This window comes from Bufo gargarizans, chromosome 10, assembly GCF_014858855.1.
Source record: "Bufo gargarizans isolate SCDJY-AF-19 chromosome 10, ASM1485885v1, whole genome shotgun sequence".
Taxonomy (NCBI): domain Eukaryota; kingdom Metazoa; phylum Chordata; class Amphibia; order Anura; family Bufonidae; genus Bufo; species Bufo gargarizans.
Genome location: NC_058089.1, coordinates 86,952,388 through 87,096,566, shown reverse-complemented (window position 1 = coordinate 87,096,566; position 144,179 = coordinate 86,952,388). Strand labels below are relative to the sequence as shown.

The 144,179-nt window shown below is 45.4% G+C and overlaps 1 protein-coding gene across 1 annotated transcript; it reads right to left on the bottom strand.

Moving 5' to 3' along the window:
* Positions 1-29,990: 29,990 nt before the first annotated feature.
* EDC4 (enhancer of mRNA decapping 4) lies at positions 29,991-128,616 on the bottom strand. Its single transcript, XM_044269760.1, has 28 exons — positions 128,416-128,616; positions 123,716-123,884; positions 120,951-121,062; positions 117,948-118,047; positions 117,394-117,580; positions 116,414-116,564; positions 113,383-113,487; positions 111,604-111,713; positions 108,878-108,961; positions 107,532-107,627; positions 105,573-105,672; positions 104,104-104,284; positions 101,165-101,231; positions 99,459-99,553; positions 86,112-86,290; positions 85,046-85,131; positions 79,254-79,416; positions 74,782-75,233; positions 71,548-71,700; positions 59,461-59,497; positions 59,170-59,347; positions 57,844-57,999; positions 50,261-50,376; positions 47,074-47,239; positions 44,484-44,670; positions 43,042-43,261; positions 40,228-40,391; positions 29,991-30,514 (listed from the first exon to the last, which is right to left on the bottom strand). Exons 1-28 carry the CDS (start codon positions 128,492-128,494, stop codon positions 30,325-30,327), a joined length of 4,083 nt encoding a protein of 1,360 aa, XP_044125695.1. The 5' UTR covers positions 128,495-128,616; the 3' UTR covers positions 29,991-30,324.
* Between the last annotated feature and the right edge of the window lie 15,563 nt (positions 128,617-144,179).

Here is a 144,179-nt window from a genome sequence, read left to right as displayed (position 1 = left end):
CCAAACAGTAAAAACACATTGTGTATAAAGACCCCCATACAGGATGTAAAATGTCTTCCCCCTGACTGGGAGATAATCAGGTCAGACACTGTAGGAAACCTAATCATCTCAAGGCAGTAAAACCATTTTTTTTTTATAACGCATTAAAAAGTACCCCAAAATCCACAATATTCCAACAGACAAACAGAGGGCTTTTGTTACATATATCTTTCTTGTGGTCAGTTTCCTTTGTTAGTTTTTCTTTTGGTGTGTCCCCTGATGCTCTGCACACGAGTAATTATTCCCCACCTTATATAAGAATCATCCCCTTCTGGATTAGGGATTTCCAATCAGGTAAGGTGAGTGTATTCGTATGCTAATAACACAATAATGTCATATTAACCCTTGACATGGTATAAAAAAAAAAAGGTAAAATAATATAATATTGTCCATCTGCCTCCAGGTGGCACTGTTGTAACATCAGACTTTTAAGTGAAAACTTAGATAACGTGGCTTTATTTTATATGAGTACCCTTTAACGTCTCTCAACGTATATCAAAGAGGAGGGATACTTCTCTGACACTCTGAAGTAATTTTTCTAGACTTACTGGTATCATCATGATTTTCACAGACTCTTGAATTTATGGGTTTGATAATAAATACAATGGGCCTTACACTTGCACCTTGGGTTTGTATATCTAACTGTCCAAGCTATTGAGTAACGACGCCTGGAATAACATTAGCTTTTCTGAGAAACTTCCATTAGCAGAAAACCTTAATGCTTTCTATACCTTCTGAGAATATATCCACTCAATGAGATTCACACGGCATAAAGCATACCTTAATACTTGATTATACTTTATTTCTATATTGCATATTATACATGAATTATTGATATGTTCATACTAAAAAGCTAAATAAATGCACACATGAATATATATAATACTTATGAATATATGAATAGACATCACACACCAGATGTGTCTCAAGGATATACATTCTTATTTTGTCATGGCTTAGCCATGAAACAAACATTGTTCCCTTCAGACAGACATGTCTGGAGAAGCCAGTATACTCCCTATAGATAAACCCATATCTTTTAGCAATAACTTTAAAAATACAATGTCCTTTATATTCACTATAACTCCCATACAAACTGAATTTGCCATTAACTCATTCTGGCCTATTTAGCCACATAACAGAACTTTGGTTGAAGCTGATTTTATTCTTAAAGGCAATGAGCATTCATTTTAGCTATAATATCATTAGATAATACTGTACACTCATGAAAATTCACAACAGTAATAGGAACAATCCTAATACACCTTGCTGCACTGACTGGGGATCCAAATTGCCGCTTTACAGCTCTGTAGTTCCAGCAATTGGAGTGCAAGTGCTGTTTGATACAGCCATTAACAGGTTTTATTACAAGGAAATATTTCTACGTCTTATTTGCCCTTCTGCGGTGCAGTTATATGTTCTAAAGCATTTTTTGGCTTGTATTAGTGGGAAAAGGGCTTATTAGCTGTTGTGTGGTGAAGTAAGAAAATTACAGCCCTTTTTAGCGCATATTAGTGGCAAAAAATATATATTTGCCGTTCAGTGATAAAGTTATATGTTCTAAAGCCCTTTTTGGCGTGTATTAGTGGCAAAAAAATATATATATAAATATTATTTGCCATTCAGCGGTGCAGTTATATGTTTGAAAGTCCTTTTTGGCATGTATTAGTGGCAAAAAAATATATATTCTTTGCCGTTCAGCGGTGCAGTTATACAGGTATGTTCTAAAGCCTTTTATGGTGTGTATAAGTGGAAAAGAGTAAGGGCCTATATGCCGTTCTGCGGTGCAGACATATGTTCTAAAGCCCTTTTTGGCGTGTATTAGTGGCAAAAAAATATATCTTATTTGCGGTTCTGCGGTGCAGTTATATGTTCTAAAGTCTTTTGAGGCGTGTATACGTGGAAAAAAGTAAGGGCCTATCTGCCGTTCAGCGGTGCAGTTATATGTTCTTTGGCATGTATTAGTGGAAAAAAAAAGGGCTTATAAGCCATTGTGTGGTGAAATGAGAAAATTACTTTTTTGGGGTGTTTTCATTTCCTTTTTATTTATTTATTTGATCTAACAGGCCTAAATGTTTCTGGCGTAGGCACAGGTCACAGCAGAGTAAGGGGGCGTGTCAGCAAAAGTTGCAGCGAGAGGCCTGAGCTCCCAACGTCATCTAGCGGTTGTGTCTTGACCAGCAACCCAGCGGTTCTTGAATGGTTGACTCGGTCATCCACTTCGTCCCAAGTGACATCAGACACCCCCAGCCAAGAATCGGTGGGTTCATCAGACACAAGCCTTAGTTGGCATGGTCCGGGAGCAGGCCCTGTGCCCTCACCTGTCCTCAACCTGCCTCTGTCCTTTTCTGTACCCTCAGCCAGACAAGTATTATATGCTGGGGGCTCAGTTCCACTATACAGCGAGGATAAGCTACTAGAAGACAGTCAGCAGCTACTGGCCAGCCAAGATGTGGAGGAGACTTCCGCCGCTTCCTCTGGTAGGCGATCAAGTAGTGATGAGGAGAGTGGCGTGGGAGCTGGTGTTGTGAGCGGTCAGGCTCCTGACCCAGAGACCATTGAGGAGGACATCAGTGACGTGCAGACAGTACTCAATGATGATGATGATGTGGTTGATCACACTTGGGAGCTGGGTGAATTAGGGGCTTCATCATCATCGGGAGAAGAGGGTGGCAGCTTGCCCGTGAGCAGTGGTGGAGACAGCAAGTTACTAGCGTGTCCGGGAGTCAGCGAGGTGGCAGCAGTGGGAGGTCGGGAGCCAAATGTGCCCGGGGTAGACCACCCGCTTCGCAGGAGCCCGGAAAGTAGTGGTGCAGGGGTTCACGGAAGCAGCGGCGGTAGCAGTCAGTGCGGAGTGTTGGGGGTAAAATCACCTACTCGGCGGTGTGGCAGTTTTTGTTAAGCTGCCGGAGGAGGTGAATATGGCCATTTATAGAATCTGTGGGCAGAAGGTTAAGCGTGGCCAGGGTGCCAATGTTGGCACTATGGCCCTTTGTCAACATATGCAGCATCACCATAAAGTGGTCTGGGAGAACTGTGGCTCCGATGTGGTGGTCTAGCCTGCCGCAGCAACTGCTGCATCACCCAGTGGCACGCACCCGATTTTAGGCAGTCAAGGCTCCACCACCTCAGTTGAAGTGAGCTGTCTGTCCTTCCCATCACCTGCTGGTCCTGATGCTGCTGCTCCTCCTCCTACTCCTCGTCAGTTATTCCGTCAGCAATCGATCACCAAAGCGATTGCCAAGAGACAACAGTATGTGTGCACTCATCCAACGGCGCAGAAGCTGAATGTGCTCCTGGCCAAGTTGTTGGTGCTACAGTCCCTCCCTTTCCAAGTGGTGAACTCTGCACCTTTCAGAGAACTAATGGCTTGTGCCGAGCTGAGGTGGAGAGTCCCAAGCCGTCATTTCTTTGACAAAAAGGCAGTACCAGCCCTGCATATGCATGTAGAACAGAAGGTGTGCCAGTCCTTGACCCTGTCGGTGTCTGCCAAAGTGCACGGCAGCGCCGACATGTGGAGCTGTAACTATGGTCAGGGACAATACATGTCCTTTATGGCCCACTGGGGGAATGTGGTTCCTGCACAGCCACACCAGCAACTCGGCCCGGTTAAGCTGCTTCTGCCTCCACGTTCTCACGCCGTTGGTCCTGCAACAATGTCCGCCTCTGCCTCCTCATCGTCCACCGTGTCCTCAGCCTCCACTGCAGGGACAATTCACAGTGCCCGTCTAGCATACTACATGTGCAGGGCACGGCAGTGTCACGCTGTTCTACATCTCGTTTGCCTGGGCGAACTGAGTCACACTGGGGAGGAACTGCTCGATGGCCTTCATCAAGAAACTAAATCCTGGCTTTCTCCGCGACAATTCAAAATCGGAACCATGGTGACCGACAATCGGAAGAACATGGTGTCGGCGCTGCTTCAAGGAGGGCTGAGCCATGCACCATCGCACACGTATTCAATCTGTTTGTCAAGTGGTTCCTGAAGTCTTCCACCCATCTGCAAGACATCTTAAAAGTGGCCAGGAAACTTTGCATGCACTTCAGCCACTCGTACACTGCAAAGCACACCTTCCTTGAGCTGCAGCGGCAGAACGGAATCCCCCAACATAGGCTGATGGCTGCGATGTTTTCACCTGTTGGAATTCCAATCTCGATATGTTGGACCGACTATACGAACAGAGAAAGGCCATAAATGATTTCTAGATGATCCAAGCGGACAGGAGTACTCCCCTGTGTGACTTCGATGTCAGCCAGTGGCTGCTCATGCGTGACACCTGCCGTTTGCTCAGGCCCTTTGAGGAGGCCACTTTATTTGTCAGTTTCCAGGACTACGGGATGAACAACGTCATTCCACTGCTTCATGTCCTGGAACAGATGCTGGTAAATCTGGTTGGTCAGGGGACTGGAGACGTAGCACCTAGATCTCATGGCCACATGAGCCCTGTGGGGGCTGAACTGGAGGAGGACATTGGAGCACAAGCAATGTGTAGCGAAATGGGTGGCTTTTTATACACAGGTGACAGGAGAGGAGGAGCAGGAGCAGCCAGAGGAGCTGCAGGGTGATGAGGAAGACAAGGCAGAGGACCCAGACCCACCGTGGCAGTATGCAGTGGAGATGGAGGCAGGGAGTCCCTCCGAGTCACTTATACAAATGGCCCGATGCATGCTCACTTGCTTGCGTAGTGACAGCCGAATTGTCACCATTCAGCAGAGGGATGACTTCTTGCTCTCCACCTTGTTGGACCTTTGCTACCGGTCCAAAATGGGGGCCTTTTTTACACCTGCTGAGAGGGAGGACAAACTGAACTACTATAAAGACATTCTATGTAGTCAGTTAGCCGCTGCCTATCTGCGCCATCGTCCATCCTCTCGCAGATCTGACTGGGGGGCCCTCTGTGCTCATGTTCCTTTGCCATGGCTGCTGTGGCGGGGTGGGGGTGGGGGGGTAGGAGAAGTTCCAGCTCCATCAGCAGCAACTTGAGTCTAGAGTCGCTGATGAGCAGCTTTCTTCACCTGGCTAGTGAAGAAATTACTCACCAGCAGCAGCAGCTAGACCTGGAGCAGGACCTGAACCAGTAGGTGGTGCCATACTTGGCCAGCACCTTGCTACCCCACATTGAAGATCCGCTGGAATACTGGGCAGCCAAACTGTATTTGTGCCTGCAACTGACAGAGTTTGCCCTGGAAAAGCTGTCCTGCCTGGCCAGTTGTGTGGCATCAGAGCGGGCGTTTAGTGCTGCGGGGGCCATAGTTACCCCAAGAAGAACTCGCCTGTCCACCCAAAATGTGGAGAGACTGACCTTTGTCAAGATAAATCAGGCATGGAGCAGCCAGGATTTTCACCCATCAATGCCTGATGCATAAGACTAGATCATCCATGGTGCCACACCAACAAAAGAGACTGGTTTCTTCTGGCTACCTGCCTCAGCTACTATTCTGATGCTGCCACCGGCCTGATGCTACACATCTGATGCCAAGTGCTTCTTCTTTCACCCACGATCTTCAGCTGGTACTGGTATTGCCACCCACCTCCCCACTATGTCACTGGGTCACTCTGTGGTCTCCTAATGCTGCTGTCACGGTCCCTCCCATGACAGAGGTGAGAAGATCGGATAGACTTTCTGCACGTGAGGTTATCTGACAAGTCTCTCCGTTTTCCTCTTAGCATGTTGTTGTTTTGCAAGATCTCACCTCTCCTTAGGTTCTGCTCGTTATCAGTGATGAGGCTCTTTTTAGGTCTGTCTCACACTGCTCACCATGCAGTTGATATTTCCAGTTAGAGTTGCTAGAGCTTGTTTGTTTTGGATCTCCTGCTTCTCCAGACATCCCTAAGTGCTTGTTGCCTTTTCTGTTTGTTGTTCACTGGTGTGTTTTGTTTCAGGCCTCAGGGATACGCGGGTTCCTTCATCTGGGAAAGAAGCAGCTCTCTTGTCTCCTGCTACCTATCCTAGGAATCGTCAGTTTCAGCAGGGCCTAGGTATACGGCGTATGAGCATTTCCACCATCAGGATCTGCTCATACTGGCAGCAGTGGCGTCTCTAGCTTTCAAAATTTTTTGGGGAGGGGGGCACACTGGGGGCCAGGACAAAAGTAGGGGGGCAGCTATAACAACGATACATTTACACAAGTATGCTTAGAAATACTGCAATACTTTACCCAATACCTAAAACCTCAACAGGGAAGAAAAGTCCTGCTGTCTGTGGTTTAAAAAAAAAAAAAAACAATCACTCAGATTTCAACATGTCCTAGTAGCCTGTGGATGACACTTTTATAGAGAGGGGGATCTGTGGATGACACTGCTATGGGGGGGGGGGGGGGATCTGTGGATGACACTGTTATGGAGGGGGATCTGTGGACGACACATACCGTATATAGCATATTATGCTATATGTGTCATCCACAGATCCACCCCATGACAGTGTCATCCCCATTTCCCCCTCCATAACAGTGTCATCGACAGATCCCCCTCCCTATAACAGTGTCATCGACAGATCCCCCTCCCTATAACAGTGTCATCCACAGATTCCCCTCCCTATAACAGTCTCATCCACAAATCTCCCTCCCTCACAGGAGTGTGCATTTGACATTTCTAAACTGTAATCCATATCCTGCAGTAACTAACTTTAAATCAGGATTAAGCGGCCGCTCATCTCTACTAGTACCTTAACCTTACACCACTCGGCTAGCTTCGGTAACAGGGTCAGGCTAGAGCCTACAGGCACTGCCTGTTAGTTGTTACCGAGCGAGCGCTGATTTCTGCAGGTCAGAGGATATGAATTACAGTTTAGAAGAAATGTACACTCCTGTGAGCGGTCGAGTGGCAGATCCAGAGCCTGGTCTCGGGAGGGGCACTTCCAGATTATTTTCTGTCCGCCGCCACAAAACAATGGTGCTTATAGAACAGACTACACAGTGTAGAGGTATACTGTATATTGTGTGGCACAGTGTATGCTATATGTGTATAACATAAACATATTTCACATGAAAACTTACAATTACTTGGCTTGGCCCTTGGGGATCTCGGACACCACTTCCACACTTTGGCCGGGGGCTCGGCGGAGCTGATGATGTGCTTTATCCTAATGAAAAAGATTTAATAATAAGGATTTAGAGAAGGGGCAGAGGGGTCGCAGAGCAGGGAGAGGCTGGTCCTACTACTAGGGGGCTCATACCATGGGGGAGTAATAAAGCCCACCATTATGCCCCTCCCCCCCCAGTAGAAATAATTCTCCTTATAATGTGACAGTGCAAAAAATCCCCCCTTGTAATGCCTCCAGTTGAGCTAATGTCCTCATAGTGCCCCATAATGTGCCAGTATCAAATACCCCTATATAGTGCCCCCAGTAAATGCCCACATAGTGCTCCTCTCCCCCCTTCCTCCTAGTGCCCCCCATAATGTACCAGTATAAAATGCCCCATATATCGTGCCCCAGTAGATGCCCTCAGTGTCCCCCATAATTTGCAAGTTTAAAATACCCCTTCTTAGTGCCCCCCGTAGATGACACCATAGTACTCCTCTCCCCCCTTCACCATAGTACCCACAATAATGTGTCCCAGTATAAAATGCTACTGTACAGAGCCCCCCCCATATAAAATACCCCTTCTTTGTGGCCTCAGTAGATGCCCCTATAGTGCCCCAATCATGTGCCAGTAACAATAGCCCCCATCACGTGCCAGCAACAAGAGCCCCCCAATGTGCCAGTAACAAGAGTCCCCCAACATGTGCCAGTTACACGAGCCCCCCCCCAATGTGCCAGTAACAAGAGCCCCACATCCTGTGCCAGTAATAAGAGCCCCCCCAACATGTGCCATTAACACGAGCCCCCCATGTGCCAGTAATAAGAGCCCCCCCATCATGTGCCAGTAACAAGAGCCCCCCATGTGCCAGTAAGAGCCCCCCAATCATGTGACAGCCCAGTAACAAGAGCTTAGAGCCCCCCCAATGTCCCAGTAACAAGAGCCCCCCCCTAATGTGCCTGTAAAACGATTGCACATATAAATAAATAAAAAAACACTTATACTTACCTCCATGTCAACGATGCAATGCAGGCCTCTTCCGGCCTGTGTCCCGTGCTGTATAGCTCAGGCGGCACGATGACGTAATCGCGCCGCCTGCGCCGGCCTAGTGCCTGCAGCCTATCAGAGGAAGGGACACGTCTCTCCCTCCCCTGCCCCGCCGCACTAGCACAGGCAGATGACTATGGTGGAAATGAGCGCAATGGAAGCGCTCATCTCCCTGTTCCCTGCTGCCGCTCAGTTAGGGGGGCACAGCGTGCTGTAGGGGGGGCCCCCTCTGGCCCCCCCCCATTGGCGACGCCACTGACTGGCAGGAGTTAGGGAAAGGCCTAGGGATCACTAGGAGGTCACATCCCTCTTCCTTAGCTTTTGAGGCCTAGACTGTTGTCTATTTCTTTTGTGTGTATCTGGTGTTTTCCCCTTCCCCATTACCCGTGACATTATCAACTACCCCAAAAAACTTTATCCTTTGTTTTGTCAGTGCAGCTATGGATACTGTTTCTGCACTGGTTGATCGTATGCAGGGCCTGTCTTTAGAGGTGGCTGACCTCCGCACAGGCCGTTGCACAGTTTTAGAGACCACAAGGGGTGGGTTTCGGCAGCAGGAACCAGTCCTGCCCTGAACCTAAGGTAGCTCTCCCGGATAGGTTTTCCGGGGGAAGTGAGAACTTTGTTCGGTTCAGGGAGTAATGCAAATTATATTTAAGGCTACGTCCTAACTCTTTTAGGGACAAGAGTCAAATAGTGGGGATTATTATTTCATTACTGAAAGGTGATGCTCAGTCTTGGGCTTTCTCCTTGCCAACCGGATCACAATACCTCCGGTCGGTAGATACATTTTTCAGATCTAGGGCTTATCTACGATGACCCAGATCGGGTTTCCCTGGCCGAATCTTTGCGTGGCTTGCGGCAGGAAGAGCATTCAGCTGAGTCCTATTGCTCTGAATTTAGGAGGTGGGCCTCCTGATGCGGCTGCTGCTGCCACCTCCACACTCTGTCATTGTGCCACTCTGTGGCCTCCTGCTGCCACCTCCACACTGTCATTGTGCCACCTTGTGGCCTCCTCCTGATGCTGCTGCCACCTCCACACTGTCATTGTGCCACTCTGTGGCCTCCTCCTGATGCTGCTGCCACCTCCACACTGTCATTGTGTCACTCTGTGGCCTCCTGATGCTGCTGCCACCTCCACACTGTCATTGTGCCACTCTGTAGCCTCCTTCTGATGCTGCTGCCACCTCACCACTATGTCATAGGGCCACTCTGTGGACTTCTCATGCTGTTCCCACCCTCCCCACTTCATGACTGGGCCACTATTTTGCCTTTCGGCCTGGCTGACATAATCTTTTAAGAATAATTCATTTATTCTTCTGATCTGGCAGAAGGAAGGAAAAATGAGACGCATATCGGATCCTGTCTGTGTAACAGCTGTAAGGCCTGTATGACATGGTCCCTATTTGGCATCAGAATTGGCTTATGATTTGGTGGCCAAAAGCAGGAGTGGGCACAAAACACAGAAGACATGCAAATATTCCATTCACGTGTCTCTGTTTTGCATCCACTCCAGTTTTTTTGGGCTTTAGCAATACTGATGGATTACTGACCAAATGCTGACCGAGTGAAGGCGGATGCTCCACAGACAGGATCCATTTTTGGGGGGTTATTGTTCTTATGGATCAGAGGAAGGGCAAAATAATCAGTAACGTCAACCAAACTTACTGCTGACACCCTCTCCACTCTGTCGGAGGCTCTACTTGTATAAGCGTTTAATAGAACAGGTTCTGTAGAAATCTATGTGGAATCAGTGAATTTGTGTAAAAGGAGTGCGCTCTTTCACACTATAGTAGGATCTTGGACCTCTGCACGGTTCTTTATACCTGGCGCTAAAATTGTCCTGTAAGGCTGAGTTCACACTTGAGTTATTTGGTCAGTTTTGGCCCCGTAACTGCCCAAATAATGGAAGTGTGCAGTGATTCTAAGAGCGATGCCTGTCATCTACATGTCATAGTGACTCTGTTCTACACCACTATAAAGGCTCTCTGCAGCCAGGAAATAGCAGGTTTTTTTTAAGAGATTTGCCACAAATAAATTCGTATCGAAACGAAAACTGGCCGAATAGAATTTTTGAAAATATCGCTCATCTCTACCTATATGCAAAACGCTATGATTGGTGGAAAACTAACACTACACATCACCCTGAACACACCATCTCCACCGTGAAACATGGTGGCAGCATCATGCTGTGGAGATGCTTTTCTTGAGCAGGGGCTGGAAGGCTGGTCTGAGATAATTGGAAGATGGTTAGAGCTAAATACAGGGCAATTCCGGAGGAAAACCTGTTAGAGTCTACAAAGGACTTGAGACTGGCAAGGAAACCAGAAATGGATTTTCTATTACATACCAATAGCTAATAAAGTGTTAACACTGATTTAATAGAAGTAAATTGGCACATTGTGATATCAAGAGGTTTTTAACCCGTTCAGGACCAGGTTAATTTTGGTCTTCAGGACTAGATATGTGAACATTTCTGAATTATTTTTTTATAATTAGAATAGTTCAGGTTTCTTTTTATATACTTTTTATATATCACTTATGTTTTTGTTAGAATTTTTAGGCTTATAAATTGAAAAAATACCCTATGTTTTTGTTTTAACATTTTAGCTATTGTTGTCTGATAAAAATATAACCGTGCATTAAAATATTCTTTTATTTGCATTCGTCATCGTCTACAGTAAATTCTGATATATTACATGTTCAATTTTGGGTAATCAGATTTTGGCTAGTGGTACGAGAACAATTTGTGTGGGCAATGTCATTTTGGGGTGCTCTATTTTTTGGTGTATTTTTGTAATAATTAAAATTAATATATCCACAAAGGAGGTAAATTGCGTTGCATGTGTATGTGCCATGGATTTCAACCTATGCATTGTGCAGGGTTGTGGAAATCCACTGAATAAATTAAGAATACATTGACTTGCTGCGGATTTAAAATCCAAACCACATGCCAATTCTTGTGCAGATTTTTTTTCGCAGAGTTTGGCTGACATTCGTTTAAGTCTTATCCACTTTGCTTCTACTGTAAAATGCTGCAGATATTCCACCTATAAAGAGAGGGCATTGGGGTTGGGGGGTGATAATAGAGCCACTGTTATTAATTAGATGTAAAATCCATTACCCCACAAGGACGGGAGAAGTCCAGAGACTATCTGGCGAGAGAGGACTAAATGACGTCAGAAAAATAGATGATATCACAGAACACAGGAGTCTCTTCTTATTTTACACAGGAGGTGATGATTTTAGATAGATTTTTACCGTTTTTGATACTTTATATAAAGGATCTGAATAAGGAGCTTCATTCTTCTTCCAACCTCTAATTCTGTAAAGGCCGATTTACATAGGACGGTAATAAGGATCAGGGTATACACTACTCACAAAAAGTTAGGGATATTTGGCTTTCGGGTGAAAATTATGGAAAACGCAATAAGTTCACGCTACAGTGATATATCATTAAAGAGTAGGGCATTTAAGTAGAAGCAGCAATGGTGATTTCCTCATCTCAAACAAGTTATTGAAACAAAAGCCAGCAACAGTGGTGGGTGTACCCCCACAAAAATTTCAATGTCTCAAAAACTTGGCACATGTCCTTGAGCATCATTTACAGCTTGACAACGACGTCTCATGCTGTTCACAAGTCGACTTATTGTCTGCTGAGGCATGGCACCCCATTCTTCTTGAAGGGTGGCCTTCAGGTCATTGAGGTTCTGGGGTACAGAGTTACAGAGTTAATACGGTTGAAAAAAGACATACTTCCATCAAGTTCAACCAAGGGATAGGTGGGGATAGGATTTCTACATGTTTTCATAAGCATAAATTTTTTTTACTTATAAGAATTCATCTAAACCCTTTTTGAAACAGTCTACTGCTCCTGACCACATCCTGAGGAAGTCTATTCCACAGCTTCACAGTTCTTACAGTAAAGAAGCTTTGACGCTTTCGGAGACTGAACTTTTTCTTCTCCGGTCGGAGGCAGAGCCCCCTAGTCTTTTGAGCACATTTTACAGGGAACAGCTTTTCACCGTATTTTTTGTATGGCCCATTCATATATTTGTATAGGTTAATCATGTCCCCCCTTAGACGTCTCTTCTCAAGACTAAATAAATTAAATTATTTTATTCTTTCTTCAAAACTAAGACCCTCCATGCCCCTTATCATTTTAGTCGCTCTCTCACTTTTTCCAGCTGCAGTGCGTCCTTTCTATGGACTGGTGCCCAGAACTGAACTGCATATTCCAGATGAGGCCGCACCAACACTTTGTAAAGTGGTAATATTACATCCCTGCCCTGCGAGTCCATCCATGCCTCGTTTAATGCATGACAATATCCTGGTGGCCTTAGAAGCAGCTGATTTACATTGTATGCCGTTATTTAATCTACCATCCACAAGGACACCCAAAACCTTTTCTATAACTTACTCTCCCAGTGCTACATCACCTAGGACATATGAAGCACAGAGATGATTACTACCAAGATGCAGAACTTTACTTTTGTCCACATTGATCCTCATTTGCCACAGATATCAGCTCCTTTCTCTTCCTTTGTATATACAGAGCTAAAAAACCTATTTAATAACTCTACCTTTTCCTTATCTATATTTTTTTAGCAATTATATATTTTAAAAAAAATGGGATTTGTTTTGCTCTCTTTTGCTACCTGCTGTTCGTTTTGTATTTTTGCTAATTTTATCTCCTTTTTACAGATATTATTAAGCCCTTTGTAATCTTCAAACGCTACAGCTAACCCCTCAGATTTGTATTTTTTAAATGCTCTTTTTGTCTTTTATTGCCCTTTTTACAGTAGCCGTAACCCATGGGGGATTTAATTTTAGCTGTTTATACTTGTTACCTAAAGGGATATATTTTTTAGTGCAATTACTCAATGTGGATTTCAAGCTCTCCCATTTATCCTCAGTATTATTTTGTGACAGTAGCTGCTCCCAGTCTATCCCCTGAAATGCTGCCCTCAACCCAGGGAATTTAGCCTTTTTGAAATTCAGTGTCTTTGCTCTGTCTGACAGTTTGTTCTTTTATAGTTTAGGGTGAATATAATTATATTGTGGTCACTATTACCTAGTGTTTCTCGAACAGTAACATTACCAACAAGCTCTGCATCATTAGAAATGACAAGATTCAACAGAGCATTGCCCCTAGTGGGAGATTCTACAAACTGGCCCATAAAGTGGTCCTGCAGCAAGTTGAGGAAGTTTCTCCCCTTTGCAGTTGAGGCAGAACCATGACCCCAGTCAATATCTGGGAAGTTAAAATCTCCCATCATGACCACTGTACCAGCCTGTGCCACCCGCTCTATTTAGTTATACAGCTGCGTTTCTATCTCTTCTGTGATGTTAGGGGGTCTATAGATTACACCAAGTATTATTTTTTCAGTGTTTATATCCCTTTGAACTTCCACCTATAAGGATTCCACATCCTCACCCACAATTGCCTCTTTCACACTTGTCTTCAGATCACTGCTCACATACAGGCACATGCCACCACCTTTTCTATTGACCCTGTCTTTCCTAAATAGTGTAAAACCTTCAATATTAACAGCCCAGTCACGCGAAGAGTCCAACCAGGTCTCAGCCACAGCAACTACATCTGTGTGTTCTTCTAGTACCATAGCCTCCAGCTCCCCCATTTTTCTAGATAGACTTCTGGCATTTGTGAAAATACATTTTAAATTACTATTACCTGTAAAGTGAATACCTGGGATTTTTTGGTTACCTTGGTTGATTTTTGTATGTAACAGGCTCTTGTTACCAGCAGTTCTATTTTTCATAAATGTATAGTTATGCCCAGTTTTCTCCCTATTTTCCTCGCTAACCCCAGCCCCCACTGTCCCCTTCTATAACCCACTGTCCCCTTCTATAACCCACTGTCCCCTTCTATAACCCACTCTCTATCTACCCCCTTATTAGTAGGACCCCCCCCCCCCCCCCCAGATCCTAGTTTAAAAGCTCTTCCAGCAGTCTAACCATTTTTTCCCCCAGGACAGTTGCACCCTCCCCATTAAGGTGCAGCCCGTCCCTACTATAGAGCCTGTAAGCGACTCAGCTGATCCCATAGGTTTTCAATGGTATTCAGGTCTGGAGAAAGTGCAGGCTACTCCATCTGAGGTACCCCAGTCTTCAGCAGTCATTCCCTAATGATGCGACCTCATCATGCGAGGTACTAGTCAGAACTGAAGCCTAGTTCGGTTTCAAGTTTTAAAGTGGTATTCCACTTTTAAAATCAATTACTGAAGTTATTCAATGAAGTCATGCACGACTTCGCAAAAAACTTACTTCGGCTCATCGGAGCCCATACATTCTAATACTGTACAGAGACGAATCTCAGTACAGTATTATTCAGACGTGACTTCGAATGAAGCATCCAAAACTCACTTCGCTCAACACTGTTGGTGGTCATAATTTCTGTTCAGCGTGAATTGACTCATCAGTGAACAGCCCACTGGTCCCTCGTCCAGCGTAGATGCTCCCTGGCCCATGCAAGACAATGATGCCTGTGCCTGGTGGTGTGGTGTGGTCAGGTACCCTTGCAGGTCATCTAGCACGCAGACCACTCTGATTTAAAAAGTTTCAAATGGTCTGACATGACACTTGAATGCCACACAACTCCAGGCATATTTAAGAGAGGTGAGAGGCACCCATCATCCGGGTCTGCAGGGCATTGTTCACAATGAAGCAGTCATCAGTGTGGGATGTGCCTTTCTGTGACTCTTCCAGTCTCTCTGTATCTCTGTTGCAACCTGCTGACACTCTGACACCCTAAGCTCAGTGGCCACTTCCATCTGAGAACATCCTGCTTGAAGCCTCGCAATGGTGAGATACTGTTGATCAATTGTTAGGTGTTGTCTTGGTCTCATGATGTAAAAATGTGAACAGCATGATGAGGAGGACTGTTTAAATACCAATTCTAATTAAACTAGGAAATGTATTGGGAGATTCATGGATCAATCACTTGTGAATTTTAAAGTTAAGCTCCTTTTTAGAGAACAGCAAGTTGTGCAAAAAGTACTGAAACATTGAACAGTTGGACATGTGCATTCAAAAGTTTAGAGAAGTTACATTAAGTTCACCTGTAAAGTTTGGAGTGCATTTTAGGTTCATCCTGAAATTTCACCCACAAGTCAAATATCACTAACTTTTTGTGAGTAGTGTATGAATGGAGCATCGGAGCATTTTCTTGCTCATATGCTCCCCCTTGCTTTGTGCTGCATTGTTTACTGCCAGAGCCATATTGTTTTTATCTGCCAATTGTCTTCTGTGGGGCCTTATTTTTTGCAGAAAGGGATGTTGTTTTATTGGTACCATTTTTGGGTACATATAATTTTTTTATTGCTTGATATTAAACTTTTTTGGGACCAAAATATGGCTTTTCTTTTCTTTTTTAAAGAGTTCATCTGATGAGATAGATCATGTGATATTTTTATAGAGCTGCTTGTTACAGATGCGATACCAGTGTATTTTTTATGAAAAGTTGCTTGATGAACGGAAAGGGTCACTTTTTTTTTTTTTTGTACCGTATAAACTTTTAGAACTTCTATATGCTGCAGTCATCATTGATTGTGGCATATAATGGGTTAATCTGCTGCCATCAGCGTTTAGACTAATGCCTGCGAATACAGCAGGGTCCCACCTTCCGTCACAGCTGGGCCACTGCAATGATTGGGAATGCACAGCTCTGGTGCCCATCCGATTATGACATAATAGTATGTCAATTTGCAGGAAGCCACATCCCGCTGTGACGTACTATTACGTCAAATGTCTGAAAAGGGTAAAGCCAGGACCAAAGCGCTGTAAGTCTGCAAATAGTGCAACCAAGGACATGTGACATTGGCATGATTCCCTGACCCATATCACCAGGGCACCACCCCCAACATTCACACTGATGGTGGGATTTACAAAATGAAGGCACATAAATATCAGTAATCGCTGGACAGTGATACTTTTAACAGACCATAGAACAGAAACAATATTTATGTAGGCAAAAAAAACATAGAAGTTCATAATGGCCAATGATTTGGCAATTATCGAGAATGATAATACCTAGTAATACTCGTTTCTGATAATTGCCCTGTGTAAAGGTGCCACAGATAACCTGATGAACGAGCAAACACTGGTTCATCAGGTGAAAGCATCTCTGGACACCTAAATCATCATTTCTGGGAAGCAGATTGTGCTAAGGCCTCATGCACACGCCTGTTGTTTTGGTCCGCATCCAAACCGCAGTTTTGGCGGCTCGGATGCGGACCCATTCACTTCAATAAGGCCGCAAAAGATGCGGACAGCACTCTGTGTGCTGTCCGCATCCGTTGCTCCGTTCCGTGGCCCCTCAAAAAAAATAACCACCTGTCCTATTCTTGTCCGCGCTTCCATCTGTTTTTTGCAGATAAGCGATTTGCAGACAGCTAAACACACAACGGCCGTGTGCATGAGGCCTAAGGCTGGTTTCACAGTTGCAGCAGGGAAATCCTGCAGGCTTTTCAGGTAGGGAACAGCCTGCTGAAGTTTTCCAGATCAGGCATTGCGAGATTCTACCGCCTTCCCGATGCACCCCATTGACTATAGATCTGGCCACTAACCAGCAAACATGCTGTGAATCGGCTGGACAAAAACCACTGCATGCATCGTTTTTTGTCCCACTGATTCCCGGCACTGTCTGCCGGCAGGAACACCTGGCCACAGGTGTGAAAGAGGTTTAAATCGTTATCTGCTTCCCAGAAACAATGAATCTGTATGGGGACAAGTGATTGGTTCACCGACCACTCGACTCCTTATAGAGAAGATTGCGGTATATAAATGCAGCTCTCATTCCCTCTGATGAGTATGCAGTTATCGGGAACAAATGGTTTGTTCCCAATAATTGACTGAGGGAGGTAATAAAGATGTATTATTAATGAGACGAGCAAAAAGGGGCATTAAAAATGAGAGGCATTAAGGGTTCCCCATTAATTAGTTAAAGTATTAAATGGGGCATATTGCTGAGAAGGGGCATAAAAAGGAGGCTTCAACACTTAACACTAATTTACGAAGGTCGACTGAGCAGGTAATTATCAAGAGCCTTTAATGGGTCACCAACAGTCACTTCTTTTTATCAATACCTAAAATTAATGTAAAGTGCCAGACCATATTAAATAATGTCCGCACCACTGTAAATTTTTAGCTTCTAAACGTGTTTATCACCAGCATGAATTTTAGCTACTTAATATATAATCCATTTACTTGAAAGTTTATATTCATTTTTTTTTACCGCTCTTGATTAATTGGTCTTGATTTATCATACCTTCACTCAAGAAGTCTGGCTTCAAAAGTTGCAAAATATGGCTTTTGTGACTTTTTGCATTTTCATAACACTCACTCCAGTTTTGATGTGGTTGGAACAGGTTAGCTATGTGAATGTGTTTCACGCCAGATTTATCTTTTTTTAAGTCGCAATCTCACTGCAGTAGAAGGGTGGAATAGGAAAACTGGAGTATCTTTTCTAAGTGTAAGGTTTAGGGCTCATGCACGCGAACATATTTTTGGCGGGTCACGTCAATCGGGCTGCAAAAGATGCGGACAGCACTCTGTTTGTTGTCCGCACGTTCGTTCAGTGTCATCCGCAAAAATATAGAACGTCCTATTCTTGTCCGTATTACGGACAAGGATAGGACTGTTCTATGAGGTGCAGCCATCCCGTTCCACACAATGCAGAACGCACTCAGCTGATATCCGGAAAACAACCAACAGTCGTGTGCATGATCCCTTCAGGATAAAGTAAATTTATCAAACATGCAACATTTGATAACTGTGACGCCAGTGCAGACTCAAGCAAAAATGACGAAATATTCCCCTCATGATAAAATCCCCCATTGTTTTTTTATAATCTTTTATTTATTGTTATTCATTTACTTTATTATACATATATCCCATCATGAGTTTGTGTCTTATCTATCCATGTTTAACCCTTTCACGCCTGATGACATACATGTACGTCATCAGGCCGGTCTTTAAACATGGCGCCATAGCCACCGGGTTTCTGCTATTTTAAATATCAGAGACCCATAAGGCTGATCGCATACATTTACCCCTTCAGATGCCGTGGTCTAATGTGACCACGGAATTTTCGCAGTCTGGAAGCAGAAGTTGCGCACTGATAGGGGAACCTGTTATATCTTATTTCAGGACTATACCAATAAAGGCCACTAGGTGGCAGCATTGTATTGGTATAGTGCAAACGAAGTCTTCAATGATAGCTACACTCACCTAAAGAATTATTAGGAACACCTGTTCTATTTCTCATTAATGCGATTATCTAGTCAACCAATCACATGACAGTTGCTTCAATGCATGTAGGGTTGTGGTCCTGGTCAAGACAATCTCCTGAACTCCAAACTGAATGTCAGAATGGGAAAGAAAGGTGATTTAAGCAATTTTGAGCGTGGCATGGTTGTTGGTGCCAGACGGGCCGGTCTGAGTATTTCACAATCTGCTCAGTTACTAGGATTTTCACACACAACCATTTCTAGGGTTTACAAAGAATGGTGTGAAAAGGGAAAAACATCCAGTATGCGGCAGTCCTGTGGGCAAAAATGCCTTGTTGATGCTAGAGGTCAGAGGAGAATGGGCCGACTGATCCAAGCTGATAGAAGAGCAACGTTGACTGAAATAACCACTCGTTACAACCGAGGTATGCAGCAAAGCATTTGTGAAGCCACAACACGCACAACCTTGAGGCGGATGGGCTACAACAGCAGAAGACCCCACCGGGTACCACTCATCTCCACTACAAATAGGAAAAAGAGGCTACAATTTGCACAAGCTCACCAAAATTGGACTGTTGAAGACAGAAAAATGGTTTCTTGAACATGACAATGAGTTCACTGTACTAAAATGGCCCCCACAGTCACCAGATCTCAACCCAATAGAGCATCTTTGGGATGTGGTGGAACGGGAGCTTCGTGCCCTGGATGTCCATCCCTCAAATCTCCATCAACTGCAAGATGCTATCCTATCAATATGGGCCAACATTTCTAAAGAATGCTATCAGCACCTTGTTGAGTCAATGCAACGTAGAATTAAGGCAGTTCTGAAGGCAAAAGGGGGTCCAACACCGTATTAGTATGGTGTTCCTAATAATTCTTTAGGTGAGTGTAAATAGCCATCAATAAACACAATGGGCAATCTAATGATTGCAAGTTATTGTCACCCAAGGAGACTTAAAAAAATAAATAAAAAAATAAATCACCCCCCCTTTCCTTAAAATAAAAATTCTTAACCAATAAAAATAAACATCATGCATATCGCCGCGTGCGAAAATGCCCATAATATTAAAATATAACAATATTAAGGGCTTACGGCAAATGGCATTTTTTGTCACTTCAACTACCCAATCATTTTTTTTTATAAAAAGCGATCAAAAAGTCGTACACTTCATTGGTAACACTGAAAAGAACAGATCGTCCCGCAAAAAATGAGCCCTCACACTGCCCTGTACACATAACTACAAAAAAGTTACAGGGGCGGAATATGGATATAAAATGTTTTTTTTCCCTCAAAAGGTTAACTTTTTTTTTTCAGTATTAAAATGCAAGAAAAATTAGACAATTGTGGTATCGTTGGAACCGTACTGACATGGAGAATGAAGATAACAGGTCAATTTTTCCGCATAGTGTACAGTCTAATAAAGTTATTTAAAAAAAATTTTTTTTATCAGAATTGTTTCTTCCCCAATTCTACCCAATTTAGATTTTTTTTTCCCGCTTTCCACTACATGGTATGCAACCGTAAATGGCGTCATTAGAAAGTACAACTTGTCCCTAAAAAAATAAGCCCTCATTAGGCTATGTGAACGAAAAAAATAAAAACTTTAGGACTATGGGGAGGCGGGGCGTGAAAAACAAAAATGCAAAATGCCCGGGTCTGAAAGGGTTAAGATCACTGACCTCATTATCCTGGGAGTTCTTTTCACTTTGTTCTCGCTTTATAATAGGGACAATACTTTGTGTTTTTATTTTACTGCTATGGTTTTTGTATCACTTTAATAGACTTGAGGAAGACGTTCTTTACTCTGAAAGGTGTTGCACAATTAAGAGACTCCAATAAAGAAGCTTTCACATACCTCCTTTGTGGTTTTGATGTGTGCCTCAAAATGTATCCGGTGATGTGACAGATGTCCCTTTTGGCTGTGTGGCGAAACCAACCTCGCCACAGTGTTTTGGAGGGGGCTGTTTGAAGGCCTCTTGCCTCAGGATTATGGCCCATACTAACTTTTAAACCCCTGAACCTATTCAAGTGAATTTTCGATAGGTTTGTCCCCAAGTTATACTGTTTGAATTGATGTAAGTTATATGTATGGACAATGTAACCTCACAAAGTTGTAACCACTTATAATAAGTGTAACTTGTCAGCTTGGGCGCAATATGCTGGGTGTGGTTCTATTGTCCCATTGTGTGTGTAAATGGTGATGTCTGTCCTGTTGTCTCCACATGTGTATTGGTGACCTCCCTTTGTCCTGAGAGATAATTGGATTGCCCTCAGTTGTCTCCCAGGCAGAGAGGAGGAAACCATGATGCATTGTGGGGATGTGTTGTATCTGTTCTGTGTCGCAGTCTCCCTTCTGGTCCTCTAGGGGCGTGAACGATTGGTTGCTGTATTTACATTGTATGTGTTGTAAATTACTGATTGGTTGTATTTCAAAACCCTGTGGGCGGACCTGTATTTGCAACAACTGTAATAAAAACCAGGCTGGGTGTGCCAGCAAGTCAGAGCACTGCTTGACCCTCAAAATGAAGCCTTGTCTCGTTATTGGGGGGATTCCCTGTATGCTGTTGGAGACTGATTGCCAGGAGTGTAAGCTAACTGTACGCTTTTCCTGTTCGTCTGCCAGCAGCTATTCGCGAGGTTCCAGTTTGGAGTGCTATTTTGCATCCAGTTCGGGAGGTTGGTGTTCTGCAGTAGCTGTGCCTGTCTCTCAGAAAGGGGCATATCGCCTAAACGGATTTTAACCCCTTGTCTGCTGAAACGGTCCGTTACATTGGTGGCAAGCAGCGGGATCGTTCCTACAGCCAGAAGGACAGCTACAGGAGACACCATTTCTGTGGATTCTACAATTTAAGGGCAACGCATGTCCCAGTACAGCAACCCTAAAAGCAACAGGATGGAACCAGCAGTGTTATACGAGGAGGAGGACCTGGATGGCCGGGATGCATTAAGGAAAGGCATCTGGTACCAGGCCCTGGATAATGTACAATACCAGCGAGGTGAGAGTCTCCCCAGTGAAGAGCAGCGGTTGCAGAAGCAAGTGGCCCTGCGGATGCCCTTCCTGGGAGAGCAGCCCCTGGAGGAATGAGTGAAGGAACTAGAGCACCGGGTATGGCAGGAGCTATGGCTGGAGGATGCCTACCAGGCGCTTTGGTGGTATGTGGCACAGTTTATACCCTGGACAGCTGAGCATGACAAGCCAGAGGGAGAGGAGTTTAATGGTCCTGGCTTGTTATGGGAGTCCTTTGCAGAGCCTGACTTCGGGAGCCCTGCACAGTCCAGACTTCAGGACATTTTCTATGAGAGGGAGGCTAGGCATGAGTGGGATGACCCCCATGAGGTAGAGAAAGACCTGGCTCACCTAGCAACCCTGGAGTGGGAACTGGAGCAGGACTACCAAGATCTCTTCCACTCCATTGGGAAGGCTCAGCAGGACAGCAAGAAGTCAGACCAAGGTCCAGAGCCCTTCAGCTGGGAGGATATTGTGGATGTTTACTGGGAAGAACCCCAGGTGGCCGGTGGAGATGGGACCGAGGTCTCTCCACCGGTCCTGCAGGGAATTGGGAGCCTAGTCTCCATTCCCCAGCGGCAGGCTGAGTTACAGGGGGCAGAGGTAGTTGTTCCTGCCCCCCAGCAGCAGCATGATTTTTTGGTAATTGGGAGCCCAGTCTCCATTCCCCAGCGGCCGTGTGATGTACAGGGAATTGGGAGCCCAGTCTCCATTCCCCAGCGGCAGGCGGAGTTACAGGGGGCAGAGACAGTCGGTCCTGTCCCCCAGCGGCAGAGTGTCCTACAGGGAATAGAGAGCCCAGTCTCCTTTCCCCAGCAGCAGGACACTGTATTGGGAGCGGAGGCAGGCGGTCGGTCGGTCGGTCGGTCGGTCGGTCGGTCGGTCGGTCGCCCTCCCCAGCGGCTGGAAGTATGTATGGGAGAGGAGCTCATTACCCCCTCTCCCCATCGGCAGCTTAACGCACCAGGGGAGACAGTAAGCCCCACAACAGTGCAGATGGGACCGTGGTCTCTGCACTTACAGCACAGGGGGTAGGGACAGTTGTTCCTGTCCCCCAGCAACAGGGCTGTTTAGCCAAAGGGGAGACAGTCGGTTTCCCCCTCCAACAACCAGACTCCAACCAGGCTTCTTCCATGGTAGCGCTGGTACCAGGGCAGAGTCCCGCTGATCCCTGCCCACAAAGCAACCTCCACTCCAAGCCAGGGAGCAACTCAGAGACCGGGAGTACCAGCTACCAATATAACCTTGGTGGATTCACTGGACAGAGACAGTCTACTAAATTCAACAGGTCCAGTATTTGGTTGTGGGTGGGCTGCCAGACTAACTCAGGTACCGACCGGCGTGAGGTCAGGTATCTGGTTAGTCTTCCTGGTTAGTCAACCTCGCCACAGTGTTTTGGAGGGGGCTGTTTGAAGGCCTCTTGCCTCAGGATTATGGCCCATACTAACTTTTAAACCCCTGAACCTATTCAAGTGAATTTTCGATAGGTTTGTCCCCAAGTTATACTGTTTAAATTGATGTAAGTTATATGTATGGACAATGTAACCTCACAAAGTTGTAACCATTTATAATAAGTGTAACTTGTCAGCTTGGGAGCAATATGCTGGGTGTGGTTCTATTGTCCCATTGTGTGTTTAAATGGTGATGTCTGTCCTGTTGTCTCCACATGTGTATTGGTGACCTCCCTTTGTCCTGAGAGATAATTGGATTGCCCTCGGTTGTTTCCCAAGCAGAGAGGAGGAAACCATGATGCATTGTGGGGATGTGTTGTATCTGTTCTGTGTCACAGTCTCCCTTCTGGTCCTCTGGGGGCATGAACGAATGGTTGCTGTATTTACATTGTAGGTGTTGTAAATTACTGATTGGTTGTATTTCAAAACCCTGTGGGCGGACCTGTATTTGCAACAACTGTAATAAAAACCAGGCTGGGTGTGCCAGCCCGTCAGAGCACTGCTTGACCCTCAACACGGAGCCTTGTCTCGTTATTGGGGGGGATTCCCTGTATGCTGTTGGAGACTGATTACCAGGAGTGTAAGCTGACTGTACGCTTTTCCTGTTCGTCTGCCAGCAGCTATTCGCGAGGTTCCAGTTTGGAGTGCTATTTTGCATCCAGTTCGGGAGGTTGGTGTTCTGCGGTAGCTGTGCCTGTCTCTCAGAAAGGGGCATATCGCCTAAACGGATTTTAACCCCTTGTCTGCTGAAACGGTCTGTTACAGGCTGAATAACCTGAACTGGTGGTAATATTATTGGAGATGAACAAACAGCAGTGCAAGAGAATTTCTTACAATATTACCGTACCAGGATTCTGTGCCCAACACTATTGTAAAGCCTACAGTGGTGCTTGAAAAAGTTTGTAAACCCTTCAGAATTTTTTATATTTCTGCATAAATTTGACCTACAATTATATCAGATTATATCAAATATCAGTCCTTAAAGTAGATAAAGATGACCAAATCAAACAAAGGAGTCAAAAATCTTAGACTTAGCCATTTACTTATTGCGGAAATAGATGCAATATCACGTCTGTGAGCAAAAGTATGCAAAGCTTTAGGATTAGCAGATAATTTGAAGGTGAAATTAGAGTCAGGTGTTTTCAATTAATGGGATGACAGGTGCAAGTGGGCGTTAGAACAGTGAGTCCGATCTTCACAACTCATCTCCGTGGAGGTACATCATGGCACAATGGAGATTTCTGATGACCTCAGAAGAAGAGAGTTGTTGATGATCATCAGGGTGGAAAAGATTACAAACCCATTTCTAAAGAGTTTGGACTCCACCAATCCAGTCAAATTGTGTACAAATGGAGAAAATTCAGTACCATTATTACTCTTCCCACGAGTGGTCGAACAACAAAGAACACTCCAAAAGGAAGAGGTGTTACAGCCCATAAAGTCGCAAAGGAACCCAAGGTAAACTAAGCAACTGAAGACCTCTCTCACATTAGCTAATGTTCATGAGTCCATTAGGAGGACACGGAACAACAGTGGTATGCATGGTAGGATTGCACGAAAAAAAAAAAAAGGACACTGCTCTCCAAAAAGAACATTGTTGCCCTTCTTCGGTTTGCTAAATATTACCTGGACATGCCAGAAGGCTATAGGAACAATGTTTTGTGGACAGGTGAGACCAAAATAGAACTTTTTGGTTTAAAATGAGAAGCATTATATTTGGAGAAAGGAAAATTTTGCATTCCAGCATAAAACCCTCATCCCATCTGTAAAACATGATGGTGGTAGTATCATGGTTTGGGCCTGTTTTGCTGCCAGGAAAGCTTGCCATCATTGATGGCGCAATGAATTCTGAATTATACTAGTAAATTCTAAACGAAAATATCAGGACATCTGTTCATGATCTGAATCTCAAGGGAAAGGATTTTATGTAGTAACACAACAACCCTAAACACAAAAGTTGTTCTACCAAAGAATTGTTAAAGAAGTTCAATGGTCCTTTCTTCTAATCTCCACCTTGGTAATAGTCTGTCAAAGGAAGAGGTTTTACATAGTACCTGTCCCACACACGTTTGAACAGCACTCGCATATGCTGCAGGTTCTTCCTCCTTGATGTGGCCGCTGTTATTCCTGTTCAGCTGCATTATAACATACCTCTTTGGCAACTAAGGGTTATATCTCAGGATGTATAGCACCCACAGATAAACCTGCATATCTCACTCGTGAGTTGTAATAGTTTTATCCTGGGGTGTATGGCACTGCAATTTCTTGTTTAAAAGGTTACATTATTAGCTTTAAAACAAAACCTGGCTCATACCTCTAGGTGCTGTGCACCCTGAGATATTCCAGGTTGATGAAGACACCCCTCTCACTTAAAAAGCAAGTGTAGGGCTGTCCATGCCCCTAGGATTAGGTGTTCTATGTTGTTTCTGGTTATGGTGCGGACTGCATATTTAACACTTTCCAGCTGTGCACAGCGGTATTTGTCTGGCCAATTTTTGGGCATATTTGCTGGGTTGTGGCTGAATCTTCGCTGGTCCCCATTATAGATAATGGGTCTGGCGGGCATTCAGGCAGCATCCCGCAACGCCAGATCCAGGGAGCTCCGACAGGCTTTTACCTGCCGCAACAGCCTACTGGATCTCTTTACCGTTAGTGTGAAGCTAGCCATATGTACCCCAAAGTGATACCAATAAAAACTACAAATTGTCCCCCCCCCCAAAAAAAAATATCAAGCCCTCACACAGCTTTGTAGAACTAAAACTAAAGTTATGGGTCTTGGGATGCGGCGATGCACAAAAAATAAAAATAAATTTAAAAAAAGTGTAAAAAAAACAAAAACTACATGTATTTGATATCGCTGTAATCGTACTGACCCAAAGAATAAAAAGTATGTTATTTATGCTCAAAAATTAACGCAGCCAAATTTACAGGTGAAACAAAAAAAATTTGAATATCGTTCAAAGTTAATTTATTTCAGTAATGCAAATTAAAAGGTGAAACTAATATGAGAGACTCATTACATGCAAAGGGAGATATTTCAAGCCTTTATTTGCTAGAATTTGGATAATTATGGCTTACAGCTTATGAAACCCCAAATTCACAATCTCAGGTACCCCTTTGCTCAGGGGGTATGGATTAATTAGAAGACTAGTGTGTGACACTTTGAGCCTAGAACATTGAACCTTTTCACAATATTCTATTTTAAAAGTTGCATTAATGCAACTCCTTTTAAGCTGCACTACTGAAATAAATGAACTTTGGCACGATATTCTAATTTTTCGAGTTTCACCTGTATAAATGTAGAAACTCAGTGGCAGTATTCCTGTTTTTCTCATCCCTTCAGAAAGTGGTAATAAAAGTTAAGCAAAAAGTGAAGTTAAGTGTATCCCAAAATAGTGCCATTAAAAACTACAACTTGTCCCACAAAATACAAGCCCTCGTACGGCTACATCGACTGAAAAATAAAAATTGTTGATACTAAGGGTTTAAAAGTAACACTTGTCTAGAAATGCTACTTCTGTTTTTTCATGCCACCCCTCTACTTGAAGTCACCTTGAAGAGCGCCACCTGAGGCGACAGACTCTACTCACCTCGTGGATGTGCACCCCTGCCTGGTACAGTGAAACAGATCCAACACTGCTTTGGTCATACTGTCCTCCAGCGGCCACACTGCTGGGACGGCACATGTGGCCTGTGTAAATAGTGACACCTCTCAATGGTCACACTGCTTGGTCAGCCAGGGACAATATAGAAATCCTATCTCATAATGTGAAACATTGAGGAAATTAAAGAGCCAGTACAAGAAATGTAGCTACACATGTAGTAGTTAATATCTACTAGATGCGGAAGCGGTGTGCAATAGTAAATGTTAGATTGAAGGGAAAAGACACAAGCCAAAGATAGCAACCATTACACACAACTATTAGTGTCTGTACTCAAAGTATCAGCGCACGAGAGTGTAAGAGGGCCAGTACTAGGCCACGCTCAATACATCATGAAATCCCAACATAAGCATGTAAGTGCCCAAGGCCAAAATGTAAAGAATAACAAAATACATATTTATTGAAATATTTGAAAAAGTTAAAAATTAGATCACTATAAAAAAAAAAAAAAAAAAAAAAAAAAAAAAAAGCTAATTTCCGGTCGCGCAGTATATAGAAGTCCACACGATAGAATATAAATATCTTTATGTAAACTCCATGTATATATCTATCACACAGGTAAAGACTGAGTAACATGCAAAGTGCACCATAATTACGGTAGTTATATACTAACATACATGTCAAGGAGTAAAAGAAAGTACTCGCCCACAACCTTCAAGTGACCGCCAGTCAGCATCTGCCTCGATGTGCATTTTAACTCAAATCGTAGTCCAGGACTTTGGGCCAAAGCGCAGGCAGCCACTGACCTGGTGGCCACTTGAAAGTTATGGGTGTGCAATTTCTTCTAAGCTTCTGTGCCGCACTTTGTGCACTCATGTATCATTTTAATAGGGGAGGGGTCTTTTCTGTGCCATTGCAAACTCATTTTTACAATTTTTTTTTACTTTTATTTTATTATTCCGATATTTTTTAACTGATGACCTACCTATCCTCTGGATCGGTCATCTCAATCCGATTGGTGGGGGTCTGACAACAGGTACCCCTGCTGATCAGCTGTTTGAGAAGGCAGCCGAGCTACTGTGAGTGCCGTGGCCTTCTCACAGCTCACCAGACACCGCGCCATACATTGTATAGTGGCTGTGTGACCGATGAAATTGATGTCCGTAGATAAATAGGAGCACTGATGCCTTCTTAAACAGATGATCGCATGTCAGACCCCACCGATCAGACACTGATCCTATTCAGAGGATGGGTCAACAGTTAAAAAGTCTTCGAAAACCCGTTAAAATGTTGGTCTTTTTGCTGGATTTTTTTTTTTTTTTTAAAGTGTGTTAAATAGATACAATTATTAACTAAATCTAAACATTTTAAAAATGTACATGGGTAAGATATCCCGATTCATTTAAATGTGTTTTCCGGGATCTTAATATACACTAAACAAAAAAATAAAACACTTGGTTTTGCATGAGCTGAACTCAAAGATCTGAAACATTTTCTACATACACAAAAGACCCATTTCTCAAATATTGTTCACAAATCTGTCTTAGTGAGCACTTCCATCCCACCTTACAGGTGTGGCATATCAAGGTGCTGATTAGACAGCATGAATATTGCACAATAAAAGGACACTCTGAAATGTGCAGTTTGATCACACAACACAATGCCACAGATCTTGCAACATTTGAGGGAGCGTGCAATTGGCATGCTGACTGCAGGAATGTCTACCAGAGCTGTTGCCCGTGCAATGAATGTTCATTTCTCTACCATAAGCCATCTCCAAAGGAGTGTCAGAATTTGGCAGTACATCCAACGGCCTCACAACGGCAGACCACGTCTAACCACACCAACCCAGGACCTCCACTTCCAGAATGTTCACCTCCATGATCGTCTGAGACCAGCCACCCGGACAGCTGCAGCAACAATCGGTTTGCATAACCAAAGAATTTTTGCACAAACTGTCAGAAACTATCTCAGGGAAGCTCATTTGCATGCTCGTCGTCTTCATTGGGGTCTGGACCTGACTGCAGTTCGTTGTCGTAACAGACTTCAGTGGGCAAATGCTCACATTCGATGGCGTCTGCAATGTTGGAGAGGCGTCCTGTTCACGGATGAGTCCCTGGTTTTCACTTTTCAGGGCAGATGGCAGACAGCGTGTGTGACGTCATGTGGGTGATCGGTTTGCTGACGTCAACATTGTGGATCAAGTGGCCCATGGTGGCGGTGGGGTTATGGTGTGGACAGGTGTATGTTATTGACAACGGACAGATGCATTTTATTGATGACATTTTGAATGCAGAGAGATACCGTGGCGAGATCCTGAGGCCCATTGTTGTGCCATTCATCCACGACCATCACCTCATGTTGCACTATGATAATGCACGGCCCCATATTGCAAGGATCTGTACACAATTCCTGGAAGCTGAAAACATCCCAGTTCTTGCATGGCCAGCATACTCACCGGACATGTCACCCATTGAGCATGTATGGGATGCTCTGGATCGGCGTATACGACAGCATGTTCCAGTTCCTGCCAATATTCTGCAACTTCGCACGGCTATTGAAGAGGAGTGGACCAAGTGGCCACAATAAACAACCTGATCAACTCTACATGACGGAGACGTGTTGCACTGCGTGAGGCAAATGGTGTCCACCCCAGATACTGACTAGTTTTCTGACCCCCTCCCTCCCCAGTAAGGCAAAACTGTACACATTTCAGAGTGGTCTTTTATTGTGGGCAGTGTTTCCCAACCAGTGTGCCTCCAGCTGTTGCAAAACTACAACTCCCAGCATGCCCAGACAGCCTTTGGCTGTCCGGGCATGCTGGGAGTTGTAGTTTTGCAACAGCTGGAGGCACACTGGTTGGGAAACACTGGTCTAAGGAACACCTGTGAAATATTTATGCTGTATCTAATCAGCACCTTGATATGCCACACCTGTGAGGTGGGATGGATTATCTCGGCAAAGGAGAAATGTTCGCTAACACAGATTTATGAATATTTGAGAGATTGTTTTGTGTATGTAGAAAAGGTTTCATATCTTTGAGTTCAGCTCATGCAAAATGGGGGCAAAACCAAAAGTGTTGAGTTTATATTTTTGTTCAGAGTAGATGGCCTATTCTCAGGATGGGTCATTAGTATCAGATTGGCGCAAGTTTGACTTATGATACCCCTGCCAATCAGCTGCATGAAGAGGCCATGGCGCTACATGAGCACTTAGACCTCTTCCTAGGCCATGTGAGGTCACATTCTTTGGTCACATGGCCTAGGCGCAGCTCAGTCCCATTTGGGATTGGTAACCGGTGGGAAGGCCACAGCTTCCTCAAACAGCTGATCGAGGGGGGTGCCAGGAGTCAGATCCCTGCCAATCTCCTATGGATTACCTATTCTGAAAATAGGTAAAAAAAATCGGTATGAAAATCCCAAAGAGCTCCTTTAAACAGAATATATAACAGAAACAAACATGTATACATAGAAACTGAAACAGTTTGAGTAGTGTATAGGTAGTTCAACTTTTTGCTCACACAATATGATGGACTATACTAAAGAATGATCAATGTGCAAGAATGAAAATTTATTAGATATATTTTTTTTATATTGTCTAAAAACACAAATATGTAAATATGCCTTCTCGCAATTTTACAATGAAGGGGAAAAAAATAAAAAATTAAAATTCACCCAATAAACATATTCAATGATTAAATAAGACTGATAAGGATATGTGGCTGTTCAGTCAACCATTACAAGGACTCACACCCCCCCTTCCCGTATGCTGGGGAACATAGGCACAGTTTGAAACAACATTTAAAAAAATAGCCATATAATAGAAGGGAGGGCGAGAGAGAAAAAGCAAAAGCACCTAGTTTACAATCAGTTCAGTTGCTGAGAGCCTGTACAGCGTTGGAATGCGTCTAATTGATGGAGGGGACAATCCCCTGAAGCATAATCATCAGTCGTCTTGCTGACTTCTGTAAGGAGGTGTGAGGCTCCACTTGCAAGAACTGGAATAGTTTTTGCCGCACTTGACCGACGATGCTTCCCATGTGATCTCTTGTCACAGGGTCGTTATGATCAAGATGCATTACTGCTTCTTCTAAGTAGCTAAAAAATAAAGGTTTAAAACAGGTATACATTTAAAAAAAAGAATCACCACAAATCATTAAAGGACAATTTATCTTACTTTTCTAATTCATTTTCAGTTTTTATTTTTCTGATTGCTTTTAAAGATCATATATAAACTTCTATATATTAGTGCTGTTTATTGTTAGAAAATGTCTAAGTCTAAGTGATACTGCTGAATATCACTTAATAAAGATTTAAAAATATACAAAATATAACTACAGAGAAGAAAACCTTATCACAAGGGAAATATGTAGAGTACTTTCACACAATACAGGTTTATATATGCAGAAAACCTGGACACAAAAAACTAACATATCCGCACAAATTGTTTTGTCGTTTTTTTTTGTACAGTTTTGTTGTGAATTTTCTGTTTGTTAACAACGCCATTAATACACTACTTACAAAAAGTTAGGAATACTTGACTTTCAGTTGAAATTTATGGAAAATATAAAAAGTTCACACTACAGTGATATTATATCATGAACCTATGGCATTTAAGCAGCAACAGCAATTGTGATTTCCTAATTTCAAACAATTTATTGTAACAAAAGCCACTCCATCTGAGGTCCCCCAGTCTCCAGAAGCCGTTCCCTAATGATGCGACCTCGATGAGCTGGCGCATTGTCGTCCATAATGATGAAATTAGGCCCGTGTTGTTCATGGAGAGGCACAATGACTGGAATAAGGTTGTTATTCAAGCATCAAACGCCTGTTGTGAATTCTGAAGTTGTGCAAGAAGTACTGAAAACATTGAACAGTTAGACATGTGCATTCAAAGTTTTAGCCAAGATCACATGTAAAGGGCAGAGTGCATTTTAGGTTCATCCTGAAATTTCACCCACAAGCCAAAAATCCTTAACTTTTTGTGAGTAGTGTATCTATGAGGAAACCACTCTACATAAAGGTGAGGAAATGCAAAAACAGTTGACATGCTGCGGATTTCTACATGTATGAAAAAAAAAGCAAAGTGTACATAAAGTTTTCTCAAGTCTCATTCCCTTTGCTGGTGCTCTATTAAGTTGCGTTTTTTCTGCGGTGAAAAACTGTGCGTAATCCGCAACGATTGCAGGTAGCCCTAAAGTCAGTTTTACAGAGTCTGTGTTGCCTTAATTTGCACAAAATTTATCAGACTTTCGCACACTGCAGACATTTTTTATTGTAAATTTGCAGTGAAATCCGTTATAAATCTGAAATTTTTAAAGATTGCTCTTTGTACAGCACTCATGAAAATGAGAAACATACCTTAAAATAATTGCACTGGCAATATCTATCTAAACTGTTACATCATATTCCCAAATATCATATCATATATACCAAGTGTGGCTTCAATCTGCTTTCTGGACACACAACTGGGCACAATTGAATTAATTCCAGGCCCCATCACATGCTTTCTAAGAGCACCGAGCCATCAGAGTGCTAATGACCTCCCAGAAATTACTGCATCTTGAAAACTTGAAGGGGTTTATCCACCATTGGGGAGCGTTTTTACCCCCCCCCCCCCCCCCCAGTGTCATTGTACCTGCTCCTGTCCGCTAAGTTCTGGCTCCTTTGTGCCAATGCACCAGTGTGTCAATGCACCAGCAGTGACGTGCCCCCATGAATCACATCAATGCGTCACATGATGAATGGAGGACATGACAACTGCAGCCAGTCATTGGCTGCAGCAGCACAAGTGACCGCCGTTAAACCAGATGCTGACAAACAGAACCGAAGCGCATTAGTGGGGGACCAAAAAAAGCTGAAAGCCAGTGGCATGGAGCAGGTAAGTATGCTTCCCTCCATAGGTGCAACAAGGTGTGGGGTCTGACCGAAAGGCCTAGGAAGGTCAACAAACCCTTAAAGATAATAATCTTGGGGTGTAGTGAGTATTTAGATACTATAATTTTTCATGTAAGTAATGCAAACCAAGTGAAAAATTTCTATTTGCATTTATCGTACGGTAATTTCACTTTTACTGGCAGTTTTTTTTCTTGTAAAACACTGAAATACCAAGTGTACAACAAGCCACGCCAGAAAAGCAGCAGGAGATTAGGGAAGTAAAATAAGTGGCTCAAGAACTGGTGTAGGCAGGAGGGGTTTGTGTTCCTGGAGAACTGGACTGACTTGTCTGTTGGCTACAGACTTCTCTATGGGTCACATATGAATGGGGAGGCTTCTAATGTATGTGTGGGGATTACACGGCAAGGAGGTTAGAGGAGTGTTAAAGTAGGGATCAGAGAAGAGAGAAACTGCACATTTAGAGGGCAAGATCGTGTACTTACAGTCATCTAAACCAGTAGGTGGAAGGGGTTGCAGCCACCCTATTGTGTCTGCCTCGTGAAAACCCAGCCTTAGGCATTTTGGAGAGAAGAGTCAAGTTCATTATTTTTTTTTGATAGAGCTTGGGGGTCCAATCTACAGATCTGATGGAACTTGGGCGTCTGATCTGAGGTTGAATGGAGGTATGATCTGAGGTCTAATCTAAAGTATGTTTTATAGTTTGAAAAATAATGCGGTAATTGACATTCATGTCTGAACTAGTAAACTATCATGCATGATCACCATAGCCGAAAAACATTTAAAATGTACGATTTGTAGGTTTAGGTCAGTCATTTTCCCCAACCCTCGCCCACACAAAAAAAACCGAGATTTTTGTGAAACTCACCTGTAAAATCTCTTTCTCGCGTGGTTCATTGGGGGACACAGGACCGTGGGTATAGCTTGCTGCTGCCACTAGGAGGCGACACTAGGCTGAAAAGTGATATGCTCTCTCCAGGCTGGAGGGGGTATAGCCTGCAGGGGAGGAGTTATCAGTTTGTGCCCAAGCAATAGGAGTAGGAGAAAATAACCATACGGTAAACAACCAACAACTGACCAACGCCAGTCGGATCAAACCAGAACTGGGGCCATAGTGGCTCCACAACCGCCAACAATCACGGCAAACAGAAATCACTGGGTGGGAGCTGTGTCCCCCAATGAACCACGCGAGAAAGAGATTTTACAGGTGAGTTTCACAAAAATCTTGTTTTCTCGCTGGTATCATTGGGGGACACAGGACCGTGGGACGTCCTAAAGCAGTCCACGGGGAGGGAAAAAAAATCACATGCCCCTGGAGAAAAAACGTCCTTGAGGATGCGTAACTCACTGCCGCCTGCAAGAATTTGCTGCCTGGAACAGTATCCGACGGTGCCTAGGAAGGCACCTGGTAAGACTTGACGAACGTGTGCCCGGAAGACCAAGATACTGCCTTCCACACTGGAAGCTACTGCACGAGGAGATGGACCCGAGAATCGCCGACCGCTGGTCGGGTGGGCCAAGACTCAGCTGGGCGTTGCCTACCCGAGGGCGGAATGCCCGAGCAACTGTTGAACGGATCTATCCGGAAAACATCCTTTGGAGGCCGTCAGCCTTGACAAGGACCCCAGGATAAGAATTGGTAGAAGTCCTTAGGGCTGTAGGCGCCAGACAAGGACAAGCAAGCCCAGAGGCCAAATCACATGGCTGATGGAGAGCTCGGTCCGTGTACTACGAGGGAGAAAGAAGAGAAACCCATGTCTGTGAGGCGTGGAAAGGCGACCACCTTCTGCGAAAAAAGAGGACCTTGGACGGAACACTGCCCTATGTTCATACTCAAAGAAAAAAAGTACGTACAAGAAGGCGTAACAATTCAGAGAAAAAAATAAAAAACAATGCCACCAAACAGCTGGCTCCTGGCCGCAGCTGTGGAAGCAGAACTAAAAAGCCAAGTCCTTAGGATTCACCTCTGGTCCAGAGAACAGCCCCTAGGGAGCAGAATATTGGTAGACCAACGCCCTCATAGCCAGAGAGGCTGGTGGTGAGATCTCTAGTAAGAGAAGCTGCCTGAGAATCACTAGGAAACAAACGCCTGAGCCAGGCGTGCCCCACTGCCGGCCAAAGTATCAATACCACATGGGAAAAGTAAAGTAAAATAAAAACCAATGTGAGCACCGCCAGTGATGGGAAGCCCCGTCACTGACCATATTTCAACAAAACAGTAACGCTGCCTGGAAGGGCAGATGAGTGGAACAAAGATGAGAAATACTCTTGCCGGGTGAAGTTCGACCACAACGTCCAACGCCTTCACCATACCCGAGGAACCCTGGGCCCGAAAAAAATAAATAAATAGGGATGGGCTCCCAGAGTCGTACAACCCATGGCTACTGGTCAGCTAGACAGGAGGATAAGGAGATCAGTTATCCACCACGAGGGGAGACCGGAAAGGAAACGTGTGATCCGTACCAGGAACGAAACTCCTACTAACGGGGGACTCTCGTAACAGACACCCGCTCTACCCGTCTTGGGAAGACTCTCAGTCCACCCCCGGAATGAGCAGTGAAAGAACAACCACCATTGGCTTGAGGTGATATCACTGACATCTGAAGAGAGGTAGCACCACTGGCGACACAGTATGACTACTAGATCCAGGTCCCGCTTAGAACGGCAATCTAGAGCAGACGAGTGCCGTAGGGACTGATCTACCCAGTAGAACGCACTCAAAAGGTAGGTGCCGATCAGCCATTGTAATTACACCATCGCCACACCCGAGCCTACGACAGAAGGACAATAGCCAACAATAATAATGAAGAAAGACCAGCACTCACTATAGCCTTCAACAGCGTCTAGTGGAGATGCGACACACCGCCAGAAGGGGAGGCCCTACCAGGGAAGCCCCAAGAGTAATGCACACGCCATACTCCAGCCGAGGAGTAGACCACACCGTAGAGGTCACTGATTCTCGTGGTAGAGGAATCCGCTGCCTGACGAAAGAACTGTGCAGAAGGAGCCTTCGCATGTAGTGGAGACTCAAACACCCCTCGTGCGGTAGGGGCTACCGTATTCTCCGCCAGCGTGGACATGAGGGGACGGCCTGAGGACATCCAGGAGAAGTTCTGGTATCAAGCTGGCCCAGTCAGTAGAGCTAACCTTAACCCCTCCACCTGACAAGGGCGCTGAACAGGAGCAACTGCCGAATTAGTACCAGGGTAGAACCCCTACCTGAGGGGGGCTGTCTCGCTACAGCGATTAGGAGCATCTGGCCCTAGCGTGAAGACTACCCTGCGAAGGAGAAGCCGTTGTAGTAGCCACTGCAGATTGCCAGCATAACGCCCTCATCTAGATAAGGATGAGTGGTGGACGCAGCATCCGGAGTCGGTGGAATACTCTGCTTGCTGGATCTTGATCACAGTACTCTGTGCAGTGTGACTGACCTGAACGGTGGAGGCTCATGGGGATGGGGAGTCTCTAGGACACATAAGGGTGGGTGACTCCCTGAGAGCACAAAGGCCACATTCTTGTGTCTCCAATAAGTGCATGAAGAAAAGAGGGATACAAAATGGGGGTATCCATAGTCTCCAGTGGCAGTATCCATATGCCACTAGATGGAGAATATCAGGCACCAGCGGTACCGACTGTTGCCACGGACCACCTGTGAAGGAAACCAAGGCATCTAGAGTCGTGGCGTAGCTGAAATACAGCATGCAAAGATGCATAGCGATTCCCCCGTTAATGGATCGTTTGTAGAGGGAACTGCCATAGGAAGTATGTGATGGCAAATGGGAGATGGAATAGCAACCAACGGAAGCGCAAACCCCCGGTAGGGAAGGGGATAGCGTGATAGTCAGAACCGCAATCTACGGAAGTGTAAGTACCCACTCAATGGAGGGGGAAAAACAGACGGCAAACACTGCACCCAGTGGCAGTGCAAACGCTTTACCTACGATCGGGAGTAACATATCCAGTAAGTACTGTACCCCGAGGTAGTGCAATACATCACCCATCGAAGGGGGTAACGCACCTAGCAGGAACTTGCATATTAACGAGTTCTGTACTCTGTGGGAGGTGTCATCATCCCACCCCAGAAGGGTGTAATGCGTACGTAAACACTGCGACAGCAGTGAGAATGCCATCATGCCACCTAACAAAAGGTTAATGTATGCTGACAATACTGAGCCCAGTGGAACTTCAATTCCGCCACTCGCAGAAAGAGGGACACCTTGCCAGCATTGAGGCCAATGCTAGTGAGGTCAGTCCACCTCAGGAAGGAGGTAAAACCCAAATTAAGCACTGTATCTAGTAGAAGTGTAAATAGTGCCTAAGGAAGGGGTTAATGCATACACCAGAACCGGTTAACACGGACGTAATCTAGGGACCGAATAACTGTCCTGCCTCGGCCCGCTCGTGCGCAGTTCCACCTCTCAGCCTCTAGCCATGGCTGTTGCAGGTTGCGGCGGTGTTGAAATAAGAACCAAACTACCCGGAGGTGGAATGGAACTAAAGGTCTGCTTACCTATTGCACAGACGGTGCTGTAGTAACCAAACGACCCAGGAGGGTGGATTGGGAACTTCCAGAGGTCCTCCGCTGAGTTGCGCAGGGTAGAAACTCAAACAGACGCCCCCGGAGGGTGGATGGGAAGTTTCAGTTGTCCACAACTGGATTTGCGCAGTCGGATATTTGCGCAGTAGTAGCACCATTAACCAACCGGTCTCAGAGGGCGGATCGGGATCCTCCAGATGTACCCCACTGGATTTATGCAGTTGGAGCATCATCAACCAAACGGCCCAGAGGGCGGATTGGGGACCCTTCGGATGTACCCACTGGATTTACGTAGTTGGAGCATTATCAACCAAACGGCCCCAGAGAGCGGATTGGGATTCTCCAGATGTACCCCACTGGATCTATGCAGTTGGAGCATAATCAACCAAACGGCCTCAGAGGGCGGATTGGGATCCCTCATACGCACTCCATTGGAACTTGTGGGCTGAGGAGAGCAGGATCTGCATGCGCATAATTATTTATTTTTTTTATAAATTTTTTTATGAGGACCTAGCCAGATATGGAGAAGGGCTGTATACTGCAATATAAAAGGCACATTGTGCCTGCAGACAGAATCTATAGAAAGCAGGGGCCTGAAATGAGGGAGGAAGTTCCGGCCTAGAAGGCTGCAAAGTTGGGGACTAAATTATCACGCCGGCCGACCGGGACTCACCGCTAGTCAGCACATAGCGAACCTGGATCGATGTCCGGAATGCGGTCACCTGTGTCCGCTGACCGCGTAAGCCCATCGGAGGAGTAAATATGCGTGGCCGAAGGGAAAAGAAAGAAATAAAACGGTAGGCCCAAATAAAGCCGGGGCCTAAATTTTGCGGCGTCCGGCCAAGTAGGGGATCCGTTCTGCCTGCTCTCCTGGGACGGCTTAGTGGACTCCTGAAAAGGGAGCCGCCGAGAAGGTGCGTCGCTTGGCCGACCGGGAAGCCCACCCGGTCGGTCGGAGAGCGGGGTCACCGGAATAGGGCGCAGAAGGCGCCTGTTTGTAGTCGGGAAGGGGTGAAAATAAGATGTCCGCGGCCGTGGAAAGGGATTAACCCTTTCTACTGAGGTGAGCTGGGCGATGGGTGGAGGATTCCTCACCCCCTCAAGAAGGGGCCATGTGAGGGGGACAGGGAGGGACAGTAAAACTCACCAGACTTCATCTGTGTTCTTCACCCATAGTCTTGTACCAGCAGGGCCACCCCACGACCGCTGGCACCAGGGGTCCATGTAGAGAAGGGCTGGGGAGGAGGTGGCCCTCTTGCTGGCGGGAAGCAGGGGAGCTAGGCTGCCCTGGTCCACTTTGTCTTCTTGGGGGAGGCAGGGCGGTGGAAAGGCAACACCGGCCAGCCTCCCAGGGAGACAGAGACGCATGCGAATCTGTGCCCCTTAACCTAAAAATAAAATAAAATAAAAACAAAAATCATAAAAGAGCCACCCTGCTAAGCAGGGAGGTCTGCCTCCTACGACACTAAGCTAAAAACTGATATGCTCTCTCCAGGCTGGAGGGGGTATAGCCTGCAGGGGAGGAGTTATCACTTTTCAGCCTAGTGTCGCCTCCTAGTGGCAGCAGCAAGCTATACCCACGGTCCTGTGTCCCCCAATGATACCAGCGAGAAAATAAAAAATATTGCATAAAAAGTGATCAGAAAGTTGTATTTGTTACAATGAAAACGAATAATATTAATCCTTATTTATAAAGCGCCAACATACTCCACAGAACTTTACAAATCAGAGTACATGTACAGAGAGCCCTCAAATAGCTCTGTAGATGGGAATTTAAAAAAAAATGATTGTCAGAATATAGAGATGCAAAGAAAATTAGCTTTTAAAGATTTTTACTTTTTTGAAAAAGCAAAACAAAATAAATACAAAAAAAAAACGAACAAAATCCCCAAAACATGGTGGAACTGAGGTGTTTTGCTCATTGGGTGCTTGATGGCACATTTACAGGGGGCAATTATCGGGAATGTGTCTTCTATCCTAACAACTGCTCAACGTATGCTATCCGCAAAAATGCGGATCTGTTTTTTTTGCGGATTAGATGCTGACCCATTCACTTCTATGGGGCCCTTTTCTATTCCACGGTTCTGCAAAACAAATGAAACATGTCCTATACTTGTCCGTGAAAATCAGGACATGGCCCCATTGAAGTCTACGGGTCCGCAAAAATACTGAATGCTATCCGTTTTTTTTGCAGATCCACAAAAAAAAAAAAAAACGTATAGCATTCAGTATTTTTGCCGACAGCATACTGCCGTCTGAATGAGCCCTAAGAGTCTTAACTGCTATTTTTAGAAGCGTGACCTTTTAATTTTATTAGTTACACCGAACTAAGATTTGCTGACGTTCCACCTTACTAAACCAACGATTAAACAGCCACAGCTAGCATCATGGCATCCTCCAAGCCTATCTGCACAACCATAAGACCTTGCAAATGTTGTGTTAGAGGCTCTGAATAGTATCCGGCTGTGCACAGTGCCTGAAGGGATGCCATGTCTGCGCTGACACTATTTCACATCATTAACAGCACCCACAGACCGCAATCAATGAAATACAAAGGCATTGCTGGGGATGTGACGGGACAGCAGTAGCTTCTATGGAGCGGTGAGAAGCGCAGCAGCAATACACTGCTTTGAAATTCAATACTTAGAGAGTTGCATCTGACTACTGCTGGATATTATATGGTTAGTGCAGCACACTGATAGAGGATACTCCCACATATTTGTACATTAATCATATATCGTGTGGACCACACAGCGAACTTTCTAAAGTCTCCTGGACCAAACATGTTTAGAGGATCTAAGTTGCGCTGATAGTTTTTATTACTAGAAGATGCAGCGCAGCCCAAATCAAGTCTGATTTTTGTGGGTGCAACGAGGCACCTTGTTCTGGTTCACCGTGCCCTCCAGCAGACAGATATGCAGCACTCCAGATGTTAAAACATTTACGCAACCATATGCGTTTTGCAAATCGTGGATCTGCAAAACATGGATGTCGACCCTATTAATATGAACGGGTCCGCATCCGATTCACAAAATAGAATGCGGAATGGGTGCGTAACAAAAGTACGGTTGTAGATATGGCTTAGTTGCCAATAGCAACCAGATTCCTTCTTTCATTTTCCAAAAGGAGCTGTCCAAAATGAAAACTGGTTGCTAGCAACTCAGCCAGATTTACTTTACACCAGATAAATGCCCCCCTTAGTCTTTATCAAGTTTAATAAAGGCCAAGTATGGTTGAAACGTTGCTGTATCTGTGTGAATAAAGCTGTAAATTGTTTCACATCTGGAGTGCCGAGTTTCTTTGCTGCATTACATACACAGGCATATGCATTTATGTGCGTCTTATTAGCGGTACTATCATCTTTTAAGGGAACACTTACTTGAGTTTGAGTTCAGTACGGGTACAAAGGTCAAAAGACAGCTGCTGGATGAGAGAGAGCAGGACAGGCTGAGTGAGAGGGCAGGGATGTTGACCAAAGACTTGTTGAGAGTCCACCGTCTCACAGACGTACAGGATCAAGTTCAGGTCTGAAGCTGTTAGGGCCTATCAGAAGACACGTATAAACGCGTTATGTACACTACACAGTAACTCAATATAAGCAATGAGGGGAAAATCGTCACATACCACCAATAAATCGATATTGTGAGATACTTTCATTCAGCAAGTAATCAGAATTGTATTAAACGGACACTTATCCAGTTAGTCATAAGAAATCAGGTTACTGAAAATCCCCGTTTCCACACCGGCTACTCCATGTCAGAGACGGGCCCCATGTCTGCCACCTGTAATTGCCCACAAGGTCCTGTCAAAGGCAGGGTAGCCTCTAATAAATACACCCAGCACCAGACCAAACTAGGGAGATAAAATACTGTAGGTAGTTGAAGGGGCTCTACCGCAGATTATTACTTTGCTGTTAGATCAGGAAAAACAACAACTTTTAATTGGAGCAGTTCCATTAATCCCCATCGTGGCCCACTCTGGACTTAAGGAAGCAGCAATTTGTATCTGTTTTTCATTCCAGCATTTTTAAAGCAATAGTTTTTTTTTTTTACTGAGAATTTTGTTTACTGCACTGTAGTGCATCATCACGTGTGATTACCTCCCCTTCAGACCTATTCAGCCCCCAGCTGTCATAGTAACTCATTGGTGGCGCTGATAGGAACAATATTGTGAGCCCTCTCCTTCTGTCTAGCACTGAGTTGCCAGCTGAGGGCATTGGTCGACAGAGCATCTGGTCACATGTGGCCAAGACTTGCCCATCTATGGCAAGTACTGACCACAAGATGTGGCAATCATTGGCAGCAGAGTGTGTGTGTGGTTTGACCACATGTGGCCAGCTGCACCATTGTGCCATACCCTAAAAGGTTAATATGAAGATTCCAGAAGTTGCTGTATAGTTAATTAGATGTAATTTATTTCATTCAGCAAAGAGATTACAGAACAAACGCAAAAACACAAATGCAATTGCACTCTGCAACGCCTCTATGCTGGATGTTGAATGAGGCATTGGTGTACATTTTGGCCAAAGCGTAATAAGCCACTCACCACGTCAAGGTCGCCTCCATGAGTGGTCCCTAACACTAGTTCCTACCCATTATGGGCCATGACAGCCACACAAAGTCCAGGCAGCGCAGGTACTTTGGGTGGCTGTCATGGCCCATAATGGGTAGGAACTAGTGTTAGGGACCACTCATCGAGGCGACCTTGACGTGGTGAGTGGCGTATTACGCTTTGGCCAAAATGTACACCAATGCCTCATTCAACATCCAGCATAGAGGCAGGGCAGAGTGCTGGTTGCAGAGTGCCATTGCATTTGTGTTTTTGCGTTTGTATCTGTATTTTGCCATAGCAATGTGCACCTGCATAGGGTTGTGCTGACTGAACCCCCCACAGATTACAGAACACGCTTCAGCCCGCCCCAGCCTTTTTCAACTGTTGAAAGGCTGAGAAGGGCCGAAACGCGTCCTTTCATCTGTTTGCTGAACGAAAAAATAATAATTCTGATGATCCCAATGCTAATGAGCATTCGTAGTAACGCTTGTTAGCAATAATCTGCCAGTCTAATCCCGCCTCCAATTTCCCAATGAACGAGCAAATGCTCGTTCATCTGGCAATTCATGCTGAAAGATCAGGATTTGCCAGCAGCAGATCATGCTGTGTAATCAGACTGGAAACCTAAAATAGACCTGGAAAACTAAACAAGTGGCCCCATATTGTAGGAGGGTCTAAATTGACAGGAGGCGGAGCAACAAAAGGATAGGGGGTCAGCAATTCCATAGTGCAAAATACCATATACCACACAATACATTGCCCCAAAAGCGGTCCTCCTGTGGTGGCCATCAATAGAGACCATTTTCTGTCCTCATCCTCCAGTTGTCTCTGAATAAGATATGGAGCAGTGGCTTAGGAGGTGAGATGTGGGACATGTCACTGGCCGAGTATCCGATTCTCAAAGAGTTAATTACCACTGATCGCTTATTATGTATCCAGCCAGGCATCGGCCCACCAGGGAATTTGCCTTTACGGTCTATGGCTAATACGCCACCAGCACACCGCTGTCCCACATAGGGACGAGCAATGGCATAGCAGTCGCTCCTCTGCTAACTATCTGTTGACTGCCGGGAGGGAATGCTTCTAATGTCCAATACACCCTTTAAAGAGGACCTTTCATCAGTTTTGACATAGGCCAATTATGCCATTACCTTGTAGGGCGGCCCCCACTGATGCCATGGGTGTATATGCATTTTTTTTTTAAAGCCGCCCCAAGGTCATCCGCTGTGGCCCCTCCGATGATTTGGCACGCTGTATTATAATGAGCATTAAACTCGAAACGGGGAGGAGACACAGTCTTCTGCTGTGGGCGCGATCCAATCAGAGCAGACCGCTCACAGCCAGGGGGAAGGAATACACCCATGGCATCAGTGGGGGCCGCCCTACAGGGTAATAGCATAAACTAATGAAAGGTCCTCTTTAAAGGGAGTATACAGAGATCGCTTTCAGTCACTGATAACTCCCCTGTGAACAATTAACTCAAACTGGAGATGTATAAATTACAACTAAAATGTATAAATTACAAGTTTTACTGAATATTTTCCCAGAAAACTATACAATCAATCTGCTCGGCACCTCCTGCTCTGTAATGTGCTGCCTGCAGATTGCACTGCATTTTGTGTTTTTTTTAGGCAGCAAGTACCTGTTGAAAAGCTTGGTTAAGGTGGCCTTGCTGAAGTAGCTGCATGATGTGTGTCTGTTGAGACTGATAGTCGAGATGGGAAGAAGGAATAGGTGTCCCTGCAGCAGATCTCATGGCATGCATAATGCTGGAGGTAACCGCGGCTTGCTGTTCCTTCATTGCATGGTTCACTTCTTCTTTGATGATTCTTTGAACCTGTGATAAGATGGAGTCTTGCATACTGCAAAAAGAAGGGACATTTAATTCATAAACAAAACAAAACGTGGTTTGGGGCAAATGGTTCAAGCACATTATAAGAAAAGATAATCAGTGCATGTATTTTGGAAGTGTGTGGACACTTCGACATACTGTAGTTTATCTCAATTTATGCTGCACAATTACCCTTCGGAACTGTGTTGTGTCAAAATCCGAATAGAATATTGTGATTTTGCCACAGATTCTCATTCTCTGCACCAAATACATCCATGTGGATGGACAACAAAAAGGTATGGCCGCATGTAGCAGATTTTACTCAGGATTGGGTGTGGAAAATCTGCTTTTGTATACAGTAGCAGCAAAGTCAATTTATTTATTTATTTTTTGACAATTTGAAAAATCTCATTTACACCGCAGAAAGTTTCTGCAACAGAATACATACACGATTTGACTCATCATTAAAGTCCATTTAAAAAAATAATAAAAATAAAAATCACATACCAAGAGTACAGCACTGCAGGATCTGTCTACACGTTTCAAAATTGATAGTTCTTAATCATGACTAAGAACTACCATGATTAAGAACTACTGTGCAAACACACAAAAATCTGCACAGAAATTCATGCCATTCTTCTGCATGTTTTCTGGGCTGTGCTGCGATGCTCTGCAGCAGCCACTTCCAGGATCACAAGCCATATATTGGGCACGTGGTCCTAGCCTGGGGTTAAAACGCACAGCTTATGCACGAGTCTGACCCTCCCGCTAGCAGTGTGGGTTCAGCCAATGTATGGCACGTGATCCTGGAAGTGGCCGATGCACAGGATTGCGGCACATCCCGAATAACCCCTTTAAAAGGTGTAATGTGAATAAGGTTCTGAAACCTGACAACTGTTAGAGATTGCTTATAGGCTTTTCTCCCATGCATTCAGCCAGGACACTCATTGTAGAGGTGTATATTTAGTTTGTGTATAATCAATATTAATTACAGCGCATATTAATTAATATCATTTGTACAATAAATGTAAACATTTCATAGCTTCCCACACACAACCAGGTTACCAGATAATTCAGGTAAGAATGATTGCAGAAGCTACAACACCACATTTTTCACATCTGTGAATGAAGGAAACTCATTTGGAGGATCGGGGAGGTGGGGGGTGCTGAAAGCCGACAGCTTTCTTGTCTGATGATGTACAGGAAGCCTCATATTATAGAAGATGATCATCCAGACGACGACGTTTACTTACGTTGCTACAGCTACATGTAATTGCTGCTGCACTTCAGATCTCACATTCCCACTCAGGCTTGAAGACAGCTGGTCCGTCGTTGTCTGGAGAGAATCTAGTAGTTGCTGTAGTTGTGTCACCAGGGGCTCCCTCATTTCTTGTTCATTTTCTTTTTTTGTCTTAAGATGAGTTTCCAATTGCTGCATATCTGAAAATGTTATAAATATTTTTTTTTCTGCATTTTCAGTTCTATATTTTTATAGTTTGCCTTTGCTACATTTTTTATGGTGCAATACCTTCTCTGTCAATGTCGAAGAAAAAAATATATTCAATGTTACAGAATCCATCTCATATATGCAACAAACTTACAAGAATAAATAGTTTTGTCAGCTTACGTTGTATGTATAAGAGAATTTCTGGGGCATTTTTTCTTCTTCTTTTTGGTTGCCCTGTTCCACATGTGTCGCACCCCGTTTTGTCTAATTTGAGGTCCACTTTCTCCTATACTGTGAGTATATTTACCTTCTTGGTCAAACTTGACCACATCATGACGTCACATTTTACCTTAACTCCTGCATTTTCTTTGTACAATTCCCCTTCGCCTGATGAAGACATTGGTTCGGTACTGCAACATGGAGTATTTTTAAATAGAGAGTCTGTCACGAGTTTTAAACCCTCAAAATTGCTGACAGCACTTAATGGGCAGCAGTTAAACCGTACCTAGGGAGATATTTATGCTTGCTGTATAGGTCAGAAGTAAAAGTAAAGCGCTCTCTGTTTGACTACAACTTTGCTTTTATTTCTGGTCTACACAACATAAACATCACCCTAGGCTTGGTTTAACTGCTTTTCCATCACCCATCTAGTTCTGTCAGCAGTTTATAGGGTTCAAGACTGCTGACAGACTCCCTTTAATAAAGTATCCAATTTTACAACCCCAATTCCCTCCAAAAAAGTTGGGGTTCTATGTAAATCAATGAACAGGATGCAACTATTTTCAAATCGCATAGACCCATATTTTATTCACAATAGATCATAGAACACATATCAGATGTTGAAAGTGAGACATTTTGCCACTTTGTGAAAAAAAAAAATTAACACATTTATAATTTGATTGCAGCAACCCATCTCAAAAGTGGGGGAAAAAAAAAAAGTTCCTGGGCGAAACCGGCCTACAGTGACACCACAGGCTGATTTATTTGCCAACATTTGCCTGCAGCTTGTACATGTAATGTTCTGCAAATCTCACTTTGCCGCTACTGCATTAAGCTGCGAATGTCAGAATGAAATTCTGCTGCGGAAAATCCAGTGTATCCGCCATGTGTGGTTGTCCCCCAATAATGGTACTTACATGGTAGAACATGACATAGGCTCAGTAGAAGTACACAATCACACATCTATTCTGCAAGTGTTAAAACCTCTCAGAACTTATTTCTGCTATTAACATATAAATTGCAGATATCCAGAAGCAGTCTAATATAAATCTTAATATCAAAGTGGTTTCAGAATAGACTGAAATGCATATGAACAATTAACAAATGGAAATCTGTTTCTACATCTACATTTCCAAACACTTGCAGTCAGAGGTGGACTGGGAACATATAGTGACACTGAAGTAAAAAACTAAAATGTGGCCTCATGTTGTAGGCGGGTCCAAACTGACAGAAGGTCGGACAACAGAAGTAGGCGGGGGCAGCTATAATGCAGTGCAGGACAAAATACCGCCCTAGCAGAACCAAATACCACATTGCAGCACAAAATACTGCCATCCGCCCCACAGTATGAAGCTGTATCATTGTCCAGAGGGCAGCAATATAACTGAATTCAGGTGGGCACCTGAGGCCACTGGCCAGATGAAGTGCCCGATGCTTCTACATTAAAGGGGTATTACATCTCAGATAATGGGTGCATATCGCTAGGATATGCCCCCATTGTCTGATAGGTGCAGGTCCCATCTACAACGAGAACGGAGAGAGCTGTCGCTGGAGGACCCTGGATTTCCCGCGGTCCGTCCACCACCAAGCGCTGCTCCCATAGAAGTGAATGTGAGCGCACTACGCAGGCACGGCCCCTGTTCCCATTCATTTCTATGGGGCAGATGAAAAAGCTGAGCCAGCGCTTAGCCATTTTCGGCGGCCCCGTAGAAATGAATGGAGGGCGGCTGCGCATGTGCAGTGCGCCCTCCGTTCATTTCCCTGCTCCGTAGGGTGAGACCCGCACCTATCAGACAATGGGGGCATATCCTAGCGATATGCCCCCATTATCTAAGATGGCAAATCCCCTATAATTAATGCTGAGAGCATCAGATCTTGATGTACTCAGCCAACATCCAAGAAGAGGGATTAGGTGGCCCCCTGGGCATCGGCCCACTGGGAAATTTCCCTGCAGGTTCTATGGCCAATCCGCCCGTGCATGCAATCCAATATGAAATTATTGAATCGTGCTGCAGAAGCTAAGTAAAAACAGAGGCACAGAATAATATGAAGCTTACAAGCAGGCACAATCAATGGAAGTTTATTGTTACACCTTAGTTTATGAGCATGTGTGTATGTTAAAGATTGATTTACTCTTTCAATGCAATCTTTAAATAATCTAAAAGTGAAGAACTTACACTCTTGGGTGCCTTGCTTGAAACTGCTGTTTATTTGCTGGAACATAGACTGACAACCCTTCTCAAAAGCTGGAAGTACAGTGTTCTGGAAGGCTTCTCTGTAAGTTGTATGGATGGGTACATGAAGTGCATCAGCAACTGCTCGGCCTATAGCATCTGTAATGTTCTAAAAAGAAAAAAAAAAAACATTGAGGAAACTGATTAGTTTTAAAAATACAAAGAGAAATGCAAAAAAAAAAAAACAACAATATTAAAAATATGAAAATCTTTTACGCAGTCAACACATTTTACACACTAATCAATTACAACCCTTCACAGAGAGATAGATTATACAGAGGGGGAAAAAAAAAAAAAAGAGGAAAAAGTGACGCTGTAGTCCACGTGTGCACAGATTTATATATTATGCCTGGAGAAAGACATAATTCACATGATATTACTTGGTGAATGGATTGGCAGATTACCAAATATGGAGAAAATGCTATGTCTATAGTGAGAGTTGTAGTCCATTTGTTGCACAGTCTGGAACAGCAACATCTGGAAAAAGACAAAACATACACTACAGGATGGATGGATGGATGGGGCTGCTGAATAATGAAGACAGTATACCTGTGCTGGGACTAGTGCCTTATCAGTTTTCTTCAGAGCCTTGAACATCATCACTTATTGCAGAATACTCATAAGAAACATTTGGGGACTTGGGTTGCTGCCCCTGTATACAGCTTTTGGTTGTGAGATAAACAGTTGGAGAGGTAATCATCAGAAAGAATAAGAATTCTACTTTCACACAGGGCTCAGCAAAAACGCTTCCGTTACTGATAATACAACCATCTACATCCGTTATGAACTGATCCGGTTGTATTATCTGTAACATAGCAAGGACAGATCCGTCATGAACTCCATTGAAAGTCCGTCCCCATTGACTTGCATTGTGGGTCATGACAGATCAGTCTTGTTCCGCATCCCATGACGGAAAGAAAACCGCAGCATGCTGCGGTTTGTTCTCTGGTATGGGAGCGCAACCAAATGGAACAGAATGCTTTTTGGAGCATTCCGTTCTGCTCAGTTACGCTTTGTCCCCATTAACAATGAATGGGGACAAAACGGAAGCGTTTTTCTCCGGAATTGAGGTCCTATGACTGATCTCAATACCGGAAAATTCAAACGCTAGTTTGAAAGTAGCCTTAAAGAGGTTCTGCAATTTTTATCTTTTTAAAGTGTGCTGAATGCATGCGTAGTTCAGTTTCACGGCCCCGCAAAAAAACAGAGCATGTCCTATAATAGGCATATCTATCATAGGGTCAGCCATGTGCGGTCTGCAAAATACGGAACGCACGGGGCCGGTAGCCGTATTTTGTGGATCCACAATTTGAGGACTGCAAAACACTTAGACGTCTGAATGGACCGTTAGGCACATGTTCTGTGCTGTCCACACAGAGATCTTCTCCATAAGACAGCCACTGATGGAAGGCCATGTGACCGGGCAAATCACCTCCACGTGATGTCTCCTCCATTCAAAAACACTGCACTAATCTTTCAGCAGTACAAGTGCAGCTGCAGGACCAGTGTGTTTCAATGGAGGAGAAATCACATGGAAGTAACGGTCACATAGCCCTCCATCAGTGGCCGTCTTATGGAGAAGACCTCTGTGTGGACAGCACAGAAGACTTGGCAAACAAGGAGAATTACCTTATGAAATATAGTAAATGGCACAGAATATTATCAAAGGCTACATTAGCGCTGTGGGCAGCATGGTGGCTCAGTGGTTAGCACTGTTGCCTTGCAGTGCTGGGGTCCTATGGAGTTTGTATGTTTTCCCCAGTGTTTGTGTGCGTTTCCTCCAGGTTCTCCGGTTTCCTCCCACACTCCAAAGAAAAACGGATAGGGAACTTAGATTGTGAGCCCCACTGGGGACAGCGTGATGCTAATGTCTGTAAAGAGCTGTGGAATATAGCAGTGCTATTTAAGTGCATACAATAAAATAAATGCCATATAGACATCTTACAGACACATTGGTCAACAGTTACAATAAAGTGACCAACCCCTTTAAACTATCAACACCAATGTTCTCAGCACATGTGCAGCTCGTAGTATATAGTAATATATAGTGGCCAACCTCTTTAAAGAGGAGCACCAGGGGCTGGATGGCCCGATGACTGGGCTGGCCGTCCCTAATGAAGGGGTTCACAACATTTTCTGCTTGGGGGGCCACATAGACTGAACCTACGTCAAGGGCCAAAAATAAATTTTTTAAGGGGCATTAAAAACTGGAATACTGTATTTATGGCATATTGAACATACAGTGTATGCCATTAATGTCTAGTTACAGTTCCTGGATTCCCATCTTATGGGGGAATACATGAAAAATACACGCAAGACATACATGTCTGTTACCAGATGGTTGGGGGCCCGCACAGAATGATATCAAGGGCCGCAGGTTGTGCCCTAATGTGTAGGTGTATTCTATTGGAGCTCAATTACAGCAGTCTAAGGGAAACTGTCCGCTGCGCTACGTTGTGCTCACTGGGGGAAGCATAACAGTGACAGAACCACTGGTTAAGGGTCCATTCACACGACCGTCGTTTTGTTCCACATCCGATTTGCAAAACCCATTCATTTCAATAGGGCAGCAAGTTATGCCGACAGCACACCATGTGCTCTCCGCATCCGTATGTCCTTTCTGGTAGGGACCCATTCATTTTTAATGGGGGCTGCAAAAGATGCGGACAGCACACTGTGTGCTGTCCGCATCCGCACTTCCGCTCCGCGGCTTCGCAAAGAAAATAGAACATGTCCTATTCTTGTCCTTCTGACTGGGAAGACTGATGAGCTGCATTCTAGAAATAACAAAAAAGGATTCCATCAACTGTGAGAAGAATGTAATATTCCTCCTACACTTTTTTACACGTTTTTCCCCCTAACACTCAAGTGATGCCCACTCCTCTCAGCCTAACACGTTGGGGGCGATTTATCAAAACTGGGGTGACAGAAAACTGGCTTAGTTGCCCATAGCAACCAATCAGATGCCACCTTTCATTTTTCCACACTCTTTTGGAAATACCCATTTTAGGTGCAGGCCTGGAGAACCCCTTTAAACATGTAGGATGAATTTTGGCTTCGAGAGGATGATGATGATGATGATGAACAACTGTCAAGAGTCCTTGAAACACTTAGTGAAATAATTACTTACCTTGGATTTAACCATCTTGGAAATGTTTTCCTTTAGTGATCCCTCAATAGAAGTCAGTTTTGCTGCAATTGTGCTGCTAAGCTGCGCAGTCACTGGATCCAAGCTCTTACTGATGCCTAAAAAAAAAAAAATTACTAAGTTCACTTCAAATGCAAAGTTATACAGAAAAAATACGCAAAACATTATGCAAACCATTCAAAATGTAGAAGAGAAACTAAGGTTTTCCCAAAAAATTCTAGGCAAAAACCCAATTTATGTGAAGTGAAAAAAAAAAAAATTGCACGGATTTGATCACATTCTGTGAATGGTTTAAAAATCCTGCAGTAGATTTTTTTTCCATATTTTGCTGCAGATTTAACCTAGATCATGGAGGTATGTAGGAAACTGAAAGTAAAATAATCACATAATGCCTCTCTTAGCTGACATGCGGTAAAAACCATGTTGCCTTTTCTTTGTACCAGGTGGTAGGAATGTAGGTATCCCCAAATACATATTTTTTTTATAATATTAATAATTTTGGACAATATGGGAAAAACAACGAGATTTTTGTAAAACTTATCGGTAAAATCTCTTTCTCGCTCTTCATTGGGGGACACAGAGACCATGGGTACAGCTATGTCCTCTAGGAGGTGTTGACACTAGATAAAGCTGTTAGCTCCTCCCCTGGCAGCTATACCTCCAGCCTGGAGAGAGAGCTTCAGTTTGTGAGAAGCAGAAGGAGAAGCAAGTAAACCAACGAAACATGGAACAGCAACAATGCCAAGAACCGAACCAGGTTCTAACCAGCAACAGCCACAACTGTGGCCGAACAACAATACTGGGTGCTGTGTCCCCCTAATGAAGAGCGAGAAAGATTTTACTGGTAAGTTTTACAAAAATCTTGTTGTTTTCTCACCCAGATTCATTGGGGGACACAGAGACCATGGGACGTCCAAGAGCAGTCCACAGGGAGGAAAAACCACAGACCCATGGAGCAAGCGCCCCTGCAGGCAACTAAGAACTGCCACCTGCAAGACCATGCGGCCCAAGGCAGCGCCCGCCGATGCATAAGTATGCACCTGGCAAAAATTTTGAATGTGCGTAAGGAGGACAGTAGCCTCCTTGCACAACTGCGCGGCCAAACCTTAAAGCCGGAAGGAGCTGGAGGCTGGCAAATAAATCGTCAGAGCACCGACAACGTCCAAAAAGTGTAACTCCCTTTCCCTAGGGTGTGAAGGGGAGGGACACAGTGATGGAAGGACAATTACTTCATTGAAATGGAAATCAGAGACCACCGTCGGGAGAAGGAATGAACGGGCCGGAGAAACGCTTATCCCTGTGAAGAAACAGGAAGGTTCTCTGCAAGAGAGCGCCCCAACCCGGACACCTGTCTGATGGATGTGATGGCCACAAGAAAAAAAACTACATTCCAGGACCAGAGTTGGAGACATCTCCCGCAAGGGTTCAAGGGGAGAATTCCAGAGCGCTGAAAGACTAAGTTCAGATCCCAAGGCGGTAAAAGAGGACGGTACTGAGGAACCGTAGATGCCATTCCCTGAAGGAAGGTTATTATGGGCCCCGGGTGGGTCAGAGGACGCTGGAAAAGGATAGAAAGCGCCGAACCTGACCCATCAAGAACCACGGGCTAAACCAAAAACCCAGGACCGCAGTATCCACCACTGCTAAAGGGAAGCACTCCACGGACAAAGTAATTGGTCCACCGAAGTCCCCCGAGCCGAAGAGGCTTGTGGGGAGACTGAGAAGCTGGCTGATAAACTACCAAGAAAAAAAAAACGCCTGAATGAGGAGTGTCCAACCGCGTGGCATGGAAAGGTAGAAGTAGAGACGACAGTGAGGAGTTCCGTCAATGACCGTGTATTGACGTGTAGCAACGCTGCTCGACGGAAATTCCGACCAGACCAAGATGAGAGAAAAAACTCCTGCCATGAGGAGGAAGAATAGAAGGGGTGTTCCGTTCCAGGAACGAAACTCCAACGGTGACGAGTCGTGACAGCACCCCCGCTCCGCCTGGCGTGGTGAGTCTCGTAGTCTAGCCACGGAATGTGCAGTGAAAAGGCATGACTACCATCGGACTGACGTGGCAGCCATTAGTCAAGTCTTGAGAGGTAGTTGTAGATACGGGTAGTACACCCAGGACCAACGGGTAGGATTCACCTGTAGAAGGAGAATATGGAAAAAGTCACAGCCCAACAGTCGGTCCGGAACAATGTTGGAAGAAAGAGGAAAAAAAAAATAAAAAATAAAACACACACACACCATATAACCTTCACCCTGCATCAACGTAGATGAGGGGAAGTAGTAACGTAGGAGCTACCAAGGTTTGCAGAGTGACCGTGAACCCTGAGCCAGAGAAGAAAAAAGGGGCACGGCGAAGCCCATTCCCCATCTGAGACTGGCACTACACAGAAGTAGCCACCGGATGATAGTGGCAGTGCCATACTCCGCCTAAGGAGGAGACCATGCAGCGTACAGCACCGAATTCGGCGTTAGAAGAATCAGTCACCTGACGAAGGAGCCGTGCAGGAGGAGCCAGAGTATGTAATGGCTACTCCAGGACCCCAGTACCGTAGGAGCCGCAGCGTGCCCCACCAGCACAAACTAAAGGGGCAGAGTAGATTAATCTGGTAGAAGCCATGGTACCATACTGCCTCAGGGAAGGAGAGCTAACCGTAAACACACCACCTGGGAAGGGCGTTGAACAGGAACAACCGCCAAGCCAGCATCAGGGTGGAACCCCTACCAGAGAGAATGCCCCACTGCAGCGACTGCGAATGCTAGTACCAGCGTAAAAACCGCACCAGCGAATAAAAACACTCACAAAGCTAAACCAGAGTGCCAGCACAACCACTTCCCACATCAGGAATGGTGGATTGAGAATATAGAGTCAGTGTAACACTCGACTTGCTGGAATGTAATCACAATATTACGTGCCATGGTGTACACACTACATATTGTTGAAGACACATATTGGAACAGTGGAGGACCATGGATATAGGAGACGCTAGGACACCCCCTAAGATGAGAGGTTGTCATATTTATGCCCCAAACCGGCACCGAAGGAAAAAAAAAAAAGAGCCACAGTATCCACTGGCGGCACCGAAATACCATTAGAAGAAGAGTACAGGGCACCAGCGTGCACCAATACTCGCTACGCTCCACTTGAAGAAGCTAAGGCATCTATAGCCGTGGCGTAGTTGAAGTGCAACATCAAAGATATGTACTCATTCCCCACGGTAGTGGATCACTTGTGGAAGGGGCAATGTTGCAATTATCCCACCAATGAAAGGGGGGTAATGCTTGCGGCAAGCACTGCACACAGTGGTAGTGCAAGTACTCCACCATGAAGGGTGGCAATAAAGTAATGCATCTAGCAGGAACCGAATCCACGTAGAGAGTACGCCTCTTACGGAAAGGGCAAGGCATATGGAGAGTCCCGTATCAATACCCCACCTACGTAAGGGGGTAAGACATACAGTAAACACTGAACCAGGTATAATGCCATAGCGCCACCTATGGCAGAGGCTAATATACTAAAAGGAGGTAATATCCAAGGGAGTACTGCCTCCAGTAGTAGTGCAAATACTCCGCCTAAGGAAGGGGGTAATGCATACAACAAGTACTGCTGTTTACCTCGGACGCCATCTTGGAAGATCGCACCGGAATCACGGCAGAGTCCGAACCACAGATCCCCCCTTCGGACCGAACCTCTCCAGGGAGAGGAGGGTGTGACTGGGCGTGACCCTAGGGAGGAAGGGTTGGGGTGTGGAGGTGACCGAGGAGGAATATATCCTGCTCTGGCCCGTTGTGTGCAATCCTGCCTCTCAAGAACTCGCCCATGGCAACTGGAGACTGCGCCGGTGGAATCTATCAACCAACTACTTGGGGGTGGAATGGCAACTTCTAGAGGTTCACTCACCGGATTGTGCAGGCGGTGCTTTATCAACCAAACGACCCCGGAGGGAGATTAGGAAGTCTGGATATCCACCATTGGAGTGCGCAGGCAGTGCTTATCAACCAAACGACCCTGGAGGGTGATTGGGAAGGTCCAGAGGTCCACCATTGGATCTTGCAGGTGGAGGATTATCAACCAGACGACCCCGGAGGATGGAACGGGAATTTTCAGAGGTTCTGCGCCGAATCACGCTGATGGCGAATTATGAACCAAAACGGCCCCGGAGGACGGATTGGTTATCCAGAGGTCCTGTACTGGAGTGTTATCAACCAAACGACCCCGGAGGGTGGATTGGGAATGCCAGAGGTCCTCAACTGTATTGCAACGGTGGAAAATAATCAACCGAGCTACCCCGGAGGGTGGGTTGGGAACTGTCAGTGGAGTATGACTGAGGGGAGTAGGGCACGTATGGATGTAAACGTTTGTTTTTATTTCTCTCTTATTTTTTTTATTTTTTTCTAAACTTGCCTGTCTAGCCTCAAGTGGATAGAGGCAGGAAGGGGTTAACAGTGCAATAAGCAATTTGCAAAGCCCATCTAGCCCCTGATAATCCGGTGCTGGCCTGACAGAAGTGGCTGGCCAGGAAGGGTTAAACAAAAGGACTTTAAGCCCAAGGGGCGCTGCTGATGGGGGCGGGGGCAGCGGCAGCTAGGCGGGAAGAATTTGTGCCAGCCTGCCTCCCTCCCCCTCACATACTTGGGATGGGTCGCGGCCTAGCAGGCCACGAAGCCAGGGCCTAAATTTCTGATGCTCGACCACCCGGGACCCTCCCCCTCTGTACTGTAAGTCAGCCGGAGGGTAGAGGGACACGGAGCGGTGCGCGACATACACATCCGGCCGGAGATGCCGCCCCGCGGCCGGGATGACAGGGGAAGGAAGAACCTATAGGCCCCATTTAAAGCCGGGGTCTAAATTTTCTGCGGCGCCCGGAAGACCGGGATGTTCACCCCGCGGCTGGAACGCGTGACAGCCGAAGTCGAATACCCCGTGCTCCCATGCAAAGTAAGAGCCTCGCGGCACGAGACTCCCGCAAGGGGTCAGGCGCCCGCGATCGGTCAGAGGCATTAACCCTTTAGGAGCGGTGCGCTTGGCGCCCGGTCCCGAAAGAGGAATATGGAGGACACTGCTGCCAGAAATAGCTGGGAGTGGAAGTGGTCCTGCACTCCAGTCTTTCGCTGGAGGTGCCCGGGGAGAAGATACATTAACCCTCTATGAGCCGGAAAGCAGTCGGCCTAGAGGGGAAGTGAGAGAGGGTAGGGCCGCGTGTCGTTGGTGGCGCATGGCGCCCGCCGGATTAACCCCTTCTCTCTTTAGGGGTCTGGTTTCTTAGCTGAATAAAGTCTCCTGGTCATTAACCTTAGGGCGACCCAGATTTTCAAAGAGGGAGGGAGGGGGAAGAGGGCTTCATACATACCTAGTCCCGTGTACTAGCCTCTTCTTCGTCCTCTTCTCTTCACCCTCCCTAAGTGGGCCCATAAGGTACCTTCTCCAGCAGGGTCACCTCCTCAGCAGCTGGCACCGGAGTGGCAGGAGTCTGGTATGGCGGGAGGGTCTTCTCTTTTAGAAGGGTACATATATGGTAGTTTATTTATTACATTTACTTTTTCCGAGGGGAGCTTGTTAGTGAATGCAAAAACAGCAGCTCCGGAATTTCCTTTACATTTTTTTCCCAAAGAAAGCATTGTTCTGCATCTGGCATGGCCTAATAGGCAGATGCTTATGGCAGACCTGTAAGTGTTTCGCGATAGTATGACAAGATGAGCAAGCAAGTGAATTGTTTTTATAAAGTACCCACAAGTCACAAAAGATGCTGAAAGTGGCCCCCGTTCACATCTCTGGGCACCTCTGATAAGGTTGGCTGATACTGCTTGCAGCTCTTTAACAGTGATGCTACAGAAGTAGAACATGGGGGACATGCCACCCCTCAGGGAACCCACTGGACGGGTTTATTAATGGTTTACGGAAGAACGAGCTGTGAGCAAGGGGTAATGGTCACCACATTCCGGAGACTTGTCCACATGAGATTTTTATCTGTGGGTAAATTTAAAACAGAAAGTGTCCACTAGCAATCCACATCCCCTGGATGAACTCAAGGAGAATATCTCAAACACCATCCGCAGCATCACAAGCAGTATCGGCCAACATAGTCAGACGTGCCCAAAGTGACGTGAACGGGGGCCACTTTCAGCATCTTCTGTGACTTGTGGGTAATTAAAAAATATATATATATATATATCCACTTTCTCATTCATCTCGTCATACTATCACTGGAGCTAGGCTACTTTTTCGTGAGCCACCTTCTAGTACTCAGTTTTATTGAGGTTCTTGCAATCAGATGAGTCTGACAATGTGGCCTCTCATGTGCATCTCTGCAATAGGAAAAGGCCCCGGGACTTTAAGGCACTGTAGTAGATGTAAACAAGGAGTATAGGGAAAACTTTACTGCCTACTTCATACAATGACTGGTTTCATACCGATCGACTACCAGCTTCCCAATCTACAGCAATGACGCCGCCTGTAAAAGTAGCCATACTTGTCCAAAGTCTCCATTTTGTCTAAGGCTTGCCTAAGGAGACTAGACAATAAAACTATAGTTTTTTGTCTTACAGGTTTGTCTTTGTCTGCAGGTGCACCTATGAAGCATGTCTGTATGAAACAGAGACTTAGCATTAGAAAGGCACCTGATGTGTTACTTTACCCCCTTAGGATACCGTTTTGCGACTATACATGTGGGTTGTCTTGTCCTATGACCTCCCTATAACGGCCAATAAGAACCTCTATTCCTTGGTCATCTGGATTGGTATAGAAGTATTATTCTGATTATTTCCATACCACATTATTTTACTTGTATCAACACTATAATGTAATATTCTCTGTGTTTTTTTTTTTCTATTAGCACATCTATAAGATAGATAGGATAGATATAGAATTGCAGATTTATACTTGCCTACATGAGTCTGGTGTGCACACAGTCATATAGGGAGTCCATTTTGAGATCAGTCATCTTATTTGGGATCAGTCTTTCCTGCTATATTATGCAGTATTTAAAATTGTTTTAACCATGTTTTTGCATGATGCTGCATAATTTTTGATTTGCTTTTGATATGTACCTTTGACGTAGTACAAACTACATTGTTCAGCAGTGTATTATAGGGTCCTGATGTGCTTGTTCAAAGACCTATGCCTTCTTCAACTAGTCAGCATAAGGACTTCACACAGCTCTTCTACCTTTCTTAGTCAAATTCTGTGCCACCAGTCTCTGTATTGGGAAATAACAGTAGGGACTTGGCTGTCTGCAATAATAGTTCTTTCTGTTCGTAAAAAAGGTACTGGCAACATGACAACCACAGTCTGCCTTTACTTATCTCATCTAAGGAAACCCCACCCTTAAAAAACCCTCGAATGAACTCTTAAAACCGTGTATGTGAAACATGGCGCTACTGCATACATAAAGAGACAAGATCAGATGTATGTAAGGATTTCTGTATGTTCATCCTAAAAGGTGCGTTTACGTATATTAGTGTTCGATTACAAGCCAGTTCCGGCAGCATTCCGCTCGTACACATTGTGCAGGTAAAACTAGGACCGTATAACCTTGCTACACCAGAAAACAAAACATCATTTTACTTACACTGAGGAATGGACTTCTTAAACTCTTCACGGACTGTTTTGTCAAGTCTATTGCAGAGTGAACCAGAAAGAGAATGGGAAAGTTGCTGTGAAAGGTACTCTTGTAGCTGACCACTTCTTTGCTGTCCGTCATTTAGTATTCTGTCTAATCTCCTTTCTGGAAAATCAGCAGTTAAGGTTTTTTTTTTTTTTTTTTTTGTCCCCCCCCCCCCCTCAAGACCTAGATTGGTCATATCAACTACAAACAGTTGTGAAAAAAAAAAACACTTTATAATGTATTGTCAGAAACCTTTGAACTGTAAGTATACGAGTTGGAGATACCTTTTCGGGCACCTTATAGGGATTCTGTCACCAGGATTTTATCTCCAGAGCTCTTCCAATATGCACTTTGGTCTCCTTAATTATGTTTTAAATATACCAGTCTTATTGCCTTCTATGATTTAGTTTTTCTTTCTCGTTCCAGCCCCGACGTCACTGCCCAGAAGCACTGTAATCACCGACACATGCATTCCCTGAGGCTGCGGTGACGTCGGCGCTGGAAGGAGTGAAAATTTGTATGTGGGGCAGAGCTGGGCTCCAGGAAATGGGGCAGCGGCTGGGCTCCAACGGCGATAAGGTCAGCCCCTTGGGCTCCTTATCAAGGTAATTTGCATATCAATAAAAACTAAACTAAAGCACAGATAATAATAAGACTCGTATATTTAAAAAGTAATCAAGGAGACAAAAGTGCATATTGAAACCACTCTGGAGGCAAAATCTTGGTGACAGAATCCCTTTAATGGATAAACACACTATTACTGTACATACAATTATTGCTTTTACCATTCATTTGGATAAAGAATTCTGATTGTATGTCTCTGTATACATTTAGTACCACAGATGCAAAATAACATCCCGATATATTATTTTACATTTCAAAGGGTATTCTATTGTGCTCATTGGATTTTGTATTGTGTAGTAATGAAGTAATGTGGGAACTAATTTCCTTGATCTTCTCACATTTTAATAATGGTAATAAATGGAGGACGATCTTCTCCACTAAAGCTGAAGGATGGTCTTCTCCACTAATGACCAGCAGATTGTTGATAGGGAACGCTTCCTTCCTAACAATCTGCTTGTACATCGTCCTGTGTAAAGAGACCTTTAGGCACTAAATGGCACACTGACACAGAAAGGGATGGGGAGGAACCCGTGGATGGGATGATGGGAATTGAAGGTTAACAATGGGGATGAAATTATCTGTAATTAGGACCACAATCACTAAAGCATGCCATGAGTTCTCCTTTTTGGAGGACAGGGCACAAAGAACTGTGTGAATAAAGGATACGTTCTTGCTGCTGTTGCGCATCAGTCACACGTTCCATATGGCCCATGATAGAGCTCTGAACTGCATCCAAATGATCAGTCAGTCTTTGCATAAGCTCAATCTGGTTTTGACGCAGCTCTGAAAGTTCCCTTTGTTGCATGTACAGAAGAGACATCAGTTCCCCATGTTCGAAGTTCGCCTGAGAAGTATTATACAAATAAGACATTAAGTAAAACTTTTCAACTCATTCTGTTACCTGTGGCTCTAAATACACTCAATACAGGTATTTGCATTTAGTTTTTCGACACTTACATGGTTTTCAGCCAATTTTGGAGACAATGGTAGGTCTCTGCAAAAAATAAAAATAAATGGGTATTTATAGGAACATCAAACCTGAAATCATCTGGTGTATAAGCTTATGACATCAATAACCATAGAATACACCATCAAATATTCAAATCTAGAAAGACTTTCAAGTGCAGTTAACGCTTAAGAAACAGAATTTTTATTTATTTAATTTTTGCGTTTTCATTTTTCTTCCTCGTCTTCCTGGAGCCATAACTTTTATTTTTCTATTAACATATCCATATGAGGGCTTGTTTTTTGCAGGACAAGTTGTACTTTCTAATGCCACCATTTAACATGGCATACAATGCAGTTGGAAGTGGAGAATTTTTTTTTCCAACAAAAACACAATTCCGTCACAGTTTTACGTTTTTACGGAAACACAATTCCGTCACAGTTTTTAAACATATTTAACATTTGAATATGGGGGAAGATTTACCATTTCTGCTTAAAATGTAGCCAGTATAACGTGTAAAGAGGTGCCTAACTTATCACAGTAGCTCATGCTGTAGGATAACGCTCTGGTTCACTTCCTATAAAGAAACAGTCCTGGTGACCACCCTTTTGACAGTGCAAAGCCTCACTGGTATGTCAGGCACACAGCGATGCTGCCTGTGCCTAAAATAACCAATAGCAAAGCTTCTTACAGCAAGGAGCTTTGTTATTGGTTGGTATAGGCGCCGGAGCGATATAGGTCCTGCAGCAGGGGAAGCCGGGAGCGCCACATGAGGACCTTGGGAAACATGACAGGGCCGCTGGAGAGGTAAGGAGCCGTGGACTCATGTGACTGGTCCCCGGTGACCCTGCTCCCCCTTCCTCCTGTCACCCCACTAGTGACCCTGCTCCCCATTCCTCCTGTCACCTCACTAGTGACCCTGCTCCCCCCCTCCTCCTGCCACCCCACTAGTGACCCTGCTCCCCCCCCCTCCTCCTGTCACCCCACTAGTGACCCTGCTCCCCATTCCTCCTGTCACCTCACTAGTGACCCTGCTCCCCCCCTCCTCCTGTCACCTCACTAGTGACCCTGCGCCCCCCTCTGCCTGTCACCTCACTAGTGACCCTGCTCCCCCCTCCTCCTGTCACCCCACTAGTGACCCTGCCCCCCCTCTGCCTGTCACCCCACTAGTGACCCTGCTCCCCATTCCTCCTGTCACCCCTCTAGTGACCCTGCTCCCCCCTCCTCATGACACCCCTCTAGTGACCCTGCTCCCCATTCCTCCTGTCACCTCACTAGTGACCCTGCTCCCCATTCCTCCTGTCACCTCACTAGTGACCCTGCTCCCCATTCCTCCTGTCACCTCACTAGTGACCCTGATCCATATTCCTCCTGTCACCTCACTAGTGACCCTGCTTCCCCCCCCTCCTCCTGTCACCCCTCTAGTGACCCTGCTCCCCTCTCCTCCTGTCACCCCACTAGTGACCCTGCTCCCCATTCCGCCTGTCACCTCACTAGTGACCCTGCTTCCCCCCTCCTCCTGTCACCTCACTAGTGACCCTGCTTCCCCCTCCTCATGACACCCCTCTAGTGACCCTGCCCCCCCCCCCTCTGCCTGTCACCCCACAGGGAAGAAGCTAAACAGACTCCACCGACTATGATGGGATCCGTTCGGGATCTTGTCTTTTTACCAGACACAAAAGTGCTGCATACAAGGCTTTTTTGTCTGGTCTTTTGACAGAATCTGCAACAGAGGCTCCAAACGCAGCCTCCAACGCAGATTTGAAGGCCTACGTAGTATGTATTTTAGTAATGCTCACACTTGCCCCCCCTCACAGTGTTTGCATTTCTTTCTGGCAAAGCTACCTGGGTCTGGCCTGTGAAATTTATACCATGTCTAGTGCGGCCCTCAGATGAAATATGGTTGGGCACCACTGTTCTAATGTATTGCTGATTACATCTGATGCTCCTGATGATCCAGCACTGACTGGAGAAAGCGAGACAGATATAATTAATCAAGCGACAATAAGAGTGTATGAAGATACAATTTACTAAGTGACAGAAAGTCATACATTTACTGATGCACTCAGTTCATTGCCTGCATTAGATCTGTGACAGCAGTTAAAGTGTATTTAGGTACCTACTGCGCAGCACAACAGATCTAACATAGGGCCTGAATAAATACATTTTTTCCAAGGGCTTCAGACCATACATCTCTTGACCGATTTAACATCTGTTAGTATTAGTGTATGGTCCCAATACATGCCCAGAACAAGGGTGTAGCCTGGAAATAGAAGTATTATCGACCTCTAGATAACTTCTCTATATATTTTTTGGATACGGTACTGTTTACACCAATTATTTTTGCTCAGCGATTTACTAGGAGGCGGACACTGAGCACAAAGGTGTGAGCTCCTCACTTCAGCTATACCCTTCCTACAGGTAGTAAACTAAAACAAACAGTTTGTGCAAAAACAGTAGGAGAAGCAAGAGAAAAAACAGGAAAACCAAACAAACAATGTACAAACCCAGAACCACCCAGGCCACAAAGTGGCCGGTAAAAAGAGAATGGGCGGGTGCTGTCTCCCTCAATGAGTGGAAGAGAAACAGATTTTACGGTAAGTACAAAAATCTAGTTTTCTCATCCGTATCATTAGGGGACACAGGCTTGACCATGGGACGTTATAGAGCAGTCCCAAGGGTGGGTCATAAACGAAGGGAGAAAAAAAAAAAAAAAAAAACACACTTCCGGCCAAATCAGAGAATCACCATCTGCAAAACTCAGTGCCCCAGAGAAGCGCCAGAAGACGCAAAGGTGTGTACTCTAACATTTAGAAAAGGTGTGCAAAGACGACCAGGTAGCCGCCTGCCTTGCATACCTGAAGGGCCGAAGCCCCATGAGGCACTGCCCAAGAGGCCCCTACTGCCCGAGCAGAATGGGCAGTAACCCGGAAGGGTGCGGCCCAGTCACTGATTGGGTATGCTTCCACAATGGACAAACTAATCCATCGAGAAATTGAAGTTTTGGACGCCGCCAACACTTGTCTCAGTCCCTCTGGAATGACGAACAACAAATTCCATCCGTTGGAAAGATGACGTTTGAGACAGATGCGAACGGATCATACCAAATCCAGAGTGTGCAGCGACTGATCACCGAGACAGGACAAAAGGAAGGCAGAATGATCTCTTCATTAAGATGGAATGTCGACACAGCCTTTGGAAAAAAGGACCGACAGAGCGAAGGACTGTAATTAAATATGTGACGCACCGGAATGGTGAAGCTTTGGAGAAGGTGCTCTCAGTAAAGAGGATTCGCCCTTCCTCTGGACAAGAATACAATCAAATAAAAATATACTGGGCACTCTGGTTCATGGACTACCATATGTTTATTATAATTTTGGTAAAATATCTTAAATCACTAAAAAATAATTATTATAAAATATTATTATAAAACAATACACAATTCTAAGATAAGACGATCCAATACAATATTAAAACATCATGGTATTGTCTCAACTAAAATCACTAAATCCCATATATACTAAAAGTCTCTGGAAATCACATATAATGTGGGAAGTATAATGATAAAGGTGCTAGATATCTGTCCGTTCCTGTGAAGATAATTCCTGAGTACAGGGACAGTTCAGTTGATTCTTAGGTGAGCGTTATTGCGGCGTCCCGCTTTACTCACTTATAACAGCGCTGTCTTGTTAGGTCCTAGCGAGGTCAGCTTGTTTGTAGCTGGTTGCCGGTGCCGTGTGTTGGTGCTGCTGCACAGTCAAAAGCAAGAGGACTCTGCCTTTCGGAGTGATCGCTCTAGACACCGCTCCGCTGGATAATAGAGCCGGTATCCTGCGAGCTCAGCGTACCCTAGTCCATGAACCAGAGTGCCCAGTATATTTTTATTTGATTGTATTCTTGTCCAGAGGAAGGGCGAATCCTCTTTACTGAGAGCACCTTCTCCAAAGCTTCACCATTCCGGTGCGTCACATATTTAATTACATTTACCTTCTGAACTCGCCCTTGTGAGAGCACGGATGGTTGAAGCTATGGATATATGGAACCATATGGAAACGAAAAACTCTAAAAGTAGCCAATTTTAGGTTTGAGGACACAATAGATGGGGTCAATACAGAAGAAATATGTGCATACCAAACATTCAGGGAGTTAGAAGGACTATTAATCCGAGAATTGAAACAAAGATGGGAGATTAAAACCCTCAACAGATGTATAGAAATTGATCGAATCCCAAAGGGCTTAACACACAACAAAATCCCTGCTCAGGACTTGAGCAGTGTAGATTTTGATCAGGAATGGGCTATTTTACTACATGAACAATCTGTAGCTTTGACTAGGCTTATTATAAAAAGACGTAGTACCATTCTAGAAGAAACCTCTAAAAAAATTGCAGAGATGAAAACAATTATAGATAAACTCCCAAAAAATGAAGAATTTAGTATACTCCAAACTAGGGTATGCAATAATATAGACAAAGCTGAACGGGAAATAATGGATAATGGTTTGGCTCAAGACCCCCCTAAGGATATGCCAGCTTACTGACTGAAAAGGACTCTATTATCGATTACGCCGGAGATACACGACCTGACACGCTGATCCTAACTAACAAATAGGAACACAGCTGAGATCAGACAAGCGTCTGGCTGTAGGAGCGTGGAAGAGGGTACGCTGAGCTCGCAGGATACCGGCTCTATTATCCAGCGGAGCGGTGTCTAGAGCGATCACTCCGAAAGGCAGAGTCCTCTTGCTTTTGACTGTGCAGCAGCACCAACACACGGCACCGGCAACCAGCTACAAACAAGCTGACCTCGCTAGGACCTAACAAGACAGCGCTGTTATAAGTGAGTAAAGCGGGACGCCGCAATAACGCTCACCTAAGAATCAACTGAACTGTCCCTGTACTCAGGAATTATCTTCACAGGAACGGACAGATATCTAGCACCTTTATCATTATACTTCCCACATTATATGTGATTTCCAGAGACTTTTAGTATATATGGGATTTAGTGATTTTAGTTGAGACAATACCATGATGTTTTAATATTGTATTGGATCGTCTTATCTTAGAATTGTGTATTGTTTTATAATAATATTTTATAATAATTATTTTTTAGTGATTTAAGATATTTTACCAAAATTATAATAAACATATGGTAGTCCATGAACCAGAGTGCCCAGTATATTTTTATTTGAGAGCGAAGGACTACTTTGTCCTGATGAAGGATCAGGAAAGGCGACTGACAGGAAAGAGCCACAAGTTCCGACACCCTACAGATGGAAGCGATTGCCACCAAAAAGGCCACCTTGTAGGACAGGAAGAGAAAGGGACACCTGCTGTAAAAAGGTGAAAAACTGAGGACTGGAGAGCGCTAAGCACCATATTAAAGGTCCCAAGCATCCAACGGTGGGCGGAAAGGGGGCGCAGCGGGCGCAAACCCCTGCCGAAAGGTCCGAACCGCCGAAAGGGAAGCCAAGTTCCGCTGAAATAGGATGGGAAGAGCCGAAACTTGCCCTTTGAGGGAACTGAGAGCCAACCCCAAGTCCATGCCCGACTGCAGGAAAGATAGGAGTCGAGGCAAGGAAAAACGAATGGGAGACAGCTGATCACGTTTACACAAACTTAAGTAGGACTTCCAGATCGGGTGATAGATCCAGGGCTGTGGAGTCGGTAGATAAATGCTCCGACTCCTCAGTTTTTTGTACTTCCGACTCAGACTCCCCGACTCCTCTGTATTTAATATGCGAATGTATTTTATACATTTCTTGAAGGAAAGAAAGAAGTTCTTCTAAGCTCTTCTAGCACAGAGAGGTAGTTGGGCAGAAGCTGCTGCCTTCTCCTTTGTGTGCTGATCTTCTGCTGAAGATAGGGCAGTGGGAGGATCCAGGAAGGGACATTTATTTTAAAACATGATTTCCCTAGAAGAATCCCATAGTCATGTTTAAAGTTTAAGATAACATTCTGAGTTTACACGTTTTATAGCCTTAGGCTACTTTCACACTAGCGTTCGGGTTTCCGTTCGTGAGCTCCGTTTGAAGGAGCTCACGAGCGGACCCGAACGCAGCCGTCCAGCCCTGATGCAGTCTGAATGGAGGCGGATCCGCTCAGACTGCATCAGTCTGGCGGCGTTCAGCCTCCGCTCCGCTCGCCTCCGCACGGACAGGCGGACAGCTGAACGCTGCTTGCAGCGTTCGGGTGTCCGCCTGGCCGTTCGGAGGCGTGCGGATCCGTCCAGACTTTCAATGTAAGTCAATGGGGACGGATCCGTTTGAAGATGCCACAATGTGGCTCAATCTTCAAGCGGATCCGTCCCCCATTGACTTTACATTGAAAGTCTGAACGGATCCGCGCAGGCTACTTTCGCACTTGCGCACTTGCAAATTTTTTTAAAGTTATTAATGCAGACGGATCCGTACTGAACGGAGCCTCCGTCTGCATTAATATGAGCGGATCCGTTCAGAACGGATCCGCCCGAACGCTAGTGTGAAAGTAGCCTTAGCTGAATGACAGCAGTTTTTCCAATGGTTTACAGCTTCAGTCTTGAACTATTGACCCTCCATTCCCTTCACTTATACAAGTGTCTTTAGTCCTGCAAAACACATATTTACTTAATCCCTCATCAGTGAGAGGCTAGGTAAACCATGGGCATTGTGTTCCCTATAACATCAGAACACAACACAATGGAAAGTATATGTATTGCCACTCCTAATTGTGCATTGCGTGCCATATAGTGAAACATATGAAAAGCATGCTTCTTCACATCACTGAACGCGTTTGTTTTGCGGTTACGTGAAGCACTGCATGCATTGGCCTTTATTCTTACAGTAGAGAAGTCATTAATTATAACTGTTTATGAATTCGGACATTTAAACTTGCTTTTTTTTTTTTATATATTTAAATTTAGTAGGAGTCGGAGTCGGTTCATTTTTTGCCGACTCCGACTCCAGGTACCCAAAATTGACTCCGACTCCTCGACTCCGACTCCACAGCCCTGGATAGATCGACGCTTTCCTAGTACGAATCATGGTCTGGATAACAGCCTCCAAGAAACCCTGAGTCCTTAGTACGGCGGCTTCAACAACCATGCCGTTAAGTGTAGAGACCCTTAAATTCGGGTGGAAGATCGGCTCGTGCAACAAGAGGTCCTCCCGAAGGGGAAGACGCCAGGGTTCGTCGGCGAGGAGGGAGACTAGGGATGCGTGCCACACTCTGAGTGGCCAATCCGGGAGAATGACGGGCAAACCCTCGTACCTGATCTTCCAGAGGAGACCCGGAATGAGGGGAAGAGAAGGGAACACGTAGGGAAACAGGCGCCGTACACCGGGACCATGGGATCCTTGGACCACGCGACGAAGTTAATCGACCTTGTGGTTGAAGTGGGAGGCCATGAGATCCACATCCGGCCGACCCCAACACTCGCAGATGGCTAGAAAAACCTGCGGGTGAAGATACCATTCACCGGGATCGAGACGCTACTGGCTGAGGAAATCAGCGATCCAGTTGTCAACGCCGGGGATGTGAACTGCTGACAGCGCAGGAACATAGCTCAACGCCCAGGTCAGAATCAGTGCAGTCTCCACCATGGCTGCCGGGCTCCAGGTGCCGCCTTGGTGATTCAGGTACGCCACGGCCATGGAGTTGTTGGACTGAACTCGAACCGGATGTCCCCGGAGGTAGTTGGTTCAATGAAACAGAGAGAGAAGAATCACTGGAGATCGGTCCGAATTGGCTAGAATGGCTCACTGAAGCGTCCTGGTATGGAACTGAGCATAGGGTACTGCTTCGAAAGCAGAGACCATGTGACCCAGAACACTCATGCAGTATCGAATGGGAAGAGGACGGGGCCGCAACAAGGGAAGAATCTGAAGACGGAGTGGATAACTTCTCCGGGGAAAAGAGTACCTTGACCTGAAAGGTGTCGAGTAAAATGCCCAGAAAAAAGTTAGGTCGCTGAGATAGATAAAGACATGACTTTGGCCAGTTCAGGATCAATCCAAAGCTTTACAGGGTGTCCAGGACGATGCAAAGGCTGACGGACCCTTTATCAGGATATCGTCTAATTATGGAATCGCCACTATACCCCTGGCATGGAGCAGAGCCATGACCGCTGCCAGAATATTCGTAAAGACCCTGGGGGCTGTGGCCAGGCCGAACGGGAGGGCCACAAAACTGGTAGTGAAAAGGACCCACTGCGAACCGGAGAAATTTTTGGTGACTGGTGCAAATGGGAACATATGGAGGTAAGCATCCTTTATGTCTATCGAGGACAGGTACTCCCCCGGTTCCATGGACGAAATGACCAACTTCAGGGCTTCCAATCGAAAGTGGCAGAGCCGAAGGAAGAGGTTGAGGGCTTTGGGGTCCAGAATGGGACGGAACGTATCCTGCTTTTTGGGGACCACAAAGAGATTTGAGTAAAATCTGTGAAAACGGTCTTGCGCAGGATTCGGGACGATCAACCCCTGCCGCAGAAGTGTGGACAGCCTGAAAAGGAATTTGCATCGGAGAGAGAGGTCGGGGTAGACTAGCAAAAAACAAAAAAAAAAAAAAAATTTATATATATATATATATATATATATATATATATATATATATATATATATATATATATATATATATATATATATATATATATATATATATGAATTCCAGTTTGTAACCCTCTGAGCTAACCTCTCTCAACCAGGCATCCGAGATGTGAGCCAACCAGACATGACTAAACAGATGAAGACGACCGCCCACCTGATCGGAGGGCGCTGAAAGCCGCCTGTCATGCAGAGCAGGTCTTGGGGTTATAAGACTTGGAGCCCTGTTGGCAGGGACGCCAGGAAGGATGAGGTTTGAAGGAAGGCTTCTGATCCGGGGTAGACTTGTTGGTTGGCCGCTTTGGGGCTGGAAAAACTCTGTAAGGGGCCTACACTTTTTTGACTTGTTGAAACGCGCTCTGTTTTGTGGTAAATGAGTGCACCTACCACCAGTATCTTCAGAAATGATGTCATCCAAGCGTTTGCCAAAAAGTCTGCTGCCGGTAAAGGGGAGGGCCGTCAAGGCCCGCTTTGAAGCATTATCTGCTGCCCAGCAGGAGAGCCATAGGGTACGATGAAGGTGCGGGGTCTCCAATAACTGCTGTAATAAGACTGTCCACCATAGAGGACAGTTTTGAAGACTAGTCCACAGGAGAGAAAGTCTGCATCTGAAAGCTTTTCCTCGGAAAATGCCTTTTCGAGAGAGGACACGTCGGAGTGAGATTCTCTGGGAGGTGACGGAGAGACAGAAGAAACGGGGATGCAGACGACCTTCTGGGGGACTCCGGTTCTACCATGGGCTGGGCAGTAGGGGTGACCTGGTCAGAGCCACCTGGCAGTGGAGCAGAGCACAAAGAGCAGAGGGGATCTAACTGACCGGATGGAAATTTTGAGCGACAAGAAGCACAGGCAAAATGGCGCACAGAAGGGACCACCTGCTTTGGAGCATGGGGTCTGGGCTCAGACATGGTGAGTACCCTGTAGCGACAGGTAGGAGAATGAGGGGGTAGGTCCTGTCGGAAGGGAGACAGAGCTTACCGGGCCTGTGTCCCTTAATGCAGCTTGTCCGGAGGTGCCTTGTGACAGTCCCGCAAAGGTCCTCCTGAAGCAGGAGGTGGGTGGAGTGCAGAAAAGGTGCCAAGAATTCGCACCAGGATGCAGATGAAGGAGGGGGAAGCAGGGAGAAACTTCATGCCCCACCCCCACGAATGGAGTCAGTCCCTGGCGATAAGGGGAAGTGCTGGCCCGATCCATCTGTCCCTCCAAAAGAGGTCTGCTGCTAGAAGCCCCGGCCAAACAGAAATGCCGGGTGTGAAATACCAGCGGGAAGCCGGATTGGCAGTAGGCCGCAGAGAAGCCGGGGCCTCAATTACAAGTGGCGGAGGACAGTCCCGGGAATGATGTGATAAAGGAGAAAAGGCCCCGTAGAAAATAGGGCATTGAGCGCACAAAGAGGCTCCCCCCGCAACAGGAGAGTGACGTATGCAGTAGGGTTGTCACGATACCAAAATTTTGATTCGATTTCGATACCATAAAAAAAAAAAAAAAAAGAAAAAAGTTTGATACCACGCGAATCGCGTGGTATCGAATACTTTTTTTTATTTATTTTTTATGGTATCGAAATCGAATCAATAGGAGATATTTTTATATAATTTCAATTTTTGGGACTTTTTGGATGTGGTGATATAGGTTTATTTAGTTATTGTTTATAAATATATGTAAAATTGGGAAAGGGGGTGATTTATACTTAATATTCATTTTTTTTTGTTTGTTTTTTCACTTTTTATTTATTTAATAACCATTTCCCCCTTAAGGGCTAGAACCTGGGGTCTTTTGATCCCTTTTCCTATTAACCCTAATAGAGCTCTATTAGGGTGAATAGGACTTTACACTCTCCATGCTGCCCTGGGCTTTGCGCACACAGCAGCAGGGAGCTTACCATGGCAGCTAGGGCTTCAGGAGCATCCTTGCTGCCATGGTAACCGATCTAAACCCCGTGATTACACTGCTCGGGCTCTGATCGGAAGGAAGGAAGGAAGGAAGGAAGGAAGGAAGGAAGGAAGGAAGAGGACCCTGTGGCCACTGCCACCAATGATTTAATACTGGAGGGGTTGGGGGTGCATTGCGCCACCAATTTTTTTAAACCATTAATACAAATACAGGAGGCGGGTGTCGGTGGCAGAATCCCACAGCCGGCACCCAACCTCTGACAGGGAGCTGTGATCAGCGGCAGTTAACCACTCAGGTGCAGCACAGATTCGACATTGTAGTATTTTTAATGCCGGATCCGGCACTAATACATTTCAATGCTGCGGTATTTCCTACGTCCAAAACGCCAGTGACTGAACTGAAGACGTCCTGAACGGATTTCTCTCCATTCAGAATGCATGGGGATAAAACTGATCAGATCTTTTCCAGTATTGAGCCCCTATGACGGAACTCCGTGCCGGAAAAGAAAAATGCTAGTGTGAAAGTACCCCAAGACAATATACTGTGTTTAATTTTAAAATGGGATGGTACTGTTAAAATGAAAAATAAAAAAACACAGGGAAAAATTCTTAAAAATTGCTTTCTATTGAGTAAAAAAATAAATAAACAATATTCCTTTCTGATGTAAGTGCCCTTTAACTGCCCAGCCCATGTTCTAGTCAATTATTTGCTCTCCACCCCATCTGCAACAGCACAGGAATGCCAATTATCCCTTTTATTTGTGCTCACTATAGAGACAATACTCCAAAAATTAGACTAAATGATAGAATTATGTGCAGTAATTGTGGATGTGTAGAGCACAAGGCGGAAGCATACGTCGGTAATTACTTAAAGGGAGTCTGTCACCTCCATATGGCCATATACAGTGCTTACATGGCTCTGTAGCACACCTATACAGGATTGTAACAGTACCTTTGTCTTTAGACTTGCACCAGCAGGAAAAACAGTTTAATTCATATGCAAATGAGCCCTCGCAAGTGCCCAGGGAGGAGTTCAGTGTGTAGGTGCCCAGGCTGCTGTGCCGCCTTTTTACTTTACTCCTCCTCAGCCTCTTCCTTTGCCCGCCCTCAAGTCTGAACCTATCGATGAGGCAAGAGACTTGGAGGGCGGGCAAGGGCAGAGACTGGGGAGGAGTAAAGTGAAAAGAAGGCAGAGCAGCCTGGGCACCTACACACTGAACTCCGCCCCTGGGCACTTGCGAGGGCTTATTTGCATATGAATTAAACTCAGTTTTTCCTGCTGGTGCAAGTCTAAAGGAAAAGACAAAGGTACTGTTACAATCCCGTATAGGTGTGCTATATAGCCATGTAAGCACTGCATATGGCCATATGAGGGTGACAGACTCCCTTTAAGCATCTCTAACCCCACAGAACACAGCAGGGGACCCGGGGGATTACTAGGAAAATAAAAAAATAGAGATCTGGACTCTTATCTGCAGTACTACTTATGTAATATTGCAGATAATAGTCCAAGATTAGGGTGACATATTCCCTTTCATTTTTTCAGGATCATACACTATCAGAACTTACACTCTACTAAAATCAAACTGGTAGCGCCAAAAGAAAAATGTATATAATGTAAAGACATACATGTCATCTTTGATGCACTTCTTGTAGGGTTTTGGGGAACAACGTGGCGATCCTTGGGTGTTCCAGTCCTTCACAAGCAGACGTGGACTCTGTCCCTTTCCTCCAAAACTATTTAGGCTGGCTGCAAATGTGGCCACTTCATCATCGCGGTCACTGAAAAGAAATAGTTTTGCATTTGCTCGTGAAAATAAATTCTCAACTTTGGAGCCACCGTCATACGGTTGTATGTATTTTACAGAGTACAAAATGCGGATCAGCAAAAATTCCATCTTTTTTTTGCAGATCCATTAAAACAATGCCTATTTCTTTCTGCAAAACAGACAAGAATAGGACATATTCTATCTTTTTTGTGGAGATGCAGAACGGACATAAGGATGCGGACAGCGCAGTATAATGCTGTGCGATTCAGTCAGAGGTGCGGAGGCCAGAATGAGACCTCTCACAGAAACGCTGCGAGTTTTCATTCAACTCACTCGGGTGCGTCTGGCCTAACTTTGCCCTCAATGTTTGAGCTGCCTCTGCATATGAAGAGGGATGTGATGTCATAGGACACTAATGCCGGAGATTTCTAGTACAAGTCATCCTAATGGAGAATGCCAGTTGGATGACGAGTGGGACGTCTAAGAAAAAATACAAGTCCAGTTGCTCTGACTTATTACTATTAATATACCATGATCTGGATGAATGAGAACCTTCACAGACATACATACGAGTGTTAATGTAAAAATGGCATTATTGTAAAACTTTCTATTTTTCTCCGCAAAAAGGACAAGAAGAGGACATGTTCTATCTTTTTTGCCGCAGAGATACATGACAAATGGATGTGGACAGCACGTGGATGATATCCGTTTGCCGTCTTCACTTTTTGCAGCCCCGTGGAAAAGAATGGGTGTATGTTTGATCCGTGAAAATAAACTTCAATGGGTCTGCATTTTGCCAACAAGCATACATTTTCTATCTATTTATGGAACGGGCATATGGGTTTGGAAAGCACACAGATGATCCGTGTGCTTTCTGAACCCGTATGCCCGTCGCAGAAAAAGAGACCACAAAATGCAGACTACGAAGCCATTGCAAGCAATGGTTCTACAAAAGAAATGCAGACCGCATACGGACTGCAAAACGGATACAGTTGTGTGCATAAGGCCTAAGACAAAGTCATACCTCACAAAATAGCTAATATTTTACATTCACCAAATCTCCACTTTGTATTGGCATAATTTTTTTTAAACATAACAGTGGTCCCTCAAGTTACAGTATTAAAGAGGACCTTCCATGGGTCCAGACATTATGAAATTAGGGCTTTCACACTTGTGTTCTTTTCTTCCGGCATAGAGTTCCGTCGTCGGGGCTCTATGCCGGAAGAATCCTGATCAGTTTTATCCTAATGCATTCTGAATGGAGAGAAATCCGTTCAGGATGTCTTCAGTTTAGGACCGGAGAAAATACCGCAGCATGCTGCGCTTTTTGCTCCGGCCAAAAATCCTGAACACTTGCCGCAAGGCCGGATCCGAAATGAATGCCCATTGAAAGGCATTAATGCGGATCCGGCCTTAAGCTAAACGTCGTTTCGGCGCATTGCCGGATCCGACGTTTAGCTTTTTCTGAATGATTACCATGGCTGCCAGGACACTAAAGTCCTGGCAGTCATGGTAAAGTGAAGTGGGGAGCGGGGGAGCAGTATACTTGCCGTCCGTGCGGTGATCGCATTGGCACGTCATCCATGCGCATGGGGCGCTCTGACGTCATTCTGGAGCGCCCCGGGAGCCGCACGGACTGTAAGTATACCGCTCCCCCGCTCCCCACTACTACGGCAACCAGGACTTTAATAGCGTCCTGGCTGCCATAGTAACACTGAACGCATTTTGAAGATGGATCCGTCTTCAAATGCTTTCAGTTCACTTGTAATTCCGGCAAATTGAGTATACGCCGGATCCGGACAATGCAAGTGTGAAAGAGCCCTAAGGGGGTTTGTGTAGGGCATAATTCATGGATGTAATATCGCTTACTAGTGTGTCTGTCCGGCGCCCTGTTCCCCTGCTGTGGTCCCCGAGGTATGAATAGCATCAGTACAGGGAGGAGGAGAATGCCCCGTTTCTTATTGGGTGTCTGCTTCTCCCTGGCTGTGACGCTCTCCGCTGTGATTGGACCGCGCTACAGCCAGGGAGAAGGAGACGCCCATTGATAAACAGGTACTGATGCTATTCATTAGCATACCAGGCGGGCAAAGTGAACCTGGGGCACAGCGGAGGAACAGGGCGCCGGACAGACACACTAGTAAGCAATAGTACATCCATGAATTATGCCCTACACAACCCCCTACTTATTTCATAATGTCTGGACCCATAAAATGTCCTCTTTAATTGGTTCCAGGACGTCCACTGTATTTGAAAACTATTGTAAGTTCAGTAATCAGTTTCAAAGCTTTAAAATGTCATCCAAGAAAAGGAATATTCAAGAAAAATAAGCAGATAACCAAGATGGATAACAAGACTTCACATAGCAGTCAGCTAATACAGCTACTTTACTAGAGAGGTGGCCTTGATTGGTTGGATCTGGGTCTGAGACATTGTATGTTGAGTCTGGTTTCAACTTACGATGGGTCAGAAAAGATCATTGGATGTTGAAAATATTGTATCCTGAGGCCATTGTATCTTAAGGGATCACTGTACATTAAGTAGGTTAACCCCTTAGGGTTTATTAACCTTTAGGCATCTCACAGGAATTTACTCAAAATGGAGCTGAAATGTCAAAATTTAACAGCTGTTGAGAGACAAAACTCAAGATGTATTACCTTGATTCTACAGTTTTTACAGAAATATCCAACATGTGGTACTAGTGTGTACTTGACGCTAATACTTGTCTCATAAAGGTGCACCTCTTGGATTTAGGGGGCTCCATTTTAAGGGTGTTCTATCTGGCACAATTTCAAGTTTCACAATTGTTTGTAGGAGAGAAAGCACCCCAAAAAACAATTTCTCCCAAGTACAGCAACCCTCCATATGTGGTCATAAACTGCTATTTGGGCATACAGTAGGGCTCAAAGCAGAAGGAAGGGTGAATTAGGCCTAAGCGAGCCCATACCGGGTGCTAGATTTTATGAACGTGTATGCAATAAGTGTGGCTGAAATAGCTGAACTCAGTAATCAGAAGGTAACTTCACATACTTTTAGCCATATAGTGCATGCAAAAATTTGCAAACATTACTATAACACACCTTCATTAAAAATATACCTTTCTATTAAGCTGTTATTGGTTTCTCGCGTTATATCAGGTGCTGCTGGCCACGGCTGGGAAATAACTTCCTCCATCTGATCCTTAAGCTTTGAATTTTCTAGACCTGGTGCACTAACAAGCTCACTATCAGCCATGGAAGAGGGAAACTCCAGCGGCCGTAGTCCAAGCTCGGATGTGTTGCGGCTACGCGTCGATAAAAGCTGAAGTGCAGAAGCGGCAGAGCTCATGCTTGGGGCATGGTTGGATGCACAATTCTCTTCTTGGACAACAGATATAGTTGACGGATAACTTCTTTGCAGTGACTCAGAAGCAATTTCTGGCATATCTTGGGATATGACTGTGGAAGCGCTTGATATCACATCAGGAGATCGTTCACGAGTCGGGGAAGACTGTGGTACCACCAAGGGTTCCAAACTCTGGAGTTCTATGGGAAGGTTAGGTGAAGAAACCTTAAAAAAAAAAATATAATATATATAATAATAATAATAATAATAATAATAATAATAATAATAATAATAATAATAATAATAATAATAATAATAATAATAATAATAAGTTAGACACTAATCAAGTTCCTTAAATTAGGAAAGCCCCAGGGGTTGACAGGCTGCCAGCATCTTACTATTTTAAAAAAAAATAAAAAAAAATAAGCCATTCTAATCTCATATTGTTGGATTCTGCAATCACCTCCTATGGTGCAGTCAAATGCCTCCTTAACTTCTGGACACTATGATTGCATCAATTCCAAAGTCAAAGTCCGCTTCTGACCTGTAAGTTACCGCCCTATATTTCTTATTAGGGGTTATCCAGCTCTCTAATATTGATGGCATATTAGTGTTAGACTGGTGGGGGTCTGACTGTCAGCGGGGCTGTAAGACTAGGCAAGATTGCCAGCCTCTACATCGTTTACATTACTCGTGTAAAAATGTTCCTACTCAGAATACCTTATTTTTCCTTTCATTTTACTGTTCTTAAAACGGAATCGGCTGCACCCCCCCACCCCCCAAAAAAAATAAAAAAAGTGGTGTAGTGTCAATGACATTGAGTTCAATTATGTCATTTTTATTAAATTTTTTATCTTCATACTCTTGCTTTCTGACGCTGTGCTCCAACAAACCAGCAGTAATACGAGACGTGCCCTGACATCGACAAATCATGTGAAACTAACCCCACCACTTGTTCCTACCAATCACGCTGCCTATGTCTCTAGAATGGCGATAAAAGGGATTTCCCAGTATTTCAGTACTGATGACTAATCCTTGGGCTTTATTCACATGGTCAGTGATTGCGAGTCAAAACCAGGTGCTGATATATACACAAAACAGGTACAGATCTTTCCATTATACTCTCCGAGTAGGCTGTACTCCTCCTGGTTTTGGCTCAAAATCAGTGATGGAAATCACTGAACCAAAAACAGATGTGTGAATAAGGTCTTAGGTTAGGTCATCAGATTGGTGGAGGTCCAACAGCTCCATGCACTGCAGCCTCGCCCCTATTCCTGTGAACAGTCGCCTCACAGTGTATGGAATGGTCTGCTTCTGGCTCTGTGTGTTCTGGTGACCATGACTCCTAACAGCTGATTAGTGGGGGTTGTAGATCGCTACTGATACGATATGTATGGCTGCATTCACAGTGTTGCGGACTGCAAACTGTGTGGACTTTAATGGGTTCACGATCTGCTGGACGTGGCGGAAAAGGTAAGATATGTTCCATCTTTTGCAGCATAGAGGCATAGTGCTCTCAACTTGTGGTTGTGGCTCATCACAACCCAAATAATAAAAGCATAGAGAAGAGGGTTAATAACCCAGGTGTCCAAACAATGCATCAGCAGAACACAGGACGTAAAGAAGGATCTGGGAGACCTCGAGAAACCACAGTAAAAAATAAGGATTCCAGCACTCAACCAGATAAAGAAAGCCCCTTCAGATGAGATATGTACGTGTCCTGAAACACATCATGTTTTATAATCAATAAACCTTGGAGTTTCTTCAACTGGTTGGGCGCTGAAGTCTGCATTTTCCACTTTGATTCCTTGAGGTCCCCCACAGTCTACTGCTTATCCCAAGAACAGTTCATCAATACTGAAGTTCTGGAAAACCCTTCTAATAATTCCCCCAAGCCTAAGGGAAGAAAAGCTTTGACCAAACATTTGTGGCCATCAAAGAAAACTCTGGATTCTAGCATGCTTACAAGAAGGAGCAGACCACGGAAACACTGGTCCTTAAACTGTGGTAAGCTGTGCCAAAATTTGGTGCAATTTGGCACATCTATATCTTGGAAATCCTCCGCGCCTAGTTTGACAAAGGGGCATGGCTTACCATACAAGACAGTCTGGCCTCACAGGAAATGGGGTATAGTCTAATGTGCGACAAAATTATACCACAATTCTGGCGTAAAGTTATGTCTCAAGCTAAGCCAACCAATAATTGGTAGAGTAAATTAGCCCCACTGTCTGTAAATAGTTAACAGACTGATTTGCTCAGACATTATTCTGGAGGTGTTCAAGGGAGGCGCCATGTGTGCATACAGTGAGGAACAGAAGTATTTGAACAACCTACGATTTTGCAAGTTCTCCCAGTTAGAAATCATGGAGGGGTCTAAAATTCACATTGTAGGTATATTCCCACTGACATAATAAAAAATAAAATAATTCAGGAAATCACTGTATGATTTTTAAAGAGTTCTTATGTTCAGCAGTGCAAGACAAAAGTATTTGAAAACCTGAGAAACAGTAAGAATTCTGGCTCTCAAATACCTGTTACTGTGCCTTTTAAAAGTCATCATTAATCTAACTTAGTAGCACCTGTCTGAGCTCTTAAAAGACACCTGTCCACCCCACAGTCAGTCAGACGCCAACTACTACCATAGGCAAGACCAAAGAGCTGTCAAAAGACACCAGAGACAAAATTGTGGACCTCCACAAGGCTGGAAAGGGTTACGGGGCAATTGCCAAGCAGCTTGGTGAAAATAGATCAACTGTTGGAGCAATTGTTAGAAAATGGATAAGGCTAAAGACGACTGTCAGTCTCCCTCGGACTGGGGCTCCATGTAAGATTTCACCTCGTGGGGTATCACTGATCATAAGAAAGGAATCAGCCCAGAACTACAAGGGAGGAGCTGGTCAATGACATGGAGAGCTGGGACCATAGTTTCAAAGATCACTGTCGGTAGAACACTACACCGTCATGGTTTCAAATCATGCATTGCACAGAAGGTTCACCTGCTCAAGTCATCACATGTCCAGGCCCGTCTGAAGTTTGCCAATGACCATCTGGATGATCCAGAGGAGGCATGGGAGAAAGTCATGTGGTCAGACGAGAACAAAGTAGAATTTTGGTCTAAATTTCACTCGTCGTGTTTGGAGGAAAAAGGATGAGTTGCATCCCACGAACACCATCCCTACTGTGAAGCATGGGGGGTGGTAATATGCTTTGGGGGTGCTTTTCTGCGAAGGAGACAGGACGACTGCACTGTATTAAGGAGAAGATGAATGGGGCCATTTATTATGAGATTTTGAGCAACAACCTCCTTCCCTCAGTGGCTGGGTCTTCCAACATGACAACCTGAAGCACACAGCCAGGATAACCAAGGAGTGGCTCCCTAAGAAGCATATCAAGGTTCTGGAGTGGCCTAGCCAGTCTCCAGACCTAAATCCAATAGAACATCTTTGGAGGGAGCTGAAACTCTGTGTTGTTCAGCAACAGCCCTGAAACCTGACAGATCTAGAGGAGATCTGCGTGGAGGAGTGGGCCAAAATCCCTGTTGCATTGTGGGCAAACCTGGTCAAGAAGTACAGGAAACGTTTGACCTCTAATTGCAAACAAAGTCTTCTGTACCAAATATTAACACTAATTTTCTCAGGTGTTCAAATACTTATGTTCAGCAGTACAAGACAAATACATTCTTAAAAAAAAATCATAAAAATTTGATTTCCTGATTTTTTTATTCCGTCTCTCAGAGTGGGAATGCACCTACAATGTGAATTTCAGACCCCTCCATGATTGCCAAGTGGGAGAACATGCAAAATCGCAGGGTGTTCAAATTGTTCCTCACTGTATGACTGGTACAGAACAGTGTACCGCACTGTGAGTGCTGTAAAAACAAAACCCCAAAATTATTGGCAGCATTCCTGTTTCTTTTTCCTATTCTGCAGCCACAAAAAACACATTAAACTTTTCAATACACTGCTCCAATGACTCATGTTCCATGTTTGTATATTTCAGGCCGTGACAGATTGAAACACTAATGTCAGCCCTTAAATGGTCATGATTGGAGAGCTCTTAATAAAGAAAAATACATTTTGCATCACAGTTCTTGAGTGCCAATGGTTTATCGGATCTACTTCTTGCAGATAACCAGCAGCTCAGGGTGCCGACCATAAACTCTTCACCATTTATCAAAACCATGTGATGTACTGTATGGTCTACTCAACAAAATACAATTTCTACAATAAAGAAAGCTACTGATACCTGAACAAGAGGTTTAGGTGTTAGTGAGTCAGACAGTCCGGGAATAAGCACTGCAGGGGTTCTTGAAGATGCTTGAAAGCTTCCACTACTTGATCCACTCATACAACCAGTTAGGCTATTCTCCATTTTTAGCTTTGGACTGAGTGTAAGTTCATCAACAGACCTAAAAAAGAAATAAATAGTAAATTATCATTTAAAAAAATTTTGGGTTTGTGTTCTATGGGTTTATGGTCAAGGTTCCGCTGCAAGGATTTCATCCATATAGGGCGCTGCACGAGCTCCTGAGTCTTAGCAGACTCAGAACAGATTTGCAGCTATGCCTTACAGCATTGTAAAGTCTCTGGGGGCTGTATTTCCCCTGTAACTGGGGGAATGTCAGCCCCTGTTACAGCAGAAATCAGCACTAAAAAAAAATTGTAAATGTAAAATGTCCCCCAAAAGGTGTTGTATGACTTATGGGAAGCACAAAATGTAAAAAATAAAATAAAAATAAAACCGCCACCACTTGCTACACCGAAGCATAAACTATATCTCCCCCATATTAAAACACTGGAGCGCTGCGGCCTCCTCAAACAGTTGATTGTAGGAGGTTCTGGGAATCAGAAACAGAAGGGAGCGGTGAGGATTTTTTTTTAGATAAGATCATTTTTCAATTTACAAAACAGAAAAAGAAAAACCCTTCAGAAAATAAAGGGATGGGTATATACAATCCCATTGGACATTCAGAAAAAGTTATCAAGACGTTTTCATAATTGACATCCAACTTTCAATAATATAAGCACACGATACAGATAAATATCCTTTCAACTGTAGTACAAAAAAAGGTATTGAAAAAAACCCACCCCTATCCCAGACATTGGCAGTTTACACCACGCATTGACTTTTTTCGAACATGTTGTTCAGTAGTGGATTCATATCATTTTTCACGTAATGCCCAGCATTTGATGAAACCACGATTCCCAAATACTTGAAGTTGTGAGCAACCTGCAGCTGAGTGGACAGGAGGGAGAGGCCAGCAGGGCCGGGTCCAGCGGGAACAGAATGGACTTGTCCCAATTTATACGAAGACCCGACCAGTCCTGTATAAGACATTATGGGACCCAATGATCCTTCCAGATCTCACACGTACAGTACAGACCAGAAGTTTGGACACACCTTCTCATTCAAAGAGTTTTCTTTATTTTCATGACTATGAAAATTGTAGATTCACACTGAAGGCATCAAAACTATGAATTAACACATGTGGAATTATATACATAACAAAAAAGTGTGAAACAACTGAAAATATGTCATATTCTAGGTTCTTCAAAGTAGCCACCTTTTGCTTGGATTACTACTTTGCACACTCTTGGCATTCTCTTGATGAGCTTCAAGAGGTAGTCACCTGAAATGGTTTTCACTTCACAGGTGTGCCCTGTCAGGTTTAATAAGTGGGATTTCTCACCTTATAAATGGGGTTGGGACCATCAGTTGCGTTGTGGAGAAGTCAGGTGGATACACAGCTGATAGTCCTACTGAATAGACTGTTAGAATTTGTATTATGGCAAGAAAAAAGCAGCTAAGTAAAGAAAAACGAGTGGCCATCATTACTTTAAGAAATGAAGGTCAGTCAGTCCGAAAAATTGGGAAAACTTTGAAAATGTCCAAGTGCAGTCATAAAAACCATCAAGCGCTACAAAGAAACTGGCTCACATGCGGACCGCCCCAGGAAAGGAAGACCAAGAGTCACCTCTGCTGCAGAGGATAAGTTCATCCGAGTCACCAGCCTCAGAAATCGCAGGTTAACAGCAGCTCAGATTAGAGACCAGGTCAATGCCACACAGAGTTCTAGCAGCAGACACATCTCTAGAACAACTGTTAAGAGGAGACTGTGTGAATCAGGCCTTCATGGTAGAATATCTGCTAGGAAACCACCGCTAAGGACAGGCAACAAGCAGAAGAGACTTGTTTGGGCTAAAGAACACAAGGAATGGACATTAGACCAGTGGAAATCTGTGCTTTGGTCTGAAGAGTCCAAATTTGAGATCTTTGGTTCCAACCACCGTGTCTTTGTGCGAGACAGAAAAGGTGAACGGATGGACTCTACATGCCTGGTTCCCACCGTGAAGCATGGAGGAGGAGGTGTGATGGAGTGGGGGTGCTTTGCTGGTGACACTGTTGGGGATTTATCTAAAATTGAATGCATACTGAACCAGCATGGCTACCACAGCATCTTGCAGCGGCATGCTATTCCATCCGGTTTGCGTTTAGTTGGACCATCATTTATTTTTCAACAGGACAATGACCCCAAACACACCTCCAGGCTGTGTAAGGGCTATTTAACCATGAAGGAGAGTGATGGGGTGCTGCACCAGATGACCTGGCCTCCACAGTCACCGGACCTGAACCCAATCGAGATGGTTTGGGGTGAGCTGGACCGCAGAGTGAAGGCAAAAGGGCCAACAAGTGCTAAGCATCTCTGGGAACTCCTTCAAGACTGTTGGAAGACCATTTCAGGTGACTACCTCTTGAAGCTCATCAAGAGAATGCCAAGAGTGTGCAAAGCAGTAATCAAAGCAAAAAGTGGCTACTTTGAAGAACCTAGAATATGACATATTTTCAGTTGTTTCACACTTTTTTGTTATGTATATAATTCCACATGTGTTAATTCATAGTTTTGATGCCTTCAGTGTAAATCTACAATTTTCATAGTCATGAAAATAAAGAAAACTCTTTGAATGAGAAGGTGTGTCCAAACTTTTGGTCTGTACTGTATATGAGCATGTTGTCTGCATATAGGTAAACGCGTTCCTCTCTGGCTCCCATGGGGAACCCCATAATTCTATTTGAAAATCGAAGTAGGCATGCAAGTGGCTCAATAGCTGGGGTGAAAAGAAAGGGGGGGGGGGGGGGGGGAGAATAGTGGGCATCCCAGATGTGTATGCGTACAATAAATAGGACATGTTCTATTACTTTGCAGAACGGAAATAAAGACAGACACACGGAAACGGAATGCACACGGAGTAACTTCCGCCAAATACTAAACGGGACGGCACAGGCGTGGGATTTACGGGGCACTGAGGAGAACTAGGACGTCAATCAACTGGACATGGGCGTGCCAAAGGGTGAGAAGACGGAGCCTCCAGGTGCTGCAGCAACGCCCCACTAGCACCTAGAGGCTCATTAGCATATTATAAAACTCTTCATATTGAGGGAACGGCAGCAGGCAGGGAGTTATATAGCATACAGTTATGTTCTGCTGACATTAGCACATCGCTAATGTCAGCCAGATACATAACGATTTTTCTGATGACAGAAACCCTTTAAGGTGTCTCAGGACCTCGTTTTATGGCGGCTAATCAGCTGGATGTATTATCCACAGATAAAACCCTTACAGGCATCCCACACTACTCCCATAGGTGCCGACCCAATATTATTAGTAAAGAATTCCCGGAGCTCAAAAAGGGTTGAGCCTCCATGTACCAACACCAAAAGGTCTCTTTACACCCAACTGGAGCACTACATGTATAGGGGAATGGTCAGATAGACTCCTCGGCAGGTAGGCAGCATCCACCACCAAAGACAACATATTCGGAGATCCTATAGCCAGGTCAATCCTAGAGAAGAAAAGTTGAGCGCTGGAAAAACAGGAGAATTGGCGCATGTCCGGATTTCTCACCCTCCAGATATCATGCAGATCCAGCTCTCGTAATACTGTGGCAAAATTAGTGTCTCTATCTGCACCTGACACTCCCGTCCTGTCCAACCTTGCGGACGGACAAGTATTAAAATCACCTATTATTAAAATGGGACATGGAGGGAGCTCCTTAATGTAGCCATTAGCTCTTTTAAAACTTCGCCACTATAGGGAATGGATATATACCGCTACTAGGACAAAAGAGGAGTGGTAACAAGTACAACGCAGGCACAAATATCTACCCATAGGATCTATACGAGACGAGTGACAAATGGTAGAGATTTGGGCACAAGCACACTCACCCCCTTGGAATGCGTGGAGAGTGTCGAGTGATAAGAATGACCCCCACACGGTTTGTGCAGCAAGTGAGTGGAGGTGGGAATCAAATGAGTCTCCGACAGGCAAATCACAGCAGGCCGATAGTGCTGTAGCGCTAGGAATACCGCAGCGCGTTTTGCTGCCTCTCCCAGTCCCCTAACATTCCATCCTTCAATTTTATGTTGGTCAGCCATATTCTGACCATAATTAATGCCAGGAGAGATATCTTGAGAACTCTGGGGCTTTCATTCATCCGCCTGAGGTCTTGCCTGATGGAGACATTTTCCTGTAAGCTGCCCATATTTGTATTAAGAATGTGAAAATATCTTTAATAGTGGGCTCATCTCCAGGAACAAGTGTTCTCCAGCGCCATGAGTGTAGCTGGTACCTCAGATGATGGGGCGTCTTCCTGCATATCTTTCCCTCCTGCGGATTGCGAAGCCACCATTTTGGGGGCCAAATAGGCCTTTTCAGAGCCTGCAGTAGGGTCTGTGATGGGCTCCCCTAAGGGGTGTACAGGGGTATTAATCGTTGGTGTCGGAAGGGGGCACATCAGAGGAGCGTGCATATCTACCCAGGCGGGCCGCAACATTCGCAGCCTGCACCTCCAACCGCGGCTCCTGACATATCTATGCTCCCTTCTTTCCTGTGCCGGATTGACCTCCACTGGAGGGAGCCACACAGCACAGGGATGTCGCCCGGGGTCCGTACAGATGGCAAGTGACGCTGCAGACTCCGGATGGTGCAGGATCACAGGGAAGCAGGACGGGAGCCTCTCAGTGCTGCGTTCTCTCACATGCCCGACCAGGCCACGCCCACCCAGAGTCGATTAAAAGGGGGGGGGGGGCAGAAAGAAGAGTGGACTGATAACACTTCAGCACTGAGGGGGGAGAAGAGAACCCAGGAAGCTTTGCAAAGCTTTACTTTATTATACCTCCTATTAACCTGAGCTGATAGGAGAAGTTGCAGGGACTCACAAGTAGTCACTGGTAAGAAAACTACCTTCAATACAATTTAAATCATGTACCTTTCTAATGTCCCAAAGAATACAATCGCTTCCGGAGAGTTTCTTTAGGGCTAATTCACATCTGCGTTTAACTGATTTGGCATGATGTTCCGGCAGATGTAGAGCCTGCTAGAGTTCACCGGATTCAGCATAGCCAAACTGAAATGGGATCTGGCGGTGATGTAGCCTTTTTCTGGCATAAGTGCTACTAGCTTCGGACGGACAAAAAGTCCTGCATGTAGACCTTGTTGGCATTAAACAGGAAAGCACCCAGATCACCCCCAGATCCCATTACAGTCAAAGGGCTGTATCCGGCTATGCTGGATGCCGTGAACTACGGCAGGCTGTTGCTCAGCTGGAGCAGCCTGATGCATCAGTTAAGTGCAGATGTGAATCAGCCCTAAGCTGTAAAGTCAGAAAAATAAAGAACAAACCTGATGTCAGACGTAATGTGGATTCTTAACAAAAATTATGGCCAGCTCAAGGAGGAATCCTGGGGGACGGAGGGAAGTGTGGATCACCAGTATTGAAGGCAAGGAAAATGAAGTAAAGCCAATTGGATAAAAGACACATTTATTTCATCCAGACAGGAACAATGACAAAAAGTGACACTGAGGCTTACTTCTGGCGCATTCCGAGTGGAACGCCCACGACTAAGAGTCACTGTGTGTCCTTGTACCTGTCTAGATCCTATGAAGATGAAATAAAGACATTCAGTGTTTTATCCGGTTGGCTGGACTTTACTTCAGATAAGACTTTACAGTGAGCATAACTAATGGAATGAAGTGTTACCTGGAGAGAGACGTATCGCTGCTTGAGATATTATTTAGTGTAGTAACAGAGGTGAGTGAACCAAGGCTTGTAGAAGTGGAGACCATCTGTAATAAGATAAAATATAGCAATAAACTAAATAAAGCAGTTCCTTAAACCTTGCAGACGACATCAAGCAAATAAACTTTTTATACATCTGAGCTCATAAGTTTCCATCAGCAGGATCTGCCAGGAAGCGGTGCATGGGGTGCACTTGGATTTGCCACAGGGCAATGAGGCCAAACATAAGACCACGTTGACCCTTCAGTGGAAGCGCCAGGTGAAATTGAAGGTTCTGTGGTGGCAATCACATTTTCCTGACCTCAAAGTCATTGAGCCACCTTGGAGAAAATGCCAATATACGAAATAACTAAAGAATTTTCATTAACTAGAGGCTTTTTGCTGGAGGTGTGGGAAACATGAGAAAACAAATGCCCTCATTCACAACATGCGTCACTTTATGTGGTAATAACTCTGAAACGCTTTTACTTATCCGAGCCATTATGAGACTGTTTACATTGTACTTCCAATTCAGTGGTGAATTTGATATCAATCTGCTTTGCTCCTGATCTATAACATGCTGCCTACAGACTGCACTGCATTTTGTGGTGACATGTTCTCTTTAAATAAGCTATAAGATTATTAGGGTTGAGTGAAGAGAGCTTGGATCATAGATTCGCTTTGTTTGAATGCTTATGGAGATCAGTCTCCGTACAGCATTCAAATGTATGGGCTCCAGTGAGGTGAAATTCAATATCTCAGAAGTCTTGCGAGACATTGGTGAATACCGTTGATTTTTAAACTTGATCCCGACGTTGGCTTTGCTACCTCTCCGTACAGCATTCAAGCAAAGTTTTGACCGAGGAGACTTCCAATCTATGATCCAAAGATCACGTCGCTCAGCATGGTATGGATCAGGAGAAGCTGAGCAGATTGATATATAGTTTTAGACAAAAAGATTTGCTTCGATCAATACTAAAGATTATCGAACCTTGTGCTCAAAATAATAAAATGGAAATACTAAAACAAAAAAAGTGTGAGGATTTACCTGCTGAACTGTAACACTGGGCATCATGAAAGCATCAGGAGTCATCAGTTTAGGTTTCGAGTCTGTTGGCATCAACAGAAAGTCCGCGGAGGCTCTTAGACTATCGGGCAGAAGTTCATGATGGGATTCTGAAACCGGACATATTTCAGTTCCAAGATCTATTATCTGATCAGGAGTAGCTGGAAACAAACACAAACGGTTGATCTAAATGTCCGTACAAAGCCCAAGGTATCAACAGCCAAAGACTGAGGCCTGGTAGTAAATAAGTTATAGTTCACATCTGATCTTTGCGCTCTCAACAGCAATGGACTGGAAGCCATGAACAGTTCTGGTCCTTGAACACTGACCTGCACCAACCACTTAGCATCTCATAACATTTGTCTAGGAGGCAAGGGGGCAAGTAAAGAAGCTGCAAGACTAGACCTGTATGCGTTTCAGATAGCAATGCAGCATACTGAGGAGCCATGTGTAGAATATCTTCTTCATTCACCCTCAAGCACTTGTAGCATCCACTGCATCCAGCTGTAAGGCCCTACACCAGTGATGGCGAACCTATGGCACGGGTGCCAGAGGCGGCACTCGGAGCCCTCTCTGTGGGCACCCGCGCCTTGGAAAAAGTCTATGGTGTACCAATATGCTTTAGACTTTTCCTGCCATTCATCAGCACAGGACACACTATGAAGAGCACAGGCAGCGCACTGAATGTAGGCTATTAAGCTATTATAGCTAAATGATAAAGTACATGGAAGATATACTATATTGGTATTCAGGTTAAATTGCAGTGTTGGCACTTTGCCATAAATAAGTGGATATTTGGTTGCAGTTTGGGCACTCTGTCTCTAAAAGGTTCACCATCACTGCCCTACACAGTCCATGAATACATGTGATGCTGATGACAAGGAAAAACGGCAGCCTAATGGCTCATTCACACGTCAGTGTTCTGTCAGTGATTTCCATCAGTGATTTTGAGCCAAAACCAGGTGCAGCTCTAAAAACAGAACAGGTGTAGATCTTTCCATTATACCTTATATCTGTGGAGGCTCCAATCCTGGTTTTGGCTCACAATCACTGTACCAATACTGATGTGTGAATGAGGCTTTATTCTAATACTTCTAATCTCGAAACAAAACCCTTAAAGGGCTTCTGTCACCCCAAACTCATTTTTTTTTTTTTAAATTGGGGTACTTATAATCCCTATACTGCGATATATCTATACATTATGTTATTAATCATTTTTGTTCTGTAGATAAGGCAAAAAACGTACTTTTATAATATGCTAATTACCTGTCTACCAGCAAGTAGGGCATCTACTTGCTGGTACCAGCCGCAAAAAACCGCCCCCTCCTCCTGTTGATTGACAGGGTCCAGCCGCGATCTCCTCCTCTGGCTGGCCCTGTCTGCATTTCAAAAATCGCGCACCTGTCTTGATTCGGCGCAGGCGCTCTGAGAGAAGGAGGCTCGCCTCCTCAGCCCTTCTCAGTGCGCCTGCGCCGATGACTGACTTCTTTCGGTGACGTCATCGGCGCAGGCGTACTGAGGGAGTGCTGAGGCGGCGAGCCTCCTTCTCTCAGAGCGCCTGCACCGAATCAAGACAGGCGTGTGATTTTTGAAATGCAGACAGGGCCAGCCAGCGATCTCCTCCTCTGGCTGGCCCTGTCTGCATTTCAAAAATCACACGCCTGTCTTGATTCGGTGCAGGCGCTCTGAGAGAAGGAGGCTCGCCGCCTCAGCACTCCCTCAGTACGCCTGCGCCGATGACGTCACCGAAAGAAGTCAGTCATCGGCGCAGGCGCACTGAGAAGGGCTGAGGAGGCGAGCCTCCTTCTCTCAGAGCGCCTGCGCCGAATCAAGACAGGTGCGCGATTTTTGAAATGCAGACAGGGCCAGCCAGAGGAGGAGATCGCGGCTGACCCTGTCAATCAACAGGAGGGGGCGTTTTTTTGCGGCTGGTACCAGCAAGTAGATGCCCTAGGTAATTAGCATATTATAAAAGTACGTTTTTTTGCCTTATCTACAGAATGAAAATGATTAATAACATAATGTATAGATATATTGCAGTATAGGGATTATAAGTACCCCCCAAAAATAAAAAAAAATAAAAATATGAGTTTAGTGGGGTGACAGAAGCCCTTTAAAGGAAATGTCACTAAAAAGTTTATTTGCCAGTTAAAACCAGATCGTAGCACATCCTATTTGCCTCTCGCCTCCACAACGGCATTACCTGGAGGCTACTGCGCTTCCTTCAGGGGGCAGAGAACAATTAGATTAGTGCATAAAAACGAGATTTTTGTATAACTTACCAGTAAAATCTCTTTCTCGCTCTTTCCTTGGGGGACACAGAAGACCTTGGTATAGCTCATCTCCATAGGAGGCGTGACACTAAGTGAGAACTGTTAAGCCCCTCCTCCACAGCTATACCCTCAGCCTGGAGAGAGAGACTGCCAGTTGCGTGTCCAAGTAGTGAGAAAAGGCAAAGTCCAAAAGTGGAACCAACAAGCCAACTACCCAACGGGTAAAACAAACTCGGAAACAAAGAATGGGTGGGTGCTGTGTCCCCCAAGGAAAGAGCGAGAAAGAGATTTTACTGGTAAGTTATACAAAAATCTCGTTTTCTCGCCCAATTTCCTTGGGGGACACAGAAGACCTTGGGACGTTCAATAGCAGTCCAAGAGGGGAGGGACCACAGCACCAAGGCAAAGCACCCGAAGGCATCAAGAAACCGCCGCCTGCAGACCAGGCGGCCCAAGGCAGCAGACGCCGAAGCCCCAGTGCGCACCCTGTAGAACTCAGTAAGGTGTGCAAGGAAGACCAGCGACCGCCTTGCACAAAAGCATGGCCGAAGCCTTATGCCTCCGGCCCAGGAGGCACCGACCGCTCTGGTGAAATGAACGGTGACACCAAAAGCAGAACCCTGCCCTTGGTGCGGTAACCACAGCAATAGACACAGAGAGCGAAGGAAAGCCACCCTGGAGGCCGTCAACCCTTTGCGCGGACATCCCGGAAACACAAGAGACCGAACGCCGACAAGAGCCGGAGATCTCCAAGTAACAACTGCAAACCCAAACAATCTCCAAGAAGCGCCCGTTCCCGGAGACGGGAAGGGGATGACCAAAGCCTCGTAGATAAGAAGGCAGATACCACCCTCAGAAGGAAGGGACGGGATGGAGAAATAGCCCCGTCCTGGAAAAGGACAGAGGGCACAGAACACGAAGGGCCACCCATCAGGCACCCGTCAGACATGATGGCAACAGAAAACACAACTGTACAGGACAGCAGGAGTAGGGAGAACTTCTACAACGGCACCAAGGGAAAGAGTGGAGCGCCAAGAGCTCAGTGTGTAGTTCCCAGGGCGGTACCAGGGAACGGTACAGAGGAACCAAAGAGCCACTCTGTGGAAGAAGGTCATGACAGGCCCAGGAGGGCCAGAAAACGCTGCAAGGGGAAGGACAGCGCCGACACTTGACACTTCAGTAACAGAGTCCCAGTCCCAGGGTCAGGCCGGACTAGAGAAAGACAGAACCAAGGGAGAGAAAAGCAGAGTGGGGGAATGCCCCACTTACCACAAAACCTAGTCAAGAACCCTAAGTCCGACAACCGAACCTGGACGAAGCACAGTCGGGAGCGAACACTAGCGCGCTCGCAGGAATCGCCTGGCAAGCGGGAAAAAAACCCAATGTGATCAGGCGCAGACCAGTAACACGGCCCAAGGGTCGGAAGAAAACTCCCGTCGGCCCCCGAACAACATAGTCCCGTATCCAACCGGAGTGGGTGAGCAGAAGGACAGACGGAAGAAACCGGAAGGGTCCGCCCAGCAGCCGACAGATGCCAGGACAAGACAGGCCAAAGTCCAAGTCGACGTAGCCACCACAGGAAGGAGTTCTACAGTCCTGGTGAGGGAAAGTCAAGGACAACCGTGACCGAAGGGTAGTCCTCCCAAGTTACCGAAAAGGTAAGTCCAGCAGGACCATATGCCCAGAATGGAAAGGCAATCTGCACCCAGCGGGAGGACAGAACGCAATAGGCCTGGCAAACAGGCACACAGCTAGTACTGCCAGCGAAAACGAGGGAGACGGTACGAGACCACAAGTAACACCGGAACCATCCAAGTGAACAACCATGCTCACCCCCGAAGGGGAGGGGGCAATGACGAAACAGCCTCTGAGTCCTGGCCGGTGCAGAAGCCACCTCAGAGTGACAAACTCAGAGAGGAAGCCAAAAAAAAACCGAGCCGGCGAGGAAAAGCAGTCGAGACAGAGGCCGGCATAACACCCTCCAAACCGAAAGGAGGAATGGCAAACAGGGAAGCCACAGGACAGTTCAAAAGCCGAATACCTGCTACTCTGTGAGACGACCTGCACATCGCCTCGCAGAAGGCGAAAACCCTGAAGAACCCAAAGTGGAGGTCCCTCAGACCTGGATAGACGAGCACCCAAGAGAAGTTGGGTGACCTACCCGAGAGGAGCGGTCTGTTCCTGGTAGCAGATCAGACTGAAGTGCAGAAGGCGCCAAAGACAACGCTCTCGACCCGACGGCTTGCGCGGGGAAGCAATGTCACGGGAAGACGAACGGGTACGCATCAAGGTACCCCGAACACTCCCCAGGTGGAAGGGCCAATGAACATGGCTAGTGCAGTCACAACGGGACCACACCAGAGAATGAGTGCCACCCAGCTCGGTGCAGTAGCGAGCCAGCAGAGCCCGTCTACATATATACAAGGTATACAGCGGTGAATACATTGGGCATTCATTTGTTGTGTGTTGGACAACACCTTAGGCTCATACAGGTGGACAGAATGACCTCTTCAGAAAAGAGTGCAAAGCTAGCGACAAGCAGCCTCACCCCAAGAGAAAAAAGTATGTCGCAGGAGGAAGGGAGGCATACGTACTAGCAAACCGCAGGCAGCGAGAAGGCCAACCCACCCACGGGAGGAGAAGGCAAACACGGCCCAAACAACGCACAGAGCGCACAGCCAAGCATCCCACAGTATCCATGGAAGTGCAAAGTGCAACCCGAAAGGGAGTTATGCACAAGGCTAGTACAGGGGGCATGCTATGGAACGCAAGCAGTCCGCCCAGAAAAGGGGAGAGAAAGGCACCTGGCAAACTCTGCAGACGGCAAGAGTGCAAAGGCCCGCACCAAAGGACCTAGTGAAGGGGGAAGGGCATGCACAGGATTATCCTGGCATTAAATTATTGTGCAATAACCCACCCAACACCGAATTTTGTGAGAGTGCAACGAGTAATTCGCCAATGAAAGGGGAACGTCCAGTACAGCATATAGAAGGACAGCCGTGAATCTCATGAGCGCGCAAATTACCGCCCACGGAATGAGAAGTGGTCATGCACAAGGCCAGCACCGTTTCCAAAGGGAGTGCAAGCAGCGCACCCATGTTTAGAGGGCCATGCTCCTGGCCAGCAACGTATTCGGTGAGGGTGCAATGAACCGCACACGGCAGCATCGCATCCCAGGAGAGCGCGAACACCCCGCCACGGACGGTGCCATGCACATGGCCAGCAACGTACTGGCGCAAGAACAAACACCGTCAGTGAAGGTGCATGTATGTCGCCTGAGGAGAGGAGGCATGCCCATGCCGGCAGCAAAGCCAGCGAGAGTGCGGTACACCGCCCAAGGAAGAGGGGGGGCCATGCCTATGGCTGGCAGCGGATCCGGTGAGAGTGCAAGCACCCCGCCATGGAAGGGGGTCAAGCACGTGGCCAGCAACCTACCGCGAGAGAACAACCCCAGCCAGGAAGAGTATGTATGCCGCCCGAGAGAAGGAGGCATGCTCAAGGCCGGCAGCGAAACCAATGAGAGTGCAGCCTACCGCTTATGGAAGGGAGTCATGCACAAGGCCGGCAGCGAATCCATTGAGAGTGCAGCGTTCCGCTTATGGAAGGGGGACGTGCACATGGCCGGCAGTGAATCCAATGAGTGCAGTGTTCCGCATATGGAAGGGGGACGTGCACGTTTTATACCCATGGCCGACAGCGAACCCAGTGAGAGTGCAGCGTACCGCCATAGAAGGGGGTTACACACATGGCCGGCAGGAATCCAGTGAGAGTGCCGCGCTCCTCAAGGAGGGGGGGTCGTGCACATGGCCAGCACCGTATCCGGTGAGAGTGCAATTCTTCTGCCCCAGAAGGGGGTCATGCACCTGTCCGGCATTAAATCCAGTGAGAGTGATGCACATGGCCAACCTGTAACTGGAGAGGCGACGTTCTGCCTATAGACGGGGCGCATGCCTTTGGTCAGCGCCGTATCCCGGGAGATGGCAAGGGTCCGCCTAGAAGGGAAACATGTAGCTGGCCAGAACCGCAGCCGAGGAGCGCAACATGCCGCCTACGGCAGGGGGGCATAGTGTGCGGCCAGCACTACTGCATCAGGCTGCAGCGTCCTGCGCAACCATTCCGTTATTTATTAACTTTATTATTTTTTATTAATTTTTTTTTAAAACACAGCCACTCTGAGGCAAAAAAGGGGCCACCATACAGGGGCACAATCTCATACAGGCCCACCAGGAAGCCCAGAACATAGAGGGTGTCCTCTAGATGGGAGCCGGCCCCTGGTGGTCGGTACCCAACAGGTTAACAAACATCCGGCCTAGGGGGCGGCACTGCGATCCCCTGGGGGCGGGGGACCTCCAGGCGGGAAGAATTCGCGCCGCGAGAAGTTCCCGCCCCCTCCAACCGAGGCTGGAAGTTTGTGGCCTAGTAGGCCGTGAAGCCGGGGCCTAGATTTTCGCGGCACCCGGCCGACCGGGAGTACCGGCGGTCGGCCGGGAGAGGGAGGGAGCCGGCTGACGCATGCACTAACGGCCGCGGGTGCCCACCCCGCGGGCCGGCAGAGACAAAGGGCCGGATTGCGGCCGAAGCCTGGGTTAAAAGTTTGCGGCTCCCGGCCGACCGGAAGCCTGAACAGTCAGCCGGGGCCTGCTGGAGCATCGCGCTCAGTACATGCAGGCCGTGAGGGCCTTGCGTCCGGCAGCTTCTGGAGCCGGCAGCTTCTGGAGCGGGCCCCTGGCCCTAGACACCGGTAAGGAGGGCAGGGGGGGGGACCCTGAAGTCCAGCACTGGTCCAGCACCGGTCCAGCACCAGGCGCCCGTGGAGGAGGGACAGGGCAGTCAGCGCGGGCCCCTTGTACTGAATCTGCGACCGGTAAGGGGGAGGGCCGGCATAACCCGTGTGTCAGAGGCAGCTAGGAGCGGGTCTCCGCTCCTAAAGCAGAATTCCTCCACAGCAATCCATTGCTCACCCCTGTGCAATGCCCTATGAAGGGGCAGTGTATAGTCGCCCCGCGGTCACCAGTATGGTGGTGGTGTGGGGCTATATGATTATTGGGCAACAGCTGGATATGAGAGACAGCCCTGGAGCCAGAAAAATGGCTGTTCCCAACGACACCTCAGGGGCCAGCCTAGGTCCAGCAGGGACCAGTATGGGGGTCCAGCACGCAGGAGACCGGGGAGGGAATGAGGGGAACGTAGGGCTGGAGAAGCCTCTCTCTTACCACAGCCGTCTTCACCCTCGGTCCGTTCCAGCAGGGTCGCCCCTTCAGCTACTGGCACCGTAGTGGCAGGACGCTGGAAGAGGGACTTGGCGTGCGGGCGACCCTTGCGCTGGCGGGATGCAGGGGAGCTGGGCTGCCCTGGTCCACCTTGCCTTCTGTGGGGGAGGCAGCAGTGCGGATGACCGGCACTGGCGCAGCTCGACCCCGGGAGAAACAGAGAGGTCTAGTGCGTCTCTGTTGTCCCTGATGATCTGAAGAAAAAGACAAAAGCAAAAATCAAAACTAAAAACCAAACAGGAGAAAAACAGCCCTGCAGAGCAGGGAGTGTCTTGCCTCCTTGGACACTAAGCAAAAACTGGCAGTCTCTCTCTCCAGGCTGAGGGTATAGCTGTGGAGGAGGGGCTTAACAGTTCTCACTTAGTGTCACGCCTCCTATGGAGATGAGCTATACCAAGGTCTTCTGTGTCCCCCAAGGAAATTGGGCGAGAAAGTCTATTTTGCATTGTAGGGAAAAAAAAGTTCAAAAGCCAGTGGAGAGCAGTCACAAAAGAGATGTGCCATCTGTAAAACGACCCTTCCTGCTTCCACTAAAGAAGTTGGATATTTGTCTTGCCTACTTTCTCGCTTGTATCATTGGGGGAAAACAGAAGACCATGGGAAGTTAAAGAGCAGTACCATGGGGAGGAAACAAGACCAGAAGGAATTCAAGGCCTCGCACAGAATTGCGGGGGGAGGACACACCAAGACCCCTGAAAAATGGACAGGAAGAGCCATTCCTAGGAAGGCTAGCCAGAGAGTGTCTGAATACCCAGATGCCCGCGCTGGGCAGAAGAACAGCCCTGGGGACATAAGCCATGGCTTAGGAGACTTCAGAAGAAGTGCAGAGCACACCGAATATCTACAAGATGGACAACAATGAAAAAGTCAGGCGCCAGAGCAAATGGAGGGACTACGGAATATACAGGAGAGAGAAAACATAGCCTGGGCCCAGAAGACTTCTAAGGAAGGTGATACCCAAGGTCCAGCACCCCAGGAAAAGACCCCCTAGAGCAGTGATGGCGAACCTTTTACAGACCGAGTGCCCAAACTGCAACCCAAAACCCACTTATTTATCGCAAAGTGCCAACACGGCAATGTAACCTGAATACTACAGTCCAATATAGAATATCTTCCATGTACTTTATCATTTAGCTATAATAGCCTGCCTGCATTCAGTGCGCTGCCTGTGCTGTTCATGGCGCGCCCTGTGCTGATGAATGGCAGGAAAACTCTAAGGCATATTGGTACACCATAGATTTTTCCAGGGTGCGGGTGCCCACAGAGAGGGCTCTGTGTGCCGCCTCTGGCACCCGTGCCATAGGTTCGCCATCACTGCCCTAGAGTAATCAACAGTCAAGACATGGCATGAGAAGAAAATGAACTGAAAATGGTGGTGTCTGGATACCAAGGGACAGAACTGGGGATGTGACAAATTTAGCCCCCCCATGAAGGAAGTAGAGGTGTCAGAAGGCGACAACCCCTAACTCCATACCAGGCGGTCAGAGAAGAGAACTCCCAGCAGATGACAATGTGGTAAGCAGAGACATGGAGAGGAGGACCTTAACTTATAGAACAAGAGAAGAGAGAAGCTGTCTGATACCCATGAAAGGCTGCCTAAACTGGCAGACCTAACCTGAAACTAAAGAAAAAGTACAGAGGCCAAGGGAACAGGTAGAAGCAACGTACATGTCTGAAAACATAAAAGTTGCATAAACCCATCAGACACTATTGACTGCCTTTGCGGACCAACTCCACCTAAAGAAGAGAAGGAGGCTATGAGAGGAATGCACAAAAGGGCCAGACCGGAACCAGATATGGGATAAATACTGCGCCAGGAAGGGAGTGAGGACGTTGAACGCCACAAAGTCCCAGAAAAAATAAAAAAAATAAAAAATAAAAAAAATAAAAAAAATAACGGAACTATACTACCCACGCAGATACTCCACAGCAGAAAGGGGGCCTACAAGAACCTAACGGCTATGGAAACTGGCCAAGCAAGCACAAACAATATCTGGGGAAGAGCAACTACTCGCCTTGCGGAAGGGGAGAAGTAGAGGCCGATACGGTTCAGTAGAGAACTAGTGTAAGGCTACTTTCACACTTGCGTTCGGGGCTCCGCTTGTGAGTTCCGTTTGAAGGCTCTCACAAGCGTCCCCGAACGGATCCGTCCAGCCCTAATGCATTCTGAGTGGATGCGGATCCGCTCAGAATGCATCAGTCTGGCACCGTTTGTCCTCCGTTCCGCTCAGCAGGCGGACACCTGAATGCTGCTTGCAGCGTTCGGGTGTCCGCCTGGCTGTGCGGAGGCAAACGGATCCGTCCAGACTTACAATGTAAGTCAATGGGGACGGATCCGTTTGAAGTTGACACAGTATGGCTCAATTTTCAAACGGATCCGTCCCCCATTGACTTTCAATGTAAAGTCAAAACGGATCCGTTTGCACTATCATGAACAAAAAAAAAAAAAATATTTTTTTTTTTGTTCATGGTAATGCAAACGGATCCGTTCTGAACGGAGCCACCGTCTGCATTAATATGAGCGGATCCGTTCAGAACGGATCCGATCGAACGCTAGTGTGAAAGTAGCCTATGTGGTGACAGCAAGGACAGTACGACTGCTGTACCCGGTGAGGAAAGCAGTGCAGACGACTCAGAGGCAAACTGGATAAGTGCATACCCAAACTTCCACAAGGAGGGAATGCGGATGCAGTTACCGTAGCAGATGGTAGAGGCAATGCACGACATGTGAAGGGGAACAAGGTGCTAAACCAGTGCCACAAAAAAAAAAAAAAAAAAAAAAAAAAAAAAAAAAAAAAAAAATCGGTAAGTTATACCAGGTACAGAAAACCACACTAGTGCCCACCAGAAGTGAGAAAACCCATCACCTGTAGCATGGAATGGTATGGGCATTTGACCAGTGCCATAAGGAATAAATGAACCTATCAGCCACCGCTTCAGGAACACCATACATACCATGCCTGGTAAATGTGTTTCAGAAAACCGCACAAAATGCCGGGGTCGATACCCCACATAGAGGAAGGGGATGCGGCAAGAACCTCCGATGCAGTGCCCACTGACAATGCATCACCTGTAAGCCAAAACCAGCGACTGTTGGCATTTGAAGGAAGAATGCAAAAACTCCACCTTGGAAGGGGTCACACAGTAGTAGCCATGGAACAGGAGTAGCCCAAAAATCTACGGCCAGCGCAAGACTGCCTCATAAGGGGAGGCCATACCAGCACCCATGGCCTCTCCAGAGGGGGGGGCTGCACCTGAAAAGGAGGTCAAATAGCAGTAGCCAACATCAACTTGTTGGTAACGCAATACTCCACCGGGGAAGGAAGAAAACTGGCAACCCGTGCAGACGTTCCACCTACTGAAGGAGTGTGGACACCGAGCGTAACTAGGAAAAGCACAAAAATTAGAATGCTCCACAAGGCACGAGGAGAGGCATGTCATGGGTCAACACCCTGGAAAGACAGAGGCTGCCTAGGGTGTTTGGCATCCGGGGCGGGTCCTTTCTCTGGGCCCCCCTCTAAGATCCAGGGATATCTCCTGTCATGTAGACCTTCTCTTTCCTCTTCTCCTCCATTAGACCGCCATAACAAATTCTTTCAGCTGCATCTCATCTCTACAGAGTTTGTAACACACACGTTAGATTTCCCAGCTTTTCCATCAACCACCCCATCCTGGTGTCCCCACAGTTTCATCCTGATGCCACCGCCAATACTGTGCCCGTTGTGCTCCCCAATGCCCCAAGTACTATACTGCTGAAAAAATAGTGACCCCAGTAGATATAATTAGGGTCATTTATCAAACTGGTGTAAAGTAGAACTGTATTTCCAAAAGAGCTGTCAAATATGAAAGGTGGAATCTGATTGGCTGCTGTGGGCAACTAAGCCAGTTCTACTTTACACCAGTTTGATAAATGTCCCTTGTAGTGTCCACAGCAGTAGTGTCCAGTAATAATAATAACACCTTATATTGTGCTCCAGGTAATAATCCCTGCATGGTGTCCCCAGAAATAATAGAATTTCTGCTACAGTGCCTTCCCAATAGCAACGCCCCCCACGCTGCCCCCAAACAGTAGTTTCCCCCACACTGCCCCATATAGTAATTTACCCCCCACATAGTAATCCCTCCCATAATTATTAGCCCCCCCAAAGTAATCCCATAATAATCCCTCCCATACTATTTTGCCCCCACACAGTATCCCACCATCATATTTTTCCCCCACATGTCCCCCAAAGTGGGCACATCGAAGAAAAAAAAAAAAATTGGGAATAATTTTACGTCACTCTCCAAATTTCCTTCCTAAAGTGGTCTCTAAGTTCCATTGCCAATAAAATCTCTCTTTCTCCTTTTTGCCCCCAGACAACTTCAGAAAAAGAAAGAAGAAGATTTCAGAATTTGGACAGTTAGGAGATGCGTCTTACAGTACCTTGAAAAAACTAGAGACTTTAGGAAGTCGGATCAGTTGTTCATTCAGTACCTAGGCCAGAACAAGGGGAGAGCTGAAAGCAAAGACACCATAGCATGCTGGATTAAACAATGCATTATCCTTTGATATAGGGAAAAGAACGTTTCTCCCCCGCTAAAACCAAAGGCACATTCAACCAGGGAGGTTTCTGCATCTTGGGCGGACGGCGCCTATGCTTCCTTAGAGGAGATGTGTCAGGCAGCCACTTGGTCTAGCCCGTCTACTTTCTTCAAACATTACAAACTAGATGTAATTTATAATAAGGACTTGGCCTTCAGGTTTTGTTTGCCGTTATCCCGCCCTAGACAATTCCTCTGTTAATCCTTCAGGTAATGCCGTTGTAGAGGCGAAAGTAAAATCCAATTACCGGTAAGAGTACTTTTTTTTCTGATCTCCTCTTTTTCTGATTACAGATTTTTTTTATTCTGTTTCCTGAACATGATTATGGGGGCGGCCATCTCGCCTGAGCCGTTCTTAGGAGCATTTAAAAAGAATTAAGAAACTTTCTTTACAGTAGCCCCCCTGGTCCATAGACACAATGGTCAGGAGGGGACCTCATTGACTTCTATGGGATAGTTTTCTAGGCAGGATCTGTGACCTGCACAGAGGTCATTGTACAAGGAAAGAATAGATGAGCTCTGACAATCACCTATTGTGAATAGTGGATCCTGTCTTATCTGTACACAAAGGTGACATTATTACAGACAGGATTAAAGTGACAGATAAGCAGATAACTGCAGTAAAGTGATCTGTACAGACCAAGTAGTGGTGGCTATTAGTCTTAGTAGCCAGTGTGAAAACTGCAGGATTTTCTGTAACATTATATGATCAAAAAATATGTTAAACATAAAAACGTGATTTAAACAACTATCATTTTCTGATGACACATTCCCCTTAATGGTGTGGGTTCCACCTTTGGGACCCAAACCTACAGGGCAGCCCATGAAGAAGTATCCTGCCTCTAGAGATAGTATGACAAGATGGTTTTCAGAGTAGCTCCAGAACTACACAGCCGTCCCATTATGTAGAGGAAGGAGCCAGTAACCATTGTGCTGCCCCTATTAAATGGAAGAAGTGCTGGAGTTACAAAGCTCCATCCACTGGACAGGTGTCTACTCTGGATCACAATAGGTGATTGAGACTGTTCATCTACTCCCCTCACCCTGCACAATAACTTCTGCACAGGTCACAAAGCCGCTCTAGTAAGTTCTCAAATAGAAGTCAATGAATATAATGATATGCAAAAAAAATAATTATATGAACATATATAATACAATGTTTGCCCAGGAAATACTTTACAAAGACAACAACGATGTGCAATTACCAAGACCATCATGTCTGTCTCTTGAAGACAGGGCAGCTGTTTCTGTTGATGGGCCCTGGTGCGGTTTAAATCTGATCTGAACATCCTGCAAAGCCCTAAAAAGGCACAGAAAAGTTTGACACCATTGTTCATACAATTCCCAGCACAATGGTTGAGAAATATTTTCTATTTTTTTTTTTTTTTTAGAAAATCACCTGACAACAAACATAGCATTTCAACATTTGATCGTATCATATTTGACCCTTTGAGGACATCACAATTTTCCATTTTGGGGTCTCTGTTTTTCACTCCCTGCATTCCCAGAGCGATATCTTTATTTTTCCATGCACATAGCCATATGAGGGCCTATTCTTTGTGGGGCACGTTGTACTTTCTAATGTCACAATTCTTTCTAGGGCCAAGTGTTCCTCCTCCTCTCTGAACATGAAGTCTTTTACACAGAGAAACATAGCTGCACTGTGTATTTTGGGCCAAATGTTTTCCCGCCTCTCTGTGAATAGGCATACACGACTGCCCTCTGATATTTACACAGAGCCAGGCAGTGAAAGAAGGAAAAAAACAAAAAAAAAACAAAAAAAAAGGCTTGTGCATTACGTGTTGTATGGAATGTCCAGCCCATAAAGTTTCCAAAAAATGTACATTGTGTGGTTTTTAATTTTTTTTTACAGCAATCATTGCATAGATTTTTTTTAATATATTTTAATCATTCAGGCTTTTTTAGACGTGGTGATATGTAATATATTTTTTTTTTATTGAGTTTATATTTTTATATGTAAAATTAGGAAAGGGGGCGATTAAAAATTTTAACGTTATACCCCCTATAAACTTTTACTTTTTATGTAATAACCATTAGCCCCCTTATGGGCTAGAACCTGGGATGTTTTAATCCCTTGTCCTATTCACCCTAATACAGCTTTATTAGGATGAACAGGACCTTACACTCTCCATGCTGCCCTGGGCTTTGTGCACACAGCAGCAGGGAGTTTACCATGGCAGCCAGGGCTTCAGCAGACCAATGACTACAATACTGGGGGGGTGGGGGTACTGCACCACCAATGACTATATGACTAATACTGTGGATGATGGGGGGGGGGGGGGGGGGGCCGCAATTAATATAATACTAAGAAGAGGGGGAGTAGGAGGAAAGGGACTGTGGCCATTGCGCCACCAATGAATATAGTTTATCCCTGAATACAAATGTAGGCCGCACCGGTGGGGTTAATTGCAGCACACAGTCATAGAGGCCGGGTGCAGGATATGGCCGGTACCCGAAGCCTACGTTTGTATTCAGGCTACACTATATTCATTGGTGTCGCAGGGGCAACAGTCCCTCCCCTCCTAGTCCTCGCCGTTCTTATTAGTGGCCAGCGGCAGCCGCACACAGTGGGGAGGAACTCCCTCCTTCTCCACGGTGTCGGCTCAGGGTAACATGGTGCACACAGTCAGTGATACTAGACTGCGCAGCAGCATAGCCTAGAATCGTTAAATATCTGCAGTTAATCAAAGAGCACAATTTAAGGGGGGGGGGGGGAGAATGTATTAAGACTGGCGTATTACGCCAGTCTTAATAATAAACCTCGCTGGCGTAAGATGTGCCAGAATTATTAAGTGGTGAATCTCAGCTTAGAAAAAATAAATTCAAAGTTTTTCTGCTCAAGTATAATGCCAAAAATTGTAAACGCAAATTAACAGAGTTAAATACTTACTTGGTGTGTACACAAAAGAGCTTTATAAGAACCGCTGAGTCTTCTTCATCCATTTCCAGGTTATCGTCTAGAAACACAATGGAAAAAAAATAAAATAATGCTGATTAAAAAAAAAAAAACTTAGTACAGATACACATTTGTTGAAAGACCAAAATTATGACGCAGGAAAAATATCAACCCCATGTGCATTGTTGTAAGGTTTGAAGTATGGTCGCACGGGTCAGTACTGACTGCTCCGTATTTCATTAGTTCCTGGTCTGCTCTATGGAGTCCCAGTCAGCACTCTACAGATAGATTTCTATATACCAGTACATTGTATGGTTGTTTGTTTAGGGATAAGATGGTGGAGGTAGTCCTGTAATATCCTGCTGAAAATATTCCATTCCCTATATAGTATGTTATTGTACTGCATACTGCATAGAAGAGTGGTCCTCACTGCTGTCACTGAAATAGTCTAGTCTTCCAAGGACATGTGGTACTCCCATTAAGACCATCTCAAGATGGTGGTAGTCATGTGTCATCCAGCTCTAAGCATTCCATCTCCTACACTACACATAGCTTAGTACATTGCTCTCTATAGAAGGGTTGCACTCCCAGCTCCTTTACAGTGTTATCTCCTACATGGACAGGTGGTACTCCCATTTAAAACACGCTCAAGCTGATGGGAGTAAGGGTACTTTCACACTTGCGTTGCCGGAACTGGCTGCCGGATTGGAAATCCGTATGTAAACGGATATCATTTGTAGACAGTGTCATCCGGAAAAACAAATCAGGTTCCCCCCCCCCCCCCCGCATTTTTAAAGGTCTGCGCATGCATGCTGCGGTATTTTCTCTGGCCAAATACCGTGAGAGGGACTGAACCGAAGACATCCTGATGCACAATAAACAGAATGCTCTCCATTCAGAATGCATTAGGATAACACTGAAGCATTTTTTTCCGGTATTGAGCCCTTAGGATGGAACTCAATACCGGAAAATAATAATGCTAGTGTGAAAGTACCCTAATCCTACCACATCCAGCTGCTGTTTGCCAAAGGGTACTACATAAAACATGTCAATCATAACCTGATAGTTAATGGCCAAGGAGGCCTGCGAGTTCACGGGTCAGATTTCTAATGGACACACAGTTCCTTCAGACTCGAGAATCTTGATACAACACTTGGTATCAGCATCGAAGTTCAAATTTTGGTATTGTGGCCACCCTACTTTAAAGAGGCTTTCCAGAAGTTCAACACTGATTGCCTATCCTCAGGACAGATGTTCAATATCTGAACGGTGGGGGTCCAATTCCTAGCAACCCTGCCAATCAGTTGCTACAGCCTCTTTTTAGGCTAGTGATATCACGTTCATTGGTCACATGACCTGTTTGCAGATCAGTCAGATAAAAGTAAATGGGCCTGGGTTGTAATACCAAGCACATCTGCTGAACAATGCATGGTGCTGTGCTTAGTATGCTTGGTGGCAGTGCCTGATCAGATAGGATAGGCCTGCGATTGCTAACCTCCAGCATGCCAACTGTGGTAAAACTAAAACTTCCAAGATACACACTTGCTTGGCTGTTCTCAGAACTCCCTAGAAATGAATAGCGCATGCCATGCTGGGAGTTGTAGTTTCGGCACAGCTGGAGTACCAGATGTTAGCCATCACTGGGAAAGGCCATCAATACTGAACTCCTGGAAAACCCCTTTAAAGGGAACCTGTCACCAGTTTTATGGTGTCCTAACTAAGGGCAACATAAATAAGTGACTGATTCTCTTAGCAAAATGCCGGATCACTTTCTTTAACTGACCCAGTCAATCTGCCAACATCTTGTATTGAAAAGATCCAGCTGATAATGATGAGTCCTGAATATTCATGAGCTCCTGACTCTCCCCGCCTACCTGCTGGTGATTGACAGTTATTTTCCATATGAATCAGCAGCAGGTGGGCAGGGGAGTGGCTATAGCTCTGAATTAAAAATACGCTGGACTCAATGACATCACGCTGGACTTAAATCAGCTCATTAGCATGCAGCATCTTTGTGTCTATATTATGAGGTAACCATCTGTCACACCAGTAAGTAAATACATCCAAGGCACTTTTTAGTAGTTAACCATTGTATATAATTAGTTAGATTATAATCAAATATCCACATGACAGGTTCCCTTTAAAGGGTTTCTATCACCTCGTTTTGACATAATTAGCTATCAGACACTAGCGATCCGCTAGTGTCTGCTCTACCAAACAATGCTATTATAATACCTTTGTGTGCAGCCGTTTGCATAAAAAAACTAACTTTTATTGATATGCTAATGAGCATCTAGGTGCTATGGGGGCGTCTTTTCAGCACCTAGAGGCTCGGTCTACTCACACAAAATGCCGCCCAGCGCGTCCCTCCAGCCCGCCCATCTCCTCTGGAATGCGATCCACCCTCTGAGCCAGCGGACGAATTCTCACGCCTGCGCTGCACGCGTCTGTATTCGGCGCAGTGACTGTCTGAACGCGCAGTGGAGATGTCTGTGCAGGGAGCGGTCAGACATTCACTGCGTCTGCGCCGAATACAGACGCACACGGCGCAGGTGCTCAAAAGACACCCCCATAGCACCGTTTTTTAGGCAAACGGCTGCACACAAAGGTATTATGATAGCATTGTTTGGTAGAGCAGACACTAGCAGATCGCTAGTGTCCGATAGCTAATTATGTCAAAACGAGGTGATAGAAACCCTTTAAGTGCGAACAATCTTATTCTTATAAATGTTCTTTGACGTCACAGACAAAAATCCACACAGTGGATTCAATGCAGAATGCTAGCAAATTGGTATTTACAAGACGTGGAACCAGCGTCTAAATCCCCCTTAAATCCTGGAAATGTGAACGGGCTTTTAGTTTTTGTTTGAAATTGTCTGCAATGGCCTCTCCAGGCCTGGATGTTAAATAATGATAAAGAAATACACACACACCTTCACTGACATTGTCGCTCTCTACTTCTGAAGGAAGAACTTCTGTATGTTGAAAACGGCAACGGCTCACATCCTGGATTCCAAAACTCAAAACGGGGTGAGTAAGCAAAAACTCTGAAATGGAGGTAAAAGCAGCCTTTCCATCTTCTTGATTCTGTTGTAACTCCATTACGTATAAAACCTACAAAAATATAACCCACAACTTCTTAGAATGCAATATTAAATAATACCTACTACAACAAGAATTGTTATTCTCTGACCTGTTAGAAAGGTACATGATGTAAACGGTAGGGAAGGTAATCCTCTTACCAGTAACTGTATTTGGCAGTTATAACCTCCCTTCTGATCCTCAGCTGTGTCATGTCACCAGCAATCAGACTTTCTAAATAACGCAGGAAGTCAGTTTCTCTATGTATTCCTCTGGGAACCTCAATGTCAGTCTCGTAGGAATGAATAGAGAAGTAACTGACTTCCTGTCCCCCTTGTCAGGTGGAGATCAGAGAGTTGGTCATAGGGAGGTTATAACTCACAAACACACACAGTCACTGGTAAGAAGATTACCTTTACTACAGTTTACATCATGTACCCAGGTCAGAGAGTGCTACTTTAATCCTAGCAGTTCTGTAGGCTGAACATACACAGGCAGTTTTTATTTGGTTTCTATGAGCAAAAGCAAGTAGTGAAGGCAACGAGAAGAAAATCTAAAAAGGAGTATTCAAGTAATTTTAAGATTTGAACTTAACAGGACAGGAGGTAACCTTAAGCTTGGTGAGGGTCCTATAGGTGGGTACCTCCACTATATCCAGTAGAAACCCCATCAACCTCCCCCCATGAATGTAGCAGCAGGTCGAGCATGCACCCTGTCACTCCATTCATCTGTACGAGAATAGAGCGGCAGTGCGTCTTCTCAACCTGCTGCTCCATTCATTTAAAAAAAATGAGAAAAATCAAACAAATGCTACAGCCAGTCATGAAACACGACTTCAAATGGGTTCTCTGGGGCTTTACCTAAATTCTCTGTTTCAGTTAACCTGTGACTGCCCAACTGGCTGTGGGCTTTTACGCAGAAGTCCCGACTGTAAAGACCCTTTCAGACGAGCAAGTTCCAGGCATTGGACTCGCAGTGCGAGTATGCAACAGCACCCGTCCTGTCCTCCCAGCACGGTTACATAGCATCATAAACCAATATAATGCTACGCGACCCCGTCAGTGCTGGGAGATGTCGCATACTCACACTAAGAGTCCGATGCGCGGAACTCGCTCATCTGAAAGGGGCCTAAGAGGTACTGTTTCTTCCTGTTCAGCTGCTTGTACATTGTGCAGATCCTTCCACTACACAGGGGACAGAGTTCCTCTATACCGTTTCATGGTTAAAGTACAAGAAGAAAATGAAAAATAATCAGAAAATAATTTTGCACCAATTTAAATAGTTAGTCCAATAAGTCAAAAGAAAACTTCAAGACACCTACTTTTCTGTGGACATCAGTAAGTATGAGAAACTCTGCAGATAAATCTAGAGAAGCTTTTAATCCTGGCAGGACACTCGAGCTGAATGGGTCTGGAGAAAACCTACGGGAAGATAATAGGCATTTACAGTGTCACTATCATTTCAGCGGAATCTTCAGAATAAGCTATTGTGCATGTGTGTATACGGGCAATGACACCATTTCAGGATATTACATGACTTGTAACCAACATTTTAGAGCAATTGCTCCCCCTCCGTAGCTCCCCGATTGCCATTGTAGAAAGAAACCGGTCTGCACCCCAAGTCTCCCATAATCATACAGAGCGGAAGATGAAGCTTCTCCAACTCTCTCTCACACTAAAAACAGCATGTAGGACAGAATGCAGAAATACTAAGCAGTTTTGCTCCAGCCTTGGGGTGAGATGGCAAAACACTTAGGGCTCATTCAGACGGCCGTATGAACGACACACGATGAATAAGTGTTTGCTCGTTCATCGGGTGATCGGCAACACATTTACATGGACAGACTGTCGGAACAACCGCTCACACGTTCATTTCTGATAATCTGCCATATACTCGGAGAGTGTAAATGCAACTTAATGGCCAGCAGGCATTAGATCACCATTATCTGTGATCTACAGACAGAGGAATGCATGGATAACAAGTCCTGTTACTCCCAGCATCCTAGAGTCAGGAAAAAAAATTATGTACAAGAGATAAAAGATTTAATGGGGCTGTCCCATCTGGACATTTACAGCATATTGATATACCATAAATGTCCAATAGGTACTGGTCCCACCTCCAGAACCCACTCCTATTTTAAGAACAGGGCCCGCCACATGTGGTGAGCATATGTGCAGCATTCTCCCCATTCACTGCTATAGGACTTCCTAAAATATTCAAGTGAGGGTGCTCTGCTATTTTCTGAAGTCCCGTAGCTGTGAATGGAGGAAGCCACACATGTACAGTTTGCTTTCCATTCACACCAAGACCCCAATCTTGAGATGGGAGCTGGTCCCGGATGTAGGACACACAACTATCAGACATCTTATTGATACAGGTGAAACTCGAAAAATGAGAATATCGTGCAATCGACACCCAGGGCCCCCGCCGATCAGCTGTTTGAGAAGGCAGCAGCACTCCAGCAGCGCCGTGGCCTTCTCACTGCTTACCGCCGGCCCAGTGACGTCACGACTAGTATCAACTGGCCTGGGCGGGGCTAAGCTCCATTTAGGTAAACAGAGCCTAGCCGCGCCCAGGCCAGTGATACTAGTCGTGACGTCAGTGGGCCGGCGGTAAACAGTGAGAAGGCCGAGCCGCTAACTTCTCAAACAGCTGATCGGTGGGGGTCCTGGGTTTCAGACCCCTGCCGATCAGAAGCTGAACAAAGTGCAGAACCCCTTTAAAAAAAGGAGATCAGATAGACTCATTACATGCAAAGCGAGAAATTTCAAGCCTTTGTTATAATTTGGATGATTCTGGCTTACAGCTTATGAAACCCCAAAGTCACAATTTTGAGCTACCCTTTGCTCAGGGGATATGGATTATTAGCCGACTAGAGTGTGACACATTGAGCCTAGAATATTGAACATTTGCACAAAATTCTAATTTTAAGCTGCATTAATGCAATTCCTTTTAATTTGCATTACTGAAATAAATGGACTTTTGCACGATATTCTAATTTTTCAAATTTCACCTGTAAGTGTCCAGATGGTAAAAAAAAAAATTACTCAAAGTACAATACCAAAAAATTAAAAAATTTTAATAAATTCATGCTAGATTTCTGCTCCACTCATGCAGGGGTACACACAATCGGCAGGGGTCACAGAGGTCAAACCCTCACTAATCCAACAGTTCACCCCTCTGAAGTGGATAGCGGATAATTTGCCGATACTGGAATACAGATATCCTTCCCTTAAAAAAAAGGAAGTCATGAATTCATCTCAGAAGCCAGTTGTCTCACCGGATTGTCTGTAGGCACGTCCAAGAAACTGTGCACCACATCTTAATTTGTCTGTTCTGGTCAGCCCCTGTGATGAGAAACCTCCAAAAGGGAACACTGGAGACACAAAGCAAAATAATCAATCACTTAATATTTCTACATTTGAGATACTATTGATAGATTATGCATCAATATATTTCCAGTAAAAAAAAAAGTGGCCATTTCTTTCGCAAATATTAAGACCGTCACTTGGCTTTATTCTTTCTTCACTCCATTCCAGAGTTCTGATGCTTTTTCTCACCATGCAAATTAGGCATTTGGTGCAACAAGGGTATCACAATTGCTCTTGTTGCACCCAAGCTCCGCTCCTTTCTGTTGCCAGCCCTTCCATGGCTGCTTTACTACGGCCTGGCCCTGTCAATCAAGGTAGCCAGGAAGGGCTGAAAGGTCAGAGCTGATAAAAGTGGTCCTTTGTTCAAGGCGAAGGGCCTTTTCACACAGGTTGATGATCAAGAGCCAACACCACCTGTTCCCAATGACCTGACTGAGTTTATTGGGTGATCAGATAGCTTACTCCACAAGCTTAAAAATGTTTGTTGGCAGCATATATCCCCATGTAAAAGGGGACATGCTAGCTGAATGAGCACGAACAACTGTGTATGTAAAGTACTGCCGACTGTTCTTTGCTCATTTCACTGAAATCAGTGAACTATTCTGCTTGAGCGTTCGTACACATCAGCTCATTTAAAGGGGTTAGCCAAGTGTAAGGACTCATGCACACAAACTTATTGTCCTTGCGTGTCTGTGTGCATTCCATTTCCGTATGTCCGTTCCGCAAAATAATAGAACATATCTAATTATTGTCCACATTACAGGCAAGGATAGGACTGTTCTTATCAGGGGCCAGCTGTTACATTCCGCAAAATACAGAATGCATACGGACGTCATCTATATTTTTTGCGGATCCGTTTATTGCGGACCGCAAAATACATACGGTCACGTGCATGAGCCCTAAGACAGATCTCACAGAGTGGCCAACCCACAACAACTAGTCATGTGATAGCGGGGACCAGGTAAGTATAATCTCCACCACAGGTTGCTCTTTACACAAAATCCCCGGTGACAGGTTCCCTTTAATGTGCACCCAACAAAGCAGCTGCCAAAAATTTATTACCCAGTGACCAAAGTAGTGTTCATAACAAATCCTTTTAAAATAAATGACAGAAAAATGTCCTGTGTTCAGACACACTGAATGAGTACATGAGAAATATTACATTATGCATTTTACACCTAAAAAACTGCCCCAACCAAATTCCTGTCATTTGGCAGTTGATAATTATAAAAGGCATAATTGGTCCATTACTTACTCGGGATCTTGTTTCTTATGGTTGTCGCAGAACAGCAGACAAGACACAGGCCGTCCATTGTGAGGCTTCCACTCGTGGAGACACCTGAAGAGATTGCAGAATGAATAAACCTCACACAGTACAACAGAAAGTACAAGAAAGACTATATAGGGCCAGATTATCATTACACTTAAAAAGGAACCTGTCACCAGGATTTTATGTATAGAGCTGAGGACATGGGCTGCTAGATGGCCGCAGTGTACATCCGCAATACCCAGTCCCCATAGCTCTGTGTGCTTTTATTGTGTAAAAATAAATAATAAATAAATGAATACATATGCAAATTAACCTGAGATGAGTCAGATCATGAAAATATGACTCTTCTCTGGTCACACAAGTAAGATATGACTTTTATGTTAATTTGCATATGTATCAAATGGATTTTTTTACACAATAAAAGCACACAGAGCTATGGGGACTGGGTATTGCGGATGTGCTAGCGGCCATCTAGCAACCCATGTCCTCGGCTCTCTACCCAAAATCCCGGTAACAGGTTCCCTTTAAAATCTTACTTCACCATTACATATGTCCAAAGTCACTTTTGGCTAAGTCAGATTTATTAATGGTCCTTTAATACTGTAATAAATGTGGTTTGACAGTAGCAGTTTATCCTTCAGTAAGTGGCTTTATAAAAGTCGCATGTTTATAGATTTCTGACAGAAAAGTCGCAAAATGTACTTCATTATCAGTTGTACCTGAGAGAACATGGCAAACATGGACCCATCTTTGATGACAGGTCTTTGATGACAGATCTTTTTGAGGATGGAAAAAAAAGGAAAAAGAAGAATTTTACAGAAGAAAAAATATGAAGTTGAAAAGGTAAAAAAAAAAAAAAAAAAAAAAAAAAAAAAGGAATCAGTTAAAAAAGTGTAATAAGTGGGTATAGTGTAATATTTGAATGTGAAGTGCATTTTTTTTTTTTTATGTGTGTCCCTTTTAAACATCCATTGTGTCATCTGTCCGTGGGACCACAGCATGCAGATACAGGACCCATTCACTTTAAATGTGGTCTGTGATACCCATCAGACTGTCCACATTTATAGAAAACTAATTTTTTTTGAAAAAAAATAAAATAAAAATAAATACTATATATACACATTAATAAAACATTTATTTTGATGAACATTTTTTACATTTAACATAAAAAAAAATAAAAAAAAAGGTAAAGAGTCTGTTTGATGTCCATGTTATAAGCATGGTCCTCACTAGAGTCTGTCTAGAGATTGATTTACATAAGAAAACACACCCACTTTCAGAAAACTGGCAACCATAGCACAGAGCCAGAAAAAGTCGCAAAATTTGCGACTTTCACGCCATAATTTTGACTTTAGCTAATGATAAATCTGGCCCCATGTGGAGGGAATTGGCTAATCATAGCGACCAAACATTTCCCTTAATCCAGAGATCCTTCTAAATGGTGTATGCAGTGCATCTAACCCTCATCTATCACTAAACTGCTAGTAACTACAAGAACCAGAAAATCAGGAGATAAAGGTGTTGTGTCCTATGTGACGGTGCAGTGGAAATGCTAGAAGAAAAACTGTTGTCCTGAATTTCATCTCTGTAGCTCAAAATTGTTTCTAATAAATATTCAGCTGGACGTCCGCTTCTGTCCAGTCCTCGCAGACTCAATGAATCTGTATTTTTTGCGACAGCAAACCACATAAGTCTGTCTGAATGAGCCCTTAGGCTAACAAAGTGGTCAAGTTTCCATTTTTAGCACTTTTTTTGGCACTGGCAGCACTGATTAAATAGTGACAGCCTTTGCAGGGACACAACCTGAACTGGTAACACCCAGCTGGACCTTCATTGCAAACTGCTAGCAATTCATTCATCACTTGTAGCAGGAATGGCACACCAAACAGTCATAAGAATGGAATTGTTACTACATGGGGGATGCAAGTACAATCGTTCCTCAACCTGGCAAGTAAGGGGAGGCGACAGCTCCTCTTTAAACCAAATATGAATACGTCACAAAGGGGTATTCAGACCGTAGACATTTATAGCCACAAGATATGCCACCTCAGAGACTCTCCAGAAGCAGGGCCCGCTAGTCCAACTACCAGCCACTCCATACAGGCAAAGAATAAACCGAGTAGCAGCCATACATGTCTGAAACCTTCTATATCAATGATCCCCCAACCTGTGGCTCGCCATGGGTGTCCTAAGTTATGTCCAAATGTATTGGCAATTGACAATGTTGCGACCTATCCTAGATGAACCACCAAACAGTGCCAATTTGGATAGTATAATACTAGTGTTAAATTTCACACCAAAATATTTTTCTGCAAATCTCTGCAGTTTGTCGTTTCTCCATATTCAAAATTTCTCTCCTCTACTTCTGAATTGACTGTTGCTCCTGACCATCACTGAAAGGCGTCTGTGGTTCACAACATACAAAAGGTTTGGGGACCTCCAGTCTATACAACGCCATGATTCCGTGACTCTCATAGAAATGAACAGAGACCCATGACCACTGCTCCATTCATTCACCCCTAGATGAGGTAGCTGAAGGCTGTCCAGGGACATTCCTTCTAGAGATAGATGCAGGTCTCGGAGGTGGTAGACACTTAATGGCATGTCTGTGGAATACCAAGGTGAGAATACCCCTTTACGGACATTTAAATGCAAATGTTACGTTACCTTCACAATTATACAGAAAATGGTTAGCCGTTATGAATGCTTACCTTGGTTGATCTTGCCCCTCAATATAAATCTGCCAGAACTTCACGTAACCATCATGACTAGCAGTTGCCAAAACTGTACCATCAGGAGACAGAGCTCCTTCACTTAAACACTGGACAGAAAAACAAAAATTACGGTAAAATGTTAAATCTATTTATATGCGGAAAAGCATTGGACAACTTAGATTCAGTTTAAATCTTATTTCAATTTTTTCCTACAAATTGCATTAGAGATAAGAAAAGTGTAAGAAATCAGATTCCAGGCACTTTGTGCAGTCAAGATGCTTCCTACTGACCACAAGACGAGCTGTATTCATTTTGCTCCTGCATTAAAGTCACAAGATTCCTACAAGACATTACACTTAGTAGCTTAGTATATCGATTAAAGGGACAGCACCAAGTGGAATTCATGCTTTGAATTGTAGGTTTGATCATGTTATTTTCATAATCTGCCAGTAAAATGCACCAAAACATGAAAGAATTGGCTACCTTTAGGCTTATAGGTTTGTCAAGTAGTTGTGCAACACTGTAGAGCTTAAGGCTACTTTCACACTTGCGGCAGGACGGATCCGACAGGCTGTTCACCATGTCGGATCCGTCCTGCGGCTATTTCGCCGTGCCGCCGGACCGCCGCTCCGTCCCCATTGACTATAATGGGGGCGGAGCTCCGGCGCAGCACGGCGAAAGGCCGCCAGACTAAAATTACTGCATGTCAGGCTTTTTAGTCCAGCGGCTTTCGCCGTGCTGAGCCGGAGCTCCGCCCCCATTATAGTCAATGGGGACGGAGAGGCGGTCCGGCGGCACGGCGAAATAGCCGCAGGACGGATCCGACATGGTGAACAGCCTGTCGGATCCGTCCTGCCGCAAGTGTGAAAGTACCCTTAGTAGCATTTCATTGACACCCCAAGGTCACGTCTCAGGGGTGCCAAAGGGGTGACGCCTCAACGCCTACACTGACCACATTAATGGCTCAGGATCAGTTACTTCCAGTCATAGGTGCGGCACCTGAAGGGTTAATAGAGGCGGATCGCAGTGTGCAGTCAGAGGCTGGGTGCCGGGTATGGAATATGGCCAGCACCCGCAGCGCAGCCTGCGTTTGTATTAAGCATAAACCATATTCATCCCCGCCCCAGTATTATAAAGTAGAATCATTGGTGTCAGTTCCGATCGGAGCCCCAGCAGTGTAAGCCTGGGGCTCCGAACGGTTACCATGGCAGCCAGGACGCTACTGAAGCCCTGGCTGCCATAGTCGGCTCCCTGCTGCTGTGTGCACAAAGCGTGTAAGATCCTATTCACCCTGATAGAGATCTAGGGATGAAAGATCCCAGGTTCTAGCCCCTAAGGGCTCTCTTCCTCAACAATCAGTGGGCAGGGGAAGCTGGGAGCTCATGAATATGAGGACTCGAGTTTATGCAGTGTATTGACCGGAATCTGGAGCTAGACTCGCACTGAAACTGCTCAATACTGATTTCCTTTCACCTTTATGTTGCCCTCAGGAAAAAGGGAACATCTTTCTTTTTCTTTACGCTTCACTAGCAAAAATGACAACAAACCTTGAATCACTCTGTAGCCAAATACCTCTTAGTACAATAATTTAACTTTTTTTGACCACTGGTTAACAGCAGCCAAATGAAGCAAGAAAAATGGTAGCGAATCTTTCCAAAAGGGGTGAGTGTCTCTAATCACATAGAAGCATAGCTGACATTATCTGGAGAAAAACAGGGGGGGGGCAAACATACAAAAACACACACAACAAATGCAAGTACAGAATGAGTAACCTACACCAGAATGTCCGTTCACAGATATGTATCCTTCCTTGATATCACTAATAAGAGTAGGCCAGGAGCTATGGTTTGCTCTGATGATGTCCAGATCCCAGACTTCAGCCTAGAGTTTGAAAGCAGCATGTGAAAAACAGTTCAATAAGATATAAAAAATTATTTTTTTTATATACACACACACACACACACACACACGACAGCCAAGAAAAGTGAGAGGCCACCAATAGAAAAAAGTGAGCTTTTAAAAAGGGAACCCTTCACCTCTACCATTCTCCAGCGCTGCGAGGGAGATGAGTCTGAGGAGACTTGCTGGCTCCTTTTCTCATCTGTATCATTGGGGACACAGGCTGCCGCCACTAGGAGGCGACACTAAGCACAGAAGTGTGAGCTCCTCCCTTCAGCTATACCCTTCCTACAGGGACTAAGCTAAATAAGTTTTAGCTTCATGTCTGTAGGAGGCAGACCTCCCTGCTTTGCAGGTCTGCTGATTTTACAGGCAGCTCCAGCTACCTGCGTTTCCACCCAGGAGAGGGGAGACCAGGGAGTTCCCAAGCCTGGTGCTCGTTACTGCTCTTCAGAAGACAAGAAGGACCAGAGGTTCCCAAATCCTCTGCATCCCGCCAGCCTGCTGTTGACCACGGCTGCCCACGTTAAGTCCCCTCTGTTCCGGTGTAGCAGCCCTCCCCAAGGGGCCGCACACCGAAGGTGATGACCAAGCTGGAAACAGGGGGGAAGAACACCCCAGGACAGGGGCGAGTATTTTTTGCCCCCAAACCCCCCCCCCCCCCCCTTCACTTATGTGAATTATCCCCACGAACATCACTCTCCTGTCGGGGGGAGGGAAGCCTCTGGGGCGCGCAATGTCCTACTTTCTACGGGGCCTTTTCTCTTTTGTCACAGCGTTTCCAGCCCTGTCCTCCACCAGAGCCGCCTGTAATTGAGGCCTCAGCTTCTCTGCGGCCTACTCCCGATTCGGCTCACTGCGGGTACCTTACACCCGGCCGACCACTCTGTTCGCCAGGGGCTTGCAGCAGCAGCTCCACTATACTAAAGGGGGGGGGGGGGCACCTCTTTAGGAAGGACAGATGGATCGGGCAGCACTCCCCTAGTTATCTCTGGGGACCGACTCCCCCCAAAATAGTGTCTGCATCCCCCATTTCTTCGGTCTCTCCGTCACCTCCCAGAGAGTCTCACTCAGAAGTGTCCTCCTTGGAAGAGGTGTGTTCCAAGGAAAAGTTTTCAGATGTGAACTTTGTCTCTCCTGAGGAACAGACTTCAAAACTGTCCTCTATGGTGGATTACAGCGGTCATTACAGCGCTTATAGAAACTTTACAGGTTGAAGACCCTGCAACCTCATCGGCAGGCTCGAGTTTTTCCTTCAGGCGGTCCCGTCGCTCGCCCAAATGTTTCCTCAACCAACAGGATTTTGATTACTTTGCCAAAACGCTTAGAAGTCCTTTATCCTTTTCTGGAGGATTTGACTAAGAAGTGGTCGTCCTCACCTATTGTGGACCCTCCAGTATCCCGCTTGCCTAAACATACCACTTTGCCTATGGTGGATGGGGCCTCCTTCTTGATCACAGGGATAAAAAATTGGAAGCTTTCGCAAAATCATCCTTTGAAGCAGTGGACAAAGCACTGCGCTCGTTTTTTGCCCCTACATGGGTGAGCAAAGCTATGGGTGAGTGGGCAAACAAATTAAGTCAGGGTCTCTCTTAGGGGGATTCCTTGGAGGAACTTTCCGATATTGCCCTGCAGCTCTCCCATGCCAGTTCGTATATTTGTGAAATCTCTCTGGACGCAGGCAGCCTAATGGCCCGCTCGTCAGCCCTTTTAGTAGCTCCCTCCCATTCTCTCTTTTTATGGGCCTCTGTTTTAGCTTAGTCCCTGTAGGAAGGGTGTAGCTGAATAAAGAGAGGAGCTCACAGTTTTGTGCTTAGTGTCCACCTCCTAGTGGCAGCAGCTATACCCATGGTCAAGCCTGCCCCCCCCCCCCCCCCCAATGAACGGAAGAGAAACAGATTTTACAGCAAGTACAAAAATCTAGTTTTCTACATGTCATCAGTATACAAGTCTCTTAAAACCCCATTATAGGGATTATCTGACACTAACAAATGCCCCCCCATACTGATTCTACTTACCTGGCTCCCCCCTCCGCTCCTGACCTGGTTCCAGGGAGAATCAGCCAGTGGCAGGCGGGGCAAGCCTCCCTGGCGTCACCCGCAAAGCTCATCCCTGGCACTGCCTGCCATTGACTGCCCCAGCCCCCCCACTGGATGTTTTCATCCGTGCACAAGAAGAAGCAGTGGTGCGGGGACCAGGAGAGGCGCAGAGAGCGGGGAGCCAGGTAAGTAGAATCAGTGTGAGGGGCCGGCGCATATGGAGGGGCATTTGTTAGTGTCGGATAACCCCTTTAAACAATGTGTCATTTGAAAATGACCTATTCATTTCAAAAAATAAAGCTGAGCTCTGCTTAGTTGCTATGTAAAACAAGGCCAGCAGTTAAAGGGGTTGTCCAAGTTATATTTATTGATTACCTATCCTCAGGATAGGTCATCAATATCAGATCGGCGGGGGTCCGACACCCGGCACCCCCTCCGATCAGCTGTTTGAAGAGAAGGCGTGCGCGGTGTCAGCGCTGCCTCCTCTTCACTGTTTACCTTCTAGCCGTTGCATCTGCAGTGGTGAGCAGGTGCAATTACACCCAAGCCGTCCCATTCATTTCAATAGGAAGGCTTGGGTGTAATTACACCTGCTCACCACTGCAGATGCAACGGCTAGAAGGTAAACAGTGAAGAGGAGTCAACGCTGACACCGCGAACGCCTTCTCTTCAAACAGCTGCTCGGCGGGGGTGCCGGGTGTCGGAGCCCCGCCGATCTGATATTGATGACCTATCCTGAGGATAGGTCATCAATAAATATAACTTGGACAACCCCTTTAAACTTTGGGCCTCCTTTATCCAAACTGCATTTCACAATCAGAACTTTTGTAATGGGTGATCCACAGACCAAGGAAAGAAATGTGCTTTACCATATCTTCATGCAATAATGCAATAGTCTGGCTAGAATCCTCTGACAAATTATCCTCGTTCTCGTCAGGAATGTAGGGGCACCAGATTATCCGTCGATTACAATTTAACGGAATTGGGTCTGGTCTTTTTATGTGAACAAAAATTTCGTCTCTATTAAAAAAAACAAAAAAAAAATTACAATGAAAGCATGCTATACATTGTTATACCGACTTTGATAATGAAACCGGAAAGACAACATTGTGTAAAACAGATGAATAAAACAGACTGAGGTAGACAAGAAGGTAAACCTAGAATTATAAAAAATATGCGTTGTCTCACAAATCAAGGTCTTTTTTTTGGGTCTTTTTTAGCTCCTATGATGGGCTTTTAATACCGCGGCATTAAAAAAACTGGAATCGCTGTTTCCTAATTACCGATGCATTTTGTGACGACATAGAAGCGGTCATGTGCACTGACCGCTTCAAAATCTGAGTCTGCGGCCTCCCGCCCCAGCATGATTCTATACCAATTGCTGCCTGCAGCGGCTACCCCGGCTCCTCCATGCAGGCTCCCATAATGCAGTCTCCGCCACTGACGTCTGAATCAGATGACAAGCGAGGCTGCGCAGCGCAGGACAGGAGCGCCACCAACACTTCTGCTTACAGCCTGCAATACACCTTCTAGTAGATGATACACAAGATTACTATAAACCAGAAGTTATGAATGAATTGCGGTTAGCTTTCAGTAAGGGTACAGAGGGGAGGTAACAAGTTGGGGGTTTGTCCCTGCACAGTCTTAAAATGGCAGAACTGATTGGATAGAGTCAAACTGTGCAGGGACACACCCTCAACTGGTTAAATCCCCTCTGTACCCTTACTGCAGACTGCTAGCAATTCATTCCTAACTTCTAGTAGAAGGAAGGAGCAGTGAAAGATCCTCTAAATAAAATTTAACTAGCTAATCCAACGTGTCATTTCTTTCCAAACAATAGAAAACCTACATTATTTTGCCATTCTGCATGGTGAGTTTCCATACAAAGAGGCTTCCTGCTTCATCCAGACATGCCAGCTGGTCGGAGTTGAGGTGAGCAAACGCCAGGTCTGTGACACTACCAGTAATCCCTTTTAGTAAAATCCGCTCTGCTGTGGTGATGCTGAGGACTCTTATCATAGCTGTCCCATTGGAACCTGGTAAAGCAAAAACATAATTACAATAAATACACTTGATCGGTACAAAATTCCATATTGGTACGAGCCATTTTTTTCTCCATCTGCCACTGAATAACGATTTGTTCTGAAATGCATACTTTAGGTTCCCCACTGGATACACCAAACTGGATGTTGACACCAGGGCACCAAGGACCTTCAAAGCTGGTGGAGCAGCAATGGGCCTGGAACCCAGTGGTGAGGATCAGATAAGTATAATTACCACCACGGGCCCAGACAGGCTGTGGGGTCTGCAGAAAAGCACTAAAAGGTTAAATTCAAGCAATTTAAATCGTATATTCGACAAAGTCTCTCACATAAAGAAATAAACGTAGAAACCCCATGATACCTCTTGTAGCATATGCAAGGTAGTCATTAGACACCGCAATCAAATTTCCATTGTAGTACTTCTGTTCCCAGTCATATTTTGCCACGGGCTGTATTTTCACCTATGTGCGAAGAAAGAACATAATAATTAAGTACATTAAAGGGATTCTGTCACGAGATTTGAGGCCTATTACCTAAACATATGGCCAGGTCCCTACTAATACGCTGAATCCGAAACTGACCTTATTAAATGTGCCTGTGGCTCTATTAGCATATAAAACAGGTTTTTATAACCTGTCATTCACCTAACTAAGGTGCCCAAGGGGACGTCTCTTCATGCAGGGTGTCCGGCTGCAGCCATCTCCGTATGGTGCCCAGCGCCGCCTTCCCACTAGAAATCGCCGCCCTCCCTTTCAATAGATCCGTCTACCTCACCTCATCGCCAGCTCCCTCACCTCAGCACCGCCTCCGAAATAGTCCGCTCTCCTCAGCCAGATCCCGCGCGTGCCCACTAGGTATAACCTGATGCGCCCGTGTGGACTCCTGGCAGCGGCCTAGTTGAGCGAAGTGCGCATGTGCTGGCCGGCGCACTTCGCTCAAACCTGCCTTGACCGCCCTATTGCAGCCATCCTCTTACAGCCGCACGGGATCTGGCTGAGGAGAGCGGACGATTTCGGAGGCGGTGCTGAGGTGAGGGAGGCGGCGCTATTGAAAGGGAGGGCGGCGATTTCTAGTGGGAAGGCGGCGCTGGGCACCAGACGGAGATGGCTGCAGCCGGACACCCTGCATGAAGAGACGTCCCCTTGGGCACCTTAGTTAGGTGAATGACAGGTTATAAAAACCTGTTTTATATGCTAATAGAGCCACAGGCACATTTAATAAGGTCAGTTTCGGATTCAGCGTATTAGTAGGGACCTGGCCATATGTTTAGGTTATAGGCCTCAAATCTGGTGACAGACTCCCTTTAACAAAACAACGAAGCCAGCATTTTATTATTATTATATTATTTTTTTTAAGATGTTCTTGATGTCTTAAGCCAGGGTTTCTCAACACCGGTCAGGATTTGAGAATATCCCACAGAATGAATACATGTGGTAAGTCCTGATGGATGGACACTCATATCACCTCAGGTGGATCCCGAGGTCCGGAGTTCAGAAACTCTGGCTTAAGCAGTGATGACCTATCCTTTACAACAGATCATCAATCTCAGACTGGAGGAAATTCAAATCCCTCCCCATCAGCTGTGTCCAGGAGCACAGAAACTACACAGCTCCATCCACTGTGTAGTGGCCGTGTTTGGTAACTGCAGCGCTGCTTCAATTCAAGTAAATGGGATTAGGGATGCAGTGACCAGCTCCTGGAAACTGCTGATGGACAGGGGTGCTGTCAGTCTCCCTTTAGCAAGTACCTAAAGCCTTGGAGAAGTATAGAATTATGAAATTTATTTATGGTTCTAGTCTCCAGTCTGAAACAATTTTAAAGTATGGTCTGTGGGGGGGGGGGGGGGGGAGATTATCATTCCCCTCCACGCCAGTTTGCTGCAGTAAAAAATAAAATAAAATTGCAAACCTTGTGTTTGTGACTATTTAAATGCCACCGATTCCAAATCTAGGCACAGTTAGCGTTTTTTACACCGCCATTCCCATTTTTTCGAAAAGTTATTTTTTTCTCTTCTTCTTCTATTCTCTACTCTTTTACTCAAGTTTTCTGGCATAGAAGACTGAAAACTACACCAACTTCAACCGGTCATAGGTTTCAGTCTTGGAGCACGGCCTGCCAGAAGATTCGTCCAATTTTTGACAAGGCAGGCGCATCATGATAAATTAGGCCCATCTGACAGCTCAGGGGAAATCATAGACCAGGTAAAACGCTGGTCTATGATAAATTCCCCCCTTTATTGTCCTTACAGTTACCACAGTCACAGGGCCAGATGCCCGTACAGTCAGGTCATTCAGTTGGGAGCTTCTCTGCTCGCAGTCATTGGCAAGCAGCTGCGAGTTGTAAAAAATCTTTTTTTTTTTTTTTTGAAGGGGAGATGTGGTGACAGTTCAATGAACTACTAACACACCTCCCCTTTGCATAAGTATTGTGCCACAGTACTACGCCTGTACAGATGTAGCAGGGTTAACACACAAACTCTTAACTCATCGCGTTATCTTGAAACAAAGGCCATTGAAAAGCAATTTAAGGCGTTTGCTTAACGCATTAAGTTTAGATAACACGTCTCAAAGCATGCGTGTGTTAACTCTACCTCATCTCGAACCACATTCAGCATCATGAGAAGAAAATGCCTTTTCTAGGCATCAAACGTGCCTGCAGGGACCTCTGCCTCCATGTCACAGAAGATAAAGCGCTAAGCGATGCCGGCGTCTTCTCTTCCGGGTGTATGCGATGACGTCATCGGCGCAGGCGCATTGAGGATGAAGCGCCGAGCAAGCGGCCGCCTCTCAGTGCGCCTGCGCCGATTGAAGACAGGTACGGCGCAGGCGCGAGATTTGGAGTTCAAACAGGGCCAGCAGAGAACGATTCCGTTCCCTGGCCCTGTCAATCACACCGCGGAGGGGGCGTCATTAGGATCGGAGGATGCGGCTGCTACCAGCAAGTAGCCGCCCTACTTGCTGGTAGCAAGGTCATTTACATATTATAAAATAGATTTTTAACAAATTCTACTGAACCAAAATGAATATTTAGCTTATGTATAGGGAGCAGTATAGGGATTATTATTAACCAAAAAAAACAAAAAAAAAAAAAACTAAAACGGTTTAGTGGGCTGACAGAAGCCCTTTAAAGAAAGGTCTCAGAACAGATATCAGTCAATTTGAGCAAGCAGAGCTGTGCCATAAAGCCTGGAGTATGGCGGTAGAGAAACAGTAGTGGCGGCTGTTTTCTCTGTGTCTAGTCCTCACTCTACTGAACATAGCGGAGCATTTAATAGTTAACCGTGTCATTAAAACCGCCTGGGGAGCTTTGTACACGTGGCATATGTAATAAATAGTATTTTTAGCATGTAGTTTAAAATTCTTACCTTATTGCTTCCTCTTGCTTTGCTACAAATATTAGAATCACTACTGGCCACAATTTCGACATCTTTCCCAACAATCTCAATGCAGGGAGGAGAGTCACCTCCAGACAAGCAACTAAGGGTGGCGGGGAAACAAAGTTTGACAATTTAAAACAGTTTTTAAGCTACTATTCTAAAGCCTCAAGTCAAAATTGGCAAATAATATTTTAAGTGTAGTTAATGCGGTTGTCCATCCTAGATGGGGAGGGGGATTTAAAAATCACAATAACTCACCTCTCCGTGGTCTGAGGCCCCTTTGACACGGGCAAGATTTCCGTGCAGGTGCAATGCGTGAGGTGAACGCATTGCACCCGCACTGAAGCCGGACCCATTCATTTCTATGGGGCTGTGCACACGAGCGGCGATTTTCACGCATCACTTGTGCGTTGCGTGAAAATCGCAGCATGCTCTATATTGTGCGTTTTTCACGTAACGCAGGCCCCATAGAAATAAATGGGGTTGCGTGAAAATCGCAAGCATCCACAAGCAAGTGCGGATGCAGTGCGATTTTCACGCACGGTTGCTAGGAGACGATTGTGATGGAGACCCGATCATTATTATTTTCCCTAATAATAATAATAATAATAATAATAAATAAATTTAACTCGCCTTAATCCACTTGTTCGCGCAGCCGGCATCTCTTCTGTCTTCTTTTGTGAAGAATAGGACCTTTGATGGCGTCACTACGTTCATCACATGGTCCGTCACATGATCCATCACCATTGTGATGGATCATGTGACGGACCATGTGATGAGCGTAGGGACGTCATCAAAGGTCCTATTCCTCACAGAACAAGAAAGAAAAGATACCGGCTGCGCAAACAAGTGGATTAAGGTGAGTTAAATTATTTTTGATTTTATTTTTTTACCCCTCCAGCCCTATTGTACTATGCATTCTGTATTCAGAATGCTATTATTTTCCCTTCTAACCATGTTATAAGGGGAAATAATACAATCTACACTACAACTAACCCAAACCTGAACTTCTGTGAAGAAGTTCGGGTCTGGGTACCACAGTCAGTTTTTTATCACGCTCGCGCAAAACACATTGCACCCGCGCAATAAAAACTGAACATCGGAACGCAATCAAAACTGACTGCAATTGTGTTCCTACTCACGCGGGTTTGCCGCAATGCACCGGGACGCATCCGGACACGCTCGTCTGCAAGGGGCCTTAGTATTCCAGCGCCGCTCTCCCAATTCTGCCAGACCGGAAGTGGTTGATCATGCGACCAGTCACTGGGCAGAGTGGTCATATGTTCTGCTCTATAGCGGTACTTCAATAGGAGCAGCTCTGCAGTTACCGGCTCGGTCTATTGTAAGACGTGACGGGGCTGTCTAGTTGCGGTTCTAGAGCTACATTTGGGGGGAGGGTAACATCTCTCCTTGGAGAGAGAGCGTCTTAATCGAGTGAGGGGGCTTATAGGCCATACATGCTCTCCCGGGAAGTAAGGGATGCAAATGAGTTTTTAACAAGCTCTGCCTCTAATGTCACCAGATGTAAGGCCGCTATCCTATAAGTCAATGTTCGACCCTTTAAATAGGTCTTGAGACAAGACTTGGATATGTATGACATATATGGCCTATTAGTCTCCTCATGCCTATTAAGGTGTTCTCTCCCCAAGGAGAGATCGTACTCCCCAAACCCTGACTTAGGCCTCTCACCTAGTACTCTCTGCTTGTCATGTCTCAAGGCCTATTTAAAGGGTTGAACATTGACTTATAGGATAGCTGCCTTACATCTGGTGGCATTAGAGGCAGAGCTTAAGAGCTCATTTGCATCCCTTTCTTCCTAGAGCTAAACACATACTGCAGTTTTTAACAGGTAGCAGTTGAATGAAATAAAAATTTTAAGAGGTTTTACACTCAGCAATTTATAATGGTGGAAGATCAGGTAGGATCTGGGTCTGTCTTTTCCAGCCAAGCCTGGTTTTTCTTTTAGAATTGGCTGCGAAACAATTCTCACAGTGGATGAGGCTTGAATACAGATCTGGCACATCTATACACTGTCTAGTCTACGTTTACAACACCTATTTATTGGCTAAGGCCCGATTCACACAAACGTGTTGGGTCTGGGAAACACTGCTTGTCCATGGCTCCCCTGACTGCATCGTAGCGATTTATGATACAGGGGGAGGAGTGATCGTTAACGCCATCGTTCGTCACCATACAGAATCATTGTTTGCTGGCGTTAAATTGTGATTTAGGTGGATTCACAAATGCTCGTTAGGGATTATCTGGCCAATGCTCAGCTAGTGTAAAGGGGCCTTAAAGGGGTTGTCTGGCCAAACATATTGATGACCTAGCCTCAGGATAGGTCATCAATATTCGATCAGTGGAGGTTTGACACTCGGCACCACCGCTGATCAGTTGTTTGAAGAGAAGGCCCGCGCCGTGCCAGCGCTGCCTCCACTTCACTGTTTACCTTCTAGCCGTTGCATCTGCAGCGGTGAGCAGGTGTAATTACACCCAAACCTTCGCTACAAACCGCTGATCGGCGGGGGTGCCGGACCCCAGCAGATCTGATATTGATAACCTATCCTGAGGATAGGTCATCAATAAATATAACTTGGACAACCCCTTTAATGCTCTGTGCCTCTGCTGTCTGGAGCGGGGTTTGGCATTCTTTCACGCAGCGGATTCCACGCACGGCATTCGCTCGGGTGAAAGAGCCCTAAGCATACAAAAAGGTGCATAAAAAAAAATATATATATATAAAAATCACTTACATCACTTGCTTGTCAGAGAACGGCATCTCAACGTCCTGGAGAGAACTGTCCAGCAAAGGCCCATCCACACTTGTGGCCTCTGGGTGTGCTACAGGATCACAGATGAAGCCATTCAGCTCTCCATTGAAAGAACTTGACTTTCGACTACCGGTACTTTCATTTACAGGATCTAACAAAAGAGACAACAGTGTAGTCAATGCTTGCCCAAGTACAAGATCACACAGCAAACTCAGCAGAAAAATCTGTAGCAGAATCTATAGTACGGGGGGGGGGGGGTCTGGTTCCCCATTGACTTCGATGGATATCCATAACATACAGCATACAGTATGGATGGTGTTTAGAACATCGATTAATCTGCGTAAAAAAGTCTGTTTTGCGGCACTAAATCAGTAGCAGATTTTGTGAACATGGCCTGAGGGACAGAGCTGCACGAGAATGAGACAGATTCGTCCATGAAGATATTACTCGCACACAGCAGGTCACAGACTTTCAACAGTTGTAAAGGCTTGTATATTATAAAAAAAAAATCCAAAAAAAAAATCTAAGCAAGTTATATATTTTAACAATTAAAAAATGAAATTAGACTTTGCAATTTGTGGTGGTCCTATAGAGAATGAATGGAGAGGCAGGGTGCATGTTTGACCTGCGGCTCCATCAGATTGGAAGAACAAGACCCTGGTTCTCGGGATTTGTGGGGGAAAATGATGGCATACAGATGTCATCCATTTTTTTGGGCGCATCCGCTTTTTGCAGACCGCAAAACACATACGGTCATATGCATGTAGCCTAACCCAAAACGGAGAACGTGACCATATCTAGTTTTAATCTTCCAACAATGTTTAGACCAGCGCCAACTACAGGCGGCCCCCGGCCAACAGCTGAGCACACCTGTCACTGACACTAATCAATAAATCTACAAAGAGTCTAATAGTGTGATTTTCTTTTCTTTCAACAACATCCCAGACCCGGGCATACTTGTGTTTTTCATGTTTTTTTACATGTCATTTTATGAGCCATTATATTACTTTACGATTCATGATACAACCTTAGGGCTCATGCATACGGCGGGTCCGCAATACATGGGCACCGGCCATGTGCATCCCACATCATAGACCCATTCACTTCAATGGGTCCGCAATCCGGGAGATACTGAACGGAAGCACTACAGAGTGCTTCCGTGGGTTTTCTGTCCGTGCCTCAGCACCGCAAAAAAGTAGTGCATGCACTACTTTTTTGCGGTGTGGACAGATTACGGACACATTCAAGTTGAATAGGTCTGGATATGTCTGCGGCCGCCGCAAGGATGTTGCTGTGCATTGGGGACCACAAATTGCAGTCCCCAATGCATGGAACGGCCAGCACATGATCGTGTGCATGAGCCCTCATTCAGAGCCCATACTATATAAGTTATACCAATAGAATTCTATAAAATTAACACCAATTTTGACATCGGAAATAAGTATTGGGGTTTTGGGAAATGTCTTCGGGTAGCCGGAGAGCTTCCCTCTGGTACAATGTACGAAATAAACCTTGGAAGTGCTTCTCCTGGACGCTGCAGAAACTTTTTTCTTCTGCTTCTAATGGAAAAAAGCTGCAGTCTCCCAGCCAGCGCCTGCTTTCTAATCCCTTTATTATCACGGGACACGGGGTAAGAAACTAAACTACTAGGGATAAGCGAATTGACTTTGAATGAAACACCCGCATAAAACTTTGTTCTAGTACTGTACGGAGCAGGAGCTCTGTACAGTATTAGGCCTCTTGCACAGGACCGTATGGCTTTTCCAGTATTTTGCAATCCGCAAAAAACGGATCTGCAAAAAAAATACAGATGACGTCCGTGTGCATTCCGTTTTTTGTGGAACGGAACAGCTGGCTCCTGATAGAAACATAGGATAGTACGGTTCAATCTTTGAACGGAATGAAAAAACAGAAACGGAAGGCATACTGAGTACCTTCCGTTTTTTTTTTTTGCGGATCCATTGAAATTAATTGAGTTCCGTATACGGAACCAAAAATTGAAAGTAAACCCAAAAAAATATATTGTCCGCAGAATGGACACGAATAGGACATGTACTATCTTTTTTACGGGATGGCGGAACAGACACAATGAATGGGAGAGAAGGACAGAAAGAAGAGACCGGATGGCGCTTAGGAGGAGGTGAGGAAAGCAGAGACTGGAACTACACTGCTAAATGGCTCCCACTTTGTGGGTGGCACTACTATTGTACACGAAGTGCCATGATTTTGTACAGCAGCAGCTACATGGTAGCACCAACCGCAAAGTGGCAGCCACCCAATAGCGCCAGCCATTCTGCAGTGTTTATAATAAAGCTCATGCCACACAGTATAACCATTAACCTCTTAATGTCTGCAGGCGGTGCAGGTCCTCAGCTTGCAGCAACGTCTTTAGGCATCGCTGCAGTTGACGGGGGTTAAGGGCCGCCAGAAGGCTCCGGTGCTAAGAACCGGCCTGAGTCACAGCAAGAGTCAGAGGAAGCTTCAATACCGGCTGTTAACCCACTGACCATGCCGTTGTCTACACCACAGCATGATCAAAGTAGAGCGCCCCCTCTGCGAGCCAGCAGCACAGAGGAACACTGGGGTTAATGTGATTAATTAACCCCAAAATTGACATTGTGCGAGATGGGTCACATGTTTTGTGCGACTTCTTGACGCAGAAATGCCTTTCTAAACATCTCACCGTGTAGTCCTAGCCTTGAATAACAATCCGAACTGGGCTTTGGTTCAGAGTAGGGCTGGGCGATATGGCCTAAAACCTATATCGCGATATCATTTAAACCATGTGTGATAACGATATATATCGCAATATATTAATTTCTTCTGTATTTATATCATCCATGTCCCCCAGCCAGCGCCATCAGTCCCATGCCATAGTCATCCTCCAGTCCAACCACCGCCCACCCAGAAGGATCAGACGAAATTAATATTTTAACCCAATCCTTTTGTTCTCCTGGGAGATGAGGTGCATGGTAGCGGTTTTCTGCCCTCTCCAATTTGGATACACATATATACGGCCTAGTAGACAGTGTCGGGTGAGCCGGGAGGGAGTCAGGAGAGCTGCCAGTTTACTTGCCTATCCACAACACTGTCATTTAACCATATTAAATATTGATTTTCCCTATCCAAACTATAAAATTGTCTCATGGTTTCTTCCATGTGATCTTTTTCCGAGTTGATCATTTGATGTACTTATGTCTTATTTCAACCGCATTAACTATGTAACTAGATGGGCCAAGCCAGGCGGAGGTTTCCTGGGTCAACATCTGGAACAATAGGATATAATTCCCACGTGTAGGTTCTGATTAGAATTTCTGATGCAGTTTTTGGAGCCATACGCAGGTGTGGATAATAAAAGGGCAGTAACTATAAGCGTAGTGGCCACCGCACGGCCGAGCTGCAGCTGGAATGCTGACAAAAACCCTTTGTCCACAAGGATAGCTAATAAAGTATTAACTTGTCGCCACATGCCTAAAACATCAGCCAGGCACCACTAATTCCACTGACAAATTGTGCAGTCAGGGGGCTTTTAGTCACATCACAGCCGTGCCTGAGCCGCTCCACGCCACTAGGTGGGACGCCAGCCCAGAGGCCAGCTGCTCCACGCCACTAGGTGGGACGCCAGCCCAGAGGCCAGCTGCTCCACGCCACTAGGTGGGACGCCAGCCCAGAGGCCAGCTGCTCCACGCCACTAGGTGGGACGCCAGCCCAGAGGCCAGCTGCTCCACGCCACTAGGTGGGACGCCAGCCCAGAGGCCAGCTGCTCCACGCCACTAGGTGGGACGCCAGCCCAGAGGCCAGCTGCTCCACGCCACTAGGTGGGACGCCAGCCCAGAGGCCAGCTGCTCCACGCCACTACGTGGCACACCAGCCCAAAGGCCAGCTGCTCCACGCCACTACGTGGCACACCAGCCCAAAGGCCAGCTGCTCCACGCCACGCTAAAGACAAGAAGCTCCACTCCACTACGTGGGACACCACGCTAAAGACAAGAAGCTCCACTCCACTACGTGGGACGCCACGCTAAAGACAAGAAGCTCCACTCCACTACGTGGGACGCCACGCTAAAGACAAGTAGCTCCACTACATGGGATACCAACCTAAAGAACAGATGCTCCACTATTACTAGAAGGGTTCTCCAGGCTTTTTAAGAAATCAGTCCTTTCTCTGGCCACAGGCTCTTCCCCTCAGTTCCTGACCAGATGTGTGCCCCTGTCTGGTTGGTACCTAGGCAGAAGATCCCACAGCCTGTGTGAGTGCAGCAGAGCGGGCGGCAGGGCAAATACTAACTAAATTATCTTTCTTCAACATGATAGATTACAGGATTGATTTCCTAAAAAGTGCAGAGAACCCCTTTAACCTTGTAATAATCCATCCGGTGTGTGGTCCAGGAGGCGCTGCAGCCACTTATATTCAGCATAATTACTACAGGACAATAAAAGTGCTGCCTAGGAACCTGTTCACACTGACAGGACGCCTCCCAAGGCAGAGGGGAACTTTCCCTCCGGAGCACATCCACTCCATGACTAGGACTTCCCTGGGAACAAGCAGAGCATGGCCTCCTCCTCTCCAGGACGCTGTGCTCCTCCATGGAGAAGTTCTCTCAGGCACAGAACAGTGCAGCCCCAGCCTCTACTTCCCAAACTTCCCTTCCACCCCCTGAGCAGGACCCCCCTCTCCTCACCTCCAAGGCGGTCCAGCTTCAGAATGTCCCTCAGGTGCTGAGTGGCGTCTACGTCAATGTTAGAAGCCGAAGCCATCATTTATGGAGCGATCTCCCGCCTCGTACACACGAAGCGCGTAAGAGCCGTTCACCAACTCAATCTACTTCCGTTCCGTTCTGTGCTCCGTTTTCTCCTTCCCCTCAAGAAACGAGACCGCAGCTCAATGGTTCTGTTTGTTCTGCTGATGCGCGAGTCACGTGGTTGACAGACGGTCACGTGGTTTGTCTCCGCTAGTCAGACTCAGTGCAGGAACTGGATGGAGGGTGCGGGTCGTGGACGGCGTTCTGACAGATACCTTATCAGAATGCTATACCCTCGTCACGAAGTATAGTAATCTGTCAGAACTACGCCATTGGGGGAGATGTATCTAACTGGTGTAAAGGGAAACTGGCTTAGTTGCCCATGGCAACCAATCAGATTCCAACTTTCATTTTTCACAGCTCCTTTGGAAAATGAAAGGTGGAATCTGATTGGTTGCTATGGGCACCTAAGCCAGGTTCCCTTTACACCAGTTTGATCAATTTCCCCCAATGTGCTTTATGGGAGGAATGGTGCTTCCAAAGTAGAGGACTGAAGGGTAGATGTGTGGGATAAGCGCTGTAGATGGGGTTGATATGCTGGATGTGAGCATTCTGCTTTAGTTGGGGGTTTAGGGTTGCCACCTTTCCCGACCATAGGGCCAAATTAAGCCACACGCCAAAGGGTGGGGCGTGGCTTAAAGGGGTTCTACAGTTTGTTTTAACTGATGATCTATCCTCTGGATAGATCATCAGCATCTGATCAGCGGGGGTCCGACACCCGGGACCCCCGCCGATCAGCTGCAGAAGCCCTTTAACACAGGGTGTTAAGTCCCTATGTCATAGTGTGGTTCCCAGTATTAGCAGTGCCCCCTGAATTGATAATTCCCCCCATTAGTGTCCCCAGTAATATTAATGCCCCCATTAGCGCTCCCCCAAATTAATGTCCCCATTAGTGCCCCCAGTAATTGTAATGCCTTTCTTTATTAGTGCCCGACAGAATTAATAATACCGCCATTAGTGCCCTAGTAGTGCCCCCCAGTAATAGTAATGCCCCATTAGAGCCCCTCAGTAATATTAATGCCCAAATTAGTGCTCCCCAAAATTAATAATGCCCCCATTAGCGCCACCCAGAATTAATAGTGCCACTAGTAATGCCCCCATTAGTGCCCCCAGTAATATTAATGCTCCAATTAGTGCCCTCCAGAATTAATAATGCCTCCATTATTGCCCCTCAGTAATATTAATGCCCAAATTAGTGCTCCCCAAAATTAACAATGCCCCATTAACGCCACCCAGAATTAATAGTGCCACCAGTAATGCCCCCATTAGTGCCCCCAGTAATATTAATGCTCCAATTAGTGCCCTCCAGAATTAATAAGGCGCCCATTAGTGCCCCACAAAATTAATAGTGCCCCCCAGAATTAATAGTGCCTTCAGTAGTGCCCCCCAGAATTAATAGTGCTCCTATTAGTGCCCTCCAAAATTAATAATGCTCCCTTTCTCTACTCGTGCAAAAAAAAAATCCTCTCCTCCATTTGCTTGCGCTGGGAACACCCACTGCTCACTGGAGGATAGGACCTGCAAAACGTCATCACGCTGGAGCGCAGGTCCTGCACATCCGGTCAGCAGCAAGTGACCGGAGGGGAGTTTCTTTTCTTGACACAAGTTGGGGTGGGGACGGGAGTTAAAGGCTGTACTAATGAGTACTCCACAGTGGAAGCGCTCATTAGTAGCAGTCCTTAAAGGAAAATACCAGCCAGGTGGCAGCCCTAGGTTGAAGGGATGGTTGGAGGTCATTCAAAATTTCTTAGAATCACCCCTTTCTTATCACCCCATTCTTATAATCACCCCTTTCTTATCACCCCTTTCTACAGCACCTTTCTTTGCAGAACTGGTCCGCTCTGTGGCGGTACTGTATATGGCATTTGACAACTGCAGCTAATCACTGTACTAAAACTTAGGACATTGATTGGCTGCAGCCGTGATGTGCCATACACCGGCCCCTCACTGTGAACATTGCAGTGTCAGTGACGTACAGATGTACAGCATGTGACCGCTGCAGCCATTCATTGGCCCCAGCTGTGCACCCGACGAGGCTAATAATTGGCTGCAGCTGTCACGTTGTCAGTGTGCTATCGCCGCTGAAGCCAGCTAAGTATAACCTGGCCAGGAGAACCAGAGCTAAGGTGCAGCACCTGTAGGGTACGTACTTACCTGTTCTTCATTTCAGACAGATCCCGGGGTCTTCTCCTGAGACCAGACAACCCCTGTAAAGATCTTTAAGTTGGAAAGCACTGTACAGAGCCTTGTATTGTGCTTTCTATATTCCTTATCCTCCCAGCACTACCTCCACTCCTCATCAGCAGTCTCCAAACAAAAGAAAAATGGCCACTGTGTGTGTATGCGTATATACAGACGTGGACAAAATTGTTGGTACCCTTTGGTCAATGAAAGAAAAAGTCACAATGGTCACAGAAATAACTTTAATCTGACAAAAGTAATAATAAATTAAAATTCTATAAATGTTAACCAATGAAAGTCAGACATTGTTTTTCAACCATGCTTCAACAGAATTATGTAAAAAAATAAACTCATGAAACAGGCATGGACAAAAATGATGGTACCCCTAACTTAATATTTTGTTGCGCAACCTTTTGAGGCAATCACTGCAATCAAACGCTTCCTGTAACTGTCAATGAGACATCTGCACCTCTCAGCAGGTATTTTGGCCCACTCCTCATGAGCAAACTGCTCCAGTTGTGTCCGGTTTGAAGGGTGCCTTTTCCAGACTGCATGTTTCAGCTCCTTCCAAAGATGCTCAATAGGATTGAGGTCAGGGCTCATAGAAGGCCACTTTAGAATAGTCCAATTTTTTCCTCTTAGCCATTCTTGGGTGTTTTTAGCGGTGTGTTTTGGGTCATTGTCCTGTTGCAAGACCCATGACCTGCGACTGAGACCAAGCTTTCTGACACTGGCTAGTACATTTCTCTCTAGAATTCCTTGATAGTCTTGAGATTTCATTGTACCCTGCACAGATTCAAGACACCCTGTGCCAGACGCAGCAAAGCAGCCCCAGAACATAACAGAGCCTCCTCCATGTTTCACAGTAGGGACAGTGTTCTTTTCTTGATATGCTTCATTTTTTCGTCTGTGAACATACAGCTGATGTGCCTTGGCAAAAACTTCGATTTTTGTCTCATCTGTCCACAGGACATTCTCCCAGAAGCTTTGTGGCTTGTCAACATGTAGTTTGGCATATTCCAGTCTTGCTTTTTTATGATTCGTTTTCAACAATGGTGTCCTCCTTGGTCGTCTCCCATGTAGTCCACTTTGGCTCAAACAACGACGGATGGTGCGATCTGACACTGATGTTCCTTGAGCATGAAGTTCACCTTGAATCTCTTTAGAAGTCTTTCTAGGCTCTTTTGTTACCATTCGGATTATCCGTCTCTTAGATTTGTCATCAATTTTCCTCCTGCGGCCACGTCCAGGGAGGTTGGCTACAGTCCCATGGATCTTAAACTTATGAATAATATGTGCAACTGTACTCACAGGAACATCTAGTTGCTTGGAGATGGTCTTATAGCCTTTACCTTTAACATGCTTGTCTATAATTTTCTTTCTGATCTCTTGAGACAGCTCTTTCCTTTGCTTCCTCTGGTCCATGTCGAGTGTGGTACACACCATATCACCAAACAACACAGTGATTACCTGGAGCCATATATATAGGCCCAATGGCTGATTACAAGGTTGTAGACACCTGTGATGCTAATTAGTGGACACACCTTGAATTAACATGTCCCTTTGGTCACATTATGTTCTGTGTTTTCTAGGGGTACCATCATTTTTGTCCATGCCTGTTTCATGAGTTTATTTTTTTACATAATTCTGTTGAAGCATGGTTGAAAAACAATGTCTGACTTTCATTGGTTAACATTTATAGAATTTTAATTTATTATTACTTTTGTCAGATTAAAGTTATTTCTGTGACCATTGTGACTTTTTCTTTCATTGACCAAAGGGTACCAACAATTTTGTCCACGTCTGTATGTAAATAAAATAGAAAATCCACAGTTCTGGTGAACAAGCTGGTTACTTTATTGGTAACAGCAGCATAAGGATCCTTATGCTGCTGTTACCAATAAAGTAACCAGCTTGTTCACCAGAACCAATCAGTTATATCCCCATGCATTCTGAATGGAGAGCATTCCGTTCAGGATGCATCAGGACGTCTTCAGTTCAGTCTTTTTGACTGATCAGGCAAAAGATAAAACCGCAGCATGCTACGGTTTTATCTCCAGCAAAAACACTGAAGACTTGCCTGAATGCTGCATCTGGCATTTTTTTCCATAGGAAGGTATTAGTGCCGGATCCGACACTCAAAATACCAGATCCGTCCTTCCGTTCTGCGTATGCACAGACCGAAAAAAAGGTGAAAAAAATAAATGCCGGATCCATTTTGCCGGATGAAACCGGAAAGACGGATCCGGCATTTCAATGCATTTTTCTGACTAATCAGGCATTTTTAAGACTGATCAGTCTTACAAATGCCATCAGTTGGCATACGTTTTGCCGAATCTGGCAGGCAGTTCCGGCGACGTGTCCAGATGGGCAGGTGTTTGTTTGTTTTTTTATTTTTTTTGTTACTGTTATGGTTTATGTTTCAGTGGGTTTAACCAGGTGAATGTTAAACGTGGATGCCACTGTGTTGCTAGGAAGATAAATAAATATTTGGACTTTTAACCTATTGGAGCCTTCGGCAACCCCACACCCAGATCGCAATATATATACCATACATACCTACCTTCTGTAGGATGATAGCTCTAGGCTGTCAGAGAATGATGGAAGTTGTAGTTTTGCAACAGCTGGAGGGCCGCAGGTTGAGCATGCATGATCTAAAGGCTGCATTCCATTACAGTTGGACATACAATCATTCGGCTGACAGCTATCTCTTTCGACTCCTCCATGCACATCCAAGTTTGGCTCAGCCAACCTTGTATATGTATTCAGTGGGGAGAGAGGATCAAGCTGCTCCCAGACACTTCAGGTGGTGGCTTATCTTCCAGGACAACAAAAGGATACTTTGCCCAATCTTTCTCTCCTCCAACATCTTCTGTTGGGGGAGAGTCAGGAGCTCTCCCCACACTTTAGACTGTCAGCCGATCCTGCCATTCTTGCTGGGTTTGGCTAACAATATATTAATGTGTGTGGGGGCCATAATGTAGCTGGCCAGCTAAGACCTGTCCTAGGTTGCTATCACGACCGGCGTGCCGATCACATACGTGACGCAAAGGGAGGGAAAAGGAAGGCCCTGTCCAAGGGAGAGGGAAGATGGTGACCCCTAACTCACCTTGAGGCTGGCCCCTGACTGCCCTGACGTCCCTAGACAGGTTTCTCACCCGTACGCCGATCACGTTCCTAAACCCTGGCTTTCCCTAAGATGAGCCCTACGTACTGAATAGGGCGGTGGGAACACTAGTCCGCACCACTAACACTAAAGGGAAACACTAGGGAGAAGACAGACAATACAGACAAAACACATAATCCCAGGTAGGCGACAACAAACAACCAACAGGGATCCGGAGGGTAACGCTCTGGAACGACAACCAGGAATCACAGCTACACAGCTCCAGTGGGTCAGTATAGAAGTCCAGTCAGGAAGCTCTATATCTGGCAACCAGAGAAGTGGGAGAGGGGAATATAAGGAGGTTGGGAGTGCTGGACAAGAAACAGCTGAGGAGAAGAAGCTACGGATCCCTGAGTGAGACAAAGAGGATTGCAAGGCAAACACAGAAAACTATCATTAGGAAACAACGTGATCTTTAGACATAAAGCGCGCAGCCACCCGCTGCGACTTCCTGACCCCAGGTATAACGGAGTCAGACGTGGCTCTTGACACCCTCGTGACAGTACCCCCCTTTTCACGAGGGACCTCCGGACACTCAGGACTAGGTCTCTCAGGATGAGAGGCATGAAAAGCCCGAACTAACCTGTCGGCGTTTACCTCTGATGCTGGAACCCACATTCTTTCCTCGGGACCGTAACCCCTCCAATGCACCAGATATTGAAGAGAGTGGCGGACCCGACGAGAATCAACAATTTTGGATATTTGAAACTCTAGATTACCATCAACAACAACCCCAGGCGAAAAGCCATGGGGTTAATTATGGCTACTATTTTGTAAGGACCTATCAACCTAGGACCCAGTTTCCAAGAGGGAACCTTTAACTTAATATTCCAAGTAGATAACCACACATAGTCATTCACTCCTAGGTCCGGACCTGGCGACCATCTCTTATCAGCCATGCATTTATATTTACCTCCCATATTTTTCAAGTTAGCTTACACTTTCTGCCATACAGATGAAAGAGATGACGAAAACCGTTCCTCTTCGGGAACCCCAGAAGAGCCCCCCTCTTTGAAAGTACAGAATTGGGGATGAAAACCATATGCACCAAGAAAGGGTGACTTGCCAGTGGATTCCTGACGGCGATTATTTATGGCAAACTCGGCTAACGGTAAATATGATGACCACACCTCTTGGTTTTCAGACACAAAACACCTTAGGTATGTCTCAAGGTTTAGGTTGGTACGCTCAGTCTGTCCATTCGACTGAGGATAGAAAGCTGAGGAAAAGGACAAGCGTACCCCCAAACGGGAACAAAAAGCTTTCCAAAACTTAGAAATAAACTGGGTACCCCGATCCGAAACAACATCGGAAGGGACCCCGTGAAGCTTCACGATTTCACTGATGAACACCTGAGCAAGAGTCTTTGCATTAGGTAGTGCAGGTAACGCAATGAAGTGTACCATTTTGCTAAACCTGTCTACTACTACCAAGATAACTGTTTTACCCGCAGACAAAGGTAAGTCAGTGATGAAATCCATTGACAGATGTGTCCATGGCCTATTGGGAATGACAAGTGGCAATAAAGACCCTGCAGGACGTGTATGAGAGACTTACGCGCGTGCACAAGTCGAACAAGTAGACACAAAATCCATTACATCCACACGCAACCTTGGCCACCAAAAACGACGAGACAATAGCTCCAAGGTTGCTTTACTACCCGGGTGCCTAGCAAGTGCCGAATTATGATGTTCCTTTAATAATTCGAGACGCAGGTTTAACGGTACAAACAATTTCTCTGAGGGACAAGAGACCGGGGCGTCCCCCTGGGCCTCTAACACCTTCCCCTCCAGAACAGAGTGTACAGCGGAGACAACCACTCCTCTTTGTAGAATGGGTACCGGATCACCCACATTACCCCCTCCAGGGAAACTACGAGATAATGAGTCTGCCTTGTATTTTTTGCCCCAGGACGATAGGTGATGAAAAAGTTAAACCTGGTAAAAAATAGCGACCACCTAGCTTGTCTAGGGGTGAGACGCTTAGCTGATTCGAGGTACAGAAGGTTTTTGTGGTCCGTAATCACAGTGACTGGGTGGATTGTCCCCTCTAAAAAGTGACGCCATTCTTCAAACGCTAGTTTAATAGCTAATAGTTCCCTATTGCCAATATCATAGTTCTTCTCCGCTGCAGATAGTTTTTTAGAAAAGAAAGCACAAGGACGCCATTTGCCAGGAGACGGACCCTGAGACAGTACAGCCCCCACTCCCACCTCTGACGCATTTACTTCAACAATAAAAGTCTGGGAGACATCAGGTTGGATTAGTACCGGTGCCTAGGTAAACCTCTCTTTCAGAGAGGAAAATACCCTTTTGGCGGCTTCAGACCATATAGAAAAATCAGTCCCCTTCCTAGTCATGTCAGTAAGGGGTTTGACAGTCACAGAATAGTTTTTATTGAATTTTTTATAGAAGTTTGTGAAACCCAAAAACCGTTGCAGTGCTTTAAGGTTCTCAGGAAGATCCCAATCTAGTATTGCCTGGACTTTCCTAGGATCCATACGGAAACCTGAAGCAGATAATAGATATCCCAGGAACTGTATCTCCTGAACGGCGAAAACACACTTCTCAATTTTCGCATATAATTTATTCGTCCGTAGGACCTGCAGTACCTGTCTGACATTTATTTATAGAAACCTTCTGATTCCAATGAGCCCCTGATGAGCTCCATTTTTCATGGAACGAAACATGGCATGTAGGGCCATACAGTAAGGGACTTACAGGGAAGAGGCCCCATTTAGGGACAGGTTCCGTATGGGGTCGCCCCTGTCGGGGCGGGTGCTCCGTGTCGTTGAGGCAGGTCTATGAGGATAGCCCCCGACCATCCATATAGGGAGGGCTCTAGACCAGGGCATTATAGGAGTATCCAGATTGCCACATCAACTTAACAATTGGACACCAGTGCCTGTGACCACACTGGAGCATTGACGCCAACCACCAACCCTGGCCGTATACCTACAGGACGGGGTAAGACCCACCCAGTATTACGTTACCGCGGTCTTATATGGTGCTAAAATAAGTGTTTACATGTATGTATGTTTTTCGTCTTTGTCTCACTGCTACCACCAACGTTTTTTAAGTGAAATTATAGTAAAAGTAAAATTTTATATATACTCAATCCACATGTGGTAAATAAGTTTATAAGAGGTGTGACATATCTCTGCACACACGCACCTGATGCATTGAGATAATTTCTGTATATACCTGTCTGACATGTACCTCGTGTGTCTGCAGATCAGACGAGTAAATTAAAATATCATCTAGGTATATCACAACAAACCTGCCGATAAGATGACTAAAAATGTCATTAACGAAATGTTGGAAGACAGCGGGAGCATTAGTCAGACCGAAAGGCATGACTAGATTTTCATAATGCCCCTCCGGGGTGTTAAAGGCTGTCTTCCACTCACCCCTTTCCTTGATACGAATCAGATTGTAGGCCCCCCTAAGATCAAGTTTGGAGAACCACTTAGCACCCGCAATCTGATTAAACAGGTCAGGAATGAGAGGAAGAGGTTAAGGGTCTCGGATGGTTATCCGGTTTAGTTCGCGGAAATCTAGGCAAGGACGCAAGCCCCCATCTTTCTTTTTAACAAAGAAAAACCCTGCAGCCACGGGTGATGAAGTGGGTCTGATGTGTCCCTTAGCCAAGCTCTCGGAGATATAATCTTTCATGGCTTGTCTCTTGGGTCCCGAAAGATTATATAACCTGGTCTTGCGTAATTTCGCACCGGGAATCAGGTTAACCGGGCAATCATAAGGACGGTGAGGTGGTAACTTCTGACACCCCTTTTCAGAGAAAACGTCCTCAAAGTCTGAAATAAAAGTAGGTAGAGTAGCTATGGAGGCGACTAAGCAATTGCTATTTAAGCAATTTTCTCTGCAATGCTCACTCCACTCCAATATCTCCCTGGCCCACCAATCCACCACTGGATTGTGCACTACCAACCAGGGAAGACCCAATACCACAGGAGTGGGAAGACCCTCCAGAACATAACATGATAGACACTCGTTATGGTGGTCCCCTACCCGAAGGTGTAAGTTATGGACAATATGAGTAAGGTTTCTCTGAGACAGAGGAGCAGAGTCGATAGCAAAAATGGGAATTGGTCTCTCTAGCGTACAGAAAGAAAAACCCATAGTCTGGGCAAACTGGGCATCTATCAAATTTACTCCTGCTCCACTGTCTAGGAAGAAAGAAATAGTCTCTGTCTTAACGCCAACAACCGCTGGCAACACAAATTGAGCTGTTCGTATGGAGGAAACGTATTACCCCGGCTGACATCCTCCACACAGCCTGGGGTTAGTAGTTTTCCGACGGTCTTTTGTTTTTGAGTATGGAAGGACAGACATTAACGAAATGACCCCTCCCCCCACAGAAAAAACAAACCCCACGCCTACGGCGAGCCTCAGGAGGACGGACCTGACGAGTAGTTCCTCCTAGCTGCATAGGCTCTTCTAGGTCTGTACAGACTAGCTGCTGCTTGGGACTGGTTACTAATTGCTCAGGATCTTTCAATCTGTCCCTAAGACGTCTGTCTATTCTGATAGAAAGGGACATAACCGCATCAAGGGAAAAAGGGGTCTCATACAGCGCAAGCGCTTTCGGATAACCCAGAGCAAAACTGACTCCTGAGAGCCGGATCGTTCCACTGGGTATCCGTAGCCCACCTACGGAACTCTGAGCAATACTCCTCTGCTGGCCGCTCTCCCTGTAGGAGTCTCCGTAATTTCGACTCAGCCAGGGCGACTCGGTCAGGGTCATCATATATGAGACCCAAAACCCCCAAAAATTCCTCCACAGACCGGAGAGCCGGAGAATCAGTGGGCAAAGAGAACGCCCAGGATTGCGGGTCCCCCTGAAGCAGCGAAATAACAATCCCCACCCGCTGTTCTTCATTACCAGAGTAGGGGTACAGCCTAAAATATAACTTACAGGCCTCACGGAACGTCACAAATTTGTCCCTTCCCCCAGAAAATCTGTAAGGAAGAACAACCTTGGGTTCCGGAGCAACCTGGTTACCCATAGCAACTGCAGGACTTGCGGTCTGCTGCAATTGCTGCTGTTGCTGGAGGACCGAGGCCTTCAATCCTGCCACCTCCAAAGACAGGCCTTGAAGTTGCTTTGTCAAAGCAGCAATAGGATCCATACTGGATTCTAAATAGGCAGAAGACAAAAAAAATATATATATATTTTTTTATATATATATATATATATATATATATTTTTTTTTTTTTAAACAAAATAAGGGCCAGATATAATATCACGACCGGCGTGCCGATCACATACGTGACGCAAAGGGAGGGAAAAGGAAGGCCCTGTCCAAGGGAGAGGGAAGATGGTGACCCCTAACTCACCTTGAGGCTGGCACCTGACGTCCCTAGATGGGTTTCTCACCCGTACGCCGATCACGTTCCTAAACCCTGGCTTTCCCTAAGATGAGCCCTACGTAGTGAATAGGGCCAGTGGGAACACTAGTCCGCACCACTAACACTAAAGGGAAACACTAGGGAGACAATACAGACAAAACATCTAATCCCAGGTGGGCGACAACAAACAACCAACAGGGATCCGGAGGGTAACGCTCTGGAACGACAACCAGGAATCACAGCTACACAGCTCCAGTGGGTCAGTATAGAAGTCCAGGCAGGAAGCTCTATATCTGGCAATCAGAGAAGTGGGAGAGGGGAATATAAGGAGGTTGGGAGTGCCGGACAAGAAACAGCTGAGGAGAAGAGGCTACGGATCCCTGAGAGAGACAAAAAGGATTGCAAGGCAAACCCAGAAAGCTACCATTAAGTAACATCACTATCTTTAGACATAGAGCGCGCAGCCACCCGCTGCAACTTCCTGACCCCGGGTATAACGGAGTCAGACGTGGCTCTTGACACCCTCGTGACAAGTTGCTAACATAGCTCATATGTTTATACAGCTAGACCTGCCAATAACCTTAATACAGTTCCTATGTTTGTGTGTTAAAGACAAAAGCTGAGTTATTTACAGTGACTTCATGTTTGGATGTCATATAACTGTTATATATATTGTGTTCACAGAAGCAGAAAAGATAATATGCCTTTAAGATTCATTATATGGATGTGAGGTAAGCTTAATGACACAGCAGAAACAACAGAAAGCATAGAGTTAAACTGTTGTTGCTCGGCAGGAGTCTAGACCAATCACAGCCAGCCTCACACACAGCAGGAGTCTTGGCCAATCACAGCCAGCCTCACACACAGCCTATGTGGGAAATTCCTTAGCAGGAGCTGCTAGAAATTATTATTCACCAGTGAGAGAAGCTGAACATTCACTCCACTAAGAGCTGTGTTTTATGGAAGCAGAAAGGCCAAAATAGTTCCACCAATTGCAAACCACTAATTAAATTGCAAACTACAAAGTTCACAATTGCAACCATTCAAATTCCATATTGCAATCCAAATTGCATACAACCATACCAGATCATACTCAACCAATCTGCAAATAGTTACTGCTAACTGCATATTGCAAATTGCGACCAAATTCAGCAAGTGAACTATTAGTTAGACCTCAGATATACCTCTCATAAAGTGCTTAAATAACTTAAAGTGAGATTACAGATACTGAAGAGAGAAATATATCCACCATTTTATGTTGAATGACAAGATTGAACCACCATCTTTTGCATACCGCCATTTTGTGATACTTTATTCAACATGTGTTTGTACATGGACTATCTGCTGCGGAGGCGGCAGTGTTATATTAAGAAGGGTTGAAGTTAATAAAGAAGTTATTTCAAGCATTTGGTGTACTCTTTAAACCTACTGTTTCCATAGAACAGCGCTAGAGGAATTACAAAGTAATAGACAGTCTGGTTAGACTAAACGTCAAAGATATCAAAATTCTTCTAATGCCACAGCGCAAAAGGCACTTCATAGTGCTGCGCCTGCCACAGTGGAACTATTACCCTGAGAGGGCGAAGTGATTGCACTTCTCAACTTGCGCATTAGAGCAGCAGAGCACCAGCATATACCACCGCGCAGCAACTGTTTCCTGAGTGAGTCTGTCATCTATGTTCTATTACAAATAAAATATTGACATTTGCCATCTCCACATGATTGCATTCAGTTTTAATTCACAATTTGTTTAGTGTCCCAACTTTTTTGGAATCCGGTTTGTATATTGTGTCCCTATATTATGGAAACTGAGTGAAACCATCTTGTAAACCACAGAACTGTGACCTCACAGTAAGAGATATGTCAAGGCACTTTTAGAACTCCAGTACTGTGACCTCACAATCACCAAGAAATATGCCATAAGTGATGCGATGACATCATTACATTCTAATTCCAAGTCAGACCACTTGACCAAATCACTGCCTCTTGCGACTCGGATAGGAGAGGTGGTCGCTCTGTGTTTCGTTTAAAACGAAGCGATTATTGACATTTACTATGATTTTATTGGAGGAAAGAAGAAGAATCCTAAGAGAAAGGATTCTTCAGAGGATGAGACGGATCTTGAGAGATCCGGAACCTTTGTTCACTGTTGGACAAAGGAATCAGCAACCACTGGATATGGATAGTGACACCTCAGAAGTGGTGTCCAAAAGGAAAGATCTGGAGAGAAAAAGAAAGATCAAGAGAGATGCGATCCTCACCGAAAAGAGGATAATGGAGAACCTCAAAGAGGCTGACTCTGCAATCTCTGCCTATAAACAACTGCAGAAGACCATTCTCAACAACAGAAAGAACATCAGAGAAGAGGTACCTGCAAGACGGAGGATCAACAAGGAGAAGGTCCTCAAACAGCGCAGAAATATTAACAGCGCAGAGTTAGTACTAGAAGAGCTTCTCCAAGTAACACCAAAACGCATCACTTGCCCCAGATCTGAAAGCTCAGAGAGTCTAAACCTCCGAAGATTGGAAACCCAGAAAAGGATTAAGAACAACAGAGACTGGGTTCTCCAGAGTAGGAGGAGACTCAGATATATGAGCCCAGTGGAAGACAAAAATGGCACAAACAGGTCCAGGCCATCATCTATCAACACCACATCCAGACAATACGAACATCACAGCTGCATGGTGTCTCCAGCCAATACATCAGGTAAGATGGGAACAGGGAAACAGAATCAACCTGGAGGTAGATGATGGGGTTTGTACTGTTATTTTGTTGCATCATGACATATTATATATAGGATATAGATTTGAGTTCTGTGTTATGTAATATATTATAAGTGCAGATGATCTACAATTACCTGATATTTTTAATGAGGGCCTATTTTAGAGAGCATTTCCAGTCATAACGTGTATAGATAAATAGAGACAATCAGATTCTATAGGATATATAAAATATTTCTATTACACTAGTTTTTAATGGTCATTATGTTAATCAGAAAAACTAACTATCCTGATAATGGACTATGGAAGTATATTTAATAATGTATTTATTATCTCAGCAGGTGAAAGCCTAAAGCCATGTCCTGGCATTTGGCTCATCCCAACTGAGCACTCCAACATCGTGGCCCTACCAACAAAGGGCTCAAACATCTGGGACATGCCAGCTGACAGCTCTGATATCTGGGATATGCCATCAAAGGGCGCTAACATCCAGGACATGCCAGTAAATGGCTCTTTTAAGAACTGCGATGTGCCGGCAGAAGAAAGCCTTTCTCCATCATGTGGTCTTATTAACACCAAAACATCTATTGACCATGAGGACCTCCATTTCCTTAAAGAACTCGGAAAAGGAGGCTATGGAAAGGTAAGTGACTGATTTATATCCATTTATAATTGGAATGATCCGTGTCCCAACCAACTTAATAGTAGCTATAGAGGCCTAAATATAATTTTATATCTGAGTAATCATTTCATTAGATACTTTACTGAATCGCTGTCCTGTGTCTTCTCCAGGTTCTTCTGGCACAAGATCAAGACACCGAGGAGCTTCTGGCTGTCAAAATAATGGAGAAAAAGCTCATGAACACCAAAATCTCAGTAGAGCTTGAGATCATGGAACTGGCTGTCGGGAGTCGCTTCCTGACCTACCTGCGAACATCTATGGAGACAGCAAAGTATTTCATCATTGTCATGGATTATATGGCCGGAGGAGACCTGCGCCAATTTATGGCAGGAAAGCTGCCTTTAAATATGGACACAGCAAGGTAAGTATCTTACTGATTGATATATTTGCACTGACGTCTCAGAATAAAGGAAACATGTTTTGGATATGACAAGAAATAGATGTCTCATCATTGTGTGTTCTGTGTATGTCCTATATATAACACTGATCAACTCTCTTCTCCACTTTACAGATTCTTTGCATCAGAAATGGTCTGCGGACTCCAGTTCCTGCATGAACACGGCATCATCCACCGGTAAGTACAACTGTTACATTTGATGACAGGACACAAGAGAACATTTAGATACTGTTTTCTTATATCCTTTCCTGGATTGTTATGTGTAAAATATCAATGACACCGTGCTTACCCCAACCTACTGCGGTACACTTACTACACAATGGAGCAGTCACAGACCAGTGGTCTAAACGCTGGAGCTGCCGTAACTTCCTAACAAGGAACTGCCGTACCTGTCTCCCAATGGAATTCTGGTACCAGCTACGATACATAGCTGGAATAGTGATGTCACTATCCACTCGTGAGAGCGCGAAGTACAATTTGTAGAAATGGCATCGTGCCACCGGCCGGGGCACGTACCGTGTAACAAACAAACCCAACCAAGTACCCGGTACCACTTTCAACTACAGTCTACAGGAGCAAGCAGCCACGGAACAAGCATTGGGAGACAGGTACGGCAGTTCCTTCTTAGGAACTTCCGGCAGCTCCAGCGTTTAGCCCACTAGTCTGTGACTGCTCTATTGTGTAGTAAGTGTACCGCAGTAGGTTGGGGTAAGAGCGGTGTCATTGATATTGAGTTTATACTATTACATTTGATAGCAGTTTGTGCGATTCTGCTACGGCACTGCAGTTAAGGATACAGAGGAGATAACAAGCGCCAGGATTATTACTTTATGTGTAAAAAAGTTTCATCTAATCCTCCATCTAATACTTTTACAATGTTTCTCTCCACAGTGACATAAAGCCTGCTAACGTTCTCCTAGATAACATCGGACACATCAGAATCGCTGACTTTGGACTATGTGCCATTGGCGTATTTGGGGAGGACATGCAGACAGGCTATGCAGGGACAGTTGGATACATCGCCCCAGAGGTAAGGAATATTCATTATAAATTATTACTGGGCAAAGGAGCTGCAAATGTGTCATGGAGGATGGGATCACCTATCGGTGTAATGTTTGGCATATGTGG

Bases quoted from the DNA above. Each gene is read 5' to 3' on its own strand.
- EDC4 (XM_044269760.1), bottom strand. From the start codon at position 128,494: ATGATGGCTTCGGCTTCTAACATTGACGTAGACGCCACTCAGCACCTG. The intron at 107,628-108,877 runs GTAAGTAATGGA...TTGTGTCTCCAG, and splicing joins CATAAGAAACAAGATCCCGA to TGTTCCCTTTTGGAGGTTTC. The intron at 85,132-86,111 runs GTAAATCCTCAC...ATCTTATTACAG, and splicing joins CCAGTGTTACAGTTCAGCAG to ATGGTCTCCACTTCTACAAG.